The sequence below is a fragment of the Schistocerca piceifrons genome, chromosome 3 (genome assembly GCF_021461385.2).
Source record: "Schistocerca piceifrons isolate TAMUIC-IGC-003096 chromosome 3, iqSchPice1.1, whole genome shotgun sequence".
In the NCBI taxonomy this organism is placed as follows: Eukaryota; Metazoa; Arthropoda; class Insecta; order Orthoptera; family Acrididae; genus Schistocerca; species Schistocerca piceifrons.
This window is the reverse complement of record NC_060140.1, coordinates 775,931,042-776,075,220: the sequence shown is the minus strand read 5'-3', so window position 1 is coordinate 776,075,220 and position 144,179 is coordinate 775,931,042. Positions and strand designations below refer to the sequence as shown.

The window sequence follows — 144,179 nt, the reverse complement described above, 5'->3', positions numbered from 1 at the left end:
TTAGCTCCTCCCAGACCACCCATCAAGGTTAGCGTCTGCACAAAACACCAATTTTTCTGGAATTCTGACTCCCAGGAGAGTACTTCAAATTCCTTGGTCCTATGTTCCCATCGGAGGCCGGCATATTTCATTCTGTCGCTCTTCACCTGATTTACTTCAGACTCACCGGACCATGAATTCAGCGTGAAGTTTCTATAGTCACAAACACGCGTATTTTGGCCTCTGTTGACCACTCCATTGTAGCTTTGTGCGGCTTTCTCGCATGTTTCACTGAAAACAGGATGACGGACATTTATCAACAGGTGTGCAAGTTCTCCGTCTGCTTCCTGGTACACCAGCGTGGTGGTACACCAGCGTCATATCAAAAACCTCGCATTATTATGCACGCTTGTATACAGAGTGAAAAGTATTTAAACCGACAAACTCTGGGAGGTTGTAGGGGACATTAAAACAAATATTTTTTCCTGTCATTTTTTCCTATGAGGAGTATTTAAACCGGTAGAGGAAGATTTCTCTGGTGTCCAATTAATTAAACCAACAAACACTTTTCCATTTTTTATGCCCAATAGACAACACATTAACACAACCCAATTTCAATTACAGTAGCTTTTCAAAAATGCCTCCATTGCCACGTAAACAGAGGTTACTCTGTCGGATCATGTTCTGTCTGACGCGGGCAAGACCCCAGGAGTATCTGAACTGTTCCTGCTGCTGCTACTATCTGGGCAACCAGATCCTCTTCTGATGCAGCAGGAGTTCCGTAAACAAGGTTGCGTATCTCTCTCCACACAAAAAAGTCCAGAGGGGACATATCTGGGAACCGTCGGTCGAGGAATCGACGCACACGACGGCTGAAATGTTTTGGCGCCCTGTCATGTTGGAACCACATGCGTTGTCTTGTGGGGAGCAGGACGTCTTCCAGCAATTCTGGCAATGCTCTGGCGAGAAAATTGTAATAGTACCTGCCATTTAATGGCCTAGGTAGCAGACGCGGCCCAATTAAACGGTCCCCAACAACACCGACCCACACATTAACGAAGAACCGCACTTCATGAGCGCTAGTAACTGTGGTATGTGGGTTATCCTCACTCCAAACATGCGAATTGTGCGTGTTGAAGACTGCATCACGCCCGAACGTTGCTTCATGGGTAAACAACACAGAGGATTGAAATGTAGGATGCATTTCACACTGTTCCAGGTACGACGGCGAAAACTGTGCTCTGGGTGGATAATCAACTGGTTCCAGGTTGTGGACACGCTGTAAGTGAAATGGACGTAACAATGGCTCTCGAAGGACTGTTCTTACATTCGTCTGATTCGTCCCCGTGTTACGTGCAACTGCACAAGTGCTCATTGAAGAATCCCGCTCCACATGCTGCAAGACAGCTTCCTCAAATTGCAGCGTTCTTATCGAGCGACGGCGTCCCTGTCCAGCTAATCTGCTGAATGACCCGGTCTCATGCAGACGTTGGTACACAGCAGCAAAGGTCGTATGATGCGGGATACGGCGATTACGATATTGTTGTTGACAAACCTGCTGTGCAGCTCGTCCGTTGTGGTGCGCTACGTAGTACGCACCAACCATATCAGTGTACTCACTCCAGGTGTATCGCTCCATTAGTAAACAGAGACAATGCGCTACTACACTGGTGGACAGCGGTTGTTTACAACTGAACAGCGTAATACGCCCTCTAACAACTTAAGATCGCCATACGGCCTCTAACAACTGAAGAGCGTAATACGGCCTCCACCGGTTTAAATAATCCCCATAGAAAAAATGACATTAGGAAAAAATATTTGTTTTGATGTCCTCTACAACCTCCCAGAGTTTGTCGGTTTAAATACTTTTCACCCTGTAGAGAGGCTATCAAGATTGATAAACACAGTAATAATTTTAACAGGAAAGACGAAGGTGTTAAACTGGATAAAATTTGAATGTCGGCGTTGCACCGCAAGTGTGACGATCGATTACTTTCAATCGAGAATGTTGGCATTACCAGAGACAATCTCACAGCCGACGCCACGTGATCGACAGTGGCGCCCTCTGTACTGCCTATATAATCAGCGCTTCCTCGAGTTCTCTTCCCAGTTCGACGCTGTATCTCCGAGGACGTCTCTCGCAGTCGGAGACGAAACAACAGGGGAGAGATTTATACTTCGACCACGGCCATTCAGCCCGGAAATTTTAAGTGAAGATAAACGAATAAGATACTGGTAGTAAATAGCAATAAATACTGTTAATGGTGGATAAAAAAGTCAACATACACTGAAGCACCAAAGAAACTGATTTTGGCATGCATATTCAAATACATAGATATGTAAACAAGAATACGGCCCCGCGGTCGGCAACGCCTATATAAGACAAGTGTCTGGCGCAGTTGTTAGATCGGCTACTTCTGCTACAATGGCAGGTTATCAAGGTTTAAATGAGTTTGAACGGGGAGTTATAGTCGGCGCACGAGCGATGGGACACAGCATCGCCGAGGTAACGATGAAGTGGGGATTTTATAGTACGACTATTTCACGAATGTACTGTGAATATCAGGAACCCGGTAAAACACCAAATCTCTGACATCACTGCGGCCGGAAAAAGATCCTGCAGGAAGGATCAACGACGACTGATGAGAATCGTTCAACGTGACAGAAGTGCAACCCTTCCGCAAATTGTTGCAGATTTCAGTGCTGGGCCATCGACAAGTCTCAGCGTGCGACCCACTCAACGAAACATCATCGATAAGGGCTTTCGGAGCCGAAGGCCCACTTGTGTACCCTCGATGACTACACAACACAAAGCTTTATGCCTCGCTTGGGCCTGTCAACACCGACATTGGACTGTTGATGACTGGAAACGTGTTGCCTGGTCGGATGAGTCTCGTTTCAAATTGTATCGAGCGGATGGACGTGTACAGGTATGGAGATAACCTCATGAATCCATGGCCTCTCGACGTCAGCAGGGGACTGTTCAAGCTGGTGGAGGCTCTCTAATTGTGTGGGGCGTGTGCAGTTGCAATGATATCGGACCCCTGATACGTCGAGATACTACTCTGATAGGTGACACATACGTAAGCATCCTGTCTGATCATCTGCATCCATTCATGTCCATTGTGCATTCCGACGGACTTGGCAATTCCAGCCGGACAATGCGACACCCCACATGTCCAGAATTGCTACAGAGTGGCTCCGGGTACACTCTTCTGAGTTTAAACACTTCCACTGGCCACCAAACTCCCCAGACCAGAACATTATTGAGCATATCTGGGATGCCTTGAAACTCGCTGTTCAGAAGAGATCACCACCCCCTCTCACTCTTACAGATTTACGGACAGCCGTACAGGATTCATGGTGTCAGTTACCTTCAGCACTACTTCAGAAATTAGTGGAGTCCATGACACGTCGTGTTGCGGCACTTGTGCGCTCTTCGGTGTATGTATATATTAAACACTCTTCATTCTAATTACTTTTATTTCTAAAGAAAAAAAGATATTGAGAAAAGTTTGTGACAAAACAGAAAGAAATTGCAGTGGAATCTGCAAGAAATGCCTTAAGTCTGTACAAGGGGAGACCACTTTGCATTGTATCTTATCTGTATCTGCGGTCGTTGCGTTGTGACGTCGACGGCGATTCGGTGATGCTGCCAGCATAATTATTGTGGCTCCGTCAGTCACGAAATCGCAGTGGGTTTGTCCTGTTGCTTGGAATATGATTCTCCGCGCGTTAATATTATCGTCCGTATCATACCTTTGGCCACGGGGCGGTTATACGTAGTTGTTACTGTATAAATCCAAGTTCGTATGTGTACGTTACGTTTTTTACACGCACGTTTCTGTTTCTAACGACACGTACACAGTTTCAAAATAGTATACAATGCACTTTCACTCGTCGATAGCGAAATTACACTCTGTCTGCTTTTAGCAATCACGATCGCGAAATCACGGTTCTAACAACAAACAGCGCCACATGTAACAAACAATTTTAAACTCTCCACGGCTACAGTTAATATTTTAGCGCGCCCGACAGCTGATTGAGTTATACGCACGGTAATAAGTTTAAAGTACATTAGTTCGCGCAGCTCGGTGCAAAACATTTCGGTTCTAACCACGACAATCACAGTCCGTTCTCATAATCGTTTTCACTGCTGTCTATATTATCATGAAACTTACAGTATTCACAGTCTGACGTTTTGTTTCATAACGTCCATGTCGAAATTTAGTTTATATCGTGACTGAAAATTTTCGTGTGCTTTTGTCTAGCACAGTGGTTCCCAGACTTTCCCAGGCCATTACCCTGAGTGCAATCGGACATTAGCTAGTAACTGCTCCCCCCCCCCCCCCCCCCCTTGAATGTTGTTCTTCCCCATTCTCCCTACATCATCACCAACTTTAGCACCTAACTAACTCTAGAGTGAAAGAGTTTCATTTTTAAAATGACGAAAGACGAATAGCATTTAATTTGTATGTGTGTTGGGGGGAGGGTCAGGGGTTGTTACTTGTTACAATGAATGACGGAGAAATTCGTGGTGCATCGCAAGTGCTACCCACAACTACTTCTCAGAAAAGAAAGCTAACTATGGACAATGAGGGTACGCACTTGTTAAAAAAACATACTTCTCCCACATTACTCCTCTTCGCTGCGGCAGTTGCTTGACCTGCATACTGGCACCCCATTTAAAATCAAACAAGTCCAGATGTGTGCACTGTGTTTAATGTTTATAAATCACTTCATTGCTGCACTACTTGCTTATGAACTGGTTGAAATTGGACGGCTTCAGGCTGTTAATGTTTTATGTCTAACCACTCGAAGAATAATAACAATAATAAAGCTGTGTACAGCACTATGGCAGCCCTTACGTAGTTACTGCTGTGTCGTGCTGTCAATTAATTCATTTATGTGTTTCGAAGCGAGTAATGAAGCAATTTATGGACTATTGCAGGTACTATCTGCAGCTTGAAGAAGATATTTTCTTGACATATTTAGCATTTGTTATGTATATGTCTCATTTTTATCATACTCGCTGTGCGGGACAAAGTACAACATGTGTGTGTAGTGGGTGGACTATGTGAGGAACCTGTAACCTCCACGGCATTAATGCTACTAATTGAGAAAAAATAATTATTGATAACTTACATAATCAGTAGCAAAATTCTGATAATAGTAATGGTATTTTGAAAATAATTTAGTTTCGTGACAAACAGAATCGAATCGTTTAGTTTTTACCCCCAGATTGGGAATCACTGGTCTACCACGAATAAATAACACATACCGTGTAAGAATTACAAATAAAATGAAACACTCACTTTGCAGACTCACTTAAAAGGGAATTCATGTAGCAAAACGAATAAAGCAAAACATAGTAACGTTTCATATTACAGAACGAAAAAAAGTATTCTAGACCAGAGGTCACCAGACTTTTTTCACAGCAGGCCGGATAATTGACAAAATGACGAATACGAGATGCATCATTATTCAGTACAACATTTGCTAGTTAGAACGAAAGCTCTGGGGAGAAAGACGAAACACAACAATAGTCAACGGAAAACTAAGTTCAGCATTCCTTGTTAATCATGGCTGAGTGAGATTCAATGCACAAAAGACGAGGCTGACCACCATATTTATTTACTAAAAAAGTTGTCAGTTAGGCGACATTACATAAGAAAGAGTTAAATGTGACATACGTGGTGCGTCCGTATCCGAATATCACAAACTAAGCAGCAAAAAACGTTAGCGAGATTTGTGAAACTAACGTTTGGATTTCAAGATAGCATCAATGTTTGGTTTAGCATTGCTGCATCCGATCAAGAGAACTGCTTTCAGATGTTCATCAGTCAATCTCGTTCGATGTGCTGACTTCGTATGCACATATCAAAAAAGTTTTACATCACCTCGGTACTCAGAGTTCCGGAACCTGTACAGAAAATTGGAACAGAGATCAACATAAGCATCATTTCCGCCCTTTTTATTGCTCATGAAAACCACACGTTGCATGTTGTACCACCATACAGCGAGACCTTCAGAGGTGATGGTCCATATTTCTGTACACACCGGTACCTCTAATACCTTCTAGCACGTCCTCTTGCAGTGATGCATGGCTGTATACGTCGTCGTGGCATGCCACCCACAAGTTCATCAAGGCACTGTTGGTCCAGATTGTCCCACTCCTCAACGACGATTCGGCGTAGATCCTCCAGAGTGGTTGGTGGGTCACGTTGTCCATAAACAGCCCTTTTCAATCTATCCCAGGCATGTTCGATACGGTTCATGTCTGGAAAACACAGTGGCCACTGTAGTCGAGCGATGTCGTTATCATGAAGGAAGTCATTCACAAGAGTGCACGACGGGGGTGCGAATTGTCTTCCATGAAGACGAATGCCTCGCCAATATGCTGCCGATGTGGTTGCACTATCGGTCAGAGGATGGCATTAACGTATCGTACAGCCGTTAAGGCGCCTTCCATGACCACCAGCGGCGTACGTCGGCCCTGTATAACGCCACCCCAAAACACCAGGGAACCTCCCACCTCGCTGCATTCGCTGGGCAGTGTGTCTAAGGCGTTCAGCCTGACCGGGTTGCCTCCAAAGACGTCTCTGACGATTGTCTGGTTGAAGGCATATGCGACACTCATCGGTGAAGAGAACGTGATGTTAGTCATGAGCGGTCCATTTGGCGTGTTGTTGGGCCCATCTGTACCGCGCTGCATGGTTTTGTGGTCGCAAATATGGACCCCGGCATGGAGGTCGGGAGTGAAATTGAGCAGCATGAAGCCTATTGCGCACAGTTTGAGTCGTAACACGACGTCCTGTGGCTGCACGAAAAGCATTATTTACATGGTGGCGTTGCTGTCAGGGTTCCTCCAAGCCACAGTTCGTAGACAGCGGTCATCCACTGCAGTAGTAGCCCTTGGGCGGCCTGAGGGAGGCATGTCATCGACAGTTCGTGTCTCTCTGTATCTCCTCAATGTCCGAACAACATCGCTTTGGTTCACTCCGAGACGCCTGAACACTTTCCTTGGTGAGAGCCCTCCCTGGCACAAAGTAACAATGCGGACACGATCGAACCGCAGTATTGACCGTCTAGGCTTGGTTGAACTACAGACAACACGAGCCGTGGACCTCCTTCCTGGTGGAATGACTGGAACTGATCGGCTGTTGGACCCCCTCCGTCTAATAGGCGCTGCTCATGCATGGTTTTTTACATCTTTGGGCGCGTTTAGTGACATCTCTGAACAGTCAAAGGGACTGTGTCTGTGATACAATATCCACAATCAACGTCTATCTTCAGGAGTGCTGGGAGCCGGGGTGACGCAAAACTTATGTGTACTACATTTGTGAAAATGTTTCCTCGCAGGTATAAGTTGTTGTAAACTCTGATGCCATCGCAACGGCAAATTTCTTCAGTTTCGGAAACTCTGCATCTGCTAAGCTGCAGTAAAATACAAGTTCTCCTTCTCTGTGCTTTTCTTTCTACAAGTCTTTTGCTTGCAAAACGGTTAGCTGTAAGTATAGTTCAAATGGCATGTCATCAAGATTCTGGAACAAAAAAAACGTCACTCTTACTCCTGTCAAGATCTGATATCTCTCTAAAAAGCGATTCGTCAAGTCACGGATAATTTTTTTCGGTACTGGTAAATAAAGGTTGACATCTTCGATGACTGTAGCACAAGACTCTTTAAAATTGCGAAAATGACAAAAGTTTTCTCCTTCCACTTTTGCTGCAAATAATGACAGCTTTCTCTGAAATCCATTGACGGTTCTGTAGACAACATAGACGAGGTAATTCTTTCTCTGAAATTTCAAGTTCAGTTAATTCATGTGGGTTGTGATGTCGACTAAAAACAACTTTGACAGCCAGACAGATGTGACAGCTATCGATTAGCTCTATCTTTTTCTGTGAGAAAAACATCAACTTCGTTGTTTTCGGAGCTCGTAAAAACGGAACAGGACTTTAACGAAAGCGAGTCTCCTCACTGCTGTGTCAAAGGCAAGTCACAGAATTTAGAATCAATTTCTTCAAGGAAAGTGTGGAACTGATGGTGATTGAGTGCATGTCTCCGAACGAAATTCACAGCAGAAACAACTGGTTTCAGTACACAAGCAATATCTAAGTCTTTCCAACAGAGTGCTTGCTGATGTACGATGCAGTGCATGAACAGATCGCCTGGAATTTGCAAATCTTCCAAATGAGTCCTGGTAACTGAACATAGTAAATTTAAGGCATGTGCAGCCAGGAAGTCTCCGCACTTGTGAAGATCTCCTAATATACTAAACACAATACTTACATTTAAACTGTTTTGCAATATTTCGTGTTCCCTACTTTTTATGAAGCAAATTCAAGTACCGTCAGCGGGCCGGATGAATTGATGTCGCGGGCCGAATTTGGCCCATGGGCCGTAGTTAGGGGATCCATGTTCTAGACCATGAAAGATAGACATACAGAGTAAAAAGTAAGCATAAGAAAACAGAGAAGTAAAAATTCGTGCATCGTAATTAGTAATATCTTCATACATGGAAAGCATTTCGTCTATTTAAAGACTCACAATAAAAAGCTCTCATAGTATAAGGATAAAAACACAAAAAATAATAAATATTTCTACGATATAAAACATTATGGGCTGCAAAATGACATCAGTATGATTGTCTGCATATAAACTGTGGCTGTTTTACGTTTACATCTGCGCTGGTACTTTTAGTCTAGTTGGAAGTGACGACAATATTGCATGTATAGTGAAGTCTTTCTGTCATGTCTGGGTAAGTATAATAGTTCATGTAGTTACGAAACGTAAAATCACGTTTTTGTCAGTTATTTTGACAGTTCTTTACAACGATGCTACATGTTTACAAAGCACATACAACTTGCCAGAGATGATGTCACCTATCGTCATTCGTAACTCCCGATTTAGAGAACACACTAGAAGCAGTGATAGTAATCCTTTAAGCGTCTATTTACGCATGAAAATTCAACACCACTAATAGGAGAAAATTGGAACTGCGTTAGAAATATTACACAAAATACCGAAAGGACTTACTATGAACATTCTCGAAGAACTGGAAATTTATATTCATACAAGGAAATATCTACATGAAATTCTAAATGAACACACAGATTTCAAATATGAATACTGTCTATAAAACTTAACTGACGCAACAGAACAAGAAAACACAGTCAAATTTTAAACAAAACTTACATGGACCATAGATAAAATTTAAAGCAAAATAAGAACGATACGTGACATCACCTCTGGTAAGCTGTATATGATTTGTACACATATAGCATCTGTCGAAACAATGGTGTACAAGCGCTGTTCTACCTACCGAGACGTGACAGAAATATTTTTCTATTGAAGCAATATGATCGTCACTTCCAACTAGATGTAAGTACCAGCGCATATGTAAACGTAAGAGAGGCACAGTTTATGTACAGATAATCTTACTAACGTTATTTCGCACGTCGCTTGATAATGGCAATAAGCCGAAACAGGCCTGTCCTGTAAAATATTAAAAACAGATTACCTTATTGCAACTGGTTTGGGGCATTCTTTTCCATAATGTCTTACACCAATGTATATTGTGCTGGAGGCCCAACAGAACGTACAATATTTCTAGCTTAATGCTGTAAGATGGCAAGAACTATGCCCCTTACATGAAGTCATTAAAGATCACCTAACTCACGTTGAGCGAACAGTAGGGCTGAACAAGAATGACTGACAAGGCACAATGCATCTTGTAGAGGGTATAGTATGGACGTATTGGAATAATTAATGTCAGGTGATGTAAAGTAATTCACACGACATGAAAACTGTGTGGAAACGTGTTGATTTACTGGAGGCTAGTTTATCCCAGAGAAGTGTTCAGAGTTGAACGTGGCCGGCTGGAGAGCGGCAAAGGGAAGGGACAATAGGCAGCTTAGGGCGGCTCAAGCTCTGAGAAAGCGGTAATGGGGCGCGGCCTCCAGCTGCCTTAAGATGAGTGACAGTGAGTGGGTGGTTGACTCCATGCTAGTGTACCGGGAAGCAGACGGAGAACTTGTATGCCTGTTGATAAATGTCCGTTGTCCCGTTTTCAGCGAAACATGCGAGAAACCCACCCAAAGCTATGGTGGAGCGGTCAACAGAGGCAAAAATATGCGTGTTTGTGTCTATAGCAACTTCATGCTGAATTCACAGTCAGCAGAGTAAATCAGATGAAGAACAACAGAATGAAATACGCTGGCCTCCAATGGGAACATAGGACCAAGGAATTTGAAGTACTCTCCTGGGAGTCAGAATTCCGGAAAAATTGGTGTTTTGTGCAGACGCTAACCTTTATGGGTGGCCTGGGAGGAGCTAAATAGTAGAAGTTAAGAGGAAGGGAAATTTTGTGGGAATTTGTTCACTTCCCAGAGCAGGCATTAGTCAGCACTGGGAAGTGACGCATAATTAACGCGACTTGCGCTGCAATTGGCGTAAGTGATTTGGCTGGAGGGGAAACCAAGGCGAAGAGCGGACTGGCAGAAGTCTCAGTAGAGGTCTTCCATTCCCAGCTCCCCTAAGTGCGGACGTGACATTCTTTACTCAGCTTGCCTGAGAGAGAGTGAGCATCTCTGCAGTTTAGGACTTAGCAAACGGAACGATTGAGCTTGGGGATAAAACGTATTGGTTGAACTATGTATTGAGCAAGATAGTTAGGAGTGAATAGACGAGTGAAGCCTTGCAGCTCCACGAGGCCGGCCGATGTCCGCACAACGACGATGCCCCACCACGCTGAATTCGGTGATATTGCACCCACCTGGTTTGAGTTAGGCACTGATTAATTTGTTGGATCATGTCAGCAAAGTTTCCATGAGGGTTTCATGGGCCGTGTATTGTGGAATTCTTCTCCCAATTCGCATTACGCCTGGGTTAGTCGATAGGAATTAATTTTGATTCTTCGCGCTTTACTCCATGTAAACGCAATTTATTACCACTGCCTGTTAGGAGAGTCGTGTAATGTGATGATTGAAGGTCGGGTGTTAAAATAAATTTGTCCTAATCGACTGCATCTGTTTTCAATCATGTAGTTGAAATCCCAAGTCACTTTCTTAATTAATTTTATGTTCAACATTGGCATCTGGTAGCTGAATATAATATCTATGTGCACCCCTTTTTAATTAAAAGTGATCAATTCTGAATCAATTAATGTCAACATTGCCACCGAAGTTCAATCGGGAGTCACAGGGCCTTATTACTTTCTTTGCGTTATCCGATATTGCGGCAGTTTTGCACTCTCTGTTGATCTGTTAGTCAATTAGCTGGGCTGAACACACGCCAAAACCAGATAAGTGACGAGTGGGGTGTTACAATACGATGACATCGCTTTGAATATTTTGAATGGATGGACGTTTGTAAATGCTTTCCATGGTGCAACGGTTCTCAGTTGAAAGTATTTCGGATGCTGAAGGTCTTCGAAACGCAATAAATTATTTATTTTATATTGCGAATGATAGAGCCTACATTTCAGCATTCATGTTAACTACAGCCACATACATTCAACGAAAAATTGTATTATAATATGAAACAAAAACTGTTGCAGTGCCAACACTGATGAGCTAAACCATTACGATCACTTCTTAACAGCGTGTTCATGCTCGTTTGGAACGCAGTGCAGCAGTGATTCTGCTTGGCGTGGATTCAACAAGTCCTCGGTAGGTTCCTGAGGATATGCGGCACCAAAGGTCTGCGCACAGGACACCTAATAACCGTGAATTACGGGCCAGTGGCTCCAGGGCGTGGAGCTAGCGCCCCAGGTAGGTTCCAACGGGTTTAAATGAGACGAATTTTGTGGTCAAGACAGTTCACTGTCTTGCTGCTCAAACCGCAGCAATACGATTCTGCCTTCGTGACACGGACAGTTATCCATCTGGAATATGCCATCGGCGTCGGGGAAGACGTCAAGCATGAAGGGATGAAGGTGACATGCAACAACGATCACTTTGGCCGCAGATGTCATCGTAACTTCGATTACTGCAACACGTCTTATGGAAGCCCTGGAAAACGACCACCATGGCATAACACTGCCCACATCGACCGACATCCGGTCTACGGCGCATGTTTCGAGCAGTCGTTATCTTTGATGATGGAATATCCAGCACGATCGTCGACCTAGTGTAACAAGGTACGTGAGTCATCCGACCAAGTGACACGTTGTCACTGATCCACGGTCCAGTATTAGTGTTTATGGATCCACAGCACTCGTAATTGACGACGTCGTTGGGTCAACCGTCATGAGACGAGGACGCCGAAAACCCTGTCGCCTGTTCGTGGCTTCAATCACTTTTGATGCCTGCTCGCGACAGTTAGCACACGAAGAGCCGATACGTTCGCCGGGCCACAACAATCTGCCCTTTGTTAAAGTCGTTTGTGTCAATTGTTTTTTTTCCATTCCGCAAGCTGTATTGAGATTAAACACATTTAATGTACGTTGTTATTAATTTTCTGTGTTATTCAACACACTGTCAGGTTTGCACATGTGCAACATTTAGTAATCATTACAATATGCGTTTCACAAAGTACCGATTTAAAAATACGTACTTTAACACATTCACCTCTAAGTATTGTCGTATAGTCACATTACAGCTGTTGTATAGTTCACAATAAGTGCTGGAATATCCGACCGTCACCTTCAGTGCAGCTGAGCACTCTTGGGAAAACATGTTACACTACTGGCCATTAAAATTGCTACACCACGAAGATGACGTGCTACAGATGCGAAATTTAACCGACAGGAAGAAGATGCTGTGATATGCAAGTGAATAGCTTTTCAGAGCATTCACACAAGGTTGGCGCCGGTGGCGACGCCTACACCGTGCTGACATGAGGAAAGTTTCCAACCGATTTCTCATACACAAACAGCAGTTGAGCCGCGTTGCCTGGTGAAACGTTGTTGTGATGCTTCGTGTAAGGAGGAGAAATGCGTACCATCACGTTTCCGACTTTGATAAAGGTCGGATTGTAGCCTATCGCGATTGCGGTTTACCGTATCACGACATTGTTGCTCGCGTTGGTCGAGATCCAATGACTGTTGGCAGAATATGGAATCGGTGGGTTCAGGGAGGCAATACGGAACGCCGTGCTGGATCCCAACGGCCTCGTATCACTAGCAGTCGAGATGACAGGCATCTTATCCGCATGGCTGTAACAGATCGTGCAGCCACGTCTCGATCCCTGAGTCTACACATGGGGACGTTTGCAAGACAACCATCTGCACGAACAGTTCGACGACGTTTGCAGCAGCATGGACTATCAGCTCGGAGACCATGGCTGCGATTCCCTTGACGCTGCATCACAGACAGGAGCGCCTGCGATGGTGTACTCAACGACGAAGCTGGGTGCACGAATGGCGTTTTTTCGGATGAATCCAGGTTCTGTTTACAGCATCATGATGGTCGCATCCGTGTTTGGCGACATCGCGGTGAACGCACATTGGAAGCGTGTATTCGCCATCGCCATACTGGCGTATCACCTGGCGTAATGGTATGGGGTGCCATTGGCCACACGTCTCGGTCACCTCTTGTTCGCATTGACGGCACTTTGAACAGTGTTCGTTACATTTCAGATATGTTACGCCCCGTGGCTCTACCCTTGATTCGATCCCTGCAAAACCCTACATTTCAGCAGGATAATGCACGACCGCATGTTGCAGGTCCTGTACGGGCCTTTCGGGACACAGATAATGTTCGACTGCTGCCCTGGCCAGCACATTCTCCAGATCTCTCACCAATTGAAAACGTCTGGTAAATGGTGGCTGAGCAACTGGCTCGTCACAATACGCCAGTCACTACTCTGATGAACTGTGGTATTGTGTTGAAGCTGCATGGGCAGCTGTACCTGTACGCGCCATCCAAGCTGTGTTTGACTCAATGCCCAGACTTATCAAGGCCGTTATTACGGCCAGAGGTGGTTGTTCTGGGTACTGATTTCTCAGGATCTATGCACCCAAATTGCGTGAAAATGTAATCACATGTCAGTTCTAATATAATACACTCCTGGAAACTGAAATAAGAACACCGTGAATTCATTGTCCCAGGAAGGGGAAACTTTACTGACACATTCCTGGGGTCAGATACATCACATGATCACACTGACAGAACCACAGGCACATGGACACAGGCAACAGAGCATGCACAATGTCGGCACTAGTACAGTGTATATCCACCTTTCGCAGCAATGCAGGCTGCTATTCTCCCATGGCGACGATCGTAGAGATGCTGGATGTAGTCCTGTGCAACGGCTTGCCATGCCATTTCCACCTGGCGCCTCAGTTGGACCAGCGTTCGTGCTGGACGTGCAGACCGCGTGAGACGACGCTTCATCCAGTCCCAAACATGCTCAATGGGGGACAGATCCGGAGATCTTGCTGGCCAGGGTAGTTGACTTACACCTTCTAGAGCACGTTGGGTGGCACGGGATACATGCGGACGTGCATTGTCCTGTTGGAACAGCAAGTTCCCTTGCCGGTCTAGGAATGGTAGAACGATGGGTTCGATGACGGTTTGGATGTACCGTGCACTATTCAGTGTCCCCTCGACGATCACCAGTGGTGTACGGCCAGTGTAGGAGATCGCTCCCCACACCATGATGCCGGGTGTTGGCCCTGTGTGCCTCGGTCGTATGCAGTCCTGATTGTGGCGCTCACCTGCACGGCGCCAAACACGCATACGACCATCATTGGCACCAAGGCAGAAGCGACTCTCATCGCTGAAGACGACACGTCTCCATTCGTCCCTCCATTCACGCCTGTCGCGACACCACTGGAGGCGGGCTGCACGATGTTGGGGCGTGAGCGGAAGACGGCCTAACGGTGTGCGGGACCGTAGCCCAGCTTCATGGAGACGGTTGCGAATGGTCCTCGCCGATACCCCAGGAGCAACAGTGTCCCTAATTTGCTGGGAAGTGGCGGTGCAGTCCCCTACGGCACTGCGTAGGATCCTACGGTCTTGGCGTGCATCCGTGCGTCGCTGCGGTCCGGTCCCAGGTCGACGGGCACGTGCACCTTCCGCCGACCACTGGCGACAACATCGATGTACTGTGGAGACCTCACGCCCCACGTGTTGAGCAATTCGGCGGTACGTCCACCCGGCCTCCCGCATGCCCACTATACGCCCTCGCTCAAAGTCCGTCAACTGCACATACGGTTCACGTCCACGCTGTCGCGGCATGCTACCAGTGTTAAAGACTGCGATGGAGCTCCGTATGCCACGGCAAACTGGCCGACACTGACGGCGGCGGTGCACAAATGCTGCGCAGCTAGCGCCATTCGACGGCCAACACCGCGGTTCCTGGTGTGTCCGCTGTGCCGTGCGTGTGATCATTGCTTGTACAGCCCTCTCGCAGTGTCCGGAGCAAGTATGGTGGGTCTGACACACCGGTGTCAATGTGTTCTTTTTTCCATTTCCAGGAGTGTATATCTGTGCAATGAATATCCGTTTATCATCTGCATTGCTTCTGAGTGTAGCAATTTTAATGGCCAGTAGTGTATGTTGCTTGTCTGAGTGCCTGTACACGTTCCCTAATGAGGGCAGCAGTGTCCATGATGCGACGAAGCAGTTCACCTCACGTATTCGTATTTCGTTTCTGCATTTCACACTTTACCCAACCCCATAAAGAAAAATTTCATAGCGTAAGGTCTGGTGATCTTGGTGGTCACTTGATTGTACTACCACGACCAATCCAGCGATTAGGGTAAGTGCGGTCGAGATATTCCTTCACACGTCTGGTGAAATGTGGAAGGGCTGTCATGCTGGAAGGACGTAGCCGTCCCCATGGCCAAAGGATCGTCCTCAAGGTGGCTATAAAAGGATTACACTGCACCATTTCAGTAATGTATTGCTGATCCTGCACAGGTTGTTGAAGTACAAGTTCCGAAGAAGTGAGAATTTGGAAGAATACCTGTTTCACCCTGTTTGCTGTAAACTCTGGTAAAGTCTACGATCAGGATTTCGACGTGTCGGAAAGCACCAATGGTATATTCGCCAACAGCAGCAGGAACTTTACCATCGCAGAAACCATAAACATACACCTTCTTCAATAGTGAAAATGTGTGGCATTTTAGCCATCACGTGTGCAGACACTGTTAAATAATGCTTCTCTCTGATACACTCGCTGTCCATCGCCACTACTCTACTCGCAGCACACCATGGATAACTGCGCGGTCAACAGTTTAGCTTAATGGTTGAAAGACATCCCGAGCAAGGAGGCTGAAACCAACAAGGTAGATTGGGCTAAAAGAAAACGTCAAAGAGATGGGGCGGGTAAAGTAGCCCTCACACTGTAAATAATATTGACCGTCAATATATTGCCTGGCTGAGGGCGCATATTGACGTATTGTCAATACCAGAAATACTGAGGAGAGGTACCGATGCTCCTCGAAATATTCTGAATATATACTGAACGATGAGGTGAAGTATTGATTACTTTACATTATTCTCCGTTCAGATGTCGAGGAAGCTTCATGAACTAGGCACACGTCACTAGTGAGCATTGTTTATGTTTTCAATTCGCCTTTGTGTATATCGTATCTCAGATTCTAATTTTCAAGTAGTCGTCCAACATAAAACAATTTTAATAGCTTTCTGGAAGGGTAAACATAGTGTATACCACTTTAGAATGGTGGCCAGAGGATTCTCTATCACATATCCACATATATACTCCACTAGCCACCAAGCGGTGTGTGGCGGAGGGCACAATTCGCGCCAAAATCATATTCCCCCCTCCCTCTGTTCCACTCGCGGATCGCGCGAGGGAAAAACGACTGTCTGAACCCCTCAGTACGAGCTCTTATTTCCTTTACCTTTGAATAGTGATCATTGCACAATCTGAAAGTTGGTGGTAATAATATATGCTCTACATCCTCGGTGAAGATCGGATTTCGGAATTTAGTGAGCAGCCCCTTCTGTTTAGCGCGCCGTCTATCTGCAAGTGTGTCCCACTTCAAACTTTCTATGAGATTTGTAACGCTCTCGCGATGGCTAAATGTACCAATCACGAATCTTGCCGCTCTTCTTTGGACCTTCTCAATCTCTTGAACAGACCCAACTGGTAAGGGTCCCATACAGACGAACAATACTCTAAGACTGGACGAACTAACGTATTGTAAGCTATTTCCTTTGTTGAAGGACTGCATCGCTTCAGGATTCTACCAATAATCCGCAGTCTAGAGTTCGCCTTACCCGTTACTTGTGTAATCTGGTCATTCCATTGGAGATCATTTCGAATAGTCACACCCAGATATTTGGCGGACGTTACCGCTTCCAAAGACTGGGTATTTATTTTGTATTCGTACATCAATGGGGATTTTCGCCTTGTTGTACGCAGTAGGTTACACTTACTAATATTGAGAGATAATTGCCAGTCATTACACCACGTATTAATTTTCTGCAAATCCTCACTGACTTGTTCACAACTTTCGTGTGATACTTCTTCCCTGTAGACCACTACATCAGCGGCAAACAGTCTCAGGCCGCTATCAATACCATCAACCAGATCGTTTATGTAAATCGTAAAAAGCAGGGGACCTATTACGCTGCCCTGGGGCACACCTGAAGTTACGCTTGTTTCTGTTGAAGTCACGCCATTCAGGACGACATACTGCTCCCTGTCTGTTAGAAAACTTTCTATCCAACCGCATATGTCATCGGATAGACGGTAAGCGCGCACTTTTTGTAGCAAGCGACAGTGCGGAAATGAGTCGAACGCCTTTCGAAAGTCGAGAAATATGGCATCAACCTGGGAGCCGGTATCTAGTACCTGTTGTATATCATGCACAAAGACGGCCAGCTGTGTCTCGCATGACACCTTGCTTATTTTATTAATTTTAAAATATAGTATAGGTAAGCGAATTACAAAGCAGTTTGGAAAAAGGCTTCCACATCCAAAAATACGTCATATACCTGACTAGTAAGAAGTCTGCGAAATACATATCAATTACCCTAAATTATCACAAAACGTAAGAATAGTTTTACGTTAATTGCCTACAAATTTCCTTGCTAGGCAGATATAACTGCTTCACAGATTTCTATAGAATTATACTACTTGTGTTTGCTAATATTACAGAACTAAACTTCGAAAATTCGGATGACTTGCCTTTCAACAGAAATCTCAAAGACACTCGTAATCTGAAACTTCCTGGCAGATCAAAACTGTGTGCCGGACCGAGACTCGACCCCGGGACCTTTGTCTTTCAAGGGCAAATGCTCTACCATCTGAGCTACCCAAGCCTTACTTCCATCAGTACTTCGTCCCCTATATTCCAAACTTCACAAAAGCTCTCCTGCGAACCTTGCAGAACGAGGCACAGTTGTTATTCGTGAAAGGCAAAGGTCCCGAGTTAGAGTCTCAGTCCGGGACACAGTTTTAATCTGCCAGGAATTCTCATAACAGCGCACACTCCATTGCAGAGTGAAAATTTCATTCTGGGTACTTCTAATCTTCCGTCGGCTGCGACTGATTCTCTCATTAAATTGTTTTGCTTCTTTATTTTATCTCGTGTCAACGTTAATAAAATGGGTATGATGCAGGACTCATCGGAAAATAATTTACGAAATTTTTCGAGTCCTTGGTTGTGATTTCAGTCAGTAGATTAACATGAAACCAGTGGCTCCTTTTTTTCAACGCTCTCAGACCCATGTTTTGTTTTTAGCTGTTTACTGTTTGCAAACTACAGCAACTGCATCACATTCTTTCTTCTGGGTCTTCGACATCGTAACGTTATAAAACAGAGTTGTCTTGTAACAGTTTTTGTCAACCAGAATGAGACTTTCACTCTGCAGCGGAGTGTGCGCTGATATGAAACTTCCTGGCAGATTAAAACTGTGTGCCGGACCGAGACTCGAACTCGGGACCTTTGCCTTTCGCAGGCAAGTGCTCTACCATCTGAGCTACCCAAGCACGACTGCCGCCCCGTCCTCATAGCTTTACTTCTGCCAGTACCTCGTCTCCTACCTTCCAGTCTCTACAGAAACCTCCTCGCAGGAGAGCTTCTGTAAAGTTTGGAAGGTAGGAGACGAGGTACTGGCAGGAGTAAAGCTGTGACGGCGGCTCTATGAGAAAGTGGATGCCTTGCGGGACACTGTCCATGGGTTGCTCCACGTTGGGCGCCAGTTTCGCTGGCTATTTACTATTTGCTTTGTTTTATTATTACTCGCGTAACAACTAATGTAAGAGATAAAATATGTTGCTACGAAAAGAGCCCCGAAATACCTTTTAGTGATGCTGTGCTGTGACTTTCTTTGGATCATTAATTTTCAACAAAACAAAATAGATTATGTTCTTATTGTTTTGGATCTGGCTTTCTATTAAAGGAACATTTTTTTTCGTTACTGTAACTCGCCATAAAGTTCAACATATCTTCCTTACTTTATAGTTATTGAAAAGATCAATGAAAATTATTCGTTATCAATACTGATGTTACAGCACGCAATGATTGTTCAACATCAAAATTTTGCAGTGGATTTTTGTTAACAGTAAAACACCAGTAATTACCACGACTAACACGAGAACATGAGACTATTGTCATAGAAAAAGATGTTTTTACTATAAGGTTTGCCAGACCAGAACTATGCACAGCATGATTTCTTTTATGTTATGGAGGTAAATTATCTTTTTGCACTGTTAATAATATATTATCAGCAGACCGCGTCAACCTGTAAAACACTTCACAAGATCTGCTGCTCTGCTCTGCTATTCCGGAAGCTGAAAGAAATAATTTTAGTTCACTATTACCTGCCCGCTTCTTTGCGGTACGATTGATTTCATTTAATGCAGTTTGAATGCGGCAGCGGCTCGTTCGTTCGTAGCGCAGCTCTGCAGCACGAATAATATTTAAATAACTGAAAATGTCTTAAAGGGATGGGATAAAATACCAGACAAGCTCATTACAAATCATAATTCAAGGTTTCACTAAGTAACTCTATTCAAAACATTTAAACAAATCAAGTTATTACACACCTTTCCAAGGCTATGTCTAATGGCGTCCCTCTCACAATCTTGACAAAAGAATGCTACGCAAGCGTAGAATATAACGTCACAGGCTCTTCCTACTCACGTAACTACAAGAAGACGACAGAGAAATTAATGTTCGTTCTGTACTATTTATAGTAGTCAGATATTCTCATCTTTGTTTGATATTTAATAAGTATCGTCTGTGGCGGTTTCAGTACTCGCCGACACAGATATTATCTAAATTAAAAAAAAACAGTACATAATTCTATACAAGAACAAAACATGACACATAATGCTTTCTCTTTATTACATAATATGTCTTTTGCTAAGAGACGTTACACAGTCTCTACAGAAACCTCCTCGCAGGAGAGCTTCTGTAAAGTTTGGAAGGTAGGAGACGAGGTACTGGCAGAAGTAAAGCTGTGAGGACGGGGTGTGAATCGTGGTTGGGTAGCTCAAATGGCAGAGCTAGCCGGCACGGTAGCTCAACGGGTTCGGTCAGAGGGTTAGCAGCCATCTGTAATAAAAAAAAAAAAAACTGAGTTAATGGATAAACGACGAACTGAAACGAGTGTCTTGCGACGTCCGCCCCGAGCAGATGCAACGAACTAAAAACGAACAAAATGAGATAAAAAAAAGAGGGTTGGCTGCCCTCAGTTATAAAAAAACTGAGTGAAAGGATCAACAGTGAACTTGAACGGGTGTCATGGGGCGTCCGCCCGGAAGAAATGCAACGAACAATATTGAACAAAATGAGAAAAAAAAGATTTAAAAAAGAAAAAGAAAGAAAGATGGTAGAGCACTTGCCCGCGAAAGGCAAAGGTCCCGAGTTCGAGTCTCGGTCCGGCACACAGTTTTAATCTGCCAGGAAGTTTCAGTTTTTGTCAACATTATTAATGGTGTGAGCTCGGTTCAATATGTTGAAGGTTTCACAAACCAGTATTGTCAATAAATATTGAACATCTGCAGGCCCCGAAAGACAGATACGTATGCGCCACTAGCCCAAAAACAAATATCCATTAAATGTGTTCTATCTCGGAAATCATTTAGAATACGACATATGTCCGTGTGAAGTTGTTTACTTCAAATGAGCGTTCCTGTCATATCCCTGCATATTCACCATTCCGCCTGGGATACCCCGTGTACTTTGCTTTAAAACGGTTCGTAGAGGTGGCAAGATTAGCACAAGATAGGAAATGCTGGAGGAAAGCATGAAACCACTCGTTAGCTTCCCTGACGTGTTTGCTCTCTCTCTGTGAGAGAGGGGCGCGAAGTGGACCAGTCCGCTATCGATATGACGCAGCGCGGCGGGGCATCAGCAGCGGCAGGAGCAGGAGCGAGAGATCGATGTGTTGTGTCGGCGCGCTGCTTGCAGCCAAGAGCGAGGTCGCGCGGCGCAGGTCTGGCGTGGCGCGCCGGGCCCCCTCCTCGCCACCCGCATACCGCAGCCTCAAGGCCAGCGGCCGGCTGGCTGTGGCTCTCTGGCTGTGCCAGTGGCTGGCGGGAGGCGGCGGCGGCGGCGGCGGCAGCGCGGGATTCGTCATCCCTGCGCGTCAGCGGGCCGCTGCACTGCCTGCAGCGTGCAGCGCGGGCGAAAGCGAAGGGACGGCAACAAAGTATCGATGTCGGCGGTTTACAATCGACCTTTCGGTATCGATAATACAAACTTAGAAGCGGCATCGATGTTGTTAAAGACAAAACCACCAGGCTACTTGTTGCCACTGTTAATAACGTTTCCCTCATTTAAACGAATCCTTATTGTGAACATGACTCGCAACGGCCCCAGTGAAACACTTTTGCGTCTCGTCAAATGTGGCCATCGGACAGGGGAGGAGTAGTGTTTTTGAACGAATTCAAGATGGAACACTGATTTGTTGTAACTAAGTGTGAACTAATGTGTATTCATTCAGTTCATGCTTTAGTGATTTAATGTGATGCCTGACCATACTACTTCAAATTTTTATGTTAAAAGTTAAAAATAATACTTTGAATAATATAATTATAGTTTCCATTTATGATATGTGAGATTACATTTGTTCTATGTAAATATAAGTACTTACACGTGGTATTTCAATGTATTTGTGACGAATGTCTAGGAGTGACAGCTCATGTCACCTTTGTTAGAAACAAATTGTTCGCCGGCGCCTGTGTCTACGTTATGTGTCTTTAAAAATTATCGATTACGCCCTTTAGACGTGTCAGGATGTTTATAAGCAATGTACGTTGCCTATAAGCCAATCATCTGCTCCACATGAAAGCTGGTACGCCGAGCTTCTAAAATACCTTTCTCCACTCAGAGATACTCTTCCTTAAGGTTTTCACGTTGAAAATCACTCTGTCAGTTTACTGGGGCAGGTAAATGTAGCACACATGGATGGTAGACCCTGCTACTCTCGTCGTATCTCGTCGTCCCAGAGCGAGCAAATTAAATATAACAACAGCTAGCATCGCCGGTAAACGTCAGCGAACATTTGGTGTCTAATTAAAGTTGTTAACCGTGACGTGATCATCACCCATAGATTTTTCTTTGAAAAGCGTTTAATACTCTGTGTAAAGCAAATCCAACATATCACGACGGTTCAAACACGCGTCCGGCCATCCTGATTTAGGTTTTCCGTGATTTCCCTAAATCGTATACATCTAAAAAGATGGAACAAACGTTATTATCATAACGAGGGATATATACTGAAGCGCCAAAGCAACTGGTATAGGCATGCTTATTCAAAAACAGAGATATGTAAACAGATAGAATACGCCTCTGCGGTCGGCAACGTATAAGACAAGTGTGCCGCAGTTGTTAGATCGGTTACTGCTGTTACAATGGCAGTTTATCAGCCAGCCGCTGTGGCCGAGCGATTCTAGGCATTTCAGTCTGGGACCGCGCTGCTGCTACGGTCGCAGGTTCGAATCCTGCCTCGGGCATGGATGTGTGTGATGTCCTTATGTTAGTTAGGGTTAAGTAGTTCTAAGTCTAGGGGACTGATTACCTCAGATGTAAAATCCCATAGTGCTTAGAGCCATTTCAACCATTTGAGAAGTTTATCAAGATTTAAGCTAGTTTGAACGTGGTGTCATAGTCAGCGCACGAGCGATGGGACACAGAATCTCCGAGGTAGCGATGAAATGGGGAATTTGCCGCAAGACAATTTCACGAGTGTACCGTGAATATCAGGAATCCGGTAAAACATCTGCGACCGGAAAAACATCCTGCAAGGACGGGATCAACGACGACTGAAGAGAATCGTTCAGTATAACAGAAGTGCAACACCTTCGCAAATTGCGGCAGATTTCAATGCTGGACCATCAACAAGAGTCAGCGTTTGAACCATTCAACGAAACTTCCTGGCAAATTAAAACTGTGTGCCCGACCGAGACTCGAACTCGGGACCTTTGCCTTTCGCGGGCAAGTGCTCTACCATCTGAGCTACCGAAGCACGACTCACGCCCGGTACTCACAGCTTTACTTCTGCCAGTTTCATATCAACGCACACTCCGCTGCAGAGTGAAAATCTCATTCTGGAAACATCCCCCAGGCTGTGGCTAAGCCATGTCTCCGCTATATCCTTTCTTTCAGGAGTGCTAGTTCTGCAAGGTTCGCAGGAGAGCTTCTGTAAAGTTTGGAAGGTAGGAGACGAGATACTGGCAGAAGTAAAGCTGTGAGTACCGGGCGTGGGTCGTGCTTCGGTAGCTCAGATGGTAGAGCACTTGCCCGCGAAAGGCAAAGGTCCCGAGTTCGAGTCTCGGTAGGGCACACAGTTTTAATCTGCCAGGGAGTTTCATAACAGCGCACACTCCGCTGCAGAGTGAAAATCTCATTCTGGCATTCAACGAAACATCATCGATAGGGGCTTTCGGAGCCGAAGGCCTACTCGTGTACCCTTGATGACTTCACGACACAATGCTTTACGCCTCGCCTGGGCCCGTCAACACCGACTTTGGACTGTTGATAACTGGAAACATGTTGCCTTGTCGGACGACTCTCGTTTCAAATTGTACAGTGCGAATGGACATGTACAGGTATGAAGACAATCACATGATTCCATGGGGCCCTGCATGTCAGCAGGGGACTGTTCAAACTGGTGGAGGCTCTCTAATGGTGTGGGGCTTGTGCAGTTGCAATGATATGGAACCCCTGATACATCGAGATACGACTCTGATAGGTGACACATATGTAAGTATCCTGTCTGATCACCTGTATCCATTCATGTCCACTGTGCATTCCGACGGACTTCGCAATTCCAACCGAACAATGCGACACCCCGCACGTCCAGAATTGCTACAAATTTGCCCCAGGAACACTCTTCTGAGTTTAAACACTTCTGCTTCCCATCGAACTCTCCAGACATTAACATTATTGAGCATATCTGTGATGTCTTGGAACGCGCTGTTCAGAAGAGCTGACCACCCCCTCTTACTCTTACGGATTTACGGACAGCCCTACGGGATTCAAGGTGTCAGTTACCTTCAGCACTACTTCAGAAATTAGTGGAGTCCATGACTCGTCGTGTGGCGGCACTTGTGCGTGCTCGCGGAGGCCCTGCACGATATTAGACAGGTGTACCAGTTTCTTTGGTTATTTATGTGTAAAATTAAAGGACTACTTCTTCAAAATCCCGTATCTACATCTACATCTATACTCCACAAGCTACCTGACGGTTCTCCCTTCTATTCCAGTCTCGTATTGTTCGTGGAAAGAAAGATTGTCGGTATGCCTCTGTGTGGGCTCTAATCTCTCTGATTTTATGCTCATGGTCTTTTCGCGAGATATACGTAGGAGGGAGCAATATACTGTTTGACTCCTCGGTGAAGTTATGTTCTCGAAACTTCAACAAAAGCCCGTACCAAGCTACTGAGCGTCTTACTTGCACAGTCTTCCACTGGAGTTTACCTATCATCTCCGTAACGCTTTCGCGATTACTGAACAACCCTGTAACGAAGCGCGCTGCTTTCCGTTGGATCTTCTCTATCTCTTCTATCAACCCTATCTGGTACGGATAGGGTAGTATTCAAGCAGTGGGCGAACAAGTGTACTGTAACCTACTTCCTTTGTTTTCGGACTGCATTTCCTTAGGATTCTTCCACAGAATCTCAGTCTGGCATCTGCTTTACCGACGATTAATTTTATATGGTCATTCCATTTTACATCACTCCTAATGCCTACTCCCAGATAATGTATGGAATTAACTGCTTCCAGTTGCTGACCTATATTGTAGCTACATATAAAGGATCTTTCTTTCGATGTATTCGCAGCACATTATACTTGTCTATATTGAGATTCAGTTGCCATTCCATGCACCATGCGTCAATTCGTTGCAGATCCTCCTGCATTTCAATGCAATTTTCCATTGTTACAACCTCTCGATATACTACAGCATCATCCGCAAAAAGCCTCAGTCAACCTTCGATGTTATCCACAAAGTCATTTATATATACTGTGAATAGCAACGGTCCTACGACTCTCCCCTGCGGCACACCTAAAACCACTCTTACTTCGGAAGACTTCTCTCCATTGAGAATGACATGCTGCGTTCTAATATCTAGGAACTCTTCAATCCAATCACACAATTGGTCTGACAGTCCATATGCTCTTTGTTCATTAAACGACTGTGGGGAACTGCATCGAACGCCTTGCGGAAGTCAAGAAGCACGGCATCTACCTGGGAACCCGTGTCTATGGCCCTCTGAGTCTCGTGGACGAATAGCGCGAGCTGGATTTCACACTATCGTCTTTTTCGAAACCCATGCTGATTCCTACAGAGTAGATTTCTAGTCTCCAGAAAAGTCATTATACTAGAACATAATACGTGTTCCAAAATTCTACAACTGATAGACGTTAGAGATATAGGTCTATAGTTTTGCACATCTGTTCGACGTTCCTTCTTGAAAACGGGGATGACCTGTACCCTTTTCCAATCTTTTGGAACGCTACGCTCTTCTAGAGACCTACGGTACACCGCTGCAAGAAGGGGGGGGGGGGGCAATTTCCTTCGTGTACTCTGTGTAAAATTGAACATAAGATCAAAATTTCTTAGGGTTTTGTGACAAGTTAGTACGTAGAACTTTACTTTCTGTCCCATCCCTGCGCATAATTTTGAAATTTGGCTCAAAGATTTCTACAAACTTCCTCTGTAATGGTGCAAAAGCGTGACACCCTGCGACATCACCCTCAGGCTCAGCGACGCTTCACACAGCAAGGTGTAGAAAAATGCAGGAAAAAACGCCACAGCATTGAAGTTCATGTGAGCTTTAAGGTGGGTTAATGATGTTACGTCTGCACGAGATTTCACCACAATTCTGCCTACGCCACCGTGGATGTGCCACAGAACGACAAGGTCGTCGCAGCCCCTCCTACACACATTTTTCTCCTTCTTTTGCCACCTTTGCGATGGAAGTCAAACCCACGACACCCAGCGTCGAAATCACGCGGTTTTCTTATGGGTGGCTGAGGGAAACATTTGAGACACACCGCCGCTCAGAATAGGCGCGAGAAGGCCTCAGGCCGTGGCATAAAGGACTTCAATGGAACCACTCCCTTGGGACGTTGATTCCCACACATTTCGCTGTCGAAAATGGCAGTTTGCAGGCGATGAGCAGCAGGACGATGTTCTTCACAACGTTCGAAACTGCTAACAGCTTCCGGGCATTTCAACCCTACTCTAAGGACATCGCAGGACTGCAACCCCTTGAGTGTGATCTGATCCCTTTGGAGTGCAGTGCGACCCTTGTTTGGCAACACCATCGGATCGCTCACGCACATTTATTGGGCACGATAAACATGTACCTGTCAGGGTCACTTCGACACCGATTCAACCTTGTGGCTGCTGTAATGCCTGAGGGTTAGGCAGCCCCTCCGACACCCCTTACGTGTGGTTTGGCGACCTCCAGGCGCTAGAGCAGTTGCGAGACGAAAGTGGTGTAAAAGTTTCAGGCAGGTACATTTTTGAAGTGGTCGACAAAGGTGCGTAGGTCACACTGTGGGTATTGCCGAACTGGGTTGCATTCACAAACATGATAATGTAGCATCCCCCGTGATCATGCCACAGTACTTAGAATACAACATGAGATCCAAATTATTTGTTTCACGAACCAAAGAGAGTATAAAATCAAAAACAAACGCGAGAAATGAAGGTCAAGTATTCAAACAGCAAGCGAAATAAAATAGATTTTGTGCTGCCCGTATGTGCCTTTATTACATCTTATAACTATAAGTTTTTCTTCATGACAAAAACATTCGTTTACAAAAGTGTATTCATAACAAATGCACGCATTTTAAAGTTAAAGTAAAATACGGGAATTATACTAATTTTGCCTTAACTAACTCGAAATCAGTACTCGAATCACTTTTCCATAGTGGCTGGTGCATACTGAGTATTACTACTAAATATCGTTGAAATAAGATGTCTGTTAAAGAGTGTTCGTGGTATGTAGGTTTTGCTGTTGTATTTGTGTTTCCTGTAAACGACATATATTTTGTATAATGCATGCATTTTCATTCTCATTAAACTAATAATTAAAGTCTTTTATTTTCCCCAACAGCTTTTAGTACTTCCCAACCTGATATTTCGATATTTGTTACGACACTATGAAATTATCTAGTGCTTGTTTTCGATACCGATACCTTATTTATTAAAACAAAACTGTAGATACGATAATTTTGGAACGTTCCTTCTGATCTTCCCGCACACTACCTGCACTAAAATGTGACATCCGTCGTCAGTACACGTAAGGGGCAGACATAGATCCCTCTACCTTCACTATGATTCTACTTTCAGTAGCTGAATATGGCCGCCAGCTTCGCTACTGTATGTGAGACGGTGTTGATTTGTTTTCATATGTCTGTTGCTCTGTCCCACGGAGTCACTCCGAGCGTTGTCGAATATACCTCAGAGCCTTATAATCTATATCTAAAAGCATGGAGAGTCATCTTTGCGTTTTTATATGTCAAATTCTGCTATAATCCCCGTAATTTACTACTTCCCACTCGTCTTATTGCCCGTATCATGTCGTTGTTGTACTGCGTAGGTGTCTGATGTGCTGCTCTGTATCGGTGACAGTGAAAAAGTATGTGTTCTGGGGATCCGTGTTCCCCACATGTACAAGCAGCACTCTGACTGCGACCAACGCGGTCTAGCCGGCCGCTATGGCCGAGCGGTTCTACACGCTTCAGTCTGGAACCGCGCTACCGCTACGGTCGCAGGTTCGAATCTTGCCTCCGGCATGGATGTGTGTGATGTCCTTAGGTTAGTTAGGTTTAACTAGTTCTAAGCTCTACGGGACTAATGACCTCAGAAGTTGAGTCCCATAGTGCTCGGAGCCATTTGAACCACATTTCAGGCATTACCTCTCACCACTGACAACACAGTGGCCGACGGCCTTCACTTAACGACTGAGAGCCGTGGCGTTTGTGTAGAGTTGTCAGTGCTAACAGACAAGCCAAATTGCGTGAAATAACCGCAGAACTCAATATGGGACATACGACGAACATATACGTTAGGACAGTATGGCGAAATGTGGTGTTAATGGGTTGTGGCAGCAGCGCGGGGTAGCCGAGCGGTCTGGGGCGTCTTGTTACGGTCCGCGCGGCTTCCCCTATCGGAGTTTCGAGTCCTCCCTCGGGCAGGGGTGTGTGTGTCGTCTTTAGCGTAAGTTAGTTTAAGTTAGATTAAGTAGTGTGTAAGCTTAGGGACCGACGACCTCAGCAGTTTGGTCCCATAAGACCTTACCACAAATTTCCAATTTTTTGGGCTGTGGCGGCAGACGACATCGCCCGCAGCGCCACTCTTATGCTTGGGCCCTGGAAAACCGTGGCCTAGCCAGATGAGTTCCGAGTTCAGTTCATAAGAGCTGGCAACGCATTGGCTGTGGGACACACCCCACGAAGCCATGGACCCAAGTTGTCAATAACGCACTGTGCAACCTAGTCGTGGCTCCATAATGGTGTGGGCTGTGTTTACATGGAATGGACCGTATCGTCTGTTCCAACTGAACCGATCATTCACTGGAAATGGATCGAAAATCTATGGGACATAATCGAGAGGTCAATTCGTGTTAAACATCCTGCACCGGCAGAGCTTTAGCAATTATGGATGGCTATAGAGGCAGCATGGCTTATTATTTCCGCAGGAGACTTCAAAAGACTTGTTGAATCCATGCTAGGACGAATTTCCGCACTACGACAGGCAAAGGAAGGTCCGACATGATATTAGGAGGTATATCATGTCACCTCAGTGTATATCTAGTAAAGCATTTAAATGATACTTTTTTGCTATAGTTCAGCTATTATCAAACTAAATGCAGTACCGATCAGCTATCGCTCTGAAGTTACGCAAGAATTCCAGTAGAAACGTATGATTTTTTCTCTACCCCAGTGTTAGGTATCGACAGTTATTTTAATAGAACAGCTATTGCTTCACCAACGACAGCCATTTAAAATCCATTCTTTTAGACTTCTGCATGCATCACGGACTTCAGACACACGCATATGTTTTACTCCTGCAAGTTTCCTGATGTCATTTATCCACTTTCCGTTAGGTCCTTTTCTCGACCTTTTAATATCGTTCTTCTTAGCCATAAGTCTTATGACTGGTCTGACGCGGTCCGTCAAGTATTCCTCTCCTAAGCTAACCTCTTCATCTCAGAGTAGCACTTGCACCCTACGTCCTCAATTACTCGCATTTGCTGGATGTAATCCAACCCCTGTCTTCCTCCACGGTTTTTGCCCTCTAGAACTCCCTCTAGTACAGCGGACGTTATTCTCTGATGTCTCAACGAGTGTCCTACCACCCTGCCCCTTCCTCTTATCTGTGTTTTCTGTAGGATAGATGGGGCTAAATTAATCTTTTCTACATTCTGGGCGCCAAAGATGTACTAATTATTTTATTACACTAGTTAAATTGTGTTGGAGAATAGGCCATAGTTAAAAGTTTTGTATGATACAAGCACATTACTTCAAAAATTACTCTTCGTTATTGTAGAAAACAAACTACAGAATGTTGAAACATGCCCGCATCTCGTGGTCGTGCGGTAGCGTTCTCGCTTCCCACGCCCGGGTTCCCGGGTTCGATTCCCGGCGGGGTCAGGGATTTTCTCTGCCTCGTGATGGCTGGGTGTTGTGTGATGTCCTTAGGTTAGTTAGGTTTAAGTAGTTCTAAGTTCTAGGGGACTGATGACCATAGATGTTAAGTCCCATAGTGCTCAGAGCCATTTGAACCATTTGAATGTTGAAACATAGGGAAAATTAAAAATTTGTGGGGCTATTTGAATCGTAAATGGGGCTATGTGAATAACTGTCGTCTGTCACACAATTATACAAAATGCGGATGATTACACTTCAGTTACAATTCTTAAATGTTACATTAATTGTTACACGCTTTTCCCACAGCGGAATTGTTTACGAAACCTTGCACTTATCATGCCCGATCCATTCCCCTTTCTTCACAGATCTAGGTTCGTAATATTTTATGCTGCAGATGCCACAAGGTACGTTTTCTTCCTCAGACTCAGCTTCTTGCGATGACAAAGATGAATCATCTTCTTCATTTGAAGGTTTCTCTTGAACATCCAGCGAATTTCTGCAAAGCTCGATTTTCTACATTTGGGAGTTTTCAAAATGCAATTTTCTCGTAAGACTGAGATGAACTGATGAAGTCAGATGGTAAGATGAATTTTTCTCTCTCTCGGGAGCTTTCTTTGGAGCTGGCAAAACAGAAGAAAATAATGAAGGTGAAGCTGATGAATTCTGACTTTCTGAATGTTTTGGAGGATTAGAAGGAGTTGCAGGGCCTGGGTTTACTTCGGTGTGGTAACAGAACGAGATATATCGTTCAGGAATGTAGACGAAGGAAGGAATTTGTGCGACGGTATTTTGTAGGGACTGAAGGGGGAAATTCCTGTACACTCAGATCCCTTCACAGCATTTCCTACACTAGCTCCACGCCTCCGGGCGACGTCGATAGTTTTACCTGGACTGAATTTTGTAATGAAGGCTGGCCGATTATTACGTATAAATGAATTTGCTTCTTGGTGGTGATACGCCTTTAATGGCTTGAAAACAGTTCTGTCCAGCGGCTGCAGAATGTGGTGGCAGACACATCAGTTCAATGTGATTCTTCACACAGTATTCCAGATACTGGAGAGAAAAGTGTGAACTGTGACCGTCAAAAGGTGCCTTGTGAACCGTGTTTGTCGACGTGTTGGAGCCAATTCAAAAACAAATCTTCGTTTATTTATCTGACATAGGCACTTGAGTACCTGGAGGGATTCCCAACTTGTAATATTCTTTCATTCTTTTGCCTTTGAAGACGATGAATGATGGAATATGTGTCCCAGTGGGATTACTGGCAACAACGACTGTCACATTTTACACCCTCTCCAAACTTGTCAATGCAACGACTTCGCTTTTTCCTTTTCCCCCCCACAACTTTTTCAGACCCATTGCTCGTGGGAAACCGACTTTCGTCGACGTTATATATGTTTTGTGGTTTATTTTGCAAATCACATTCATGTGAGACAGACTTAAAAACATTGTAGCATTTTTGACTGCTTCCTTATTTAATCTCACGGCTCGAACTGTTTGAAAGTGCCTCAGCCTTCCTTAATGAAATATCTTCGTACGTCGTTTCAAGAAATAAAGGAGCCAGCCGCTTTCGTATCATCTCCCCATGGAACCATAATGTCACTGATTTTGGCATACTGGCACACTGCTCTTTTAATGCTGAGTGAGGTATGTCCAAAACCACGAACTCTTCAATCTTTCGACTAAATTTTTTTCTTGTTCTACTTGAGTGAGCCTTGATGCGTTTGATTCTCTTCCATTCCTTGAAGGAAACGAATTTCTTAACACGTCTTCAGTCTACTGACTGGTTTGATGCGACCCGCCACGAATTCCGTTCCTGTGCTAACCCCTTCATCTCAGAGTAGCACTTGCAACCTACGTCCTCAATTATTTGCTTGACGTATTCCAATCTCTGTCTTCCTCTACAGTTTTTGCCCTCTACAGTTCCCTCAAGTACCATGGAAGTCATTCCCTCATGTCTTAGCAGATGTCCTATCATCCTGTCCCTTCTCCTTATCAGTGTTTTCCACATATTCCTTTCCTCTCCAATTCTGCATAGAACCTCCTCATTCCTTACCTTATCAGTCCACCTAATTTTCAACATTCGTCTATAGCACCACATCTCAAATGCTTCGATTCTCTTCTGTTCCGGTTTTCCCACAGCCCATGTTTCATTACCATACAATGCTGTACTCCAGACGTACATCCTCAGAAATTTCTTCCTCAAATTAAGGCCGGTATTTGATATTAGTAGACTTCTCTTGGCCAGAAATGCCTCTTTTGCAATAGCGAGTCTGCTTTTGATATCCTCCTTGCTCCGTCCATCATTGGTTATTTTACTGCCTAGGTAGCAGAATTCCTTAACTTCATTGATTTCGTGACCATCAATTCAGATGTTAAGTTTCTCGCTGTTCTCATTTTTACTACTTCTCAGTACCTTCGTCTTTCTCCGATTTACTCTCAAACCATACTGTGTACTCATTAGACTGTTCATTCCGTTCAGCAGATCATTTAATTCTTCTTCTCTTTCACTCAGGATAGCAATGTCATCAGCGAATCGTATCATCGATATTCTTTCACCTTATGTTTTAATTCCACTCCTGAACCTTTCTTTTATTTCCATCATTGCTTCCTCGATATATAGATTGAAGAGTAGGGGCGAAAGGCTACAGCCTTGTCTTACACCCTTCTTAATACGAGCACTTCGTTCTTGATCGTCCACTCTTATTATTCCCTCTTGGTTGTTGTACATATTGTATATGACCCGTCTCTCCCTATAGCTTACCCCTACTTTTTTCAGAATCTCGAACAGCTTGCACCATTTTATATTGTCGAACGCTTTTTCCAGGTCGACAAATCCTATGAAAGTGTCTTGATTTTTCTTTAGCCTTGCTTCCATTATTAGCCGTAACGTCAGAATTGCCTCTCTCGTCCCTTTACTTTTCCTGAAGCCAAACTGATCGTCACCTAGCGCATTCTCAATTTTCTTCTCCATTCTTCTGTGTATTATTCTTGTAAGCAGCTTCGATGCATGAGCTGTTAAGCTGATTGTGCGATAATTCTCGCACTTGTCAGCTCTTGCCGTCTTCGGAATTGCGTGGATGATGCTTTTCCGAAAGTCAGATGGTATGTCGCCAGTCTCATATATTCTATACACCAACGTGAATAGTCGTTTTGTTGCCACTTCCCCCAATGATTTTAGAAATTCTGATGGAATGTTATCTATCCCTTCTGCCTTATTTGACCGTAAGTCCTCCAAAGCTCTTTTAAATTCCGATTCTAATACTGGATCCCCTATCTCTTCTAAATCGACTCCTGTTTCTTCTTCTATCACATCAGACAAATCTTCACCCACATAGAGGCTTTCAATGTATTCTTTCCACCTATCTGCTCTCTCCTCTGCATTTAACAGTGGAACTCCCGTTGCACTCTTAATGTTACCACCGTTGCTTTTAATGTCACCAAAGGTTGTTTTGACTTTCCTGTATGCTGAGTCTGTCCTTCCGACAATCATATCTTTTTCGATCTCTTCACATTTAACCTGCAGCCATTTCGTCTTAGCTTCCCTGCACTTCCTATTTATTTCATTCCTCAGCGACTTGTATTTCTGTATTCCTGATTTTCCCGGAACATGTTTGTACTTCCTCCTTTCATCAATCAACTGAAGTATTTCTTCTGTTACCCAAGGTTTCTTCGCAGCTACCTTCTTTGTACCTATGTTTTCCTTCCCAACTTCTGTGATGGCCCTTTTTAGAGTTGTCCATTCCTCTTCAACTGTACTGCCTACTGCGCTATTCCTTATTGCTGTATCTATAGCGTTAGAGAACTTCAAATTTATCTCGCCATTCCTTAGTACTTCCGTATCCCACTTCTTTGCGTATTGATTCTTGCTGACTAATGTCTTGAACTTCAGCCTACTCTTCATCACTACTATATTGTGATCTGAGTCTATATCTGCTCCTGGGTACGCCTTACAGTCCAGTATCTGATTTCGGAATCTCTTTCTGACCATGATGTAATCTAATTGAAATCTTCCCGTATCTCCCGGCCTTTTCCAAGTATACCTCCTCCTCTTGTGATTCTTGAACAGGGTATTCGCTATTACTAGCTGAAACTTGTTACAGAACTCAATTAGTCTTTCTCCTCTTTCATTCCTTGTCCCAAGCCCATATTCTCCTGTAACCTTTTCTTCTACTCCTTCCCCTACAACTGCATTCCAGTCGCCCATGACTATTAGATTTTCGTCCCCCTTTACATACTGCAATACCCTTTCAATATCCTCATACACTTTCTCTATCTGTTCATCTTCAGCTTGCGACGTCGGCATGTATACCTGAACTATCGTTGTCGGTGTTGGTCTGCTGTCGATTCTGATTAGCACCACCCGGTCACTGAACTGTTCACAGTAACACACCCTCTGCCCTACCTTCCTATTCATAACGAATCCTACACCTGTTATACCATTTTCTGCTGCTGTTGATATTACCCGATACTCATCTGACCAGAAATCCTTGTCTTCCTTCCACTTTACTTCACTGACCCCTAGTATATCTAGATTGAGCCTTTGAATTTCCCTTTTCAGATTTTCTAGTTTCCCTACCACGTTCAAGCTTCTGACATTCCACGCCCCGACTCGTAGAACGTTATCCTTTCGTTGATTATTCAATCTTTTTCTCATGGTAACCTCCCCCTTGACAGTCCCCTCCCAGAGATCCGAATGAGGGACTATTCTGGAATCTTTTGCCAATGGAGAGATCATCATGACACTTCTTCAATTACAGGCCACATGTCCTGTGGATACACGTTACGTGTCTTTAATGCAGTGGTTTCCATTGCCTTCTGCATCCTCATGTCGTTGATCCATTGCTGATTCTTCCGCCTTTAGGGGCAATTTCCCACCCCTAGGACAAGAGAGTGCCCTAAACCCCTATCCACTCCTCCGCCCTCTTTGACATGGCCGTTGGCAGAATGAGGGTGACTTCTTATGCCGGAAGTCTTCGGCCGCCGATGCTGATTATTTATCAAAATTTAGGCAGTGGCGGAGATCGAACCCGGGACCCGAAGTCGTTTTGATTATGAATCAAAGACTTTTTTTTTTTTTTTTTTTTGAATCTCATTTTGTTCACTTCTGTTCGTTGCATCTGCTCGGGGCGGACGTCGTAAGACATCCTTTTATGTTCGTTGTTGGTCGATTGACTCAGTTTTTTTATTACAGAACCCCTAGACCACGCGTACAACGTCTGCAGTGCGTCGTAAATGGCTCGTTATACAGCCCAGCTGCAGCGCTCACGCTTACATGCCCTTGTAAAACACTGGTTATAGCGCTTGCCATCGTGTCTTCTGACAATTGTAAACATGACTGGGTTCGTTTATTTGTTCTTATCATCTAAATAAAGCGAAAACTCAAAAATTCTTTTTATGATTACTAGATTAGTATTTCTTGCTAAATACTATAGCCTAAAGTAGAACATGGTTGGATTATGGTTGTAAGTTGTAGTAAATAGGCTATATGAATACTTCAATAAAGAAGAAATAATACACGTTGTATTCCGATTTAGAAAGCCCTACGACTGATTCACATATCGCCATTGCCTTATTATTTTTAAAATGCAAGCAGTTGCTCAAATTTGTAACGGAAGTCGTTAGTTGTTCTGCTGACCGATCTGACGCATCCTACACAACTGGTAGCGGAAAGATTTGTAACTAGCATTCATGTATTCCAACACTAGATCTTATTTCAAACTGACTTAATGTTGTATGGCGGATTTTTGTAAGCAGTACTGTCTCACATCTTCTACTTCCTTCCTTTTCCACGTCGCCACGTCCAATGAACGCGTCTTGATTTTTCTTCAGCTTCCATTACCAACAACAAATGTCATAACTGCCTCTCTGGCGCCTTTACCTTTCGTGCAGCCAAACTGATCGTCATCCAACTGTTCCACAATTTTCTTTTTGATTCTTCGGTATATTATTCTTGACAGCAGCTTAGATGCACGAGATGTTCAGCTGGTTGTGTGATAATTCTTGCACTTGTCGGCTCTTGCTATTTTCAGAATTGTGTAGATCATGTTTTTGCTAAAGTCTGAATGGCTCTGAGCACTATGGGACTCAACTGCTGAGGTTATAAGTTCCCTAGAACTTAGAACTACTTAAACCTAACTAACCTAAGGACAACACACACATCCATGCCCGAGGCAGGATTCGAACCTGCGACCGTAGCGGTCGCGCGGTTCCAGACTGCAGCGCCAGAACCGCTCGGCCACCAGCGGCCGGCTGCTAAAGTCTGATGGTACATCGCCAGTCTCATAGATTCTACAAATCAACTTAAATAGTCGTTTGTTTGCCACTTTCCCAGTGATTTTAGAAATTTCAGTGGAATGTTATCTGTCCCTTCTGCCTTATTTGATCTCAACTGATTCCACTATCTCTTCCCTATCGACTCTTGTTTCTTCTTCTATTACTTCATCAGGCAAATCCACCCCTTCACAGGGGCCTCCAATGTGCATTTTCCAGCTATCTGCTCTCTCTTGCGCGTTTAACCGTGAACTTCTCACCGCACTCTTGCTTTCAATTTCACCGAAGGTTGTTTTACTTTTTCTAAATGGTGATTCAGCCCTCCCGACGATGATTTCTTTTTAGAGTTCTTCGCACCTTTCATGTAGACATTTCGCCTTGTGTGTCCTGCATTCGGTACTTATTTCATTCATTGATTTGTATGCCGGGTGGTTATAATGAAACTGTCCCGGTCTAACACGTTATAAAACAGAAACTTTTTGCCATACGGGTATCAAACTTGGTAGCGTTAGTGTCCAGAGTATGGGGTGCATGACCTCCATGCGTCACAGCGTCATCGTCCAGTTCCAACAATGGCCACCAGGTGCCGTGATCGGTCATCGTGATTCGTAGTCTCACACGCCTGACAAGTCGCAGTGCACTTGTTGATATGTCGACACGAACTTGGAAAAAAGGAGCAGGGCGTTATTGGTGAAGCTCTATTATCGAAACAACAGTAACGCTGCAGCTACACTTCGAAAATATCGCCGGCTGAAAAGATTACGGAAGGGTCTTCTTTCTCTACCACCTGTGCGGAGAATGATTATGTTCGAATCAACTGGAGAATTGGGCGTCCCTGCAGGATGAGGCCGACGACCGGTTGCACCACAGGTGGTTGATGAAATAGCTGTTGCTATGTCAGACAACGTTGCGCGCAGTTCCTGATCCTCAGGCAGTGCGCGTGCTGTGTCACGACTGTTGAACATCCCATGGTCCATTGTACGCAAGGCGCTTCGAACCATTCTCAAATGGTATCCATACAAGATCCATATCGTATAGCAGCTTGCACCACAGTACGCACAACGACGTTTTCACTTCGCACCACTTTCTCGTAAGGATTGAAGTTGATGAGGGCTGGCCCTGGACCATCCTATGGACAGACGAAGCTCATTTTTCTCTGACGGGTGAGGTGAACACACAGAATTGCTGAGAGTAGGGATCTTCACCTCCAGTCACTGTGCATGAAGTTCCTCTGTATGGTGAACGTGTCACCGTATGGTGCAGCTTCGCAGCTACGTTCATCATTGGACCGTTCTTTTTTGAACAGGTTGGAGCTCAAGGACGAAAGACGTGACTGGCCAGCATATCATACCCGCACTACAGGGGAGAGGCGCACTGAACTCTACAGTTTTCATGCAAGATGGAGCCCCACCTAATATCGCTCGTGAAGTTCACCTGCTTCTCCAAAACACATTTGGAAACGATCGAATTATCAGCCCTTCGTTTCCAAATGATTGGCCGGCACGATCACCTGCTCTCACTCCTTGTGATTTCTGGTTGTGGGGTTACCTGAAAGACAGTGTTTACCAGGGGAACATTCACACATCCTGACCTGAAGCGCAACATATCAAGAGAGGTAGCCAGCATACCTACGTACAAGCTTCGTTTTGCTATGCAGGATGCACTCCTGCGCTTTAAGACTCTTCTGGACACTGATGGGCGCCATATTGAGCTCCTTTCGTAGCAGTAATGGTATCGGTATGTAATGTTATGATGTACCACAGCAGCACATTAAAAGTGTTTCAATTGAATTGATTCTGTATTATTTCAAAGTTTGGTACTCGTACGGTAATTAGTTTCCGCGTTACAACGTATTAAACAGGAAATGTTTAATTAGAACCACTCCGTACATTGATTTATATTGTTGCATTCCTGTCTTTCTCTGAATAGTTTTGTACATCCTTCTTTCGGCGATCAGTTGAAGGTATTTCATCTCTTACACAAAGTGTCTTCCCATTTACCTTCCCTGTAGCTATGTTTGTCTATCCGTCATCTGTGATTGCCCACGTTGGAGATGTCCTTTCCTCTTCCATTACACTGCCTACTCTGACATTCCTTATCACAGTTTCCACATCCTTAGCGAACTACAACGCGTCTCGTCATTCCTCCGTACTTCACTATCCAACTTCCTTCCACACTGATTTTTTCAGACGATTCTCTTAAACTTCAGTCTATTCTTCGTCATCATTAAGTTGTGATCTGAATTTATATCTACATCTGGGTGTGCGATACAATTCAATATCTGATTTCAGAATCTGTCTGACCATGATGTAATCCAGGTGGGACCTTCCCGTATCTCCAGGTTCTTCCCAAGTATACATCTTCCTGTTATGATTCTTGAGCAGAGTATTCGCTATTACAATTTGAAATTTATTGCAGAGCTCTACTAGTCTTTCCCGCCTCTCGTTCTATTACCAAGCCCACATTCTCCCGTAACCTTTTATTCTAGTCCTCGCCCTACAATCATGTTACAATCCCCATCACATTACATCTCCCTTTACACAGTGAATTACCAGTTGAATATCCTCATATACTTTCTCTATCTCCTCATCTGCTGCTTGTGAAGCTGCCATGTATGCTTGAACTATCGTTGGAGGCTTTGGTTTGCTGTCCGATCTGGTGAGAACAACCCTCGTCACTGAACTGTTCGTAATAGCTTACTCTCTGCCCTACCTTCCTATTGCGAATCGTACTTCCGTTGTACTGTTTTCTGCTGCTGTTGATATTACCCAGTATTCGTCTGCCCAAAAATCCTTATCTTCTTTCCATTTCACATCACTGACACTCACTAAAAGTAGATTGAGCCTTTGCATTTCCCTTTTCAGATATTTTATCTTTCCTACTACGTTCAAACTTCCGACATTCCATGCTTCTCTACCCGTAGAATGTTCTTCCATCGTTGGTTATTTCTATCTTATGAAGTCCTAAAAATACGTGCAATCTGTAATTTTTCTCAAAAGGTTGTAACAGTCTCTCGGTCTCATTGTTCCTAGCCGAGCTCCATCACGGTCGTTCTACATTTGTCTCGTATTTGGCTGGACTATCTTAAGTCCTGCCATCTGCCTTCCGTACGTACTCGAAAATCGTCTAAATTATCTTTGAAGAGGTTGAAAGTCTGTATACTTTTAACAATAAACAATTTCTGTTACAAACTTCTAAGACTTGTAGAGGGCATCGAGTACGCAATGCGTAGAGTAGGAAGCCATGCCCGGAAACGTTTTACTACCTTTCTTATCAGGAGCTTAACTCATCTACTTCTGCGAAGGGAAGAGCCATTTACTTGTTAAAGTATGCGACACGATAGAGCGATGAAGGGTTGGAGGGCAGACATTCACCTCATACCACACAATTTCCTCATGTACTATTTGGGCATATATCCGTAGATAAGTCCAGATGGTCCAGTTGCGTGGCCCCCACGATCGCCGCTTTTAACTACGTCGAACATTTCCTCGTGGGGCCGTATGAAGAGGAGATTCCTGCAGGGACAGAGCAATATTTGTTGGTGCGAATTATGATTGCTGAAGTGACTGACGCCGGAGAGAGTGTACCGGAACATGATTCATAGGTACAATGAGTTCATCGACGTTAGTGGTAGCCACATTAGTCGCTTTTGTAGTGGATCATTCTGTATACCAACCACTGTGTCCTTGATTCTTCTTTCCTTGTACATTTTACTAGAGACAATGGATAACGTTTCTTTATTTTCCACGTTTTTTGGAATTGTTACCTAATTGAGTTTTTATTAGAAACTTAATGTAGTGAGTTATACCTTATTAAACTACTATATTAATCACCTAATCTGAGATGTCTGTAGAACGGAAACGGCACTTTGCCGTGCATGGGTTACTATTGAAAATGTTGCGTTCTCAGGCCATCTACACGTCGCAGAGGTTTTTCATCGGACTTTCCGAACACCCTGTACGCATTTTTATTCACCTTAAATCATCCTCCTATCTAAACGCCGAAGCCTATCTTGGGCATTTTGTACAATCAATCAACTGCCCATCCTCCTGAATGAATTTTCATTTTGCAGTAGAGTGTGCGTTGATTTGAAACTTCCTGGCAGATTTAAACTGTCTGCCGGACCAGGACTGGAACTGGCGACCTGTGCCTCCCTTGGGTGAGACTTACACAGACAGAGCTTTCCAAGGCCGGTTAACAACCTGCCTCACAGAAATCTGCAGTTTGGAAGATAGGAGATGACGTACTGGCGGAAGTAAAGTTGTTCGTTAATCGTCACTGGACAGCTCAGTAGGTAGAACACTTGCCCACAGAAGGCCCAGGTCCCAAGTTTGAGTCCGGGTCCGGCACACAGTTTCAATCTCAAGGAAGTTTCATCCATTATCCATTTCATATTCTATTTCATTACAGCCGAAACTGCGTCCATGAGTGCAGTGGAATAAATGAGCTCTATCATTTCTAATATTATACACAATGTTTCCCACTGAGGGATCGTTTTACGAATTTCTGTCCTACTTTCATATTAAAACCAGCAATTATTTTGGTGTAGTTGTATTTACTGTCACTTACCGGTTTGGCTCTATGGTTCAAATGGCTCTGAGCACTATGGGACTTAACATCTGTGGTCATCAGTCCCCTAGAACTTAGAACTACTTAAACGTACCTAACCTAAGGACATCACACACATCCATGCCCGAGGCAGGATTCGAACCTGCGGCCGTAGCGGTCACACGGTTCCAGACTGAAGCGCCTAGAACCGCAGGTCACACCGGCCGGTACTTAACGGTTTCTGCAGCTTCTCTACCTCGTCTTTCGTGTGAGCACGTTGGTGTCTGGACTTAATGATTTCCGTGGAATATCTTGGAAAGCACGTTATCGAAAAGTTGTAACGAATTTGAACTGTATGCCGGACCGGGACTCGAAGCCTGTCCCTTGACTTTCGCGAGTAATGCTCTTACTTAGTATGTTACTCACTCTCTTACCTGTTTTCCAGACTTCAGCCACGAGTACTAGTCCAGAAGAATGTGAAGGAGAGCACCTGTGAAGTTCGGAACGTAAGAGAGAGACCTACTGTCAGAACAGTAGCTGTGAGAGCGAGTCGGGTGGCGCGTCTGTAAAGACCAGTCAGTAAGAGCTTTGCCCGCGCAAAGCGAGGTTCCGAGTTACAGTTTGTCAGCGGATACTTTTAACCGGTGACGGAGTCCGAGTCGTGAGTAGTGTGCACTCATTCCGATTATGTCGCCTACTACATTAGGTGTCGACGAGTAATCAGAATCTAGCCGGAGCAATCGGAGGGGTGTGTGACTACAGTAGTTACAGAGTATGGCTGACTAGCGAGTGAATCTGTGCTTCCAGATAGTGCGCTCATTTCGGTTATCTGCAGTACAGTCAAAGTATGTGATGAGGAAACGATTGCGTCTGTCGCTTAAAGAAAGACAGTGGATGGACACTGACTGTGTGTGTTCTAAAACTGGCGCTAAATACGAACTGATAGAAGCAGATATTACATACTCTGTCTGACAAAAATAGTGAAGCCCCTAGAAGATACGGTCGGATGTCAATGTAACTTCGTACACGTCGGTGTGACAGGTACAACGGCCACCAGAGTGCATTAGTTCAAAAATGGCTCTGAGCACTATGGGACTCAACTGCTGAGGTCATTAGTCCCCTAGAACTTAGAACTAGTTAAACCTAACTAACCTAAGGACATCACAAACATCCATGCCCGAGGCAGGATTCGAACCTGCGACCGTAGCGGTCTTGCGGTTCCAGACTGCAGCGCCTTTAACCGCACGGCCACTTCGGCCGGCCAGAGTGCATTAGTGTTGTTCGTTTTTAATGCTGGTAGGGTATACGTATCAGGTGCAGGTACAGCGTCAGATAATAAGTGATCACTGTGAAGGAGACGAAGATGCGTAGTAATCATGTGAGACAGCGTTATCAGAACTCGATAGAGTTTGAAAGGGCCTCATTGTGGTTCTCCGTTTGGTCGGATGGTCGAATCGTGCAATATCTAGATTTGTAGAACATTCGCATGTGAAACTGGCCCGATGATGGACTGCTCTGCCTAGTCATCAAAGTTCCGATCGACCACGTCTGATCTCCACAATATAGTATCGCTGTATCATGCACCAAGCACATCGTAACCCGTTCACAACTGCCCCTGCCATCCCAGAGCAAGTAAGATTCTGTCTCATGTCACACCATTGGTGGTAGAATAACAGCAGCCTCCCTAGGTAACTACGGGTCCCACGAGTTGGCACCGGTTGACACCGCAACATAAACGGCTGCTTTTGGAGTGATTCGGTGACTGGGAAGCACGTACTGCTGATGAATAGCGTGTCTGTGTGATCAGAGATGAATCGCGGTGCTGCTCTGCCCTGGATGAACATAGTTAGTGGGATGGCGGCGACCTCTTGTTTTGGAGACGTACGGCTGTACCACTGGCGTCATGGGTTGAGGAACCATCGCGTAAGACTTCAGGTCGGATAAGACTTATGGTAGTGACAGAAGACTGACGACAAGAAGGTATGCCGCGGACTTCCCGGGTCCTCATGTGTTTCCTTCCAAGCGACAACATCGTAGTGCCATTTCTCGACAGAAAAATGCTATTACATACATCGCACGTGTCTCTGTGAAGTGTTTATGTGATGTTGAGGAACTCCCGTGGCAGGCAAGGTTCCTACATCTGTCCCTGACAACTTGTGTTGGACAGTGTTGAACGTCAACTCCGTCCCGTTGCTAATATCAGGATATCAAGGACCAGTTAAGGCAGTTGTGGGCTAGCTTGTCTCAGGACTGCTTTGTGGCACCTTTCCCTTGCGAATACGTGCATTCTTCCAGGCCAGAGGGCGTGCAACGTAATGCTGATAAGTGGACTTATACTGCCACCGTCTTTGTAAGTTTGAATCAATTTTGTGATCTCCGAAGTACCCTCACATACCCTCTCAGCCTGTGAAGTTTCATATCCTTTCCTCCTCTCTTTGTCTGTTATACAAAGCCACAAACAAGAAGAAATGTAGCCATTCAGGTGGCGAGGAAGGTGAACTTCATTCCAGGCAAATTTGGCATATATTTATATTATATTGTTCAGTACGGTGTCCCCATAGAGACAGTGCTCGTGGTGCCCTGCGAGGCACAGAATTAACGTTCCATATTTATCGGTGACAATATGGACGGTCCTCTGGAAACGAGCCGACGCAACCACCGTCGAGTAGATAAAAGTACAGATAAACGTATGTCGTGCACCTCAAGAATGGAAAGACGGTAATTTTTCTTGTCCGACTGAAACGTACTGTTACATTTATAACTTATAGGAGAGAGTACTCGGCAGCAGTAAGCGGTTTCTTTACTGTCGGAATGAAAGTTGTCTGACGTGAGGTATATGCGCTTTCTTCCTTGTCATCCTACACAAATGCCTAATCAGTTTCACACTGACAGCACAACAGTAATTAGCATATGTCACTTCTCATCATGTGAATTCAGACTTGATATTAGTCTTCTATCCAAAACCATGATTCACGTAGAGAACGATTCTAGCAAAACGTTAACACACGTCATTCGTCAGCGTGCGCATACACCCTTGGTACTTACATTGCACGGAACGATTCTCGCGTTTGTGCAGAAACTCACGTTAAACAGAGAGCTTGTGATATTTTCTGATTTTCTAAGATCTCTATGATCTAGTGTAAAGTAACGAAAGTACATCCTATCTCACTGGCGAAAAAAAAATGGTTTTCATGACGTATGTTCCTAAATTTAAAATGGTGTGCCGGAATTTTCAACATGTAGATAGAAAGGTCGAAGTAACTTACTATCAGATTATATGTAGAACAATTAGTGATTACAAATAAGATGCAAGACTGTAGTGATAAGCAGACGGAGAATTTCATCCAGCCGTCTTTCCCGCACATCATTCACGAATGGAACAGAAAAGGGGATAGTTGACACTATCGGAAGTCCCCTCCGCTAACACCTTCAAGAAGCTTACATCCAATACATGTAGATTAGAGATGGGCTACGTGTAAGCCTATAAATGCCCCTTGTTGTTTCGTGAGAATTCTCAGCGTTACGCCAAGTTCATTCACTGAATTCCCGTTAAACGAAATGGAAATATAGAAGCAAGTGCTAATGAGCCTCACCGCACGGCAATATCTACGTGCAACTGACTTGAATCAGGATGGTTAGATCTGTATGTGAGACCTGGGTTCATCATAAAATGACAATTCACCTCATACAAAGCACGCTGCCATGGCAGTCACTTGTATGGAACTAGCAGATACCAGAAGTTCGTTCATTGCGACTAATCGGTAGTGTACCGTACGAAGCGGTCAAAGAGCAGAATGACACGATGGCGTCTCCATTCTTGCAGTGGATCGTACGACTACGTCTACTCCGCTGGCTCGACGTTGAAGTGTAGCAACCTTTGTGGATCTGTCTGATCACATTTGGGTGCGGTCTCTTGCGTTCTTAATAGAAGCTGCGTGTGGTGGTGCAGCGACTTTCGTTGCCCATTTTATGTCGTCTCGTTGTCCCTGTAGAGCTGTACCATGGGAACCAAGGAGATGATTATGTCTGGTGGCCGGTATCCTCTTTCTATAACACAACTGCATGCATATATTAACAGCGTTCTTTATTTATCAGGATAGAAAATTGCTTAACTCAAGGTAGTTCAGGTCTTGTGGTACAAGCTCTTCCATAATAGACCACATTAGCCTCGCTGCTGGTGAAGTACAATGTCCTGCTATGTACTCTACTCTGATTGCTGTATGTTGCGTGTCTCTGAGCTAGAGGGTGAGCTAACTGCTACTGCGACTCCCACTGGGCTGCGACTGATGACTCGACTAGTTGACTCACTGGATGACGGACGGGAATTGACTAGGCCTTCCAATCCGTGGCGGCGATCTAACTACTGGCGGCCAAGAGGGCGTTGGCGGCTCGTTTCTTGCTAGTTTGTCTTTGGCCTTTCTCATGACAGGCTTACTTGTTCCGGAGCCTACAATCGATCTTCTCGCAACCTCTTTGCCGCCTTGTGTGCTGGCGACAGCTTACACCAACACATTCTTCCCCCCCCCCCCCCCCTCACCGCCCAATCGCTCTCCGAAATGCCGCACCATTATCGTGTAATGAAGCTGCGAACGACAACAAGGAGGAAGGCAGGATGGCGGACGTGGAGATGAGCCAGGAGCTGCAGCTGTGTAGGACGGCATACTCCCGATCATACGTCGCCAACTGGCTTGCGAGGCACCAAGGACATAATCCAGAAAACAGCTGCCAGGGCCGGCCGGTGTGACCGAGCGGTTTATGCGCTTCACTCCGAACCACAAGGCACCTATGGTCGCAGGTTCGAATCCTGCCTCAGGCATGGATGTTTGTGAAGTCCTTAGGTTAGTTAAAATTAAGCAGTTCTAAGTCTAGGGGACTGATGACCTCAGATGTTAAGTCCCATAGCGCTTAGAGCCATTCCAACCATTTTTTGCTGCCAGGACACACGTCCACGCCTGAGGGTCTGTCCGGGGGCGATGACGGCAACTGCGGCGGCGATGACTGCTTCAGGTCCATTGGGTCGGCTAGCGAGGACGCATCGTCCATCCGCTCCTCCTGGGGTGCCCTGGTGGCACCAGTGGGCGGCTGTGAAGGCCGCGCGGTCCCGTGAAGGCATGAATCTGGGGGGAAGAAAAGCAGCAGAATCACGGGACAAATGACATGCGCGAATTTGGTGCTCGTGGCGGCGCTGCAAAGCATCAGGACCTCAAATAAAATACATATAAGAGCCAATGCGTTCCTGGATCACGCCTCTTTCCCAGCGTCCACGGTTGCCATAAACCCTGTAAAGAACAAAATCGCGCAGCGCAAAGCGATACCCGCGGACCATTGGCGGCGCCGGATGTTGAGGTGGGTGTCGCAAGTGTAGCAGCGTCCGATGGCGGCGGCCATGCAGAAGTTCCGCCGGTGATGGTCTGTCTCGTGCACGGGAGCGAAAGGAGGCGAGAAAGAGGTGAGTGCCTGTACCCATGTGTGGGTCGTGCGAAGCTTGGCCATCTGTTGCTTGGACGTGCGTACAAAGCATTCGGCTTCTCTGTTGGAGCACTCGTTAGATGAATGCCGTTTAGTTCACAAAACTGTTCAAAGTCACGTGAAGTGAACTGTGTCTGTTCTCCAACACAAACACTTCTAGAAAACCTTCTATGAAAAATATGGAGGACAAGGTTTGAGTGATGCTACGTAATGTGGTAGAGTTCATAGGCACCGCAAATGGGAATTTGCTAAAAGAGTCTACCACGATGATCCAACGAGTGTTCCAAAATGGTCTTGCAAAGTCAATGTGCACTCGTTGGCATGGCGATTGAGTCTTAAGCCAAACTGAGAATGTCTGTGGTGGAGCGGATTGGTTTACTGCGCATGCGCGACACTGCGACGTCATCTGTTCAATGTGGGCGTCCATGCCCTGCCATGTAAAATGCCGTCGCGCTAACTGTTTAGCGCGAACAATTTCACAATGTCCTTGGTGGAGCAATCGCAACACATCCTTTTGCACCATTTTGGGAATAAATAAACGCGATTGTCTGAACTAGAATTACACCCTGTTGAACTGACGTGCGAATCATGGGGGAACAACAAAGTTCTGGATACTGTTCAATGAACGAGGCCAAGACGTTCGAATGTAATGTAACAAAATATTGAGATCTGGGTCTGGTTCCGTGGCCTGTGCAATTTTTCTGTAGTGCAAGGGAAAAGATTCCACCGATTCAGAACCCTATGCATCATTTGGCAGCAAGATGCGGCAGATACATCAAAATCGGAAGGCGAGGTAGGGCGTCTGCATTGCCATGCTTTGCCGTAGGTCTGTACACAATTTCATACTGATACTGCGAAAGCAACAAATCCCAATTTTTGGACAGTGCGTGTAGGAACCGGCTTTGACGGTTGAAACGAGGACCGCATAGGCCTGTGATCTGTCACTAAATAGAACTTGTGACCATACAAATAGTGATGGAACTTTGTCACACCATACACACGATAGCGAGAGCCACTTTTTCAATTTGAGAATAATTGCACTGAGTTTGAGTTAACAACCTTGACGCAAAAGCAATAGGTCTCTGTTATGCACCAATTCTGTGCGAAAGGACAGCGTCGATTCCGTAGGAAGAAGCGTCCACTTGCAAAACTACCGGCTTGGCACGGTCAAAATGCACTAAACATCTGTCACTAAGCAAGGCATTCTTGAGTTTCTGAAAAGCGTCTTGACAATCTGTAGCCCACACGAAAGGTACGTCTTTGTAACGCAAGCGATGCGATGGAGCTGCGATCTGAGTGGCTTCGGTATGAACCGAATGTAGCATGTCATTTTGCCTACTACTGACTGCAGTTCGGACACATTGCGAGGAACAGGCAGGTCACGGATTGCAAGGAAATGAGATTGGAGGGGGTGCGCCCCCCGACTGTTTATCACATGATCTATGCACTGTAGTTCAGTGTGAAAAAGGTCACACTTTTCGAGACGACACTTGAGTCCGCTTCTGACAACACTCGAAGAAGAGTACGCAAATTGGCTGTGTGTTCCTCTGGTGTATGACCTGCGACGACAATATCGTCAAGATAGTTTGAGCAAAATGGCACTTTTGCAGTCAGCTGTTCCAAGTAACGTTGACATATGGCGGGTGCGGAAGCACTGCCAAAGGGTAAACGCAAATATTTGTACAGTCCCAAACGTGTATTTGCAACAAACACTTTCTATGATTCTTCATCCAGTGAAATTTGCAAATAAGCATCACGCAAATACATCCTACACCAAGCCTGTCGAAGAGTTCCTTAGGACGAGCTAACGGCTAAGCAAAGTGTCAATGTCTGTGGGTTGACTGTAGAATTGAAACATAAAGTTCCTCTCTAAACATGAAGTTCAAAATGTAACAGCTCATTCGTTTTTCATAAATTGAATAAATTCTAGAGTTTCATACACCTGTAAGTACGGTTTGTATGCTGTGACAAATTCATCGAAGAACCTTTCTTACTTATGAAGAAAACTGTACCTATAGCAACAGATCAGAAGGCGATCAGAAAGCTTAGGCAACAAAACGAGAGGACTTCCCCATTGACTTGCTTGAATGGGAGAAATCACACCAATATCTTTCAATTCACTGGCTACTTTGTCTCTTAAGGGGGGGTAGGACGTCAAACGGGTCGACGGTGAAGGAGAGGCACCAGAGGACATTTTAATTTCCACTGGCTATACTTTTACAAACAAATTCATAAAACTTTGTCAACATGACCAGGAAGGATTCAGGATTCACACTCATAGCAGTAGAAGCTCAAAAACATGACAATTTTTTTTACATGTGAAATTTAATCATTTTTTCACTTACTATTGGCTGCATTTGTTGCTATAGGTACAGCTTTCTTCATAAGTAAGAGAGATTCTTTGGTGAATTTTGCACAGCATACAAACCATACTTACAGATGTATGAAACTCAAGATTTTTCCAAATCTACTAAAAACTGTGGTAAAAACTGAGATAATTAACTGTAAAATTTGAGTTTTCTCTAAACATGAAGTTTAAAATTTAACAGCTCATTCATTTTTTCATAAATTGAATAAATTCTAAAGTTTCATACACCTGTAAGTATGGTTTGTATGCTGTGCAAAATTCATCGAAGAATCTCTCTTACTTATGAAGAAAACTGTACCTATAGCAACAAATGCAGCAAATAATAGGTGAAAAAAATGATGAAATTTCATATACAAAAAAATTTATTTTGCTTTGGTTTTGAGCTTTCACTGCCATGAGTGTGAATTCTGAATCATTTTTGGTTATGATAACAAAGTTTTATGAATTTACATGTAAAAGTATAGACAGTGGAAATTAAAATGTCTTCTGGTGTCTCTCCTGCTCCAAGTCGGCTCGTTGAGCAATAGGAACGGAAGGGGTGGGGTGGGGGGAATCGAAAAAACTCACGCTATGCATTGTCTCTCAGTGTAACATGAGCTATGAAGTTATTAGCTTTTCCCATTCCGTCTGAAAATAGTTCAGGCAATTCTTTTAAGCAAGTTAGCGACACTGTCTTAAGTACGTTGTCGTGTATGCCAAGGCCAAACAAACCAAAGGCATCTAAAGTGAAAATGTTCTCACTGTCTCTGGACTGAAAAACCGAGCGAGGTGGCGCAGTGGTTAGCTCACTGGACTCGCATTCGGGAGGACCACGGTTCAATCCCGCGTCCGGCCATCCTGATTTAGGTTTTCCGTGATTTCCCTAAATCGCCCCAGGCAAATGCCGGGATGGTTCCTTTGAAAGGGCCGATGAGATCGATGACCTCGCTGTTTGGTCTCTTCCCCCAAACCAACCAACCAACCAACCAATCTCGACTGAAATACAGTAAAATTCGTTGTCCCGTTGTGAGATTTGTAAGTGGGAGCCAAACTACACTGGAATTTCCTGTCCATTGTAAGCAGTAAGGTGCTTGCTAGATATAGAAAGGCGTGGTGAGCCAAAGTGTTCGTTCGTGGCACGATTAACAAATTTACAGAGGCACCTGTGTCTAACTGAAAGTTCACACGACGGCCAGCAATTCGTAATGGACAGACAGTTCGTTAGAACGTCGTTGCACAGCACTATGGCGAGAATGAGACACAACCTTAATCTTACTTTTGTCAGAACCTGTTGTAAGTTTGGAAAACAACGTTCGCTGCATGTGCACGAGCCTGTTTTTTTTCTGGGAGCGGGCAAAATTTGCGTTTTTGTGCCGTTGCAAACAAACTGCTTGGACATGGTCTATATTTCCACAGTTTTAACACGTTGCATTGCGTGATGGGCAATCCTGTCTTTTATGGCCCGCAAAACTTCTAGGGAAAGGCTTCACGAAGTTTACAGGTCTGTTTACGTGCCTACGTGGCTGTCCGCGCGGCTGTGTACACGCTCGTTGTTGTGTCTGCTTGGGGTGGTCGCAAGCAAGGGGCGACTCGACCCGACAAACCGGGGCCTGGTCAAACTTATCTGCTACTATGGCAACCGAATCATATTGCTCTAGGATTTGCAATACTTGGGGAATTGATGGATCAGAGTACTTTAAGATCTGTTCCTGCATTCTCTAGCAACCCTACCACAACAAAGGTCTAAAATTAATTATGATTGTAGTGTTGCTTACGCTGCTAAATATTGCATTTTCTGGCAACAACAAAGTTATATTATGTGGCAGGTGTCATTAGAGCACAGTTAATAAAGTCATTTCTTGAAACAATGGATAAACTAGGCACTCATCTTTTCGTATTTCCCACGCTGGTCTCGTTGTGAACTCATGGCTCAATCGTCGAAAATCTAGGTAGTGATGATTCCAAGCTCGGATACAAAAAGGCCTAGGTGCTATTCTGCGATATTAAAAAGTTTTATAGATGCTATTCACAAACCATTCTTGAAGATTAAACTTTTGCAAGTTAGGACAATGGTGATGTAAAAAAGTAATCAGCACTCCGCATTTAAGTTACACTTCTTTTTTATTACTTTTGTTGCAACATCACTTCACAATATAAAACATACCTGAAAATATCTTCCTCACTGTTAAAGTTCACATTTCATAAACTGACTACAATTTGCGTCTTTTCAACATGACGACCAAGACTTGACTCTCTAATAACCGCTTACGCGCCCAAAAATCAGAGTTACAGGTACGTCAAAGATCATAGTGACAAAAAATACACATAAGAATAATATCATTGCAATATAAGCATATCGATATATCGAAGTACCTCTACATTAATGAAATCAAATCTGAATGTTGTCACAGAAATGTGTTAACTATTTTACAGAAACACAGTAGAATATTGCTGGTATCGAGAGGTTGAGGTGAGGTGCCGTAATGGTTACGTAATTCAAGTACCATTACAATTCTACTATCCCTAATCATTAAGTCACTGTAAAAGTTGTCACAACTACATTTAAATTCACACTTCCTAGTCAAGCCCGTTAATTCTGTGTACCACTTACGGTGCATCTATCCCGGCTTTTTCTGCAAGCGGAAAAACTGATATCTCAGCTAATTGAACTTGCTGGTCATAGTACTGTGTTAATGCGGCGATTACTTGGTCATAACAGAGTTCGTCGGGAGATGCAGTTGGGAATAGTTTTTTCATTAACCTGAACACTAGGGACCCCGAAATCGAAAGTAAGTATTGTAGCTTCACAGTACCTTGAACTCTATGAACTTCACAATGTGCTTAGAACTGTGTGAAGTATTCTAGCCAATCCTCTTCGGTGTAGTTAAATTGCCGGAATGTTGGTTGCTGGTCAGCGGCACTTGTTGGGCTAGTGCGGACGACGCGCCTTGTGCAGCCAGAAGTTGGTGTACCGTCGTCAGCAAAGCAGCAATTTGTTGGTTCTGAAACTGAAAAGCTTGTGTTAGATCCATTACATTGGCCGTCTGCGGCTGTGGAGTGGGGGCAGAGGGTAGAGGCGGCGGGGGGGAATATGTTATAGCAAGAAAGCAAGCAAGCAAAGCCTCTGAAAAGAGAAATTTGATTAGTCCTGCGGCTCCCCTCTTGGAATAAATGCAAGAACACAACAAGAAATTAGCAAACATTTGAATACGATCACCCCTGAAATCTGAAACACAACAGAAGCAAGCAAAATCTGAGCTGAATTATACTCGTCGCAATTTTTTGTGTCGTCTTGTTGTCCCTGTGGAGTTGGAGAAGCAAGGAGAGGATGTTGTTTGGTGGCCGGTATCCTCTTTCCATAACGCAACTGCATGCCTATATTAACAGCGTTCTCTATTTATCAGAACAGAAAATTACTTAACTGAAGATAGTCCACGTCTTGTGGCACAAGCTCTTCCGTAATAGACCGCGTTAGTCTCACTGCTGGTGAAGTACGATGTCCTGCTATGTACACTACTCTGATTGCTGTGTGTTGCCTGTCTCTGAGCTAGAGGGCGAGCTAACTGCAACTGCGACTCCCACTGGGCTGCGACTGATGACTGGCTGACAGACTGGAACTTCAAATGGTTCAAATGGCTCTGAGCACTATGGGACTTAACATCTGAGGTCATCAGTCCCCTAGAACTTAGAACTACTTAAACCAACTAACCTAAGGACATCACACACATCCATGCCCGAGGCAGGATTCGAACCCGCAACCGCAGCAGTCTCGCGGTTCCGGTCTGAAGCGCGTAGAACCGCTCGGCCACCTCGGCCGGCTCGACTGGAACTGACTGGGCCCTTCGATCCGCGGCGGCGATCTAAATACTGGTGGCCAAGATGGCGTTGGTGGCCCGTTTCTTGCGAGTTTGTCTTTGGCCTCTCTCGATCTTCGCCAGCACAGTCCAGAAACTACTTACGCCCCAGGCTGAAATGGTCGGTCTCTTAGCTTCGCGGAGTAGCGTGAAGTCTGATTCCCAGCAGGCGGCAGGAATCCAACATGTTCACAGCGGGCGTGGAAAATTACTCAGGTTACTGCTGCGAAGACCAACTGTGAAACGGAACCAATTTAAAGGGAATCCTCGTCTCCGATTTGAGCCGCGAGATATGGTTAAAGTTGTCACTGCTCCAAAATTAATGATTAACGTCCCCTTGCTACCAGACTGCATCGCCGGTCGGTGTGGCCGAGTGGTTCTAGGCACTTCAGTCTGGAACCGCGCGACCGCTATGGTCGCAGGTTCGAATCCTGCCTCAGGCATGGATGTGTGTGATGTTCTTAGGTTAGTTAGGTTTAAGTAGTTCTAAGTTCTAGGGGACTGATGACCTCCGATGTTAAGTCCCATAGAGCTCAGAGTCATTTGAACCATTTGAACCAGACTGCATCCAGAAGATTCAGAGAGCTGACCAGAACTTAGAGCGCGCTAACGGTCCATTCACTGCTTTCAGCTGGTTTCTTACACCAATAATCTTCACTAACAAGGGAACCTCCCCATCGCACCCCCCTCAGATTTAGTTATAAGTTGGCACAGTGGATAGGCCTTGAAAAACTGAACACAGATCAATCGAGAAAACAGGAAGAAGTTGTGTGGAACTATGAAAAAAATAAGCAAAATATACAAACTGAGTAGTCCATGCGCAAGACAGGCAACATCAAGGAGAGTGTAAGCACCTGAGCGCCATGGTCGCGTGGTTAACGTGAGCAGCTGCGGAATGAGAAGTCCTTGGTTCAAATCTTCCCTCGAGTGCAAAATTTAATTTTTTATTTTCAGACAATTATCAAAGTTCAGGCACTCACACATAATCAACTTCGCTCTCCAGAATTCCAGGACGTGTTCAGATATGCTTGGACATATGCAGGATTTGACGGTCTACACATGGAAGAATTTGAAAACGTTAAAAACATATGTGTTGAGAGAGCACAGGGAAAACTGTGCTACTGTGAAACTGTTGCATTCATTTGTTGCAGTTTATGTGACAAACTCTTATGTTTTCATCACTTTTTTGGGAGTGATTATCACATCCACAAGAAAACCTAAATCGGGCAAGGTAGAAGAAACTTTTTACCCATTCGCCAAGTGTACAAGTTAGGTGGGTCGACAACATATTCCTGTCATGTGACGCACATGCCGTCACCAGTGTCGTATAGAATATATCAGACGTGTTTTCCTGTGGAGGAATCGGTTGACCTATGACCTTGCGATCAAATGTTTTCGGTTCCCATTGGAGAGGCACGTCATTTCGTCTACTAATCGCACGGTTTTGCGGTTCGGTCGCAAAACACAGACACTAAACTTATTACAGTGAACAGAGACGTCAATGAACGAACGGACAGATCATAACTTTGCGAAAATGAAGAACGCAAACTTTTCACTCGAGGGAAGACTTGAACCGAGGACCCCTCGCTCCGCAGCTGCTTACGCTAACCACGGGACCACGGCGCTCCTCAGCTCGGAGTACCCTTGATGTTACATATCTTACGCATGGACTACTCAGTTTGTATATTTTGCTTATTTTTTTCATAGTTCTACACAACGTCTTCCTGTTTTCTCGATTGATCTGTGTTCAGTTTTTCAAGGCCTATCCACTGTGCCAACTTATAGCTAAATCTGAGGGGGGTGCGATGGGGAGGTTCCCTTGTAAGACAAAACATGATAATAATTCGAAGTACTGTAAGTAGTTAAGAAGTCACAGAGAAATACAAAATGCCCTGTTTCCACATAAACTAACGTAGTTTATTGTCTTCGCCAAGTCAGTCACTTTTACTAAACACAATCTTTAGCTGGGGTAATGGCTGTGTAAAGGCCTGTACATGCACACTGACTAAAATGCCAAGTTCGCTTAGAATCCCGGAAAAGGAGAAGTGGAATATCAAGTCCTTGCATGGGAAATGCTCTTTGGAATTACTGTGGACTTCCTGTCTTGAAGGAGTGAGTTTTTTGATCACAAGGGACATTCAGTTCTAGCAGCAGAAGTATTACTCACTTTAAAACATCGTTTCCGCCCTATATAGAGCTCGACTTGATTCCTATACCTGGGAGGGCTGCTCGTCGACTTCTATAAACTATGAGCTCGAAGAAGCTCCTCAAAACACACTGCCTCACAAAAAATTTGAAGCACCCAGAAGCCAAGGTCGCTTGTCAATTTAACTTCTTACACATACACCCAGCGGGGATACGTAAATGATTAGAGTTGGAATAGGTAGAACGGCTACAAGACTGCATTATTGTTCTTTTAGTGTTGTTAGCATGTGTCGTAAAGTGCATAAAACGGAAACAGCGTTTGATGTCGAGCGATCATTGTGAAGGACACGAAGATGGCTCGTACTTGTGTATGACAGCGTTATCATTGCCTGACAAAGTAACAGTGGCATGAGCATCTGCCAGTGTTGAGACTTATTATGGGTCTCCAATCGGTCGGCTGGTAGGATTGTGCAATGTCCAGATTTATGGGACATAAGGATGACACAGTGGTCCGACGTTGCACTGCAAGGGAACGCGAAGCAGGTACACTTGTCCCCAAAGTTCCGGTTGACCACCTCTGACAACCACATGGGAGCAGACCGCTGTTATGTACAGAGCACATTGTCACCACTCGCCTGCCATCCGAGAAGAAGTTGTGGATCTGTATCATCGTGCAACACTGCTCTGAGACTAGCAGCAGCCGAAATAGGGAATCACCGTCCTATGTGGTGTTATCGTTAACACCATAACAGAAACTGAACTGCTGCGTTTAGATTGGAACGGGAAGCGTGGATTGCTGATGTGTGTGCAGCGATGACCCACGGTTACGCACCACCCCACATGCCCATCGTTGACGATTATTGCGGCGTGCCTGGCCCATCGGGTATGACCTCAGGTCACAGCTGATAGTGTTTGAGGGAAACCTGTCTGCACTACAGTACGTTATGGACGTTCTGCATGCTGACGTATTACTCGCATACTACAGTATAGTGTGCATTTTCATCAAGGCAATGCTTGTTTAAACATGGTACATGTGTCAGTAAACTGTCTGAGCGATGTTAAGGTACTCCCATGGCCAGAAAAATTGCTAGGTCTGTCCTCGGTAGGATATCTGTTGGGCATCGACTCTGTCTCAGTGCCTGTGTCGAGGATATCAAGGACCAATACAACAGTTGTGGGCCAGCTTAGTTTAAAATCGTTCAAATGGCTCTGAGCACTATGGGACTTAACATCTGAGGTCATCAGTCCCCTAGAACTTAGAACTACTTAAACCTAACTAAGCTAAGGACATCACACAACACCCAGTCACACGGGGCAGAGAAAATCCCTGACCCCGCCGGGAATCGAACCCGGGAACCCGGGCGTGGGAAGCGAGAACGCTACCGCACGACCACGAGCTGCGGACCTTCTCGAATCTTTATTTGGAAATGATGCTCTAAGCCCCCCTTTTCTAACTCCTACTTTTGCTGTTGCACATGGATTAAGAAGAAACGTGAACTGATTGTAATCGACCCTGCAAGTGGAGTAAAAGAGTTTGGCATCTGCAATAATTTAATTGGATAGAAATTAAGGGAAGTTTCATTAACGTAGTGAGAAATGAAAGGGTTGTTCTACCGATTAACAGAATGAAAGTTCCGTCCAAAATAACAATTCGATTTAGTATGACTAAACTCAAAATAATAAACAAAACACACGAAACATTTACAATACATAAAATTGGATACTCAAATAAAGGCTGTGAAGGTGAAGTTGTCCATAAACTAGAGTGTGACATTTATGACCAAGTGGTATGTGGAGCCGATTCCTTGCAACCTAGCCAAACCAACATTAATTGCTGCTACAGTAGTGATAACTCAGACAATGAACACCCAAGACAGAACAAAGTTAGAAAAGACGAACAGGCGCGCTCTGCTGAGCTCTGATTACCACCTAGCAAAATTGCCTGCTTTGCTGGTGCTGCAGACGTACATTACCAAGCTGTCTTCTTAACTGCAAGGACACGATCTGGCATACCGGAGGCGAGGGCTGGTTGCTTCGACGTCCCGTCGTGTTTATGATAATGTCGTGAGTATAGCCCGAAACAAATTCTCCTGGTCTGGTTGATCCAGACTAAAGACTTCCTAGCGACACAAATACGCCTCTGAGGAAGACGAAGAAGGCTCGCCATACAATCACTGACGGTTCAGTGATTGATTTTAACAAGCGAAGTCACACAGTAACTCCGATACAGTCAACTTTAGACAAAACTGCCCAGGACAGACAACATAGGCTGCTTGTATGCAGAAGGCTCAATTGCCAACTGTACTCGGAAAGTTACGTTGAAGTCGAAACTTCAGCAACTTCGTCAAACAGTTACAATCAAATAAAAGTATATTAGACAGCCAACGGAAGGCAGGCTGTCCAGAGCAGCGAGAGCTCAGTCTTGTAACCTACTCCGACCGAAAGGCGAGAGCCGACTCTCTCAAGAGCACCTGTACAAACCGAACACAGAACATTCCCGCCCCCACGACAGTGGCCGTGGTTAAACGTTCCAATCAGCAACTCGAAAACCGGCGGAAAATTCCACTCTATTACCGAAGCACTACTATTCCACCAATGGAGATTCTTGGCGCCAATTTCTGCGCCGATTTTGCTACGTCACGAAGCTATGCCCTGAGCAAGCCAATCAGAATTACGATTTTGCAGAAAACGCGGGAATTTGCCCGCCAAGACTGCCTGGGAACACAAGTCATTCCCACGCCTCGCTGGTAGCCCGCCAGAAAGTGTTTTCACTAAGTTTCTGCGAAGTAACGGAATCTCTAGCCCAGCTGCCCCTTCTGGCCCCTCTGGGCGTGTCGCTCCCGCTCTTATGACAATATCGGCGTCTGGAAAGCATCCACTCGACTCCCTCACACCCGTCGACTTAACCCTTTCAAGTTCAGCAGAACTCGCCTTTCACCAGACCACCTGGGTGACGAGAGGCGCTGCGTGAGAAGTCGTGTGTGAAGGAATAGCAACTTTTCACCACATGCAATTGGAGAGGAAAATCGAATTACTCAGAGTACGATAGAAATATGAGAGGGGGCTCATGCCACCTCTCACAGTGACATAGTAATTAAATTGTTGAGGTATGGTAGTTTGGGATGCGCTTACGTTCAGCTGAGTGTAATCTCACAGAAAACTCTACATCACGAAACTGTTTCTCCTTCTGGCAACGCTATGTGTCTAATATCATCAAGTGGAACCACAATTTTGTCTTATGCTGTGAAATTGCATTTTTTGACACGTTTGTTCTCCCTCCCACCCAGCCGGCTGCGACAGAGCTGATCTGGCCCTCAGTGGCTAGACAGAGGCCTCGTCGGGTGGTGTTTGAGTGGCCTTTGCTTCTTTGCATCGGTGTGGCTGGCCAAGTAGTCCCAGCTGGTCGCAGGCAACAGCGAGTCGGAGAAGACATTGTCTTGTGCCAACAGTGGAGACGGGTGTCGTGGCGGCGGAAAAGTCGTAGAACTGCATCAGGGCTTTTGGGCACGCTATCTGGAACTGTGTTGCATCGACGTCGCTGGCCAAGTGTTTGGCCGCAGTTATCGTGAGAAGATGCCACAGGCGTGATGGAACGAGCAATCCGTGGACGGCCTGGAAGGGGCAAGAGAGACTGGAACCTTGAGGGCCCTTGAGCAAGGTAACGTCTTAGTAGAGTTCAACTATCTGTGCGTGGCCTTACCAAGCTGTACGCGGACATCGTCTACTCGGGAAGTGGACGGTATCTTTCCCTGGTGTCAGCGACAAGGTTATCGTCAGAGTGCGCTAGGGAAGTTTGAAATGTAACCTCCCCCTCACTTATCGACCTTGTGTGTGTGTGTATGTGTGTGTGTGTGTGTGTGTGCATCGACTCCCGATTTGTTTTCGTGCGTGCTCAGTTACTGTTGTGTATCGTTCAGGTCTTTGTGCAAGTGTTTGTCAGGTTGTGGGTGTAGTTGGCGTTTGTTCCACTGACGACGATTTTAGATGTTGGCACCATTCTGAGGGTGTCAGTCGATTGTTGCGGACGGAGGAAGTTATCTCCGCGCAGTGCAGTCGGCTGGGTCCGTTGGCAGCCCCTGCGCAGTGTCGGAGCGTGTGTGGAGCTTCGTGGTTCACCGACCCAGGACGTCAAAGTTGAGTAGTGGTTTCAAGTACCCTAGCCTCGTCCATGCATGTTGTGGTTCTTTTCGGTGGCTCGCTGTTTGGGAGGTTTTTCTGTGACCAACAACGAGTGTTTGTATATATTTGATTGTGGATAATTACAACGAATGTTTGAGTTCTCATGAACTGATTGACGGGAAGCAAGTCATTGTGCCGGTTGGTCTGTGGCTGTGCCCTGGTTCCGACAGATCAAGTGTAGTTTGGCTCACCACCTGTCTCGCCTAAGTGATCGAGCGCAGACCGACCTCCCTGGAGGCGTCTGAGTGCCGTTGTCTTTATTGTCTATCCCACCGCTGTTAAGTTTTCAGCTACTTAAAATTTAAAAATTTTGTAAAATTAATTGTGGGCTTTCAGTCTTGTAACCTAATTTTCAAAATTATCCTTCAAGCTTGAACATTGCAGCCTTCTGCCTTTAAAAGATTATGGTAATATATATTAAAATTTTGAAACTTAATTGTGGCCTTCAGCCATTGGTATTGCACCTTGCATACGTTTGCTCCATCTACTTTGCTGTGATGTTTGTTTTTACTTATTTTATTGCTATTTTAACTGGATTTTTATCTTGTTGATTTGTTAAGATTTCTTGTTTGGAGGCCCTCAGCCGTGAAAGAGTTGCATTTCGTGAAGGTTCGGCTATGTGCCGCTTTGGTTGTAAAAGTGTTATTAAATTACAACTAGAAGGTGAAACTGACACCAACCTATTTGGCCCTTTCCACAATTCTAATTACCTGTTTTGCCCAGCGGGTTTAGTGGGTGTATCAATATATATATATATATTAAAAAAATCCAATAGTATACAAGTAAATGGCGCCATTTCGGTTAACAACGAACGTCCCTTTTATCTTTGGTGAGTGATATCGACCTCCAATATTATACAAACGTCAACTACATCTTTGACAACTGACAGATACATCAACCCACTTGTCTCCATGGAAACACACATGTACAATGATGAATTTAGTTGTTTCTAGCGTTTTTAAGACTTTAAATAACTGACTACTAATACAAATAAGTCAATATGTATAATTTCCTTATTAATACGCTATACATGTGGTTTTATTACGAATAAATAGCAGTAGATATAAAATTAACGATTTTATGGTGCTAATTATTTCCTCAAGACGACGCTCTGGCCCTCAGTTAACGAATTACACTAAATTTCATGAGGCTGGCTATAACATAGATTATTAACGATAAATGAGTACAAACTTGTTCCTTGATTAATTAAATTTAAAAGACAAATATTTAAAAATGGAGACTCAAAACTTTATGTAAGTCTTTCTCCATTGGTTGACGGCCCCATACAACTCGTGGCTGCTTAGCCACCAGCTTCAGTTACAGTGGCTGAGGCCTCCACAGCTGGTCAGGCGCCATCGCCGTCATTCAGACGGTAATGATGCATCGTTTTACGTCATTGGGTTCTCTATGCAATATAGCAGTTTTACTTTTGTTATTACAGGGCGAACTCTGATGATGGCTCGTAATTAAAAGGCCGAAACCGGTCAGAAGTTAATATCGGCTGCGACCAAGGCTGTTAAAAAATTTTGTGACAGTAAACATCGCCGTTCTCCAGCAATTTTATATAAAATTATGTTACCGGTAGGTTCAAACAATACGGTTACGGAGCTGCTTTGGGAACTCAAGAGGGAATCCCTGGAGGGAAGGCGACGTTGTTTTGGAAGAACATTACCGAGAAGATTTAGAGATCAGGCATTTGATGCTGTCTGCTAAATGGTTCTACTACTGCCAACATACATTGCCCGAAAGGATCACGAAGATAAGATACAAGAAATGAGGGCTCATACGGAGGCATATAGATAATCATTTTTCACTCGTTTTATTTTTGAGTTGAACAGTTAAGGAAATGACTAGTAGTGGTACAGGGTACACTCCGTCTCGAGCCATATGGTACCTTGCAGAGTGTCCATGTACAGGTGTCCATAAGAAGAAGGCAGCCCAAAGCCTGAAACGAGGAGCGCTGGGGAGCTTAGTTACGGCAGCATTGTGCAGAGCATCAAGTGCTGTGCGTTTAACGTCCACATCTATTAGTGGGCGGCTGGTAGGTTTGGTCAGAGTAAATTTTTAAGCAACGGGTGACGAACATGTTGAAGTCAGCTGGTACATGCTTTGGTATTTTCGAATACTGAGAAGCTGCTATACATGGTCCAGTCACATTACTTACGACCTATGTTTGCTCACAGACGGCAGGTGGAAACAATAGCAGTGAGTCGCCCGCTACACCCCCTGGGCAGAACAGGTAATAGGATTGTGGAAAGGGCCAAGGGTTGAGGTCAGTTTCTGCTTATAATTGTCATTTATTGTAATTCAATAAGCGCTACAACCAAAGCGGCACATAGCCGAATCTTTACTGAATGCAACTCTTTCACAGCTGAAGGCCTCCAACAAGCAATCTTAACAAGATAAAAATCGAATTAAGACAGCAATAAAATAATTCGAAAAACAACATACGCAAAGTGCAATACAAATGGCTGAGGGCCACAATTAAATTCCAAAATTTTAGAATATATTACCATAGACCTTTAAAGGCGTAAGGCCAACAGGAAATCTTAAAAAAAAATTCTATAAGATAGCAATAAAATAATTTAAAAACCAAAAAGTAACATATGCAAGATGCCACAAATGGCTGAAGGCCACAATTAAATTTCAAAACTTCAGAACGTATTACCATAGGCCTTTAAAGGCAGTAGGCCAGCATGTTTAACAACAAGAAATCCTAAAAATCAACAAGATAAAAATCCAATTAAGCTAGCAATAAAATAATTTAAAGAAGCATCATATGCAAGGTGCAATACCAATGGCTGAGGGCCACAATGAATATTCAAAATTTTAAAATATATTACCATAATCTTTAAAAGCAGAAGGCCTCAGTGTTTAAGCGTTAAAGATAAATTTAAAAATTAATTTTGCAAAATTTTAGGAAACAAAACAAATTACTGTAAGCCTAAAATTTAAAGTAGTTGACAACAGATAATTAAACACTGGTGGCACTCAGAAGCCTCCAGGGAGGTCGGTCTGCCCTCGTTCACTTAGGCGAGACAGGTGGTGAGCCCAACTATACTTGATCCGTCGGAACCCAACCAGGGGACTGCCATGGACCGACCGACGCAACGACTTACTTACCACCAATCGGTACATGAGAACTCAAACAGACGAAAGTTACGAAGCACACAACATAAATGGACGTGGATTGGGTAGTTGAAACTACTAAACTTTGACGCCCTGGGTCGGTGAACCACGAAGCTCGTAGCGATCGGACAGTTCCACACACGCTCCGACACTGTGCAGGGACCAGCAACGGACCCAGCGACTGCGCCGGGCGGAAACATCTTCTCTGATCCGCAGAAACCGCCCGACTGCCTGCTGGTGCGTCCGTGACTGCTGCTCCGTCGCGACTGCACTGCTGGTGCGTCTCCCACTCACTTCCAGATACACGACGGCGGAAATACTGGCTCGGACCCAACCATGCAGAGGAAACACGCCCACTGGCCTAAACGACATCCCTGCACCAGGAAAGGACAGACCCAAGTTCCACCGAGATGGTAATTGACGTGGCCGAGAAGCGCTCAGAGAATCAGTTACACGTCGCCCGATGAGACGACCGACCTCTCAGAGCCAGTATGCCGAAAACATTTAAAATAACTTGTCAAAGTAAATCCCACGAACTCCACACACAACCTGACAAACACTTGTACGAAGACTAGAACGATACCCAACAGTAACTAAGCACGCAGGAAGACAATCGGGAGTCGACGCGCGCGCACACACACACACACACACACACACACACACACACACACACACACAGCCGACTCATGAACGATCGGCGAACCAAAACGCGTCGTCTGGTAGGACGACCGACCGACAATCCACCAAGACCGTGGCCGGCTCAAGTGATGCTTGGCGGCAATGGTCGGGCGAGCCATGTAGACGCAGAGCTCACTGCTGCTCCAACCCGACTGCGCTAGTGCCGCATTGCAACTCCCCGACTGGCAGGTCCGGACTGCGCTCCAGACGCGTTCTACTGACTGGCAGACCCGAACTCGCAACCCGAACTGCTTACGATAGACAACGACCGGGAAGTAGAGCAGTCGAGCAAAAATACTACGAGAGGGGATATGTCGATACGCGCTGCTAGCGCCGGTCACGGTCAGGCAAAGCAGCAACTCAGTGACAATAGTAATATAAATTAACGTAGTGAGGTAGAAGTACGTTAAAAACAGGGTGTAAAATACATGATGGCGGGAACACGAGCCGCACACGGCTCGAGCAGTGCAGGGCATAATAAGCGTGTTGGGGGACACGGAAAACAATGAAGTCGTTGTCGTAATGCAGAAACGGAGCTACTTATCCGACGTCATGCTACTTATCCGACGACATGATCATTGGTTTTCGGGCCAAGGGTGGAAACATTTCCGAAATGGCTAAGTTTGTAAATTGTTCATGTGCCACCGTGGTTCAAGTCCACTGCGCATGGCCAAACTGTCCTGTCCAAAACCATCACCAGGGCAACTGTGGTGCATCACGGGCTGTGGAGATGTGTACGGGCGAACGAGCAACTGTTGAGGAACTGACCGCTCAGATGACCAAAGCGGTTACCAACAGTATCTGCTCAACGACCGTTCAAAGAAAGTTGCTGCAGATGGGCCTACGCAGCAGGCAGCACGTAGTTCATGCACCCATGCTGTTGATCGGCGACGAAGGTTAGAATTTGCATGCCTATAGCGCAACTGAGCAGCGATAGATGCATTGCATTTTGTGCTCCATCGGACAGGTGGCCATTGGCGTGTAGGCCGCGGGACGTAAGAAAGCAAAGGGCTCCAGCTCGGAGGAGTGAGCATTATGGTCTGGGGAATGTTTTCGTGGAATTCCCTGGGTGATCTCGTCATTTTGGAAGGCACAGTGGATCAAGACAAGTATGCATCTATCCTTGGGGACCATCTCCAGGATGACAGTACAACATGTCACACAGCTTACAGTGTTCGAAGAGCACCAAGATAAGTTTACCAAACTCTCCTGGCCACCAAACTACCAGGATTTAAACCCAGTCGAGAATCTGTGGGACTAACTCGATAGGGCTGTTTGCGTCATCGGTCCTCAACCGAGAAACCTAGTGTAACTGAGGATGGCACTGGACTCGGCATGGCTCCACCATCATGTTGGTACCTTCCAGAATCTCATTGACTCTCTTCCTGCACGTCTCGCCCTGGAAAATTTGGTTGTTTAGGCTTTTGACAGATGGTCACATTAATATGAAAATTGTTTGAAATGAAGTTCCGTATGACGCGACAGGGCCGCAGTGTAAAAGAGAGTGACGTTTTATTGGATTTTGATTATCGTAGTCACACAGAAATCGTCATTGAATCATTGTATGCAGACATGCTTTTTGTGTTTTGCTGTTTTCCTTTGTGTAATTCGTACCTCTATGTTAATGTGCTGACATTTAGCTTTGATTGGGTAGTCCATTGAGGACGATACTGGCAAAATGTGTTTCCTTTCTGTGACAGTTGCTAATTTTAGTTACACACTGTGATTCTAGGCGTCTGTTAGTTTGTTTCTAGATGGGTGGCCATTTTTAATGTATCCTACATTGGTGGCCATTTTTAATGTATCCTAGTTCGAGTAAGATTATTGTTTAGAAATGTGGGTGTCCGTTTAGAACAGGTTTTTTTATTAATATTTGCTGTGCTCGTTTTTAGTAAGAAATGTTCAAGAGCATAATATTGTATTTCTCATTCTAACTGTGAAGTTGTTATATGTGTCCATATTATAATATACACTCCTGGAAATTGAAATAAGAACACCGTGAATTCATTGTCCCAGGAAGGGGAAACTTTATTGACACATTCCTGGGGTCAGATACATCACATGATCACACTGACAGAACCACAGGCACATAGACACAGGCAACAGAGCATGCACAATGTCGGCACTAGTACAGTGTATATCCATCTTTCGCAGCAATGCAGGCTGCTATTCTCCCATGGAGACGATCGTAGAGATGCTGGATGTAGTCCTGTGGAACGGCTTGCCGTGCCATTTCCACCTGGCGCCTCAGTTGGACCAGCGTTCGTGCTGGACGTGCAGACCGCGTGAGACGACGCTTCATCCAGTCCCAAACATGCTCAATGGGGGACAGATCCGGAGATCTTGCTGGCCAGGGTAGTTGACTTACACCTTCTAGAGCACGTTGGGTGGCACGGGATACATGCGGACGTGCATTGTCCTGTTGGAACAGCAAGTTCCCTTGCCGGTCTAGGAATGGTAGAACGATGGGTTCGATGACGGTTTGGATGTACCGTGCACTATTCAGTGTCCCCTCGACGATCACCAGTGGTGTACGGCCAGTGTAGGAGATCGCTCCCCACACCATGATGCCGGGTGTTGGCCCTGTGTGCCTCGGTCGTATGCAGTCCTGATTGTGGCGCTCACCTGCACGGCGCCAAACACGCATACGACCATCATTGGCACCAAGGCAGAAGCGACTCTCATCGCTGAAGACGACACGTCTCCATTCGTCCCTCCATTCACGCCTGTCGCGACACCACTGGAGGCGGGCTGCACGATGTTGGGGCGTGAGCGGAAGACGGTCTAACGGTGTGCGGGACCGTAGCCCAGCTTCATGGAGACGGTTGCGAATGGTCCTCGCCGATACCCCAGGAGCAACAGTGTCCCTAATTTGCTGGGAAGTGGCGGTGCGGTCCCCTACGGCACTGCGTAGGATCCTACGGTCTTGGCGTGCATCCGTGCGTCGCTGCGGTCCGGTCCCAGGTCGACGGGCACGTGCACCTTCCGCCGACCACTGGCGACAACATCGATGTACTGTGGAGACCTCATGCCCCACGTGTTGAGCAATTCGGCGGTACGTCCACCCGGCCTCCCGCATGCCCACTATACGCCCTCGCTCAAAGTCCGTCAACTGCACATACGGTTCACGTCCACGCTGTCGCGGCATGCTACCAGTGTTAAAGACTGCGATGGAGCTCCGTATGCCACGGCAAACTGGCTGACACTGACGGCGGCGGTGCACAAATGCTGCGCAGCTAGCGCCATTCGACGGCCAACACCGCGGTTCCTGGTGTGTCCGCTGTGCCGTGCGTGTGATCATTGCTTGTACAGCCCTCTCGCAGTGTCCGGAGCAAGTATGGTGGGTCTGACACACCGGTGTCAATGTGTTCTTTTTTCCATTTCCAGGAGTGTATGATTGGAAATAAGGTTGTTTAAGAATAAGCTCACGCTCGCACAATCCCCAGCCCAGACACCCTTCCACCCAAATCCTGCACTACACTCTGACGTCTGAATTAGGTGCTTTCTCGTCTCGTTTACAGGCCAGTTAAGATATATCATTTTGAGCTATTGCTTTGTTGATTAGAAACGTCCTTCAACCATCAAAGTTAGCACAAAGGTCATTTTTTCACTTTTTGACTCATATACACTTCGTAAGATAACATGAATCAAATCTTTATGTTCTGTGTTCTTTTATATCTAATGTGTAATCCTTATTTTTAAATCATAATTGTGCCAGAAAAACAATTTTATCCAATCCTTTGTTAAATTAGAATGATCACTCGCTTAATCATAATCATGAATTCATGCAAAAATCTTCTTACTAGAAGCAACAACTTTTGTCGTAGCAATTAAATTTGATTAGAATAATGGATATATAAGAAATCGTGGAGCGACTGTGTACCGTAAAACATCAAAATACACTGTAAGTAAACCATGTGATTTTTGGATGTGGGTAAAAACTGCTGAACATTTTCATCCGAAATAACAAGCTTAGAGAGAGTTTATGTGATCGCTCTAAGCTTGTTGCCAGTGCCTACCAATTTTAATTGTATATTACAGCACTGAGGATGGTCACTAAGTGACCGAAAATCGATTTTGCGGATAATAAAACAAAAAAATACGACAAATGCTGTTTCTCCTTCCAATTATATTATGAATCACCTTGAAGAAAATGACTTATTGATACATAACCAACACGGATTCAGAAAATATCGTTCTTGTGCAACACAGCTAGATCTTTATTCTCATGAAGTAATGAGTGCTGCCGACAAGGGATCTCAGACCGATTCCATATTCCTAGATTTTCAGAAGGATTTTGATACCGTTACTCACAAGCGACTATTAATCAAATTGCGTGCATATGGAGTATCGTCTCAGTGATGTGACTGGATTCGTGATTTCCTCTCAGAGAGGTCACAGTTCGTAGTGATAGACGGTAAATCATCGAGTAGAACAGAAGTGATATCTGGCGTTCCGCAAGGTAGTGCCATAGGCCCTCTGCTGTTCCTGATTTACATAAATGATCTGGGTGATGATCTGAGCAGTCGCCTTAGATATTTTGCAGATGACGCTGTAATTTACCGTCTCGTAAAATCATCAGACGATCAATTCCAATTACAAAATGATCTAGATAGAATTTTTGCATGATGCGAATAGGGGCAATGGGCACTAAACAAAGAAAAGTGCGAGGTCATCCTTATGGGTACTAAAAGAAATCCGATAAATTTTGGGTATACGATAAATCGCACAAATCTAAGGGCTGTCAATTCAACTAAATACCTATGAATTACAATTACGAGTAACTTATATTGGAAAGACCACACAGATAATATTGTGGGGAAAGCGGAACAGAGACTGCGCTTTGTTGGCAGAACGTTTAGAAGATGCGACAAACCCACTTAAGAGACAACCTACATTACACTTGTCCGTCCTCTGCTGAAATATTGCTGCACGGTATGGATCTGTACCAGGTAGGATTGACGGAGGACATCGAAAAAGTGCAAAGAGGGGTGAGAGTGTCACTGAGTCACGAGTGTCACTGATGTGATACGCTAGTTGGGGTGGCAGTCACTGAAACAAAGGTTTTTTTCTTTGCGGCGAGATCTATTTACGACATTTCAATCACCATCTTTCTCTTCCGAATGCGAAAATATTTTGTTGACACCCACCTACGTAGGGAGAAACGATCATCATAATAAAATAAGAGAAATCAGAGCTCAAATGGAAAGATTTAGGTGTTCCTTTTTCCCACGCGCCATTCGAGAGTGGAAATGGGTAGTATGAAAATGGTTCGATGAACCCTCTCCCAGACACGTAAGTGTGAATTGCTGAGTAACCTTGTAGATGTAGTTGCACATGTAGAATCTCAAGCGTCGCTTAGCACTGATTACAGGAATTTGTGGTTTATGAGGAGCCAGTCGACTGATGTAGCTCTTTTTTACTTAACTCCCTACGACTTCGGAACTCACCAATGATTCTTTCCGTTGATTTCATTCGATGCTTTGCAACAATCCTCCGCAATGCTTGACGGTGCCTGTCCGTCAATATATGAGGCCTGCTGCTTCATGGTTTAGCGTTTTCACCTCACGATCATATTACCAGCTGTCGACTTGAACAGCTTTAGATGGATTGAACTGATGCGTTTGTTACTCAGGTGACATCCAATGACTAGTCCACTTTCAAAGTCACTGAACTCTACGGACCTATACATTCTTCTGTTCTTGCTTTTCTACTGCCAATACAATATTTCCCGCCCGCTTTTATACTGGTGGTTTCGCCTCTTGCGACATCTAGTGGTTAATTCCGCATTACACATGGGAGTCCATATACTTTTGGTCAGGTAATGTATAGTGTGGGGCTGCGTTTTCATCATTTGTTGATGCTTTTGACACCATAAAAAACTAGGTTGACCGCGAGTTATAGTCGAAATCACCCTTTTCGATTATAATGTGGCGTCAGTTCCCTTGAAATGGTTCTGCGGTACGCTAATGACGCTGATAATCGTGTCATCGATTGTGGAATTTATGAGGATGGTGCAGTTGCGTCAGGTCTGTGTCCTCTACACCTCCCACTACCTTGATCCCCCCACTGCCTGGTTGCTCCTCGCCTCTTCCATTCCCGCCCCCTGCCACGTCTTCACTGTTGTGTCCCCCCTACCCTCCACCTCTACACCCTTCATCTCCTTTCCCAAGGTGGCTTCCGTCGACCCCCCCTCCCTGATGATGCCCTCTCTCCCTTCATTTATCCCTCCTATCAACTCTGATCCTCACCTCCCCCTCCCTTCCTCTGTCCTTTTCCCAGGCTCTCTCTTTCCCCATTCCATCCTTTCTTTTCCCCACCTACCCTCTCTCTGCCTCCCTTCTCTCCCCTGAATCCTTTTTTCTCTCCCCTCCACTGCCTTTCCCAGTCCTTCTCGCGTGCGCCCAGTCACCCCTTTTCTATGTCCCCTCCCTCCATTGGCTCCCCCTTTTTTCTTTTCCTCTCGTCCCCCCTTTTCCCCCCTCATCGATCCGGTTCCTCTCCTCCTCCCCCATCTGCCACCGTGTCACCTGTATAGTGCTGTTTTAAGTGAGTGTTCAGTGTTGTGCGTCCCCTGTCAGTGTTGCAAACAGCCGCCATACTGTCGCTAGTCTTTTATCTCGTGCGAACAGAAACCAGACTGTAGCCTTGTTTTTATTTAATTGTGCCTGTCTACTTCTTGTGTGTCTTCATTGGCATCGTCAATGCAGTGTTTTTATATTTTAACTTCCACAACTTTCCGCCATTTTACAGTTTTTTATTATGTCACCGTTTTATCGCCTTTTTTCTTCTTTGTTTATATTTTCATTACGTTTTTTAACTTTTATGTAGGCTGTAGAGCAGCATATTACGCTGCTGCCAGCCCACCCAGCCCCCCTCTGGAGGTGGGGGGGGGGGGGAAATCGAAATGCAATAAAGGAAAAAAATGGGTCAGGCAAAGCGCAAGGCCTACTAAACCTATCTACACGGTCTGTAGTTTGACAAAGGAAACTGGAAGCTTGCGGAGACGATGATTGACCACCGTGCAATACTCCATGCCTCTGTCCTTGCTTCACAGTGAATATGATGCACTTTTATGCATCACTCCAAGCAGTTTTTTGCGTCCCCCCTCCCCCCCCCCATAACGACAGGTTTATATAACACTACAAGCGTATAAAATTATAATCGGATTTGTCTACCGACTACCAGACTACTCACCTCCTGATGTAACCGGAAAGTTTACAGAAACCCTCATTTCGATTGTACGTAACTTCCCCAGTCATGCTGTAATTAATGAAAGTGACTTTAATCATTCAACATGTGTTGTTTTCTGTGGGCATAACAAGGCATTCTGTGAATCATAACGAAATGTCTTCTCGGGAGATTACCTAGAACAAATAATTCGGAACCAAACTCTTGATGGAAATATACTGAATATAAAGGCAACAACTAGACCTGGATAAACAAGCAGTAGCGTCATTTCTGAACGAGGAACTATGGGTCAAATTTAAAAGAATAGTTGATCATGCACTGGGTTGATGCGTTCCCAATAAATTCATGATGGGAGGGGCCCTTCATGGCATACAGTGTTAAGAAACTCCTAAAGAAACAGAGATTACTGTATAATATTCGTAAAACAAGGCATATGGTTATAGATAGAGAGTTGCGGAATAAAACAGAGTGCCTCAAGAGAGCGGTGCGGGAAGCCTTCAATGACTACTGTAGCAGAATACTGGTCATACGTAAATGATATTAGTGGTACCATAGTTAGCGTCAAGTCACGCATGGACGGAACAGGAACTGAAACTGAGGATAGCAAAGCAAAAGCAAAAGCAAAATTGCTTAACTCTGTTTTTAAAGAGTTCCTTTACAAAAGAAAACGCAGAGATAATGCCCCAATTTAATTCTCGGACCACTGAAAAGACGAGTGAAATAGTTATTGGAGCCAGTGATGTTGAGAAACAGTTAAAGTAGTTAAAATTGAACAACGCCCCACCGCCCAATAGAATTCCTATCTGGTTCTATATTGAATTAGCGGCCGAGTTAGCCGCCCTTCTAATTACAGTCTATCGTAGATCCTTCGAACAAAAGATCGTGCCCAGTAGTTGAAAGAAAGCGCAGATCACTGCTGTCTACAAGAGGGATATCAGAAACAATCCACAAAACTACGGTACATTGTACCTCACATCCACTTGTTGTAGAATCTTAGAACATATTCGGAGTTCAAACTTAATGAGACACCTTGAACAGAGTGACTTCATGCCAGCCAGCACGGATTCCAAAAACGTCGATTATGTGAAACGGTACTCGTGCTTTTATCACGCGACGTCCTGAAACCAATGGATCGAGGCAGTAAGGTAGATACGGTATTTCTCGATTTCCGAAAAGCATTTGACTTAGTGCCACTTGTACGTATATTACCAAAAGTACGACCGAATGGGGTGTCAAGCGAAATCTGTGACTGGATTGATGATTTCTAGGTGGTCATATTATCTTGGCTGGAGCGTCATTAACAAATATGAAAGTAACTTCGAGAATGGGCCAACGACGTGTATTGGGACCATTTTTTCATGTTTTATGATAATGATTTTGCGGACGATATTAATGATAACCTCACAGTTTTTGAATATGATGCAGTCATCTATAATGACGTTCTGTCTGATATAAGCTGAACAAATATTCAGCAAGATCTTGATAAAATTTCAAAGTGGTGCAAGGATTGGCGACTTGCTTCAAATGTCCAAAAAAGTAAAATACTGCTCTTCAGAAAACGAAAAAAATTAGTGTTCTATACTATAATATCAATCAGTTCCAGCTGAAATCGGTCAGTTCATACAAATACCTGGGTTAACACTTTGTACGGATATGAAAAGTAACAATTATATAACGTCAGTCGTGAGTAAAGCATGAAGCAGACTCCATTTTATTGGTAGAACAGGAAATGCAGTCTACAAAGCTGATTGCTTACGTATCACTTGTGCAACCCATCTTAGAATTTGCTCAAGCGTGTCGGACCCGTACTAAATAGAGCTAATAGGGACACTGAATGTATACAAAGAAGGGCAGCACGAATGTTTAAAGATTTGTTTGACCCGTGGGAGAGTGTCACTAAGATACTGAAAGAACTGAACTGGCAGACTCTCGAAAAAAGATGTAAGCTATCCCAAGAAAGCCTATATAGAAAATTTAAAGAACCATCTTCAAAAGATGATTCTAAAAATATATCACACTTGATTCATGAAAGTTTTTGCCATGACAACAAGTTGGTTCACGTTTCTCCCTTCATTCCGGACACACTATACATATATATTTTGTATTGTTGAATTGCACTGTACATGCATTTGTGCGTATGTGCCAGTAAAAAATATTAATTCTTCATTGTAACTTCGTCACAGTTGCGTTTTATTAAGTTGTCGACTAGTTTTTGACTACCAAGTTTATTTTCAAGCCAGGTCTATTAAAGCTAAAATACAAACATTTATAAGAACACACAAAAATATTATTTGAAACGCAAAAATCAGTTCTTAAAATTTCAGAATTTACTCACTGAACTGTAAGATACCTGCACTAAAAGTGCCAGGTTGGGCGACAATTACTTCACACAGAGATAATACACACATGATACATATTTACATGGGGTTAGGCCATTTTAACTTGAAAATGCACTAAGGCTGAAATTGTACAATCGCACAGGAAATAAAGAAAATGGCAGCTGAAGGCTTCAAGAAATCATTCAAAAAATTCTTCAAACCAGTCACGAACAATTGCGGTCCAGTGACAATGTGTATTGTCATCCGTAAAAATTCTGTCGTTGTTTGGGAAAATTGATTCCATGAATGGATCCAAATGGTCTCCAGTTAGCTGATCATAACCATTTCCAGTCAATGATCGGTTCAGTAGGGCCCAGTCCATTCCATGTAAACACAGCTCACACCATTATGGAGCCACCATCAGCTTGCACAGTGCCTTGTTGACAACCTAGGTGCTTCGTGGGTCTGCGTCACACTCGAACGCTACCATCAGCTCTTATCAGCTGAAACCGGTACTCATCTGACCAGGCTACGGTTTTCCAGTTGTCTATAGTCCAACCGATATGATCACAAGCGCAGAAGAGGCGCTGCAGGCGATGTTGTGCTTTTAGCAAAGGCAACCGTGTCGGATCGTCTGCTGCCATAGCCCATTAACGCATTTCTCTGCACAGTTCTAACGGATACGTTCGTCGTACGTCCCAAATTAATTTCTGTGATTATTTCGCGCACTGTTGCTTGTCTGTTAACACTGACAATTCAACGCAAACGCCATTTTTCTCGGTCTCTGAGTGAACTCCGTCGGCCTCTGGCTTGTCCGTGGTGAGAGGTAATGCCTGAAATTTGGTATTCTCGGCACACTCTTGACAGTGTAGATCTAGGAATATTGAATTCCCAAACGATTTCCGCAGTGGAATGTCTCATGAGTCTAGCTCCAACTACCATTCCACGTTCAAAGTCTGTTAATTCGTGTCGTGCGGCCATAATCACGTGGGAAACCGTTTCACATGAATCAACTGAGTACAAATGACAGCTCCGCCATTGCATTGCCCTTTCATGTCTTGTTCACGCGGTACTTCCGCCGTCTGTATATGTGCATATCGCCATCTCAATACTTTTCTCACCTCAGTGTAAAGTTGCGTATGAACAGTTTGGATTTGAGATGCGGTGCACCATTGGCTGTAAACGAGTGCACGGGTACAAAACGAGATGCTAGCGGTATCAATTGTTTTCCTAGGGAACTGTCTGCAGTGCTAGTCCGTAGTCTACTTCAACTGCACTTCATGAATACATCTACATTACGAAACTGGTCGCACATTGCATGTGAGTATGTATCATGTGTGTATTACTTATGTGTGAACTGATTGTCGACTAACCAAACACTATTAGTGCAGGCAAGTTACATGTCAGTGAAGAACTACTGAAATCTTAAGAACTGTATTTTTGCTATCCAGATTTTATTTTTATGTGTTCTTATGGATGTTTTTTTAATTTCAGCTTTAATGGGCCTGGCCGAAGTTGGTAGTCCGAAACAAGTCGCCAGATTAATAAAACGCAGCTGTGATGGAATTACTATGAAGAATTTGTTATCCAATCTGATGATCCTATCTTGACTTCGTGTTGGAAATACGTATAAAATGCTAATGGCCATTAAACATACGATGGCTTACCTCCATAACCTTTACTGCTCTGTCAAATGTTTTATACCGATAGTCTGTCCTAAAGGCAAAATAATCTTTGCTCTTAGGCGTGAATCTTCTTTCTTTCATGGTCATTGTGTGTGTATGGGGGAGGGAAGGGATTATTCCATTGATTACCCATCATTCCAACCGTTTCTTTATTGTCACTTGAGTTGTGCATAATCAATGGTTCATCGCCCATCGCAATTCTATGCAAAAAATCACCTGCTTTATCCTTCTTTTGCTTGTGCTGTTTTCCCGCAGTGATGCAGGGTCGGCATGGTTAATCAGATTTGGCAAGGTTAATTTAAGGGGTGGTTGGATGCCCTTCCTGCCGCCACCCCGTACCTCCGGGTCGGAATTACTGTACCCCAACTGTCTGCATCTAGTGTAATCCATGGAATACTGTGAACGCGTTCAGATGTCTGCGAGCCGTGTAACTGAGGCGGGACGTGCGGACCAGCCCAGTATTCACCTAGTGGGATGTGGAAAACCGCCGAAAAACCACATCCAGGCTGGCCGGCACTCCGGCCTCCGTAGTTAATCCACCAGGAGGAATCGATCCGGGACCAGCGCGCCGTCCTTTGTCAAATCTGGAGTGGAAAAGACCATTTTAAGTTTGTTTATTCATTTTTTAAATTACAGAACGTTAGAGTCACACAGAGTTGTCAGGTGAACTGTGATACACTGTGCAACAGCAAATGAATCGTAACTGCTAGAATCTTTGAAATAAAAACTTTTCTGTTCTTTTTATTAAACTTCTATTTTACTTCTATCAAGCAGTCAAATAATAAGCATGGTGGTCGTAAATTCCCGTTATAGACTTTTAGGACTTGTGGAGTGAGTGCATCGTATTTTGAATAGGAACCCATGTTCGGAAACGCCGTCCAACGAGACGACAGAGCGTCAAAGTTATAGTCGCGGGCGTCTGTAAATGTACGTATACACGGGGTGATTCCGTGATGATGTTAAGACTTCCTAGGATGATGGAGAACGATAAATGGATTAATTTGGAGTAAGGATCCCTGTACCGGAAACGAACGAGTCGAAAGTTATAAACGAAAAGCGTTCTGATACCTCTGACAGTTGAATACATGTACCGGTTCTTGTGTTGCGAAGAGTGTAGGGTTGGTAACTTTCAGCGGTGGTAATGTGGACAAAAACGAGAAAAAATGTCCAGTAAACGTGGCCTCTAAAGTGGGTACGTTAACAGGTATGAACACTTGCTCAATGGAGGAGATGTGTTTCACATTAACGAAGATGAACGAATGGTCATAGCTCCTCCGGTGTCGCACTTTGGAGCCCACGTTTACTGGACTTTTTTCTCGTTTTGTCCACACTACCACCACTGAAAGTTACCAGCCGTACACTCTTCGCAACACAAGAACCAGGATATGTATTCAACTGTCAGAGGTATCAGAACGGTTTTCGTTTATAACTCTTGACTCGTTCGTTTCCGGTACAGGGATCCTTACTTCAAATTAATCCATTTATCGTTCTCCATCATCCTAGAAAGTCTGTAACATCATCACGGAATCACCCCGTGTATACGTACATTTACAGACGCCCGCGCCTATAACTTTGACGCTCTGTAGTCTCGTTGGATGGCGTTTCCGGACATGGGTTCCTATTCAAAATACGATGTACTCACTCCCCTCTGCAAGTCCCAGAAGTCTGTAAGGGGAATTTCCGATCACCCTGTATATATGACGGAACACAGTTGCAGCGCCAAGAAGGAATTGGGCGACGTAATCTAAAATTGGTAGGCATGTTTTTACCTCTGAAAGATGATGTCTGTTCAAATTTCGCATCATTCGCATAAGAGTTACGCCAGTAGCGCCACTATGAGGATGCAACTCAGGTTTGCTTTAAACACACTCTGTTATGGAAATTTGTGGTAAGATCTTACAGGACCAAACTGCTGAGGTCATCGGTACCTAAGCTTACACACTACTTAATCTAACTTAAACTAACTTACACTAAGGACAACACATACTCCCATCCTGGATTCGAACCTCCGGCGGGGAGAGCCACGCGGATCGTGACAAGGCGCCCCAGGCCGCGAGGCTACCCCGAGCGGCACTCTGTTATGGTCGTGAGCGTTAGTTATCTTTGAAATTGGACGTGATGGGTTGATGTTAGTAAGGTATGGTTTTTAAGGCGACAAAGACGCCATTGTCAACACCTCACTGAGTTTGAAAGAGGTCCTGTAATAGGGCTGGACGTTCTTTCTGAGCAATTGCTGAAAGACTTGGAAGAAATGTGGCCACTGTACATGATTACTGGGAGTGACGGTCACGGGACTGTACAGTCAGAGGAAGACCGGGCTTCGTGTTCGATGTATGGCTCTGGCGCATCGTACTGCATCTGCGACAGCAATCAGAGTAGCAGTTGGCACAACAGTGACACAACGAATTGTTACCAAATGGTTGCTTCAAGGACAGCTCCGAGACAGACGTCCTGCAGCGTGCATTCCACTGACCCCAAACTTTCGACATTTGCGATTTCAATGGTGCCAAGCGAGAGCTCGTTGGAGGGTAGGATGGAGGTGTGTTGTGCTTTCTGATGAAATCTGTGGCTGCCTTGGTGCCAGTGACGGCAATGTGTTGGTTAGAATAACGCCAGAGAGTGCTGAACGCACTGGCACTGCATGTGATGATGTGGGGTGCGACTTTGTATGACAGCAGGAGCACTCTCGTGGATATCCCACGCATCCTGACTGCAAACTTATACATCAATCCGGCGATTCGACCTGTTGTGCTGCCATTCATAAACAGCATTCCGGGGGGTGTTTTTCAAGAGGATTACTGCTGTTGTAACCCAGCATAATCTACAGAGTGTCGACATGTTGGCTTGACCTGCTCGATCACCAGATCTGTCTCCAATTGTACACATATGGGACACCATTGGACAACAACTCCAGCGTCATCCACAAACCGTCCAAGTACTGACCCACCAAGTGGAACAGGGATGGGGCTCCATCCCGCTAAGTGACACCTGCACCTGTACAACACAGTGCACGCACGTTCACATGCTTCCATTCAACATTCTGGCGGCTACACCGGTTACTACAGCGTTTCACATTTTTAATGGCTTATCCTGCGCTTACATTAACCTGTGGTCTTGCAATGTAATCTCTTAAGTATGTTACCTAGACAAATGTATTCCCGAAATTTCGTTACTCTACATTAATTATTTTCTGGTGTTGCGATTTTTCTTCTGTCATCGTATCAAAAAATTCTTGTGATATAACACTGGCGCAAGTTCTGATAGGAAGTTTATGCAACACACGCTCTCTGAACCACCGGAGAGACGGCATGTTATGCCAAAATGATTCACAGCAGAGGCGATGCTCGCAACTGGCGCGACAAACTGCATACACTCCCATCACACTGCCGACATCAAGTATTGCAGTCAGCCTCGACTGATATACTCTAAAGAAAAGGACGATGTGAATTCATTATTCTTTATGCAATATTTAACCAAAGGTTCACGGCGTTTTTGACTTATTGGACGTTGGGTTGCTTACCAATTCTTTTTAATACATCAATGACAGTTCACTTTGGATGTAGCGATACATCACGGTACAGCATTGACGCATCAAATAATGGCCAGCTCATACTGTGTGAAAGCATCAACACCACGTCATATCCTATTGTACAGTAGTGAAGAGTGAAGGTTTGGTTTTTAGTGGCGCTTCTGGCTGGGGTTTATTCTATTCACTACAAAACTAGAAACTGAAATAACTGAAGAAACTGGATTTCAACTAAAAACTGAAGTAACTGCACTTCCAAATCAAAGATCCTCATCGAATCCATGTATATAAAACAGGGTGTATATATGTTTTGCGTGTCTGTGTGTGTGTGTGTGTGTGTGTGTGTGTGTGTGTGTGTGTTTGTCTAGAATCTCCTGCTAAACCACTCTATCTATTTCAACCAAATTTGGTACATATACTGCTTGCCATATTTGAATTGGCAATGTAGGTGTTAGAACATACTATTCCCGTAGGTGCAGAGATACGGGCAAAAAGGTTTTCTAACCCTGACATGTATGTTGCCCTGTATGACAGACATGTTGTGTGGGTAGTATTGGCATGTGCTGCCAGGACAACCTATGTGGACAGGCACAGCTGAGCAGAGAGAGTGGAAAGGAGGAGGTGGATAGTGAGAGGGGCAGGATGAGATAGGCAGAAAAACTGTGGTGAAGGAGATGGGCAGATGGAGAGGCGGAAGCATACAGAAAGGGGGAGCAGGAGATGGACAGAGAGAGTGTGGAGGAGGAGATAAGGTAGTGGGAAGATAAAGTGTACAGAGAGGGAAGGGAAGGAGGAGATTGACAGGCAGAGAGGGGGCAGAAGGAAGTGCACAGAGAAAGTGGGAAGTGGAGGAGGTGTATGTATGGAAAGAGTAGGAAGAGGTGAATGGAGGAGATGGACACAGAGGGGGAGGGAGCGTTACAGGAGAGATTAGGGAGATGTAGATTGTCAATAGAGGAGGAGCGGTTGGAAAGAGAGAGGTAGGAGGGGGGATGGTCAGAGATAAAAGGAGGAGGAGGTGGACAGAGTGGGAGGGTAGAAGGAGATGGACAGAGAGGGATGTGAACGAGATGGTCATACAGATAGGGGAGATGGACACAGAGGGGTTGGAGGAGAACGTTGACACAAAGACAGTGCAGGGGAAGATGGACAGAGACAGGAACGTGGAGGAGGAAGAGGAGGAGCAGGAGGAAGAGGAGGAGGAGATGGACACACTTATTAAATGGACCGTCGATATGGCGACAAGACACTCTAATAGTCGATACAGCGTAAGAGAAGTCTTCATAGTAGCGAACACTTAGGACATATTTATTGCAAAGCGCTATTGATTACAAGATTAACTCCATAACCTCGACATAGCACCATTTTCTCGATATAACACTGCAAAGAAAATCATATTATTTCATTTACAATTATGATTTGGAGTGAATGAACACTCCACATCTCCTGCATAGAGAGACAGAGGGGTAGCAGTAGATGTGTGCAATATACATTGAGGTGACAAAAGTCACGGGACAGCGCTATGCACAAATAGAGACGGTGTACACAAGCTATGAAAGGGCAGTGCATTGGTGGAGCTATCATTTGTACTCGTGTGATTCATGTGAAAAGGTATCCAGCAGGATCATGGCCGCACAATGGGAATTAACAGACTCTGAACGCGGAATGGTGTTGGAGCTACACACAGGGGACATTACATTTAGGAGATCTTAATTAAATTATATATTTCTTATCTGAAGATACCTCTGAACACATCTGATTATCAAAAAACTATTTTTTGTTAATGTATTTTTATTATTCATACAGATCCATTTCTTAATATCGATCTTGTGCCATGAAAATTAGTAACCACAACTATCAACTTCAATTATCTAAACACAAATTTACAGTAAACATAATATTGTTGTGTGTCACTTTTCTTTCTGTCTTCATGTATAATTTTTCTAATTTTGCTATCCATAATGAAGTCGATTTTATAAAATAACAACAAGGTGCTATTTTTCATGTTTTCAGAATATGCTGTCCTTTGTTATGAACCACAAGGCCTTTAAATTTTCATGTAAATCATCATTTTCAGAAAACAAAATGTAAATTAAATCTGAAAAACAGTTTCAATTAAGACAGTCATGTTAAAACTAATTTGGTCTACATCCTGTTCTAGACAGTATTGGAAGCTGAGTTCATAATCCAGCCAGGGTGGCTGAGCGGTTCTAGGCACTACAGTCTGGAACTGTGCGACCACTGTGGTTGCAGGTTCCAATCCTGCCTCGGGCATGGAGGTGTTTGATGTCCTTAGGTTAGTTAGGTTTACGTAGTTCTAAGTTCTAGGGGTCTGATGACCTCACAAGTTAAGTCCCATAGTGCTCAGAGCCATTTGAACCAGTTTTTGAGTTCATAAGTTATAGTGTATTTTTGGCGCCAAATGCGTCAGAGCAGAGTGGGTTTAGCATCTGTTGAGTCTGATACAAGTTGTGTTGTGATCGATTTCGTTCTTTGCATGGATTAAGCAAGTTGAACAATGTATATCTGAAAAGTGTCAATAAGTAATGGTAAATTGTTTCAAGAACATGCAAATAAAAGAAGGAAATGATTAAAAATAACATAATGTTCCAGAGAGTTGTCATTTAAACGACTCTGGCCAAAATCTTTTCAGTAGGTTAGACAGGAGCACCAGAACCACTCCTGACACTGAGACCAAGCTTGCAAGATAAGTACTATTTTTCTGAAAATATAGTGCATTTGATCTTATTATATTTTTAACATTGTTTAAACTATGAGGCAGCTATTACAGCACAATAATTTTGTTTCATAATATATGGACTCTAAGTAAGGGACTGCATTGTAAATCGTGTGTCGATAATGCGTCAAATGTCTTTTGAAAGTCAAGAAACACTGCAACAACCATAATGTCTTGATTCATAACTTTAGCATAATCTTGTGAAAAAATCGTGAGTTGGATTTCACATGTTCGATGCTTTCACAATCCATGTTGGTTGCTATGGATGAGATCATTCTGTTTCAGATACCACATTACATTTGAGCTCAGCATATGTTCTGAGATGGAGGTCAAAGGTATTGGACGGTAGTTTTGTAGATCACTTCTGCTGCTCTTCTCATAGATACACACTCTTCCACTCAGTGTGCACAGTGTTTTGTTCAAGGCACCTTCCGTATATTGCGATTGAATGAGGGACTGTGTAACCAGCAATTTCAGTATAGAAAAGTCATAGGAATTCCATCAGCCCCAGGCGCATTGTTCATTTTAACGATTTGTACTGTTTCTCAATGCCACTGACATTTATCTTTGCGCTGTATGAGAACTAAACAGGGGCAATACACATGGTCAGTTCTACATAAAAGAACTATTGACAACTGAGTTACGCAAGTCTGTTTTTGCATTGATAACATCAATTTTACTTCCTGTCTCATTTCGCTCTAACTCTGGTGCCTGAGACGTGTTTTGGCAGTATTCTTCTGTGGTAGTCTTTGAAGGCTTCACCACTGCACTCTTGAGAGCCAAATGCATTTCACTCAGTATCTCTCTGACTACAACTTTTATTTTACACGTGTTAAGCAATATTCTCTGATTCTTTAGACGTTTCTTTTAAGTGACTGCATATGATGTAGGGTCTCTCCCATCATAAACTGCTCTACCAGAAACATATCCACCTGTTGCATCGTAAACTATTCCTGTAAATTTGAGCCATAGTTCCTCAACATGTTCCTGTCCTGAGCTAAAATGTTCTCACCTCACTGAGATAACATACTACTGATTCTTTATCTAGTTTACTGAATGTATAAGTTTTTTACTTATTTTAGTTGCCCTTTGTACTTTGGAATCATTGTCTCTACACCTGCATCGCCTACATGGACAGCAATTTGAATTTGGATATCCTCAAAGAGCTCAGTTTATTTGTAGTCTTTGCATCCAACATATTTCAATTATGAGAGATATCCAAACTTTGGGTTCTAGATAATCTTCAGAGAAGATATTTAGCAACATTTTGCTTGGTGGCTTGTCATACCCACTGCAAAAAACTGTATTTATCCCATTTAGCTGTTGGATGACTACATTCCTCCAATGATTACAGTATGATTAGGGAACTTATAAACTCATGAACTAAGGTTTTGGTTATGTTATGGGATGAGCCTGGTGCTTAACATTAGGATCAAACAGAGAGTTCCTGATATTGAGTCTTGCCTAAACAGTCTCTCACACAACTTTAATTTCTACCTCCATGGATTTGAGTTTCTTATATGTTGTGACAAATACACCACCATCATTATCCATTAGCCTAGCTTTCATACATGCTTCAATTTTCTCCAGAAATATAACTGCTGTCAATTTTGTGTTTTAATCAGCTTTCTGTATAATTATACAATTAACTGATTTATGTTAATGAAACTGATTAATAGAAGCATTTATTTTTAATATAATATGTTTAATTGTATATTATTAATTATTATACTAAGGGATTGATTGTATTACTTTAAATACTTTACGTTATTTAACTTTTATAACAGAAAAGAAGGACTAACTGATAAAAGATAATAATGTAACACAATTATTGGAGTGCCAGTTCGATTTTTTATTTATAACTAATAGAGAAGTTTTTTCAGTTACATACAGCCTATATTCTAATGGTTTTTAATTTTTCTACGTTGTTTTTCTTTTTTCCTTAATATTTTTGTTATGGTGTTAAAAAATTTCATTCTACTTAACTAATATGAGTTTCTCTAATTTTCTAAATGTATATTCTTAATTATTTGTTCAATTTTTCACTATATTATATGTAACTTTTGTAAGACTAAATGTTCTATTGTGCAGTAATTTGATTTAATTACCATATGATCTTGGAATTAAAAACTGTTTTAGTGTTTCCATAATTCATGCCAGCAGCTATGGTAACATGATTTATGCAAGTGTATATTATTGTTTGAAACAGTTAGTTATGATTTTGGAGTTAAGTTAGAATGTATACGATGAAATTATTTTTATAGTTTTTTTATGTATCTGTGAAACTTAAATAATAAACTAGTATTATGTACCCTACTATTGTAAGTGTTAATTGTACTTATCAGGTTACTAATGTGTAAGTCTTTAAACCAAAAGATTCTGGCCATCTCATTCCATTCAGAGGAATGCATCTCATTATTAATAATACATGATTGACTTTTCTTAATTTATTTGTTTGCAAGTCTTCATTATCATGAAATGCTTTTGGTATTCTAATTTTAATGATTTGTAAATGTAAAATATTTCATGTCAAGGAGCAGCTTATAATTAAGTGGAGGAAGGGTTCCAATACATTTTTGTTTATAAGAGATTCAGTGGTGAAAAAGTGTTAATGTAAATCTATTTTATAGGAACTTAATGTAGTTAATTTAACTGATATTGGCTCTGAGGTGCGTACAAATCACCCACCATAATCATTACAGATTATTTAGTTCAAAGGTTTTTGGTAAGACAGCTTCAAACTAGAGGAGATAACTCATAATGTATTACACATACTGCAAAGTGTGTCAAGGATGAGAGTTTAGGATACAACTTAGAAGTAACATATTTCACTTACACTGAAAGAACTCTATGAAAATCAGGATATCTTGATTATTAATTATATTATATTAATGTTTTCTTTATTTTATTACTGAACAGATATAATTTTATTGGATTTATGGGCTGATTATATTTTGTAGAACTGATTTTTTATGTTAAAGTCTGTCAGTAATTTAAGTGAATTATAAAATAATTATTTTAGTTTATTAGAGTAAATTTTATTTATTGTTCCATTTGTATCAGGGGATTATCGAAATTTTAGTATTTACTTGCTTAGCTTGATTTTGGTTGGTTTACAATTAGCCAGTAAATAAGGTACCATAATTATTATTGAATTACTTGTAGAAATGAGATGTTGTTTCCTAAGATACATAGTTTCTTAAGAAAAATTGAATTTAATTTGTCTTTTCTTTATTGTGAAACAGAAATGTTAAATTAGTTATTTTTTATAGGATAAGACATATACATCCTATAATTTGCTAATTACGATAAAATTGTAAGCTTTAAACCGCCTGTCTTAAAGGTTAATATAAAAACAACTTTAAAATTGACAAATTAATAACTATTCTGGTTTTTATTAAGATGTTTTATTTAAGTCTTCAATTTTTGTAAACCAATGAAATACTATATTTATTTTTCAATAATATTTGTTGTTGTTAATTTATTATAAGGAACTAGGCAAATTTGATTTCTGCCAGTTTATCAAAACTTGTCCTCTTGATAATACTTTGTGGTCTGTCCAATATACCAAGAAAAGTTTGAGAGCCTCAGTATATTGACCTTGGAGAGGTAGCATAATAATTATTATTTTAATTAGGGACTGGAATGGATGGCTTGACAAGAAATCAAATGTTTCTTAATAAATTTTAAAATTTAACTTTTCAATCTAGAGGCTGAAGTTTTTCTTTAGGATGAGAAGACCCTATAAGGCTTGAATTTTATTTTTATAGATTGTTGTGATTATTGATTCTAAAATTTATGATAATGTTTTGTTGGGATGAAAAGAATAATTTGGCTGTTCACTATTAATTTATGTTTGTATGATCAATTATATATGATCATAATATGAAGTTACCTGAGGGATAACAGCATAATTGTTTTCCATAGCTCATATCAAAAATTTGATTGAGCTCGAAGTTGGATTAAGAAAAATTTTGTTTTGAGAGCCCAATAGTTAGGTCTGATTGATGTTTCTTAGAAGATCTGAGTTCAGATTGGCATGAGCCATGTCTGTTTCTTATCCTAAGTTTCATATAACCACATTGTATGCAACAACCATGTGGTTAATATTTTTTGTATTGTTTATTACAATTAATTACTTACTATTTTGGCATACTGATGTTTTAAACTTAGAATTCATTTATGTAGATTTCTTCTACAAGTAGTATTAATAATTTACGATTTATTTATATTTATTTTGAATTTTCTTCTTTAATTTTTTTAGTCTAACTTTTTAACTTTATTTGAATAGAAGGTTTTAGATTACATTCAAATTCTAATAAGTCCTAATGAGATGGTGTTGGTGGTATTCCTCGCCATTTTAGTGACACAGTTAAATTAGTTTGTAGACAAAAACTGTTTCGATTATAGCATGTCCTTTTTTATTTTTCTCCTGTTCTTAATTTGAAAATTTCTTTAGCTGCTTATACAGTATTTCCCTATTTGACCTATATTTGTCGTTTTCTTATGGTTTTTTTATTTTTTTATGTTGTACTAGACTGCGTGTACATACTGTATTAACTGTTGCTTAGTTATGAAGTTCAGTTTATTCTTTTATTACATTCTTTATATTCTTTTGCTCAGATTATGTCATATATAATTAGATTAGCTATGATGCTATGATTTTACTTCTTTTCATTATTTTAATTATGTAAGCTTCACTGCTTTAAAAGATCCCTTCAAACTCTGAAAGTTCGTTGCAAATGCTTTGGAAGTTAACCACTAGTGTTTCAATAGTCAGTCCTATTGAGAGCATTTCTTTGGATATTATACTGACACTTTCAGGTTTCCCACAACTGTCATTATGTGGACTAAAAGGAGAGTCATATACGCTATAGGAGATTTTTATGCACCTCATACACACACTCAGCTGTTTAGGTAGCATCCTCTGATGTCTAGTGCTGACCTGACCCATTTAGGATATCCTGCAGCTTTCAACCCTGCGGTGCAAGTCTAGAAAGTTGCAGTCTAGCTTGCTGCAGAATGTTCACAGTCTCTGGTTCATGTCTTCCTCTCGACTCCAAACCAAGCGGCCATGATAAATTTTGGGGACAAAGCTACAGATTGTGAGCGACATGGAAACTCTGTGAGGAACGCAGGAGATCTCAATCTTCTCTGTCAGCCACTTGGAACCCAGATGACAGACATCATGTGTCTCAACATGCACCAGTCTTCAGTTGGTAGCACCCTCTTCTCTCAGTGACTGTCGGAAAAGCATCTTCAACATCTTTAATGAGACTGACAGGCATAGACACCCTGTGTCATGGTGTTCCTTCCGATCCCTTACTGCTGTTTCCATATGGGGACCATTATTCGCCACAAATTTGAACTACGACCGATTAATAGACATCAAGTCTTTTTGCATTCGCCTCCCACTGACATAGGACACAGCACGTTTCCCAAAACGCGAAGTTAGTCTCACTGTCTCGGTTTCAATTTCAGTGTAACTCCCTCTCCCTCCTGTAGAGGGTGTCTAGACCCACCATTAACTCGTCACTCACAGATAAGCGGATGAGTAGTGATAGACCCTTCACTTTCTGCTCAATAGACAATATCTACAGAAGAGGTTAGTACTTGACGTATCTCTAGTATACGGCTCTCGGTAGCCCTCTTTGCACCAGCTTCCTGACAGTATTCAGGGTGATTTCCAGCTGCTTACGAACGGCAACTAACTGACTCACTCCGTGCCTGAGAACAGCATGCACAGTGGGGCGACATTGTGACTGGTGCCTTATTTCTTGAATAGTAAACAAGTAACTTTACCCAAAGCTTGTGGGTTCTCTTTTAATTTATGGGCCCAATACGGACAAATATTATCAGTTGTCTGTAAGAACTGGAGAGATTAACTGTTAAAACAATATATCATGACAAGAGAAAAATTTGGTACAAAATTTATGGTATGTGCTTTTGAGGTAATGGTCACAGACAAATTCTAGCGTTAATTTATGATACTGCAGAATTGTAGTCTTCTGTTAAAAGAGAAAACTAATGTGACACGATGTGTTATTTATTTTCAGCATCTGAAAATCACAAACGTCGATGTACTATGATATAAGTTACGCACAACATTCGAAAATTCTCGAAAATACACGCTTACTCGCGCAGTTACGGTCTTAAACATGCAATGAAATAGGAGAACGATTGTATGTGAACAAGGGCACTGTTGCTAAAAGTACAAATTAATTTTAGGTTATTGGTTCCCCTTTTTGAAAACACACTGTTTTTTCTTTTTACTCAAACGTGTTTCAGCACTTCTGTGGCATCATCAGGGGGTTTTTGTTTACCGAAAACATTATTCTACGTTATAGGTTTTGCAGTACCAACTGTACGGTGCTCTGCACTGATAGCTTATCATGTTTTGTTGTGACTGATTCTTCGCTTTTTGCGTTCTGAGGACACTGCACACACAGATTAACATACTTTGCGTAATTTCGTTTTTTATAAATTCCTTTTATCTTCGCAAAACGCGGTGAGCACTATGTTGCTGTGTTTCCTAATGCGCCGGAGTTAGGAAACACAACAACGAAGTGCTCAACGCGTTTTGCGAAGTAAAGAAGCGTTTGTAAAAAAACGATATAAAGTACGTTAACCGGTGTGGGTAGCGTCCTCAGATCGCAAAGGAAGAAGGCTCATTCACAACAAAACATGATAAGCTCTGAGTGTAGGACACTAAAATCAATAAAAAAAACCACTGATGATGGGTAAAAAGAAAAAACAGTGAGTATGCAAAAAGGTGTCATCTATATCCTATCATTTAACTGCAGACACGGAAAGAAAGACAAGAGCTGCAGATCCAAAAGATGAATAGCACAAACTAAGTTTACAATTAAAGATATAATACGAGGTTTTCGCGGCACTCGAAAATGTTTGAAAATACACAATATCCCACGACAAAAGAGAGTGTTAATACAATCAATGGAAGGTTATGCGAAAACAACGCATATAGTAAGATATTAGAAGCAACACGTACAGTAACATATTAAAATCTAGACTTTCGAATTTGGAATGTGTGGCATGCACTGGTCTCGCACGAAATTGCTACAAACTTTCAGAACGTTTGTAGACATTGAAAATGCTTTCGATTATGTGGGCAGAGCCATTCTGTAGAAAGTAATGGAAGTACTTAGGATATCCAAACATCTGAACGTTGTTATTAAAAGTTTAAAATATGAGAGTAGGACGATAATCTAATTCCGAACTACTTAAATTAAAATATAAGGAAGTTTGTCAAGGATGCAGTTTATCAGTGATACAGTTTAATTTATACATCACTTATATTTTTAAAGAATAGAAACGACAGGCACCTTGATCTTCGAGGATTAACAAAAATTGTTCTTTTAACGCAGTCGTATTTGCTAACAACATGCAGACTCTCACCCATCGCAGCAGTGTATGAATGAGGGGTCTTTATTGACAAAAGAAACGTACTGCTATTCCAGCAGGAACCAGTTCAGTCAACAGATTGAAATCTTGGGATCAGTCTCCCATTTATTCCACTTGTGTCATAGTGCTATTTTCAGAACAAATCTGTAGAAAAAAATAATCGGAAGGTATCAACACGTATGTAGGGTAAATAGAAATTTAAAGAATAAGCCGTACCGACATGGACATATGCAGGTGAGATTTCGACAGTCACGAGAAAGATAAACAACACAGATAAAAATCTGAAGCCAGATTCATAAAAAGAGTTAATGCTGCAACACTACATGACGGAGAAAGTAAGATACATAAGACTGGAAGTAATGACGTAATAATGAATTACAGAGAAAACTAAATGGCAGATATGAAATAAATGAAAATGAAAGGTTACCGTAACATTCAATGAATTGCAAACAGGGGACACTTGTCTGTGGAACATCAGCACGAAAAAGGAGGGAGAACAGAGCTTAACATGTCAGGAGTGAGGTCACTCGAGACAGAGCAGATCTGGAGTTAGACCATGGTGTGAAATCGTCACATGCAAATGTTGTAGTGACGTAGCGTAAGACTTCTTACCTGCTGTAACCAGATTCTTTTTGTGATAGTTACACTAATTAAAACACAAATAACTAAAAGAACAAAATTCAAAATAAATATGAATTTATCATAATGGATCAATACTATTTGTAGAAAAATAATATTATAGTGGTTATTGTCTAAACAATAGAAACTGCTAATCTGGATTACAATTTGCGATAAAACGTGAATCGAACAGTCTCATCGCGTTCTCCACAGCTTAACCATGTCGAACTTCATAAAATAATATTTTGATGAAAGTGGGGACCATCTTATTTTTATGTTTGTTCTGAACCAAAAAAGAAGAACGGTTTTAACAACGTAAGACCAGTATGATTCCTTTACACAAAATCCACTGAAGGCTTTGTAGATCCCTCAGTCTTGTAAATTTTTCACTTTTAAGTTTTCGAAGTCTGTCCGTTGCAATGTACATTGAGCGCCTCTAACGTAAAAACAAATAGAGGAAACTTCAGACACAAAGTCTCCTAGGATGAAGCGATTGTGCAATATCATACACATCAAAGGCGCATCTGTCGTCGGATTAGACTGCTTCCCGACTTCTCTCTTTGATGACCGAGGTACGAATAAACAACATCATGCGTTGGAATACCAAGTAGCTAATACAGACTATTACTGCGCTCCATTTCCAAGTCGTGGTAACCTCCAGGAGAAACAGCAAAACGTAACACTCGCCTTCCACTAATGGATCCGGGAACGTAACAAACACAATATCGATGCTAGCTGTCGTCCCTACTGAGAACAGTTTTTTAATATTGAAACACCTTCGACAAAAGCACAGTCCGTTACTCAAACACTGTCTGCAAACAGTTATAACCATTGCATGGCTTCTCTAAAGAGGTGACGCTCCCTTCTTCGCGCTTCGTCTCCAATGACTTCGACTTTGATGGAACATCTACTAGGTCAACAGCTTTGCTTCCGCCGTTTTTCTCGAAGTTCGGGGCTTTATTGTGAAAAATTATGATTCATAGTATTGCCCGTCGCTGGCCACTACATTCTCCCATCTTTCGGATAGCATACGAATCCCGTGGCGGAAGAACTGGGCGAATTTTGTGGGGACCCATGAGTCGATTCAATTTTGCCCTTTTTCATTTGATCGGAAGTGCTGGTCAGCGAGACTGTATGCCACTGATCGAAAAAGGTGGCAGTCAGAGACATCAACGTGTGGAGAATACGGCGGGAGGGATAGGACTCCTAATTTCAACGTTTCCATGTATATTTTGACGGGTTTTGTGACAAGGGGTCGAGCAATGACTTTTCGCAAAATTACCTTTACGTGTCTATCGCTGTATTGTGGACGTTTGTGTTTCAGTGCTGGGCTCGAACGCATCAATTGCTTTCGATAATGATGTCCTGTGACTGTCTTCATCTGTTTCAGTAGCTACGAAAACGTTCTGTCTTCCACCGCCACGCCGGTCTTCGACATCAAAATCACCGTTCTTATGGTGTTGAAAAAATTGTCTGCACGTTCTTCCACTAATAGTTCCCTCACCATTGGTCTTACCCAGCATTTTAAGAGCCACAGCCGCAGATTTGTTCATGTTAAAGCAGAAAATTAAAACTTCCCGCGAATGGCGAGAAATGGGTACTGAAGTTGACGTAATTAATCGAGAATAACCTATGATGGAATCACAAATCTCCTAATATTTTTATGGCATTATGTTTACGTATGCCTAAGCTTATTGTATTACACTTATGACGAACCACCTGAACCCCACTTGCCGCTATTGTCGTCTATTGCAAGACGGCGGAAGTAAAGTTGTAGAGCTAATAACATGACACGTATTCTTACAAATATCTGGTTCCTTAATGGACCACAAAATACTGATCAATGTGTTTTCGTAATCTTACTATCACCGATGTCGACGTCGGTTACTTTTGTTTCATATCGAACTACAGTAATGTTTGACTAGAATGGCAACTATACTAACAGAGGTTTTTAGGCCAGCCGTGCAATAAACCTTCTTGGCATTCTAGCCGCATCACTTCCCAATGCATCCCCGACGTTTCCGAGACGTACTCTCCTTCCATCTTCTGACGAAACTGTGTTGTCTCGCAAACCGCCTGAGTATTTTGGTATTACTGACCTATGGTGTCCTGGGACTCGTCACAGAGTAATAATGCAGTTGTGTACAGTGTGTAAACTTTTAGATGGCAGACCTCTCCCTAGTCCTGAATCGGCAGAAGTCGGTAAACGTCGGGTGGCTTCGATAGGCACGCAGTTTCGACTGCTGCCAGCATTACGTAGCTGACTGTGTTGTACAAGGTAGCCATTGTCGTCTGCTTCGTTATTGTTTCGCGCTGTACTGTTCTGCGTGTTTTTATTGTGCAGTTGTGCTAAACATTATCAAAATGAGTGAAGAGGCAGTTGCTGGCCCATCTCGGGAGTCGCCAACAACCCCTACCAGTAGGCCTGCGTTTAGAAGGAAACCAGTATTACGTAGCGATGCTCGCAAAATTATATTGCGTGTGATTGAATGCTGCGAAAGGGAAAGGGAGCAGAAAAAATTGCTTCACCCATTTATAAATCTTCAGTGAGAGCTGCTACATGCACAGGACAAAGCATGGGTAGCATTGGAAGATTCTAACAGTTTTCCAAGAATCATCCTGGTGTATCACCACAAACGTCTGGAAAGAAAAGGTGAGTTTCCATTTCAGATATTTTGTTCGCGATCACTTTAGGGGAATCACCAAAATTTCATCGCAATCGGATGAATGGTTTGGGAATGCACAGAGGGCAGACATACATACATTCATTTTTATATACAGAGATTGACAGTTACGTTATACTATATGATCTGTTTAAGTATATTTAAATTTTATAATTAATAGTTTAACATTGCGGGGAATGAAATAAAATGAAAAAAAAATTGCGAGTAGTGGGAATCGAACGCAGGTCCGCTGCGTGACAAGCCCTTACCTATATACCGAGCGAGGTGGCGCAGTGGTTAGCACACTGGACTCGCATTCGGGAGGACGACGGTTCAATCCCGCGTCCGGCCATCCTGATTTAGGTTTTCCGTGATTTCCCTAAATCGCTCCAGGCAAATGCCGGGATGGTTCCTTTCAAAGGGCACGGCCGACTTCCTTCCCCATCCGCCCCTAATCCGATGAGACCGATGACCTCGCTGTCTGGTCTCCTCCCCCAAAAACCAACCAACCTTACCTATATATATAATCTCATTTTGTTCGCTTTTGTTCGTTGCATCTGCTCGGGGCGGACGTCGTAAGACACCCATTTACGTTCGTTGTTGATCGATTGACTCAGTTTTTTTATTACAGAGGGCACATAACCCTCCGACCGAACAAGCTGAGCTACCGTGCCGGGAACAAATCAGTTGTGCTACGCATACAACTTTGACCTAACTGTTAAAACATTGTCCATTACTGCTTTCGGGCGTTCGGAGAACAACTCACCAAAGTTTCATTGTCGTCTACTTTCGTGTAAGCATGACGCGCAATTTGTAGTGCCAGCACTGCAACTGGTAGGCGTGCCTTGTCGTCCCCCCCCCCCCCCCCCCCAACGGCTCCTCTCACCTCGCCAGCCAATGCTTGCTTCCTCTTCCTGCTCTCCCCTCACAACTCTGCCGTCTTACAGTTAACACACTGTACTCGTGCTAGAACGTCTACCAGTGGAGTAAGCTGGCTCTCATCGCAACAGAAGTTGCGAAGACTAGGCACTTAGTCTAAATAGGTATGGGGAAGTAGGGTTCCAACAATGACTGAAGACGACAGTTGTCTTCGTGGATATCACCGCTGGTTATGACACCGTATGAAAAAAAAAAAGAAAAAAAAAAGGTCTACAACGTAAACTGCACCGCGTCATCCTACGGCAGAAACTCCCACGCCTCGTCAGTAACATACTGTGTGACATAACCTTTCAGATAGTAGTGGGTGGCAATACACGGTGTTCGACGGCAACGCTTACTCACAGACAGCAGGTGGGACCACAAGCACTCGAGGGTATATGAAGCGTGTCCGGGCGATGAGGAAAACACTGCAGTCGTTGTCGTAATGCGGAAACGGACCGATTTATCTGACGTTCAAAAGGGCATGATCATTTGGCTTTCGGACCAAGGCGGAAGCATTTCCTAAACGTCTAAATTTGTAAACTGTTCGCATGCTGTCGTGCTTAAGGTATACCGCGCCTGACAAAATCGGGCTTTTCAAAACCGGCGCCAAGGTAGCTGTGGTGCACTGCGGGCCATAGACCACAGGGGTGAACAATGGCTGCGGTGAATTGTACGGACGAACAGACGCGCAACTATTCAGCAACTGACCTCCGGATGAACCAAGGGGCTACCAACAGCAACTTCTCAACGGCTGTTCAGCGAACGTTGCTGCGTATGGGCCTCCGTGGCAGGCGCTTGTTTCATGCACCCATGCTGACTGCTGCTCATCGGCGAAGAAGGTTGGAATCTGCACGCCGGTACTAAAACTAGATGTCCAGTGAGTGGCAACACGTGGCTTTTCAGATGAATCACGTTTCATGCTCCATCGGGCAGATGGCCGTTGGATCATCGGAAGAGTCCCGGCTGGAGGAGGGAGCGTAATGGTCTGTGGAATGTTCTCCCTGGGTGATCTAGTCATTGTGAAAGGCACAATGGATCAACACAAGTACGCATCTACCTTTGAGGACCATGTCCACCTCCAGATGCTGATAGTTTTTCCTCGGCATGAAGGCATCTACCAGCAGAAAAACTGAAAGTGTCACACACTGGTACTGCGTGGTTCAAAGAGCATCAGGATAAGTTTACCGTACTCCCCAGGCCACCCGGCCCTCTGGATCTGAACGTAATCGAGAAACTGTGGGGCCACATTGTTCTGACTGTCCTCACCGAGAAACCTGTGCATCTGGCCACAGCGCTGGAGTCGGCATGACTCCACATCCCTGTTGGTACCTTCCACAACATCACTGACTCTCTTCCTAAGCGTTTCGCAGCGGTTTTCGCTGAAAAATTTGGTTATTCACGTTTTTTATATCTACATCTACATCTATACCACGCAAGCCACCTGACGGTGTGTGGCGGAGGGTACCTTGAGTACCTCTATTGGTTCTCCCTTCTATTCCAGTCTCATATTGTTCGTGGAAAGTAGGATTGTCGGTATGCCTCTGTGTGGGCTCTAATCTCTCTGATTTTATCCTCGTGGTCTCTTCGCGAGATGCACGTAGGAGGGAGCAATATACTGCTTGACTCCTCGTTGAAGGTATGTTCCCGAAACTTCAACAAAAGCCCGTACCGAGCTACTGTGTCACATTCATGTGACTGGACTGTTTATAAGTAGTATCTGAGAAATAAATGTGTCCACCTAAGGATGGTGCTGGCGCCTGCGCTTTTCACCCTGTACCTATCAGACAGGTTACAAACATGAGGACGTAAGTCTGGTTATTAGGGCGACCTAACGATAGCTGACGACACCAGTCGGACACAGGATGCTGCCAGTTTCCTTTCACAGTATCTTAAAGTTCTCGAAAAATCGTACTCTGATTGGAGACTGGCAGTCAGCGCAGTCTCTGAATAATAGGGAAGCCGCAAAATCTGCCAAAGTACACTCAGCAATAAAGTGCTACGCCATACTCAGTTTTCTAAGTACCATGGCGTCGTACTGGATTGCACTCGTCCTTTAGGATACAGAAGCATTATACTTCCACTCTGAAATGTTCTGATCTAGGGCTTGTACGAGAAGGCGCTGAAAAATAATACCTCCAAGTTCTTTATGTGAAAACTTTTGAAGCTTTTCAAATAAAACAAAGGTGACTAACGTTCTACATCTTTATTCTTTATTTCTAAACATACGCAGCCGTCTGCCGCTAGAGGGCTGCGAACTGTAGCGTGTAACATGGTGGTGTGTAACGCAACTACGCCAGTGCGTGAGAAACAGCGAACTGTAATCGGGTTTCGGATCCGAAGAATCGTCCACACATGGAGCACCTTCTGTTTCAGCATGACAATTCCAGACCACAGACGAGCGCTGTCACATCTGCAACAGTCCAACGTTGAGGTTCACTCTCATCGATCATTGTACTTAGAGTGCCGACCTATAGATATGAAGAATGAAGATGTATAATGTTAATAACGTATGTTGTAATTAAAAAGCTTTAAGGATTTTCACATAAAAAATTGGGAAGCATTATTTTTCAGTATGCTCTCGTATGTCACGGGATGCTGCTCATCTGTGTGGCTGTAAGGAAAATAGATGTGGAACTACACGACACGATGCATATTAGCAGGGCATGAATGAACGGTACACAAGTGCAATGGTTGCCTCTACTGAGCCACACTGCCCCATCTCAACACTGCAGAAATGGCTTTCTGATCTTTCAACTGAAGAATGCTGTGCATAAGGATATTCCCCATATGTTTCTGGGAATATTGAGGTCCAGGAAACCACCCGATAGGTTTAACAGAGCAGCTATTAGACGCTGACTTCAACATCAACGCACAGTGGCGGAGAGACTGCGGCACCATTTGATGATTCACCGAACCACTTCCGACCCCGCACGAAAGTCTACCGAGTTCCAATTACTCCACCATAGAAGGTTCTTAACAGGGTGCGAACATCACGAGGGGTTTGCCAGCACCTTCTACACAAATGGGGCAACACCTCAAGTCCTTAGTGTAAGGTGAGTGATGCAACTTCAGAGCGTACCCAGGGGCAAAAACGGATCAATATCAACTGAAGGACGTTGCAGTTGCCTGGATGTATGGCTTAGACATTGATATTCAGAATGATGCCTGCTGTCCCTCACCCTTAATTCACTGTCAACATCTCAGAACAAGAGATCTCAGGCTTTCCCGGCGAATGTGCTGTATCCAAGGTTCTCGGGTGTCCAGCCGGATCCGTTCGTCGAAGTTCCACGATATTTCGGCGGATAACCGTTCCGCCATCATCAGGTGGTGCTGATGGAATGATCTGTCTACGCTGTGTCCGTGGTATTTATGTCCGCGGGGTCCCGAGTCGTACCCCGGCGCGGGCGGCCGACGCGGCACCGCGTGGAGGGAGGGGTGGGGGAAGCTGCAGCCACGCCCGGTGGTAGGCGCAGTCCATCTCCGTCCGCCGTGGCGGAAGGATCTCGCGTCCGCTTGTGCCGTTGCTCTTTGATGGTGTTTAATAACGGTTTCCAGGCCTTGCTAAGTTGAAACCCGGTGTCCCTGTTGATGAGATTATCTGTTACTCGAATTTATATGGCCTCCTTGTAGATACTGTCCCAGTAGGCACTTGTGGCAGTCAGGATTTTTGTCTCTTAGAATTTCGCTGTGTGTCCGGTTTCAATGCAGTGTTCTGCTAGGGCCGAATGGCTGGCTTGGCGTAAGCGGGTGTGACGTTCGTGTTCTTTGCATCGGTCCTCGACCGTGCGAACTGTTTGGCCGATGTAGGATTTGCCACAGCCGCACGGGATTTTGTATACGCCCGCTTTCTTCAGCCCTACGTCATCTTTTTCTGTTCCTAGTAGGTCACGAATCTTTGCTGGTGGCCGGAAGACTGTGTCAATCTTGTGTCGCCTTAACAGTCTCCCTATTTTTGACGACACGTTGCCAGCAAACGGCAGAACGGCCAGAGCTTGCTTTTCTTCTTCGGGTTGTTCTTCATCTCGGTTCTTGCTGCACTTCCGTTGTCGGAAGGCCCTTTGGATTTGGCGGTTGCCATACCCATTCTTGCGGAACACGGTCTCCAGGTGTTTGAGCTCCGTTGTCACTCGGCGACGCAGCTACAGCTGTACTTGAAAAAGGACTCAATTTCGCACCGACACCTGCATATCTGCCGTTCAGTGAAATAATCTCTTCAGTAGAACAGGCAGTCCGTGGCTTACCAGATGACAAAGCAGATGAAATCAGAAGGGAAACCTGCCGGATTGTTTCAAAGGCAAAACCAGCCAGAAGCAACACCTCGGGAGCCGAAAGAGCAGCACTACGAGCCCTCAGAGACGATAAGGAAATCGTCGTTCTTCCTGCCGACGAAGGAAATGCCACAGTCATCCTTGAGAGACGCGACTACGAACAGAAGATGCTGCAATTGCTAGACGATCCAGCATATCGGAAAATGAACACAGACCCGATCAGGAAGATACAACAAAGCACCGCCACGATGCTGAAAAATGGCGCGCTCGAGGACAAGGACATCAAAAGACTTCGGCAACGTTCGGCGGTAGCTCCGAGGATATATGGTCTCCCAAAAACGCACAAAGAAGGGATGCGACCCATAGTCAGGAACATAGGGGCACCGACGTATCTTTTGGCGCAGCACTTAGCGGGCATGCTAAGACCTTATGTGGGGAAATGTGCGCACCATATCCGGAACTCGACGGACTTCATTGGCCGCCTGCAGGAGATGACATTACAAGAATCCGTCATCATGGTCAGCTTCGATGTCGTCTCATTATTCACACGTGTCCCGCTGGAAGATTCTTTCCACTTAATCAGTGAGAAATTCGGGCCTGAACTGACACAACTGTTCAGGCACGTGTTAACATCGACGTACTTTGTCTTCAACGGTCAATACTACGAGCAGACCAGACCGACGGAGTAGCCATGGGGAGCCCGCTCTCCCCAGTGGTGGCCAACCTGTTCATGGAGAGTTTCGAAGAGGAAGCACTGGAAGCCCCCGAACTGAAACCTGTATGCTTCTTTCGCTACGTGGACGACATGTTCGTCATCTGGCTACATGGACAGGAACAGCTACAGATATTTCTGCAACAGCTAAATTCGGTCCATAGTAACATTCAGTTCACGATGGAGACAGAGAAAGATGGAAAACTACCCTTTCTTGATGTCCTAGTGGAACGTAGGTCTGATGGCTCACTGGGTCACAGTGTGTACCGAAAGCCCACACACACTGACCTGTACCTACATGCGTCCAGCTGCCACCATCCGGCGCAGCTTAATGGAATGCTCAACACCTTGGTACATAGAGCACACTCGATCTCTGATGAACAGAACTTGACAACGGGGCTCAAACACCTGGAGACCGTGTTCCGCAAGAATGGGTATGGCAACCGCCAAATCCAAAGGGCCTTCCGACGACAGAAGTGCAGCAAGAACCGAGACGAAGAACAACCCGAAGAAGAAAAGCAAGCTCTGACCTTTCTGTCGTTTGCTGGCAACGTGTCGTCAAAAATAGGGAGACTGTTAAGGCGACACAAGATTGACACAGTCTTCCGGCCACCAGCAAAGATTCGTGACCTACTAGGAACGGCAAAAGCTGACGTAGGGCTGAAGAAAGCGGGCGTATACAAAATCCCGTGCGGCTGTGGCAAATCCTATATCGGCCAAACAGTTCGCACGGTCGAGGACCGATGCAAAGAACACGAACGTCACACCCGCTTACGCCAACCCAACCATTCGGCCCTAGCAGAACACTGCATTGAAACCGGACACACAGCGAAATTCGAAGAGACAAAAATCCTGACTGCCACAAGTGCCTACTGGGACAGTATCTACAAGGAGGCCATAGAAATTCGAGTAACAGATAACCTCATCAACAGGGACACCGGGTTTCAACTTAGCAAGGCCTGGAAACCGTTATTAAACACCATCAAAGAGCAACGGCACGAGCGGATGCGAGATCCTTCCGCCACGGCGGACGGAGATGGACTGCGCCTACCACCGGGCGTGGCTGCAGCTTCCCCCACCCCTCCCACCTCGCGGTGCCGCGCCGGCCGCCCGCGCCGGGGTACGACTCGGGACCCCGCGGACATAAATACCACGGACACAGCGTAGACAGATCATTCCATCAGCACCACCTGATGATGGCGGAACGGTTATCCGCCGAAATATCGTGGAACTTCGACGAACTGATCCGGCTGGACACCCGAGAACCTTGGATACATTTCAGAACAAATTTATTGTTAATTTATCATTCCTTATATGAATTATTGTATTGCTCGTTTTAATGTTATTTTTATTGCTGATTTTAATGTTCATTCAACTGATCATTATGTTGTCCATGTTATTGTTCCTTTTTGTAGCTTCTTTTTACTGGTCCTTTTAAAGTCTATCGTGATGCACATTTTGCTGCATGTTTTGTATCGGTTTTTGTATCTGATATCTGACACTATTTTCTCAGATCTCTAGCTGGAGCAATTTAAATGCTCAGCGCAGCACATATGTCCAAGTGTTTCTCCAAATGGTAAATAAACAATTAAATAAATATGGTTTATACAGTTTTTGCCCCAATTACCTTTGTTATTGTGAAACACTTTAAAAGTCTGTAATATGCACCACCAAAACGTACAACACCAAGCACAGAGTAATTCAACCAATAACTGAAACATAAACACTTTTATCGCAGTGTGATGAGTTTGTTCTGTGAGTGTTCAGTACGAACATAACATATTCAGAACTATTCTCTTACAGGGATTGTACAAAATACAGACCACCATGATCGTGGCAGAGGGTACAGCGATGCACCATGGACTGTCTGATACAGGTTGGGAGAACTACTTCCGCGGTTGCGACAATCCTGGCAAACAGGTCAATGTGAGTAACGCCTGGAGACCCGTAAACTAAGTTCTTCACAAACACCGAGAAGAAAAATTCCATTGGTGATTACACACTAAAGACTTTTTTACTTTTGTGGAAATAGTTTTGAAGACAAAAAACAGAATAAAACACAATTACGTTAATACTGTGTAACGAGAAACGTAAATGACGTGTAGGAGATGCAGCGCTAAGTGTGTCTGATTCAAGACTTGCTGTTTTCGCAAGTAATGCGATGCGACAGATCTCAGATGTACGACGCCCAGTGCTATCTTTATCACTGCACAATGGAGTTATAATTATCGCAGGTGTTCGGGATATGGGATTTCTTTCTTCTTCAGAGCTCGATCAAATATTACAGAGGCTATGCCAGCATTTATAGTAGTAGAATTCTACATCTACATTTATACTCCGCAAGCCACCCAACGGTGTGTGGCGGAGGGCACTTTACGTGCCACTGTCATTACCTCCCTTTTCTGTTCCAGTCGCGTATGGAAGAACGACTGTCGGAAAGCCTCCGTGCGCCCTCGAATCTCTCTAATTTTACATTCGTGATCTATTCGGGAGGTATAAGTAGGGGGGAGCAATATATTCGATACCTCATCCAGAAACGCACCCTCTCGAAACCTGGCGAGCAAGCTACACCGCGATGCAGAGCGCCTCTCTTGCAGAGTCTGCCAATTGAGTTTGCTAAATATCTCCGTAACGCTATCACGGTTACCAAATAACCCTGTGACGAAACGCGCCGCTCTTATTTGGATCTTCTCTATCTCCTCCGTCAACCCGATCTGGTACGGATCCCACACTGATGAGCAATACTCAAGTATAGGTCGAACGAGTGTTTTGTAAGCCACCTCCTTTGTTGATGGACTACATTTTCTAAGGACTCTCCCAATGAATCTCAACCTGGTACCCGCCTTACCAACAATTAATTTTATATGATCATTCCACTTCAAATCGTTCCGTACGCATACTCCCAGATATTTTACAGAAGTAACTGCTACCAGTGTTTGTTCCGCTATCATATAATCATACAATAAAGGGTCCTTCTTTCTATGTATTCGCAATACATTACACTTGTCTATGTTAAGGGTCAGTTGCCACTGCCTGCACCAGGTGCCTATCCGCTGTAGATCTTCATGCATTTCGCTACAATTTTCTAATGCTGCAACTTCTCTGTATACTACAGCATCATCCGCGAAAAGCCGCATGGAACTTCCGACACTATCTACTAGGTCATTTAGATATATTGTGAAAAGCAATGGTCCCATAACACTCCCCTGTGGCACGCCAGAGGTTACTTTAACGTCTGTAGACGTCTCTCCATTGATAACAACATGCTGTGTTCTGTTTGCTAAAAACTCTTCAATCCAGCACACAGCTGGTCTGATATTCCGTAGGCTCTTACTTTGTTTATCAGGCGACAGTGCGGAACTGTATCGAACGCCTTCCGGAAGTCAAGGAAAATAGCATCTACCTGGGAGACTGTATCTAATATTTTCTGGGTCTCATGAACAAATAAAGCGAGTTGGGTCTCACACGATCGCTGATTCCGGAATCCATGTTGATTCCTACAGAGTAGATTCTGGGTTTCCAAAAACGACAAGATACGCGAGCAAAACACATGTTCTAAAATTCTACAACAGATCGACGTCAGAGATATAGGTCAATAGTTTGCGCATCTGCTCGACGACCCTTCTTGAAGACTGGGACTACCTGAGCTCTTTTCCAATCATTTGGAACCTTCCGTTCCTCTAGAGACTTGCGGTACACGGCTGTTAGAAGGGGGGCAAGTTCTTTCACGTACTCTGTGTATAATCGAATTGGTATCCTGTCAGGTCCAGTGGACTTTCCTCTGTTGAGTGATTCCAGTTGCTTTTCTATTCCTTGGACACTTATTTCGATGTCAGCCATTTTTTCGTTTGTGCGAGGATTTAGAGAAGGAACTGCACTGCGGTCTTCCTCTGTGAAACAGCTTTGGAAAAAGGTGTTTAGTATTTCAGCTTTACGCGTGTCATCCTCTGTTTCAATGCCATCATCATCCCGGAGTGTCTGGATATGCTGTTTCGAGCCACTTACTGATTTAACGTAAGACCGGAACTTCCTACGATTTTCTGTCAAGTCGGTACATAGAATTTTACTTTCGAATTCACTGAACGCTTCACGCATAGCCCTCCTTACGCTAACTTTGACATCGTTTAGCTTCTGTTAGTCTGAGAGGATTTGGCTGCGTTTAAACTTGGAGTGAAGCTCTCTTTGCTTTCGCAGTAGTTTCCTAACTTTGTTGTTGAACCACGGTAGGTTTTTCCCATCCCTCACAGTTTTAATCGGCACGTACCTGTCTAAAACGCAATTTACGATTGCCTTGAACTTCTTCCATAAACACTCAACATTGTCAGTGTCGGAACAGAAATTTTCGTTTTGATAGGTAGTCTGAAAGCTGCCTTCTATTACTCTTGCTAAACAGATAAACCTTCCTCTCTTTTTTTATATTCCTATTAACTTCCATATTCAGGGATGCTGCAACGGCCTTATGATCACTGATTCCCTGTTCTGCACTTACAGAGTCGAAAAGTCCGGGTCTGTTTGTTATCAGTAGGTCCAAGATGTTATCTCCACGAGTCGGTTATTCATTCGTGGTTCACTTTTACAAGTATACTGACATATTACTTCTTCTTCTTCTTTTTCTGCACTTTAAACATTAGACCTTTGCTCGTTAGTATGTCCATCTCTTCGTTCACCTTACAAGACGTTTTCGGCCTACTGGGCTGTAATTCCTGACTTTGCAAAGTAATCTGCCATTTTTCATTTCGTTGAGATGTTTACTCCACTTTCTTCTGTTATCAGTTTTGTTTCTTTCTTATATGAAATATGTTTGATTCCTATCCAGTGTCCGTGTTTCTTAATTTCTCTATTTCGGGTCTGCCTTTCACAGCCGTAAGAAATCCCATTTTAGCTGTCTGTATTTTACTTTCTGTCGTTTATAAATGATCCACGAGTCACTTCCCTAATATCGCCATTACTCTATGAAAGTTCATTCATGTTATTTATCTGTATCTCATTTTTCAAGAACCTCTTTATTGTTTCACATATATTTCAAAATTTGGCTACTTTCTTATGTATGACTTTTTCATACTCGTAAGTGATGTCACATCCCAGATAATTCAAAAGGAACTACCGGTTCTACTAGTGTAGTTTTCACTATTAGTTTTGTTCTTGTAGGGTCCCGTCCTATAAAAGCATAGTCTTAGTTTTCTTTGTGGATGTAGTTATGTATTAGTCTTCGGCTATTTTGCTTAGAAGGTAAACGCATTTTTGCATCTCATTCACTGTATTATAATTGTGATATAATAGCGCTTGCCAGGCACTATTATAAAATTTCGACTACGACGAGGGTAGTGTTTTCGAGTGTTATTATTCAACATGACAATAACACCCGTCTTATCTGATAGCAAGTGGCAATGGAAAAAATTTCTGATTATTGTAGGCTTTAATCTAAATAATCTGAACGACCATATTTGGCAAGTGTAGCAGGTTCATGTATTAGCAAAATAAAATCCAGCCTGAATAGCGACTATGAAATTCTAACCTTCCAAATAAGATCACGAAACTGGCACATAATTTTTCTCATTAGTTACCATTTATAATTTTAATTCTTTTCCTTTCTTAAGTAATTCAGTGACGAGGTAAGTAAATCATTCACACGTACAGTTGATAGACATTATTATGGCTTTACTCACTGTAAACTTGCGTAATCTTAGAATACATTTCACATAGCTACATCTCAGTGATAAATTAAACATTTTCCATCAAATAATTCTCTAGATATCGGTTCACTAATGGTGAATTAAAGCCTGATCAAAATCTATCGTAGAAGTGAGATCTCAGGAGTAATCTATATCCAGAAGTGCGATCTAATTCAGAAGTGGAGTTTATCCAGAAGTGACATCTAACTAGGGCACAAAATGGCCGTTATGCCTTTTGTGTTTTGTAATAGTTAGCGAGTAGAATGAAAATGACTAAAGCGATGTATGAATCACGCGTGCAAGCGTCAAAAGTACGGGAATAGCGAAAAAATGACTCGAAATAAAATTGTATGTTACATCGTCTGCATATAAAACACAATTCATGGCACTCTTTTTATCTGTCCTAATAGCTGCATGAAACACGCTTTTCTATTGTGCAGTAAATCGGCTATATATACATTAAAAACTGTGGGCGAAATGCTACACCCTTGTCTGACCTCCCATTGATGATCAAAGGTGCTGCCAGTTTAAGGAAAAAAAAAAAAAAAAAAAAAAAAAAAGAGAACGGTTAATATATACTGGCAATTACATATTTACAGGTTTAATCTGACAAGGACGGGGCAGGTTGTTGACCGTGAGCATATAGGAGGCATTTGCGTGAAGTAATTTAGGTAAGCACGGTAAACTTAAATCAGGATGGCTGGATGAAGATTGGAACCTTCATACTCCCAAATACAAACTGAACCAAACTATACTTCTCCCAAACAGGCCATGAAGGCCCAACGGTACCGACCGGCTGCCGTGTCATCGTCAGCCTACAGGCGTCACTAGATGCGGATATGGAGGGCATGTGGTCAGTTCACCGCTCTCCCGGTCGTATGTCAGTTTCCGAGAGCGGAGCCGCTACTTCTCAATCAAGTAGCTCCTTAGTTTGCCTCACAAGGACTGAGTGCACCCCGCTTGCCAACAGCGCTCGGCAGACCGGATGGTCACCCAGCCAAGTGCTAGACCAGCCCGACAGCGCTTAACTTTGGTGATCTGACGGGAACCGGTGTTACCACTGCGGCAAGGCCGTTGGTCCCAAATACAAATGCATTGTTTAAAACAGCGCAGCTTTATTTGGTTTGCCCCTAATGTAAAACATTCGTATGCAAAAAGGTAATAATCTTAAAAGTTAATGTTGTACTGTTCATTCATTTCTTACTACCAACCAGCAAGCACACTATGCACACCACACACACACTATTTTGTAATATGACACTACACGCGCAGTCAGCTGACATGAAGCCCATAGCGACAGTGCTTGGTTTCCATTTTGTGTACCAAATTTTCCCATCCGCTTGCCTGAAAAACTCAGACACCATGACTCCGTAATGAAGCTCAGACAGAGAATGATCTGTTAATATTATCCAAAGCAGTTTCTGGAGTAAGGTTTTCCATAAAAGAAAAGAGAAAGAAAAACAATGTTTATAATTCTAAAGTGTGGTATGAAGTGACACAGGTGTTTTATTGTTATTTAATCGTGCAGCATTTATTACCAAACCCCCTCTTTGTGTTATATAAGCAATCCTTCACTTTTGTGGATTACATTGCTTCACAGGTAGAAGGGTTGGACAAAAATATGAAAGCACTAGAAACAAAACACTTTATCATGTCTAATACGGTGCAGCAAACCCCGTTTGCGCTCGAAACAGCTTCCATTCGTCTAGGAATGGATAAATACTGGTCCAGTAAGGCTACAAGGAGAACCTTATATGATTCTTACTGAAGAATAGTGGCACTGTTGAGGTAATGATGATGAAGGTGGGTAGCGATCCTATACCCTTTTCTCCAAAGTAGACCGCAAAGCTTTCTATAATATTGCGATCTGGTGATTGTGGTGGCCGGGGAAGATACATCAATCTATCCTCGTGCTCGTTAAACCATTCTTGGGAGATTTGATTTGTGTAAATAGGGGCCTTGACGTCTTGGAGCACAGCATCGGCAAACAAAATGTCCAGACTCTCTGTGACCAAAATGGTACTGAAATAGAGGATGACAGACTGAAGGTCGAAATACTAAATGTCATTTTCCAAAGGTGCTTCACAGAAGAAGACTGCGCTGTAATTCCTTCTCTAGACTGTCGCACAGATGACAAAATGGTAGATGTGACTGTAGGCTTTCCCGGCGTAAACTATTGATGAAGGTTTCTCGGGTCTCCAGCCGGGTGGTAGCGTTGATATCTCGCAATATCAACGCTACCACCCGGCTGGAGACCCGAGAAACCTTCATCAAAATGGTAGATATCGAGGGCCATAGACACGGGTTCCCAGGTAGATGCCGTGTTTCTCGACTTTCGCAAGGCGTTTGCTATAGTTCCCCACAGTCGTTTAATGAACAAAGTAAGAGCATATTGACTATCAGACCAATTGTGTGATTGGATTGAAGAGTTCCTAGATAACAGAACACAACATGTCATTCTCAATGGAGAGAAGTCTTCCGAAGTAAGAGTGATTTCAGGTGTGCCACAGGGCAGAGTCGTAGGACCGTTGCTGTTCACAGTATATATAAATGACTTTGTGGATAACATCGTAAGTTCACTGAGGCTTTTTGCGGATGATGCTGTAGTATGTCGAGAGGTTGTAACAATGGAAAATTGTACTGAAATGCAGGAGGATCTGCAACGAATTGACGCATGGTGCAGGGAATAGCAATTTAATCCCAATGTAGACAAGTGTAATGTGCTGCGAATACATACAAAGAAGGATCCTTTATCATTTAGCTACATTATAGGAGGTCAGCAACTGGAAGCAGTTAATTCCATAAATTATGTGGGAGTAGGCATTAAGAGTGATTTAAAATGGAATGACAATATAAAATTAATTGGAAGAATTGGAAGAATTGGAAGAATCCTAAGGAAATGCAATCCGGAAACAAAGGAGGTAGGTTACAGTACACTTGTTCGCCCACTGCTTGAATGAGCATTGTGGGATCCGTACCAGATAGGATTGATAGAAGAGACAGAGAAGATCCAACGGAGAGCACCACGCTTCGTTACAGGATCATATAGTAATCGCGAAAGCGTTACGGAGACGATAGACAAACTCTAGTGGAAGACTCTGCAAGAGAGACTCTCAGTAGCTCGGTACGGGCTTTTGTTGAAGTTTCGAGAACATGCCTTCACCGAGGAGTCAAGCAGTATATTCTCCCTCCTACGTATACCTCGTGAAGAGACCGTGAGGATAAAATCAGAGAGATTAGAGCCCACACAGAGGCACACCGACAATCTTTCTTTCCACGAACAATACGAGACTGGAATAGAAGGGAGAACCGATAGAGGTACTCAAGGTACTCTCCGCCACACACCGTCAGGTGACTTGCGGAGTATGGATGTAGATGTAGATAATCCTTGCCTTGCAATGTAATGGGGCTCAAGAAATACCACGATATGGTTGCTCCAGTCATCGCCTTACCGACGCCAAGTTTCTCTCCTGGCATGTAAACCAGGCCAGCAGTTGGAAACATGGAGAAATAAAATTCCTGCGCGGTGGTCTAGCGGTTCTAGGCGCTCAGTCCGGAGCCGCGCGTCTGCTACGGTCGCAGGTTCGAATCCTGCCTCGGGCATGGATGTGTGTGATGTCCTTAGGACAGTTAGGTTTAAGTAGTTCTAAGTTCTAGGGGACTGATTACCATAGATGTTAAGTCCCATAGTGCTCAGAGCCATTTGAGCCAAAATTACTGCGACCAAATGACTTTCTTCCTTTGCTCCACAGCTCGGGTTTTATGGTTTCAGCGACGCGTTTTCCTGTTACGAGCATTTACATCTCTGATAAATCGTTTTGGAATTCCAGCTCGCCCTGCACTTTCGTACTTACGATGCTCCCTTCGTGTTGTTCTGGTGCTGACACGTTTCACGACAGTGACATTCAGCTTTGCAGCTGTCGTCCTCTTGTTTTTCGTCACATCTTCTTTAATGACCCTCTGCCATAATCACTTAGTAGACATTTCGTCCACGTTGTACTGAGCGTTTTACCTGTATACGGTATATAATCTTCGAGACGGTGCCTCTTGATACACCAAACACTTTGGCTACCTCGGTTTTGGAAGCACGCAGCTTACGCGCGCCAACAAGCTGCCCACGTTCGACTTCATTTAAATCCGACATAATTTGGCCGGCCGGAATGGCCGCGCGGTTCTAGGCGCTACAGTCTGGAACCCAGCGACCGTTACGGTCGAAGGTTCGAATCCTGCCTCGGGCATGGATGTGTGTGATGTCCTTAGGTTCGTTAGGTTTAATTAGTTCTAAGTTCTAGGCGACTGATGACCTCGGAAGTTAGGTCGCATAGTGCTCAGGGCCATTTTGAACCGACATAATTTGAATCAAACCTATGCAGTACACTGCTCTGACCACCACTGACACTTTCAACGTTTTTAGGTTATTGGAGAGACGCCTTTGTGCTCGAATACAACAGTGCTATCTGCAAGGGTGGCTAGCACCTGCATTTGTCTTAAAGCACACATATCCCACGGAGTTTCCGTATTTTTCTTCAACCTCTGTACTTTGCACGCTCTTTTTAAGTAAATTCATTTTAAAAATTTCTTTGGGCATTTAACTGGACGCTATTATTTCTTGGTAGAAAATGCTTTGAGTTTTATGTTAACTTTTCTTGGTAAATGAAGGTTCAGTTTAGATTTTGTTCCATGGTCGTGGACGAAGGTGTAATTATTAAGGGTATTTTTGATGTCTGTGACTGAAAAATGTACCTGCATGGTACAGTTAAAGTGCCGAATATTTTGAAAGGGTTTTACAGTGAGATTGACTACTATTTTTGGCTATTATTCTTATGACTCTTTTCCTTGGCTGAAAACTAAGTTCAGGTTTTGTGGATTTGTTCCCCAGAAACGAATTCCACAGCTAAAAACTGAGTGCGAAAAGTAATGAGCGAGGAGCTAGGAGCGGCAGTGTGAGGCGACTAAATAAACGTCATTCACATAAAAAAAAAACTAAACTCTGTCCGAACTGATCTGGGAAGGTCCAACGATACCGACCACCCGCCATGTCATCCTCAGCCTACATTCGTCACTGGATGCGGATATAGAGGGGCATGTGCTCAGTACACCACTCTCCCGGCCGTGGTCGTTTTCGTGACCGGAGCCGCTACTTCCCACTCAAGTAGTTCCTCAGTTGACCTCACAAGCGCTGGGTGCACCGCGCTTGCCAACAGCGCTCGGCAGAGCGGACGGTCACCCATCCAAGTGCTAGCCAAGCCCGACAGCGGCCAGGGGGAGTAGAACCAGCCTGACTTGCAGAAAAACTAAATTTACATCCTACAAAAACACAAGGTCCATCAATCACAGCTTTAGTGCCAACACCTTTCTCTTTTTCTAATAATTTCCGGGTATAATTTCTGGGCCGAAATATCGTGGCAGAATGTCGACGGGATCCGGCTGCATACCCGGAAATTATTAGAAGAAGAAATACGCCGGGAAAATTTCAGAAGTCACCTTTCTCTTTGATGTTATTCTTGGTCTTAATGTCCCCAGTCTTCAGTTCAACATTATCAATAACACGTTACACAGTACTTACTGTGTACCGTAACCTACGGTAGCGATGAACCATCCTGTGAGCCGTTCAATGCAGTTGCTCGTACAGGTCTCCGATGCAGAGTCCCGCTATCGTCATCATCGCTCACGCGGTACTGTGTACCGTGCTATTGATAATGTTGAATTGAAGACCGGGGCATTAAGGCCAAGAATAACATCAAAGTGAAAGGTGTCGGTACTAACGCTGTGATTGATGGACCTTGTGTTTTTATAGGATGTAAATTTAGTTTTTCTGTAAGTCAGATGACGGCCGGAGTGGCCGAGCGGTTCTAGGCGCTACAGTCAGGAACCACGCGACCGCTACGGTCGCAGGTTCGAATCCTGCCTCGGGCATGGATGTGTGTGATGTCCTTAGGTTAGTTAGGTTTAAGTAGTTCTAAGTTCTGGGCGACTGATGACCTCAGAAGTTAAGTCCCATAGAGCTCAGAGCCACTTTGTAAGTCAGGCTGTTTCTACTCCCCCTGGTAACAGTAATGGTTGGCGTACTGTTGCTGTAGCCAGGTGTGGTGGAATTGGTGCCATAGGTGGCCTTGTAATCGTAGAGATGTAATTGCTTATCGTAATTTTCATCTTAGTGAAGTTAAGAATGATGCTGGTTCTAATTTAGTTAGTTCCTTCTCATGCCTTGTTTTTGTATACTCGTAGTCGTAGGAAGATAGATGATGATGAGAGTGTGTATATTTGGTCGTTGTGAATATGTGTCTCTAACTGATGATTTGACTGTATCATCATAAATGAAGTTGACCTTGATCCCAAAGCTTTGGTGGTCTGACGGTAACCGGTATTACCACTGCGGCAACGCCGTTGGCCACTCCTTACTTAGGAGAGGACTGCATTGATTTAAACACCCAAATAACACAAATAACTGCCAAAAGGGTACGATAAAACAAAGGTGCTGAGAAAACAGGCAAGTCCTTTACAACAAGGTGGTCTGCACCCGGCAAGAAGCCAGCGTCGGCCACCAATAATGGTTAAACAGCCGCAAACACTGGCAGTACGATGAGTTCTATAATGTCATAATTACACCAGTAAAAAGAAACAATTAAGTTAAAACAAGTTAATAATAAGAATAAAATAGTATTCTACAATTTAAATAGGATATCTTGTTGCTTGCAATGATCCAAGAACTTTGTGAAAATCGTAAAGAAGTTTAAGCTGAACTCAAAATAATTGGCTGGCAAAGACTCTCAATCAGAACTGCAATAACAACAACACTCTTAAAGTCTTGGGTAGGACCCGAGAATCTTAGTCACAGGAGTTCACAACATGAAGTACAATGAGTTAGAAGGAGTCTTTAAATACAAAAATGAATAAAAGAAATGTTCAAATGTGTGTGAAATCTTATGGGACTTAACGGCTACGGCCATCAGTCCCTAAGCTTACATACCACTTAACCTAAATCATTCTAAGGACAAACACACACACATGCCCGAGGGAGGGCCCGAACCTCCGCCGGGACCAGCCGCACAGTCCATGACTGCAGCGCCCTAGACAGCTCGGCTAATCCCACCAAAAATAAATAATTTAACTCGTAAAATCTTAAGTGGTCAACAAGGCGACAGAAAATTCCATTCGTTGATTTGTACTGTCACACAAGGAAGGGAAATAAGATATCTGCAAAGAGCCAATTCTAAACTGGCTGAAATAAGGAGCCAAGCTCGAGCAGCTACCGTCGAGAACCAATGAACGTTGTGAGCAAATATTTAGAAAGATGCTCACCAAATTTACTTGCTCCTTATATCGGCCAGGGCTAAACAAAGTGTGTCCTGCACGCTTCCACAACCAATGCACCAGTGCATACAACAGCTACTTGCAACAGATCATGCAACTTAGCCCACTGCGTGTTACAGCCTTAAGGCATCCAGCCAGCTTGCCCAATTTCTCTTTTAGTTTGCACTGCCTCAGTATATCGCGCTTGGCCAGATTTGACTCTCCCAAACACTCCAATGTGAGGCGAAGAACAGACTGAATCCAAGTGGGATACCAAGATTGTTCACGTTTCGCAGGCGGAAAGGATGCGTCCTATTGGGAGATGCTCCTGAACTCATTGATGTGCAGCAACAATAGATAACGTCTAGGGAAAGATATCAATGATACGATTCGCTGATGACATTGCTATTCTGAGTGAAAGTGAAGAAGAATTAAATGATCTGCTGAACGGAATGAACAGTCTAATGAGTACACAGTATGGTTTGAGAGTAAATCGGAGAAAGACGAAGGTAATGAGAAGTAGTAGAAATGGAACAGCGAGAAACTTAACATCAGGATTGATGGTCACGAAGTCAATGAAGTTAAGGAATTCTGCATCCTAGGCAGTAAAATAACCAATGACGGACGGAGCAAGGAGGACATCAAAAGCAGACTCGCTATGGCAAAAAAGGCATTTCTAGCCAAGATAAGTCTACTAATATCAAATACTGGCCTTAATTTGAGGAATAAATTTCTGAGGATGTACGTCTGGAGTACAGCATTGTATGGTAGTGAAACATGGACTATGGGAAAACCGGAAGAGAAGAGAATCGAAGCATTTGAGATGTGGTGCTATAGACGAATGTTGAAAATTAGGTGGACTGATAAGGTAAGGAATGAGGAGGTTCTACGCAGAATCGGAGAGGAAAGGAATATGTGGAAAACACTGATAGGAGAAGGGACAGGATGATAGGACATCTGCTAAGACATGAGGGAATGACTTCCATGGTACTAGAGGGAGCTGTAGAGGGCAAAAACTGTAGAGAGAGATTGGAATACGTCAAGCAAATAATTGAGGACGTAGGTTGCAAGTGCTACTCTGAGATGAAGAGGTTAGCACAGGAAAGGAATTCGTGGCGGGCCGCATCAAACCAGTCAGTAGACTGATGACCAAAAAAAAAGGGAAAGACTATCACCACGAGCAGGTATGACTCGATCTCCCTCTCTTAAAACCAAAAAAGGGGCTGCTTTACAGTGATAATACACAGCTCCTGGTCTTAACGTGACTGAACTTGGCAGTCTTCTTAGCAGACTTGTTAAAAACCAAGAGGCCAACTGGGATCAACATTTTAATCACCTTACAAGGACCCCAAATACATGACATCAATTTACTCGAAATCTCTTTGTTCATTTTGGCTTGGACTCCAAAGTTTTTAATAAAAACGGCATCATCCACGTTTAATCTGGCGGGATGCCTACCCCAATTATAGCGCTGTGTCTCCCTTTGGCATGCAACGTCAATATTGCTCCTAGGTCACCTCTCCAGGAGGAGATCGTTTACCATAACTTGGAGAGAGGAGAATTAAGGAGGTATGGAAATATGAAAGCAGCTGTGTTTTTTATGAACCTCATGGTACTGAAGGCCAGGTTTAGGCATGCTGTAGATTTGTCTCACTCTGTATGCATGTGAGAGTCACAAATAATTAGAGTAGATATGAAACTGCAATTTACCTGTTCAGCAAAGGATGACTGTGGGCAGTAGGAAATGGCGATCACATGAGATACCACATTCTCGAAACACAACATGAGTACCACGTTCTCGAAACAAAATTTCATAAACTCTCTATAGGTAAAGTAGGGTGTGTTATCACTAATCAAAGTCTTAGGTGGGACAAAAATAGAAAAAAGAAACATTAGCGACAGTGTGAATGGTCAGCCTGGCTATAACCTCGGTAGTAAGAACTAGCCACCGAAAACGAGAAAAATGCGTCATTAATTACAAGTTTATACCTGTTCCCCTTCTGAGCACGAAGAAAGGCCCCAAATAATTAATCAAACTTTGTCCAAGTTACCAGACGGGTATTGCGACTGGGCTTCGCTCCCTTCCTCGCACTCACCAACCAATCTTCTAACAGCTTAACGTCAGCCAGGTGATGTGCTCCTTGACTTTCATGGTAGTCTTATGAATTCCCATGTATTTCCCAAGTAAAGTTTCATGGGAATTTTAAAAACAGCAGGAACAAGCTGCTCGAGGTGAGAAGTCTTCAATTTAGTATCTCAACGAGTAAGATAACACAAAACCACTTTGTTAAGTTGGTAGCCCCGTACTTGTTCTCTGCTTCACATCATGAATCCTTGAGTCATGATTCTGTTTTTCCTTTAGGAAACACAGGCACCGTAGTCAACATTACCTTCCTTCAATTGGGCCAACTGGTAGTGAATCGAGGAAGTACAGTACATACTGACGAAACTAAAATCTCTAACATGGAAATTAAGCGTTTCCGGACACATGTCCACATAACATCTTTTCTTTTTTTGTGTGTGAGGAATGTTTCCTGAAAGTTTGGCCGTACCTTTTTGTAACACCCTGTATTAATGAACGACCATTCATCAATAACATTACCACACGCCAAGTTTGGGTTGCTTGCAGATGACATTGCAATAAATAGCAAATGAAGTATAATTTGAGAAATATCAGCTAATGATATTTTCATGGGAATTAATAAATGGTTCCTAGCCAATTCTTCGTTATTAAACTTTGAAATGAGACGTAACTGTAGAAAAAGGAATTACATACCCTCGTTGCGAGCAGGAACTGTTTGAAATCAATGGGAAAAGTAGAAAATTCGGTGCCAGATAGAGATTCGAACCCGAATCTCCTTCTTACTAGGCAAATGCTCTGACCACTGAACCATCCGGACACAATGATCATTGCGACTGCACAGACTACCCTAGCACGCCTCCCGTCAAGCCCAAATTCCCGACTTATCCACACGCTACAAATGTAATACCCCTTGCCACCTTATCCCCATTACTCGGCAGCATTTCGCCGATCCCGTAAGAGATCGCGCCCGATGTGCGTCTGCACTGAAAAGCTCGTTCGCTGTCTGAGCAGCAATCGGCTGTCCTCTGCATTACCCTCACCAAGGCAGTTGGCACACTCTGTAGCCTTCGATTAGAAAAAAAATCGTGGAGATGACGGGGTTGCATGCACTGTCCAACTGGTAGCCACTATCGCGGTTAATCAGATTCTCCGCCAGTCATATTTCCACTAATTCTTCAATAATGGAGTCACAAAAAGTTGCTGCTGTGGTCAGAATCATAGTTCTGTCATATTCCATTGAATGTCCAGTGGAACTACGGTGTTCAGCAATAGCGGACTTGCTTTGTTTCAAAATGCGAATGCAACGTTGATGTTCACTGCAGCATTCTCTCACAGTGCACATGGTCTGTTCTACGTAACTATACCACACCGACAAGGTATTTGTAAATTCCGGTCTTTCGCAATAGCAAGTCGTCTTTCACTGATCCCTAAAGGTCTGTAAATCTTAGGTGGTGGACGGAAAATACGTCCACCTGATATTTAGAGAGGATTGTTGCTGTTTTAAACGAAATTTCTCCACAAAAGGAAAAAAATCTAAAGATTTTGCCTACGTGTACTCTTCTTCATCCTGATTCTTGGTCTTGAAGGACAGTGTCCTGTTAATATGCTGGTTTTAAATCCATTTTTCCTGGACACTGTCTTCTAGTGGGCGAGCTCTTTAGGTAAACTATCTTGATCTGAGACAGTGTGACCTATTAAGCACGCTTATACCTTGTGACGGTCGATGGCCATTTGACTCTTTCAAATACAAATCAATATGAGTGGGCTTACCATAAACTGAATACCCCAGAGAGCCATCATTCTTTTGTGAAACTACGATATCCAAAAAAGGCAGACAACCATCCTTCTGCATTTGCATGGGAACCGAATGTTGTCATGAATGGAGTTGCAGTGGTGAAGAAGCTCCATCAAATTATCTTCTCCTGAGGCCACACTATGAAAGTAACGTCCACACATCTCCAAAAATGGTTCAAATGGCTCTATGGGACTTAACGTCTAAGGTCATCAGTCCCCTAGACTTAGAACTACTTAAACCTAACTAACATAAGGACATCACACACATCCATTCCCGAGGCAGGATTCGAACCTGCGACCGTACAAGCAGCGCGGTTCCGGACTGAAGCGCCTAGAACAGCTCAATCACAGCGGCCGGCTTAAGAGCAGCTGATTCAAGCGCTCTCTCTTCGAAACCCTCAATAAAAGGTTGGCGACCAAGGGAGAAAAAACGGGCTGTCCATGGCGTCTGTTCAAAATAATTTTGGTTGAACATAAAATAGATTGAGGATAGAGCATGTCGAAACAAAGCTGTGACGTTCACCTGAAACTTTTTGCCAACTGGTGTCAAAGAATCTGCAAGAGGGGCATTTGTAAAATGTGATACTTTATCAAAGCGAACCAAACGGTCGGAATTGCTTAGATGGAGAGCGTCCATTGTATTGATAAAGTCGGCTGAGTTACGAATGTGATGTGAGCTTTTGCCCACCAGCGATCTCAGAAAAGAAGCGAGATGCCTAAGTAAATCATATGTAAGAGCTCCAATGTTGCTCGCTACTGGACGTAATGGAACACTTTCATTATGAATCTTCGGAAAGCCATACACTCTTGATCGTACCATACAGTCTCGGTGGTACACCAACGTATGGTCTTAAAACTCTTAACGACCTTCTACAGCAAGCAGAGGGCATTCAGTAGTGCAAAAGTTTTCCGTTGCACCCGTCCTGTAGGGTGGCTGATGCTGCTCTCCACGCTGGTGTATCGTGTGTGAACCTCATCATCTCTGCGATCTATATCCGATTTAGTTTTCTTATTGTAATCAAGCTTTGCTCTTCCTTCCAACTTCCCTATATTACGAAACTGACGATTCCCTCATGCCTAGTATGTGTTCTGCCAATTGATTCCTTCTCTTGGTCGTATCATACATTTCTTTTTATTCAGTTCTAGTCGGTACCTTCTCATCTGTTTACTCCATATACCCATCGAATCTTCAACATTCTCCTGTAGCACCAAATTTCAAAAAGCACCAAATTTCAAAAATTTCTCTTTACTGTTTGTCGTCCAAGTTTCCCGTCCATACAAGCCTTCATTCCAAATAAATCAGAAAAGACAGTCTGACACTTAAATTTGTGTTAAATATTAACATATTTTTCTTTTTTAGTAAAGCATTTCTTACAATTGCCAGTCTACACACTCTATCTTCTCTATTTCCGCTGTCGTCAGTTAATTTGCTCCTCGAAATTTGTCCACTACTTTCAGCTTCTCATTTTCTAATTTCAGCTCCTCAACATTGTTTGATTAAACTCTATTACACTTAATTTATGATTATTTATGTTCGCCTATAATCTCTTTCCAAGAGACTATTCATTCCGTTCAACTGACACTCCAGGTCGTTTGCCGTTTCTAACAGAATCCCACTTTCATCGGAAAGCCTCAGAGTTATCATTTTTTCTGCCTGTAGCACTAGTTAGTATCAGTTGCAAAGCGATTTAGAAAAGATTGCTGTATGGTGTGGCAGGTGGCAGTTGACGCTAAATAACGAAAAGTGTGAGGTGGTCCACATGAGTTCCAAAAGAAATCCGTTGGAATTCGATTACTCGATAAATAGTACAATTCTCAAGGCTGTCAATTCAACTAAGTACCTGGGTGTTAAAATTACGAACAACTTCAGTTGGAAAGACCACATAGATAATATTGTGAGGAAGGCGAGCCAAAGGTTGCGTTTCATTGGCAGGACACTTAAAGATGCAACAAGTCCACTAAAGAGACAGCTTACACTACATTCGTTCGTCCTCTGTTAGAATATTGCTGCGTGGTGTGGGATCCTTACCAGGTGGGATTGACGGAGGACACCGAAGGGGTGCAAAAAAGGGCAGCTCGTTTTGTATTATCACGTAATAGGGGAGAGAGTGTGGCAGATATGATACGCGAATTGGGATGGAAGTCATTAAAGCAAAGACGTTTTTCGTCGCGGCGAGATCTATTTACGAAATTTCAGTCACCAACTTTCTCTTCCGAATGCGAAAATATTTTGTTGAGCCCAACCTACATAGGTAGGAATGATCATCAAAATAAAATAAGAGAAATCAGAGCTCGAACAGAAAGTTTTAGGTGTTCGTTTTTCCCGCTCGCAGTTCGGGAGTGGAATGGTAGAGAGATAGTATGATTGTGGTTCGATGAACCCTCTGCCAAGCACTTAAATGTGAATTGCAGAGTAGTCACGTAGATGTAGATGTAGTCTTCAAATGGTTCAAATGGCTCGGAGCACTATGGGACTTAACATCTAAGGTCATTAGTCCCCTAGAACTTAGAACTACTTAAACCTAACTAAACTAAAGACATCACACACATCCATGCCCGACGCAGGATTCGAACCTACGACCGTAGCGGTCGTGCGGTTCCAGACTGAGGCGCCTAGACCCGCATGGCCACCGCGGCAGGCGCACTAGTCTTATTTCCCGCAAAGAGCAGTACAGGACCGATCAAGTATCTCTTATCCCTGTGCTGCATAGATACGTAGGGGAGAGACGTACAGTATCAGCAGGCTTACAGAACCGACCGCTCCTGTAATTTCCATTTCCGTCTCCAAATGGCAGAAGTGTATAGTAAGTAGTAGCCAGCTTGTGTATCTACGAGCTCTGAATGCTTGTTGGTGGTTGCTGTAGCTCTTACCGCACGAAATATACTTATCACCTGTGGCACCATTTCGTACGGTAAGTGATTAATTTCCTTGTTACATTTCGGCTATGTATGTTATGTAAGGAATGACATCCAACAAACTTTTCATGATAATTTCTATAAAAAACGTACAATATGATTAGATCCTACTGTGTGCTTGTCGTGCAGTAGCGACCAACTGATTGTCTTTCAGTATCGGTCAGAAGTAATTTCAATTTTTGAACTATATTTTCTTCTTCTTACTTCTTTTCAGACTGAAACGGTGGAAAACGAGAAAAAAGTAAGAGGAAGATGGAGTGAAGCTTACACGAAAATGGCTGTGAGCATGGTTATGTCTAACAAAACGACCGCGAGGGGAGCACCCGAAGGGTTTTTAACAATTAGGAAAGGATATGATTGTCCCTGAAGAGAAGAGAATAAAAACAGAAAAAATAAAGTCTAAAAGGGAATTGAAAATAAAACCTGAACATAAGTCGGGTGCCCCAAAATAAAATAAACACGCAACGGATGGCCATGAACAACCAGTTACAAAGGGGCGAAGAAAACTGTAATTTACTGAAAATAATGGGTCAAGAGAAAGGACTGAAAAGCGAATTGTGTGTCTGGAGCCATTTGAAGAAGACTGGGTGCTATGTACCACGTGCAGGCGCTGAGCATATATTGACTGTGTGGGCTAGCAGAATATTTTATATTTTACCTGCGATCTCTGTAAAACAGTGGGCTAAACGTTGGTGGACTAGACTGAAACATTAACAATAAGTTCCCACACTTATGTGTTCTATTATTTCAATAAATATCAGTGCAGCGTCGCACTAACAACAGATATTACCACAGAAAAGACAATGGACGGTATTGCAAGACACATTCTTCAAGTGTTGTAATCGTAGCTCTTTTACTTTCGATGCAGTTAAGTACTATAAATAACAAATAATCATTACACTATGTAACACTATGGTATTCATAGAACAGTCATGAGGTAAGAGAACAGTACATTAATTTCCGACTAATCAACACAGCTGCATAGTGAAGTCAAAGAACCTAAGCCGGCCGATACTGCAATACAGTCTGAAAGGTCTCTGTTGGATTCCTTTCATGTTAATTTTTTAAAACTGTTGTCATTTACGGCATACATTCCACTTCTAAATTTACTGTGGTGTTTCTATCTGGGAGGAGACTGAGAAGTGGAACGTGTTACTTTTACACATAATCAAGAACGATCTGTCACACTATTACACTTTAAAACACAATTTATATGTAATTCATGTCACACAGTCTCATACGGAACCTACATCCGCTTTCTTTTATATACTGTATATGATAAGATACTGTCATCCCCCTTCCCTTCCGCGTGAAAGGATGAATGAGCAAATGTATTTCTAGTTGCATGATTGATGGTAGCAGAAAAGCCTGTCTGCTAGAGAACAGTAGGACCAACTTCGGAACAGGTAGCTACGCTTTCTAAACGCAGAGAGCTTTCTTTTCTTAGTATGGTCCTGTCCGTCCCTTGTCATGCTGGTATAGGAAGCTGCCTCTCTGGTCACTTCCATTTGTATCTGTTAAGCAGCCTCGGTAGGGGCCCAAGCAGTCCGTCCGCGGCGAGCATCTGAAGTGGTAAGATCTCTGGCTAAGCGCATCTCTGCTAAGTCCGTAGGACAATGGATTTCTTAAGTCCAGCCTAACTGAAAATTTAATCACCTTTATTTCAGGTTTAGATCTAAAATATCTAATGTTATCTTAAATTGCAACGCAGTGTAATTCGAGTGTGAAGTTCAGAATATCTTCCAGTAGTTGCTTTGTCACTACTTTGTGAGTAAAGTGGCACCACGTGTGGATGATCTGTAGCTCTAACTAAGATCATCAATCTTAAATGCGAATGTGCGTGAGATTATAACGTCTCGTCTTGACAATATTTTTCAATATAGCAACTTTATGTTCAACCCACATGGGATGTACTTTGTGAGACCAGTACCACGTGCTTATACAATTGTTTGACCCATCAGGTTAATAGTAAGACGATAGTAACCAGTTCGAGGTTTTTCTTTTGTAAATTGCATTTCGATATAATTTATTTAATTATCAAAATTATTGTGAAGTTACACTCTTTGTGTAAACCAAGTTGACCACGTGAAGCATGTGGTGTAAGCATCAAAGTAGCCCTCAGCTATTCTTTTCGGGAAGATTTCACTGAGAGTTAGTATGAATTTAGTATACCAGTGTGTGGTAATTTCATGACGGACAGGATTGAGCTACGAACGTAACTTCATTGGGTGAAAATTGAATCGGTTGGTTGTGGTTGATTTCCTCTTGCATATGTTTCAACATTCTTCATGTGTTATTTTATGAATGCAGTGTCGTATGCAGTCTCCCAATCTTGGCTCCATATTTGATGTGTTCCGTAAGATTACAAACTCACATTTTCACAATCCTAAATAAGGCACCAGTTTAATTTTGAATCAAGTTTAATATGCTGAAATTTTAACGGAACAATGATCAATGTTAAAATAAATGTCCAAATATAAACTGATTTATTTCTTTTTATTTAAATTCTCTTTATATATATATATATATATATATATATATATATATATATATTACTGGTTGTCGTAAGATGACTATTAAAAGATTATAATTAATGTTAGTCTGGTTGGGAATTTGGTAAGCTAGACTGGATACCTGGTGAAACAGTTGCTTAGTAATGCAAGGTTAACTTCCCCAGATAGCTCACAGATTTTAACCCGCTTTTATTGTCTTGAATATCAGCACCGCTTTCAGAACAAATTAATGCATTAATATTACAAGTTCCCTAAAGACTGACATAAAACTGCGACTTTTAACCAAACACTAGAAAAACAGCCCTCAGCTACGCACGCAGTATAACTCCTCAGCTTCTTGTCAGATGAACGAAATATCTGTATCGCCATATTCGCCTCGTCGGGAAGTAATTTTCTGATTCGACTTGAAGAGATTGGTCATGTATCGTTTCTAGAGAAACATCGAAATGCGAGCGGAGCAGGCCAATTTATAGTGCCACTTGCTGTTGCGTAATTAATAATTTAAAACAGGTAATATCGATAATGTTGGGTTTGACATTCGACCACAAGGTAAAAAGCAACTTTCATCTGTCGAGTTCGGGACAGGAGCTAGATGATTAATTGTTTTCAGATAATGACTGCCGTAATTTTTAGGATCTGCTGAAATGTTTCCACATGTGGTCATGTCGCTTTAATCGCAAAACCAAATAAAAATATATACTCACATTACAGGTTACCTGTTTTCGAACACCGCTTCAGGCCAATGCACAGGACAGCTCCCCCAAGAAATGCAGCTGCGGATTCCCTGATCTATTCTTCTCTCCAGGCATCAGTAAATACCGTCTGTGGGAATCTCGGTAACGACAGGATACTGAATATTCCTTTTTTATAGGTAATCGTGCCGCAGTAGTGACATTTAGTACGTATTCTACAACTAATAACTTTGTTAACACTGTAGATACACTTCCGTGCAACTGATTTAATTAAATTTTTACAGGGAAGTAATACCATCAGGGCAAAATTATACGTTCAAAGGCAATATTTTTAACGAGAGATAATTGTATACCCTCTGAATCACGCCAGTCCATGTTACATTCTGCTCGAAAAAACTAGTCCTCTGCCGTTAATAGATACCGGTGTAAACTGCACGCCTGATTTATTACCAGTCTTTTTTCTGAGATATAGTGGAGCTGAAGAGCGGTGTCTATAAGCATCTGACAAGACGGTAAGTGGCAAGTGTTGTAATTTATTCTGTCACCCATCAATCATGTAGCGACCTTAGAAATTGCTTTCTTTTATTGAGCAAAAGTGTGCCATTAACTATGCAAAGTTTTGTAAAAAATGGTAAATCTAGCTTTTCTATGAAAAGAAAATTTAGTTGTTCAGCCTTATTTTAATTAAGCTTAACGCATTTGGTCCAGGGAGGTCACGATTTTTTAATTTCAAAACAAAATAAATTCATTTGAGGAAATATTTGCAGCATTTAGTTACTGTGTAGGCTATGGAATACTTTTTTACTATCATTTTCCGGTTTACAGAGTGTTCACACCCGTATACGAAAGGTTCGTATTAGCACTTACTTAAAAAAAAAAACAAATAGGATGATGTTTGACCTGACTACAGGCATCTACTTCCCTCTTATTATAGATTGGGTTGATAGAATCTTAGTGGAATGCTTTGCAAACACCGTTTGACGCAACATGTTGTTGTGTTGTACAGATTTGTATGAGACATACAAATAGGAAACGGAAGCTACAACAGATTTTTGCCTACATCGATTTGAGCTAAGTTCGTCGATAGCTCATATTCGTTTTTTGGGGAGTTTTGTCTCCATGAAGTTTGCAAAATCACAGATTTATATTATGTTAGAATACAAATATAAGTTAGACATTTCATGTAAACAGGGTAATTCATACATACATTTTAAACAGCTACTATGGAATTATTTGCAGATTTTGTTCAAATGGTTCAAATGGCTCTGAGCACTATGCGACTTAACTTCTGAGGTCATCAGTCGCCTAGAACTTAGAACGAATTAAACCTAACTAACCTAAGGACATCACACACATCCATGCCCGAGGCAGGATTCGAACCTGCGACCGTAGCGGTCGCTCGGCTCCAGAATGTAGCGCCTAGAACCGCACGGCCACTCCGGCCGGCGCAGATTTTGTCATATGTAGAGACAATTTAGTACCATTATGTGTACCAACTTATTTCTTAACAAATTAAAATACTGAGATGAGATGATAATGCACGTCTACATAAATATCGGTGATAAATGGTGATTGAATTGACAGATGAAATACATGAATGTGTTTTTATGTTTCGTACAAAGTAAAAATCTCAAAATTTCTGATGACGTTGTTCTGTTACATATCATGATAGCTGTCAAAAATGGTTCAAATGGCTCTAAGCACTATGGGACTTAACATCTGAGATCATCAGCCCCCTAGAGCTTAGAACTACTTAAACCTAACTAACCTAAGGACATCACACACATCCATCCCCGAGGCAGGATTCGAACTTGCGACCGTGCCTAATCTGAGAGAGTTTTCTTACTCTGTGTACAATGACATTGCTCCACATGGTGCATTAGACTTGTCTCGTAAGTGTAAATGTTGAGAGTAGTAGACTGTAACGACTGCATGCATGGTGTGGTGTCATGGTGTTGAATGATCATGAGAGTCATGAGAAGATGAAACTCGGAACCGGCACATGGCCTACTCCTGTCGGATAGCACCAAGAAGTTGCTGACCTTAATGTTCCCATCTGGTGGATCACCATCACATGCCCTCACTCCATGAGACAGTGGTGGAGAGGTTTGGAACTTAAACAAGGACACTGGCACGAGTGTTGTGATCAGGAATTTTACGCCACTCGCTCTACTCGCCTTACCAACCAAATAACGGCGGCGAAAAGCTCTTCCACCACCAGAATACACACCGACTATCCCCGAGTCTAGTGCCGCTGCGCCGGTGTGGGTAAAAAGATAAATACACTGATCTGTTTTGAGATGTACTCACACTATCTTTTGATTCAAAAAATCGATTTTTTTCAAACTGCATTTTTGGAGCCATAAAAGTGTTTAGAAGCCACCCTTGAAACGGTGTTTCCGAATACGGAACGGAAATGTTTGTTATTCGCTGTTGAACAAAAAAATGCACCTGCCTGAAATCGGCCTTTTTCACGCACCAGTTTTTTTCTCTTTCGGAGGACGAGTTATTGTACCAGTGCTTCGGAGGAAACACATAAAATTCAAATGAAAGTTTGAACGCATGTGTTTGGAAGTTAGCTCCAAAGGATTTGCATTCTGGTGCGAAGACTGTGGAGACTGCGACTTTTCTGGCAGTGAGCAGCTTCAACGAAGGGTGTCCAGCAATTCTGAAGACCATGAAAACGATGGACGTCACCCTAGGACTCTATTCGACGCAGTTCGCCAAGCATTCGGATGACCACCGGATTCAAGCGGCCGAAAACCGTTTGTCACCGGCCGTACGAGCGGCTCTGGAGCAGCGCAGGATGGTCCAGAACACCCTCTATGAGAAAGAGGAAGGACTAGTTTATGGACCCGGAATAGCAGATTGAACGTATGTTGCATAATATTGCATTTATACCTAATCAAAACTTCAAACGCGTTGTTCTCGAAATGACTTTTTTTTATCGCGTGGTATGGTAGGACATGTTCTGCTACAGAAGAATTCTGAAGATTAGATGGGTAGATCACATAACTAATGAGGAGGTATTGAACAGCATTGGGGAGAAGAGGAGCTTGTGGCACAACTTGACTAGAAGAAGGGATCGGTTGGTAGGACATGTTCTGAGACATCGAAGGATCACCAATTTAGTATTGGAGGGCAGCGTGGAGGGTAAAAATCGTAGAGGGAGACCAAGAGATGAATACACTAAGCAGATTCAGAAGGATGTAGGTTGCTGTAGGTACTGGGAGATGAAGAAGCTTGCACAGGATAGAGTAGCATGGAGAGCTGCATCAAACCAGTCTCGGGACTGAAGACCACAACAACAACATGGTAACTTCAAATCTACTGAAACGATTGGCATGACTCTTTGTTTCCGACGAAGCTAACTAAATTGTCTAGGAGTTGTACCGCTTTTATTCCGATCCATCAACTATAAATATTTTTACTTGACCGACGAAGTCGAAAAACCAATGAAGAAACCCCTTTTTTTCAAATGGCTGCCATTTTGTTTCTTGTGGTCCAAATAACTTAAGCGAGGTACAATTCGTAAAGAATCTTATATACTTCGCTAACGTCAACTCAATTTTGATTTCAGACGAGCCGGCTGACCTGTGACATACCGGGCGTGGAGGTCTACATCGAAATTTTGTTTTGATCCGAAGGCACTTCCGCCTTTGCTTCTGCGGCATGTGCAGGCTATAACTCATTACAAATTCTGTGATCGTCTGTGAAATGCGAGTACAATGTTGATACCAGTGTTTCACTACTCAGTCTGTTGCACTTACATGGTGACTATCCGATCAAGGGGCTACTAACGCGACGTAAACATCTGATTTAAATTACCTTGTGGCACAGTCTCACGCATACACGTTCATGAGTCTATAACGTCTATTCTGCGCATGTGATTGCTGAAGCTCACGTGATGGAAACGCGCCATTACGACTACATTAGTTACTGTCTTTACACATGTACAGTCCGTAAACGACGATCTTCGGATGGGAGCAGGATGCAGCGGCTGTGTCGTCTCTTTTCTTCTCGCCACTCGTTATCTGCAGGGAGGTCAGAAACAGTCTGAAATGCTTGTAAGGGTATTGCAGGTTAGGCTGTGCCGAGAAACAATTGTACAGAAAAAAAATCGATACGTTGCGCTGATTCCAAGTTAATTAGCACTGAAGTTGGGCAATCATGACGTTGCGCGCACAAATTCGAGTGCCCCCCCAGATACAATTCCTGTCAGTTGTTCTCGTAGCGTAGATGATAGCGCACGAGACGGTTCGATCCTTACTACCGTCCCATGACCAATTTTTGCATAGCTCTCTTTTTCGATTTTAGGAAACCAAACGATGAACACGTTTGGCGACGGTGGGCCGCTTTAATTTGTGTGTGCAACTGCCTGAGTGGATGAGTACCATGGTAATTAAATTGGAAACGGCGCAACGTATAGACTTTTTTCTTAAGAATTATGTCTCCGCACAACCTACCCTGCAACACCCTTACAAGTTTCTCAGACTGTTGCCGACCACCCTGTATAAAACCAAACGAATAACCCGGTTTATGGCCTCCGAGTCCAGTTGCAGGTCGCCTACCTAATGGCTTCCAGGGGCAACAAAAATTTAATTTTCAATATTTCATGTAATTATGTACCGAATTTAAAATATCGCCGTAGTCCACTCATCAAGAGGTATAATCTCATTATAAAGCTTTAAAAGAGTAAGAACACAACAGTTATGGCAACTTTGGTTATATCTTGAGGTAGCGTAGCTCAGTATATACAAATTACCGAGACTATATTCGTCCAGTATTTGCGAATGTGTGTACTTACTGACTTCCAACAAACTTTATACGGCAGCATGCTTAAAGGTAATGCCTGCGAAGTTTTTCTGTGGAAACTATCAATGATTTTAAAATAAAACAAACCTTAGTAAAACTCTACATCTTTATTCTTTATTGTCTACATACACTACTGGCCTTTAAAATTGCTACACTAAGAAGCAATCCAGATGATAAACGGGTATTCATTGCACAGATATATTATATTAGAACTGACATGTGATTACATTTTCACGCAATTTGGGTGCATAGATCCTGAGAAATCAGTACCCAGAACAACCACCTCTGGCCGTAATAACGGCCTTGATAAGTCTGGGCATTGAGTCAAACAGAGCTTGGATGGCGCGTACAGGTACAGTTGCCCATGCAGCTTCAACACAATACCACAGTTCATCAGAGTAGTGACTGGCGTATTGTGACGAGCCAGTTGCTCGGCCACCATTCACCAGACGTTTTCAATTGGTGAGAGATCTGGAGAATGTGCTGGCGAGTCTGTATCCAGAGACGCCCGTACAGAACCTGCAACATGCGGTCTTGCATTATCCTGCTGAAACGTAGGGTTTCGCAGGGATCGAATGAAGGGTAGATCCACGGGTCGTAAAACATCTGAAATGTAACGTCCACTGTTCAAAGTGCCGTCAATGCGAACAAGAGGTGACCGAGACGTGTAACCAATGGCATTCCATACCATCACGCCAGGTCATACGCCAGTATGGCGATGACGAATACACGCTTCCAATGTGTGTTCACCGCGATGTCGCCAAACACGGATGCGACCAATATGATGCTGTAAACAGAACCTGGTTTCATCCGAAAAAATGATTTTTGCCATTCGTGCACCCAGTTCGTCGTTGAGTACACCATCGCAGGCGCTCCTGTCTGTGATGCAGCGTCAAGGCAATCAGCAGCCATGGTCTGCGAGCTGATAGTCCATGCTGCTGCAAACGTCGTCGAACTGTTCGCGCAGATGGTTGTTGTCTTCCAAGCGTCCCCATCTGTTGACTTAGGGATCGAGACGTGGCTGCACGATCCGTTACAACCATGCGGATAAGATGCCTGTCATCTCGACTGCTAGTGATACGAGGCCGTTGGGATCCAGCACGGCGTTCCGTATTAACCTCCTGAACCCACCGATTCCATGTTCTGCTAACAGTCGTTGGATCTCGACCAACGCGAGCAACAGTGTCGCGATACGATAAACCGCAATCGCGATAGGTTACAATCCGACCTTTATCAAAGTCGGAAACGTGATGGTACGCATTCTCCTCCTTACTCGAGGCATCAAAACAACGTTTCACCAGGCAACGTCGGTCAACTGTTGTTTGTGTATGAGAAATCGGTTGGACAGTTTCCTCGTGTCAGCGCCAACCTTGTGTGAATGCTCTGAAAAGCTAATCATTTGCATATCACAGCATCTTCTTCCTGTCGGTTAAATTTCGCGTCTGTAGCACCTCATCTTCGTGGTGTAGCAATTTTAATGGCCAGTAGTGCATTTACATCTCAACATAGTCAGACTAACACATTTCTCCGAACAAGAGACTAGTTCGTTGATACCGTCACAGTAGAGTGTTTGACATTGGAGCCACAACCTCACCTCTGCCTGCACCGCTTCGCCGTTGGCAAAGTGAAGTCCACGAAAATGTTCTTTAAGTTCTGGAAACAGATGCAAATCGAATGTGACCAAGGCGGAACTGTACGGAGAATCACTGATGACAGTGAACCGAAGACGCTAAATTGTTGCAGATGTCGCAGCGCTCGTGTGCGGTCGCATTGTTTTGCTCAAGGAAAGGGTGCTCCATGTGTGCACGAACTCTTCCGTTTTTTCTCACGCGCCGGGACAGGTATATAAGACACCACAATGTTACACGGAACAATTCGCAAACCTGTTACAGCAGATGGTTGCAACTTGGGTCATCGAAGCGAGAGAGTCGCGAGAATAATATGAATGGCATGTAATACCCCAGGAGATTTAGAGAACAGAATAAACAAAAATCAGAGGAATTGTTTTTCAGCACTCTCTCGTAAACAATTTCAAACCTTTACCAAACTTCTTCTCTCTGACACCATTCACAACATGATGAATGGAGAAAAGTTTATCGCGTACTACGTTTCAGCTGTTCGTGCAATAGTGTTTCAGCGTCAGTCATGACGTTTTAATGTATTATTTCTTGATTATTAAATCTATTGCCAACGGCCTTGCCGCAGTGGTAACACCGGTTCCCGTCAGATCACCGAAATTAGCGCTGTCGGGCTGGGCTAGCACTTGGGTGGGTGACCACCCGGTCTACGGAGCGCTGTTGGCAAGAGGGGTGCACTCAGCCCTTGTGAGGCAAACTGGGGAGCTACTTGATTGAGGAATAGCGGCTCCGGTATGGGAAACTGACATACGGCCGGGAGAGCTGTGTGCTGACCACATGCCCCTCCATATCCGCATCCAGTGACGCCTGTGGGCTGAGGATGACACGGCGGCCGGTCGGTAGCGTTGGGCCTTCATGGCCTGTTAGGACGGAGTTTTATTAAATCTTCGGAACACACTGTGCAGACAGTATCCCCACATACCACTGAATATATATGCAAAATTATATCATTGTACGACACAAACTGCAATTGAGAAGACGTCATAAGCACTGAGACACTTTAAAAACTAGCTTCTGCTTAAAAAGGAGCGCAAATTACCAGGTTATGATCATCCAATGTCACATGGCAACTTTTAACGAACTTTAAAAATAATTGCAGACCATTTCTAAACTTTTTCGCGTTTATTTGCTTGGTTCAAGTCCGGCATTTGAGCTGTTTTATACTAACACATGGGAGAATGTTTACTGGTTTACAAATGGTTCAAATGGCTCTGAGCACTATGGGACTTAACATCTATGGTCATCAGTCCCCTAGAACTCAGAACTACTTAAACCTAACTAACCTAAGGACATCACACAACACCCAGTCTTCACGAGACAGAGAAAATCCCTGACCCCGCCGCGAATCGAACCTGGGAACCCGGGCGTGGGAAGCGAGAACGCTACCGCACGACCACGAGCTGCGGACTACTGGTTTACACTATCTGATCAAAAGTATCAGGACACCCCTGTATAATACGGAATTGACCAATAGATTTCAAGAAAGGCGGATCCGCCAATGTAGAAGGAAGCGGGGAGTACTGTCTTATCACTAGAGAAACAGTTACAGCGGAACGGGTTAGTCAAGAGGGTTCAGTGACTTTGAATGTGGGATAATCACTGGATGTCACGTGAGTATCAAGCCCAACACACACGTTTCATATGTCGACCCTTAGCCGAGGATACCTCACTGGAATCTTATGATTTTTTTCTCGTAGTTTCTGTAATTAGTGTAGCTATTGTTTATTGCTAGCGCGTAATTATAGAGAGAATTTCCTTTGTAGTTGTAGTTTTTCATTGTTGTACAGTAAAACAGTTGTGGCATGCATGTAGATTTGCACCAAGTATTTCGCAGCTGCGCTTGCAATTAACTAGATATTATTTTCAGTGCTTTGTTAATGTGTTTTCTTATTTTACTCTGCCAATTGCGCTTTTCTGTGTTATCGTGTGGAACACTGTGACAAGTATGGCGTGTGAAAAACGAAATACTAGGCTCCAAAGTAAACTGAGAAATGACAGTGAAGACGAAAGCAGTGTGTTAGCGCCACCGAATAATGAATTAACTAATGTTCAAAGTAGTAATTCGGTAATTGTGCATATGGAAATGGAGCGGGCGGCAAATAATGGTGTAGACAGTGACACAGTTAGTTAACAGGGAAGCATTATCGATCGATCGGCCGGCAACAGTTCGCCTCAGGAATCCGAAATGACAGGACACAATGTTGCAAATACTGTAGATTCAGGTTTTGCTTCCTCAGCGTTTTCTCAAATAAGTAAAGACACATTTTATGCTCGTCAAAATTTGAATGTTGCTGGTGCAAATGCACTGCCGAAAAGCATAGAGGAACAGATTCCAGACACTAATACATTATTAATGAAATTAATGCAACAAATGAAACAAAATCAGAGACAAACACAGCAACAGCTTCAAAAGTTAGACACCACTCCTGAACAAACACGTGAAGGTTTAACTGCTGAGTTACATAACATCGAATCGAAATGTCAAAAAGTCTGTAATGACGTAAAAACACAAATTTGTGAGCATTTCCAACCTATTTTTTCGCGTCATGAAATGCATTACAGAATCACGAAGCATCCATAAAACAACAGCAAACTATTGTTCATGAAAATCACGACACCTTGCAAGCTAAAATTGACTCAGTAGCATCTACCGATTCGTTTACGCAACTTGCAAAAACTCAGGAAAACTTAAAGGACACAGTAGATACGATTTCAACACAAATGAACACTCTGAAACTTGGTTCAGAAAAACACACTGAGGAAATCAGTTCACTATCGGAGAAAGTAACCGAACTTTAGGATCAGTTCACTAACTTATCTACAAAGGTAGATGATGATGTGAATAACCCAAGACCCGTAGCCTTCACTGACACAGAAGAGTATGAACAAATTTGAAAATTCAAACAACATCAAAATCAAATCAATACACAGTACAAAAGAGAAATCCGGGAAGTACAAGATCAGTTGACACAGGTAATACAAGACTTACATCTTTCAGAGGAGACTCGCGCTCCAACACGGGAAGAGGGACTTAGAAATACGGAAAAGTCACAAAATAATAACACAGGGCATTTCGAAAATTATGAAAGAAGTTGACAAGGCGCACTGAATTTTGAGATTGAACCGCCAAAACGGAGTAACAATGACCGATATGCGACTCGCCGACATGATGATTTTGAGTATAAGTTGTTCATTACTACATGTAAATTCAAAACATTTAAGAATTCTGGCAACGACATTCATCCACAAGCATAGCTTCATCAATTCTCTCATTGTTTTTCTCCCAAGTGGTCATTGGAGCACAGGTTATAATTTATGTGTGGCTACTTAGAGAATGAACCAGCTGTAAGAATGCAATCGGTCATTCACCGATTGTCACAGTGAAGGAGGATTTTATCATGCCTTCCTCTCAGAATATTGGTCTCAAGCTACACAAGACCGAGTAAAACATAGCATCATAATGATGAAACATTTCGAACAATCGGAATTTTCTAGTCTTGTCAAATATTTCGAAGACATGTTACATAAGAATCAGTATCTTTCAAACCCATACAGCCCCTCAGAACTCATCCGCATTTGCTTAATCAAATTGCGTGAACATTTACGACACATTATTTTGGCAGGACGTTGCAAAGACGACATTGAAACTTTTCAGGGACTGTTACAAGAATTGGAAATTGACACTGACAATCGCGGGACGCGAAAACAGGAACACAACAATTACAGGTCACATCCGCCACAATTCTGCGACGACAGAAATAATAACTGGACACGACAAGGCTATTCTTACAACGTAAATCGTGACCAAAACAGACACCACCCATATGACAACCGTTGGCAGAGTAGTAATAATTACAGGGAAAGACCACCTCTCCGCAGTAATGACTATCACAGAGACAATCAGAGAAACAGACAATATGGGAACCAAAATAATTATTATCAAGGGAGACAGAATAACTTCAGACGCAACGGTCCAATGCGCAGTTATGATTTCGGGAGAAATTCACCACCACATAACCGACAAACAAGAAACTATGTAAACTATCGACAAAACAACAGACCTGAATTCCATCAGAACTGGAGGGATTCAAACAGGGCAGAGCCCTCTCGACAAGGTGAATTTGTAGAAGTTAGACCTCCAAATCCCAATAACGATGCACGCCAACAAAGAGACAATAGGCAATGACTCACACCGCTGGCAGCCACAAAACGTACTTACGAAGCTGACGACGTAGCTGCCGTGGCTAGTAATTACGTAAAAATGGAAGACATTAGGGATATCTCGCTCCTGGAACGTGAAACATAACAACAATCAAGGGATTTCAATACCAATTTCGTGTTCGTGAGCATACTAAATTTTGTGTTAGACCATACGTAATTCCAGCACATTATAGGGACCGTGTTAGAACAGAAATACAATCTATGCTTGACGAAGGCATTATTGAGCCTGCAGTAAGCTCATACAACAATCCATTACATCTTGTTGAGAAGAAAAATGGATTAATACTATCATCATTCCTGAAACAGACAGGCTGCAAACGTTGGAAGAACTTCTTCAAAATTTTAACGGTGTAAAAGTGTTGTCTTCCATTGATCTCAGATCCAGCTTTTATCAGATCGAACTTCATCCAGAATGTAGAAAATACACAGCTTTCCTTTATTTCGGCGTTTGTTATCAATTTCGGAAACTTCCTTTTGGTTTGAACATTTCTTCGGCAGTGTTCATTCGCGGGCTAAATTCCATATTACCTGATTTCTTAATACGTCACATCACCTTATATGTGGACGATATTCTAATAGCAGAAGCTTCATGGGAACAACATAATCGCATCCTCAACAGTTTGTTACGTATTTTTTCAGAATCTGGAATTACAGTTAACTTGGAAAAGTCTGAATTCGGTAGGTCAAAGGTGAGGTTTTTTGGACATATTATTTCTTCTGAAGGCATTCAGCCGGATCCTGAAAAGTTAGAAGCAATCAGAGCCATTCCAGTTCCATCCACAAATAAAGTCTGCAGTTTTCTAGGTCTCGAAAATTTTTACTGCTTTCTGCATACGCAGATTCTAGTTACACCAAAACTTTGTTCTCTCACTGGAAAAAATGCTATTTGGAACTGGGACGAACAGGCAAAGTTGGAATTCAACTTTTTGAAAGAATCGCTACTTAATGTGCCAATATTAGCTCATCCAGATCTGTCACAAGAATTCTGCCTTAGCACGGATTCTTCTAAATTTGGTCTTGGTGCCCATTTATTTCAAGAAGCCATAGAAAATGACACTGCTGTTCAGAAAATCATTGCTTTTGCTAGCGGAGTGCTAACAAATTCTGAAAAAAATTATTCCGTTACTGAATTAGAAGCTTTAGATACCGTTTGGGCATTTAACAAATTCCGTTTCTTTCTTTCTGGTAAGCACGTAAAAGTATATAGTGATCATCGTGCATTACAATTTCTTATGTCTTCAAAATTAAATCATGACAGGTTAAAACGATGGGCATTGTTTCTGCAAGAATTCCAATTCACAATAGTCTACATTCCCGGCAAGGAGAACATTGTTGGGGACGCACTGTCACGCGCACCGGCTGGGCTTGAGAAAAGTAACACAGAAGGCAACCTCGAGAAAAATTTCAGTATTCTTTACATTCAGAAAGTCGCCTTTGAAAACTTCATTACCACATCGTTAAAGGACATTGCTCATGAACAAGATAAAGATCCGATTTGGAAAGACATCAAAAGCAAATGGCAAGAAAAGACACATACACAGATTCGGTATTATTATCTGGTTAGAAATAACATACTCTTCAAACGCTGCACTGTTGATGACAAGCTATGGGTACTTTGCATTCCTGACGATTTTGTTAATAAGCTCATTTGGTACATTCATTTCAGCTATGCACATTTTGGTCCACGAAAATGTTATCATATTATTCAGACGACTTGTTATTTTAACAATATGGAAAAAAGAATTCGAAGAGTCTTGTATATTTGTAAACTTTGTCAAAAAGCTAAACCATCTACTATCTCACATCGTGCTCCGTTGTTTCCTATCATTCCTTCTAAATTAAAAGAATTTGCTGCTGTTGATCTCTTGGGACCCCTTGTCAGAACATGTAATGGATTTTCGTACGTTCTAGTCGCTGTTGAGCTTACTTCAAAATTTGTTTCTTTCACACCGTTACGTAAAGCCACTGGACGGTCTGTGTCCAACGCCTTTGTTAAAAATTTCTTACGTGAAGTTGGACACGTTAGTAAAGTCATTTCAGATAACGGACCGCAATTCAGGTCTGCTGTTTGGTCACGCATGCATCGGAATCATAAAATCAAACCTGTTTTCATTTCATTGTACTCACCACACTGTAACCTGTCTTGCAGACTTTATTCTCACAGAAAGCATCAGTATTGGGACAGATATTTAAACATATTTCAAAACGTGCTGAATGAAATGCCTCATGACTCCACTGCTTTACCACCTATTCTTGTACTGAAGAATAAAGAACCACCGAACAGACTCAGAGAGCTTGTACCTTTTCCGAATACACGTAAACTTCGACACAAAGACATAATTGATTTGGCTATTAAAAATTTAAATTCTGCTGCAGACAAAAGGAGAAAACTACATGATAAAGCAAATGCAAAGAAACTGTATACTGGTCAGAAAGTTCTCGTTAAAGCTCATTCATTGTCACATAAGAAGAAACACTTGAGTCACAAATTCTTTCTGGTTTACAATGGACCTTACAGAATCCGACGTACACCACATGATAACTGCGTTGAAGTTGAAACTCTGCGTACTAGGAAGAGTAAAGGTTTACACCATATTTCACATGTAAAACCGTTTATTGAAAGATAATCTGCTTTTTAACTTAGTCTTTGCTATAAAATGTTTCACTTCACGTTACTAGTATGCTTCGTCAGACTTAGAAACTGTTAACATGCAACTATGTTTTAAAGTTAACTATCCAGTCTAGAACCTAGGGAACATATTTAGACAGTAATTACGAATGTGTTGCTATAGTGAACAGATGACACAGTGTTATTGTGTGTGTACATTCTTGCTTGTTAGTTGTATGATCACGTAACGACTATAAGGCTCACATACTTAGAGCATATACCAGTACTGCTGACGAGATTTGGTTTACTTGAGAATATATTCTAGATTTAAAGTACTTTCTGTGAGATTAAAGATGACTTAGCATTTGGTTTCTTTGACAGCTACACGATTATATCACGACGCTACTAATGTGTGACACAATTTACAATGTTGCTTTTGCGGTGTATCAGTTTTATATCTGCACAGTTTTTCTGAATTCTTCTGGAAAGTAAAACATGTTTTAGTAGTACATTTTGTGGTATAGCTACAATGAGACAGCTTTTTTCGTAGCACAACAATAAGTTAGTACTTTCTTGATATGGTACTGTACGTAATAACAACGATATCTATACGCATAGCATTTCGCTTTTGTTTATTACGAGGTAAGTACACTGACTTCCTCAGAACTTTGCCTACGGACGACGATAATTACGACCTCGCACATTTTTTACCCTTAAGTAATGACAGAGATTATGTTACAAGACGCACAGTTTAGCGCTACAGTACACGTATTTGAGTGATTAATTTTGTACTTAAAACATTTATTTTTAAAGATTTTTGAATTACAAATATACAAAGGTTTTCCGTGATACATTTCATTCCATTGCTGTAATTTGTAATACTTGATGGTATAATTACATTAATCCTAAGGGGGGGGGGTACACGCTTACTTTGTGTACCATGTATTTGGCACGCACAAGGAGCCCTAGCTAATATGGTATTTGCTTATACAACCTTACACATCGGTACCATATTTCTCTAACACATAAATTACACAGCTATCTGATCATTTAACTGAGAGAGACAAACATTTATTTTACTACATCAGTGACAGATGTTTACGTAATTACACCGTTGGATAATTTCACACTTATGAAATTGTATTTTGTCTGCACTGAGTAAACTGTTCATATTTTTTCGGAACAATTGTGATGCTATGAGAGCTTTAAATGATGTATTTGGTATGGGATCATGATTTTTAAAGTACGTTTGAGGTAGATGACACTACTGAAGTGGCAGAGATTTTTTTTAAGGTTTTGAAATTGTTGGAGGAAGCTACAACGATTCTGAGATTTGACTGAGGTGTTATGATGTTGTTATTATGATGACGATGTGTATTATGCTGCTGAGGTATGTTTATGATCAATAAGCTAATGCTATATGAGGAATTTGATTATGCTACATATCTGTTATGATGAAATATTGAAGAAGTGTCGACGAATATGTATATGTGTAATAAGGTAAGGAATAATGAGTAGTGGTTATGGACTCGGGTTTGTGAAAAAGGTTGTTGGAAAACAAGAATCGTACTTTAAGAGTTATGAAATGTATGTACATGCGTGAATGTATCACAATGCCAGCGAAAATTTTTGGACAGTGTTATATTTATAGGATTTTGTTTCTACACATTTGTAACGCAAATATCGAACTGTGAAATTTTTTATGTGAGACTATCACTGTAGCGCAAACTGCTGTCATAAATATTTCGGTAAGGAAGCTAAGTGACCCAGGTGGCGCCCAGGTGTGCCAGTCACCTGGAGAAAAAGCCATTAGGTAAAAAAAAAGGCCATTATCCTCGCTATTGAAATTTCTTTGTAGAAAGCATCGCAAATACGACACGCTCAAACTTGAAAACATATGATTATACTGCGGAGCACGTGCTTTGAGCTACTTGCTGAAATGCTTATGAATTGATGGGAAATATTCTTACATCTGCACACCTGATATGACAAGTGTCTTTCTACGAGATTTGAGAGAATTTCTACTGACTTATGAAATTCCATATGGCTAGTGAATGCCTTCCTTTGTACATATTTGCTCATTTTGTTTAATATCTAGTTTCTAGCTGGACTGCAGCATTGGTTAAAATAAAATTTAATAGATGTACTAATATCACTATTTTCTGTCTACACCCAGTAAAGAATAATTTTATGATGTACTTTCGTAGAAAAGAGAGCACAAATCGACCTTTCCCTTCACAGGAATTGCAAAAATAATTTTTTAACGGTTTGGTAACTTGTCTGCTAGAGTAAGTCAAGGTGATGCATCACTCTAGTGTTAAGATGTGACATAGGTATTAGACATGGCCACCTTCACTTTAATATTTTTTCTGCTTGAGCTTTGTCATGATTAGATATAAGTTATTGCATTTGCTGCTGCTGCTTGCTAGGCATAGTGTTATTGAATTTCACTTTGTATTACTCTGTTAAGCCTGTTTTACTACTGATTTATTTTTCTTTTTGCTGCACATTGGCTCATATTAGTGATAATGTTGCATTTGCTTTGCTAACTTATATATATTGCTGCTTGCTTTGCCAATTTGAATTTTTTGTCAGTGCTGTTTGTGTTAACTGTTTTGTGCTGCTGCATTGCCTCGTCCCTTAGTTTAGCATCTGAGCTTATCAGATTTAAGTTAGCTTAAGATGGGGTAGGCTGTATGAGAGAACGAGTTGTGATGAATTGGAAGAAATGCATTGAGAAGCTATAAGAAAATGGTTTGGCCAAAAAAGTATTTTGAAAGAGGATATGAACAAAAAAGTAGGGTTTAAGGATAACAGGTTAGGTAGGATTTTCTTGGAAATAAATGATGAGGTAAGATATTTGAAAATAAATAATGAGGTAGGAAATATGTGAACATATAAATACAGAAAGCATGCTTGGATTGGATTTTTTTGGTGGAAACAGATGTTGAAATAAGACGAAAGATCTATGGAATGAAGTTTTGGGTTGGACTGCAGTACCAAATGTTACACTGAAAACAAACCCTGCCCTTTCCTCTTGTGTTATTCTGCTATGTGTTTGTGTACCCTTGTGTATTTGTGTTTTTCCTGTCTTTATGTGTTTAGCTGATGAGAGTTATGTTGTAGAATTTTTCTGATACTATGTTATTTACTTTGTAAAGATGTTTAGACATTGTTTATCTGTTCTGTTTTGTTACTCATGTGTGAAGTTGATGTTTCAAAAGTTATTCTGATCCTTCATGTATGTACTTATGTCATAATTCCTGTAACACTGATGTATATGTTATTTCGATTCTTTTGTAAAGCCTGTATTACTACAAATGTTATCTGTATTGTTATGTTCTTTAATGATGTATTTTGTACCTTTGTTATTGTGTTCTCATGTTATAAAATTGTAATTGACACCAGTTCATCAAATTAAGTAACTTGTAAGCATTCATTTCATTGCACATATTTCTGTTGGTCATAGTATATGCACAATATGTGAAAATAAAGAGGACTGTTAGTGTTTGGACGTGTGTTAATAATTCAGCAAGGGACTGATTAACAGCATTGCTGGTTCTAAGGACAATTTCAAAAACTTTGTGAGTGCACAAGTGGTGGTTTATGGACTTGCTATATTGCCTGCAAGACTTCTAAGGACAATTCCAAAAACTTTGTGCGTGCACAAGTGGTGGTTTATGGACTTGCTATATTCTCCGCAAGACTCTTTGATGGTGATTGTGCACCTGCACAGTCGCAACAGATGGCTGCTGGCCGTCTCTACAAGGAGTACAGTGGGTGTGCATCTTTGATGGCCCACCAATACCATTATTTCTACAAGGGCTGCACTGGGTCTGCACCTCTGGTGGCCCACCAATACCGTAATCTCTACCAGGACTACAGTGGGTCTACTCTGTGATGACCTACCTACCAATGTTCTTCAAAACTTCGACTGACTCTGCTGTGGGTTTGCTCTGTTGTGGCCCATTACCTGTCTGCATGTCAAGAGTCAGCACTGTCTTTCCGTTGGAAGGACAACATTACTTCTTCAAGACTGCATGGAAATCCACAACTTCCGTGTGCATTTTCTTTTACTGCTCAGACATTCAGAAAAACACTGCTATTTTACTGTGATGAACGATCAGGACTGTCTTTATGGACTGTGAGAAAATTTTAGCTTTTGACCAACATTGTGTCAATAAGTGTGTGCATTGGATTTCTTTGTTATTGGAATTGTGAAAAATTTTAACAAATATGTATTGGCCAGTGCCCAAAACAGTTTGTAAATTTTTTTTTGTGGGGAGCATGGGGGCTATGTAAGTAGGCTGTTTAGGTTTTCTTATTGGTAATGCCACATAGCGCTCTGTATGAAAATCACTGGCTGTGTTGTGTGCAGTCTGTGGCTAGTTTGCATTGTTGTCTGCCATTGTAGTGTTGGGCAGCTGGATGTGAACAGCGCGTAGCGTTTCGCAGTTGGAGATGAGCCACCAGCAGTGGTGGATGTGGGGAGTGAGATGGCAGAGTTTTGAGAGCGGATGATCTGGACAGAGACAGTAAATTTGTAAGACTGGATGTCATGAACTGATATACAGGGTGAGTCACCTAACGTTACCACTGGATATATTTCGTAAACCACATCAAATACTGACGAATCGATTCCACAGACCGAACGTGAGGAGAGGGGCTAGTGTAATTGGTTAATACAAACCATAAAAAAATGCACGGAAGTATGTTTTTCAACACAAACCTACGTTTTTTTTAAAATGGAACCCCGTTAGTTTTGTTAGCACATCTGAACATATAAACAAATACGTAATCAGTGCCGTTTGTTGCATTGTAAAATGTTAATTACATCCGGAGTACCACTCTTCCGCTGTTCGATCGTGTGTACCGGAGAGCACCGAATTACGTAGGGATCCAAAGGGAACGGTGATGGACCTTAGGTACAGAAGAGACTGGAACAGCACATTACGTCCACATGCTAACACCTTTTTATTGGTCTTTTTCACTGACGCACATATACATTACCATGAGGGGTGAGGTACACGCACACACGTTGTTTCCGTTTTCAATTACGGAGTGGAATAGAGTGTGTCCCGACATGTCAGGCCAATAGATGTTCAATGTGGTGGCCATCATTTGCTGCACACAATTGCAGTCTCTGGCGTGATGAATGTCATACACGCCGCAGTACATCTGGTGTAATGTCGCCGCAGGCTGCCACAATACGTTGTTTCATATCCTCTGGGGTTGTAGGCACATCACGGTATACAATCTCCTTTAACGTCAGCCAAGTGTTAATTGCGGAATGTGCAGGTGCACCATCATGCTGATACCACATACGTCAACGCGTTTCCAGCGGGGCATTTTCGAGCAACGTTGGCAGATCATTCTGTAGAAACGCGATGTATGTTGCAGCTGTTTTGACCCTTGCAATGAAGTGAGGACCAATGAGGTGGTCGCCAATGATTGCGCACCATACATTTACAGTCCACGGTCGCTGTCGCTCTACCTGCCTGAGCCAGCGAGGATTGTCCACGGACCAGTAATGCATGTTCCATGGATTCACTGCCCCGTGGTTTGTGAAACCCGCTTCATCGGTAAACAGGTAGAACCGCAACGCATTCTCTGTTAATGCCCATTGACAGAACTGCACTCGATGATTAAAGTCGTCACCATGTAATTGCTGATGTAGGGACACATGAAACGGGTGAAAGCGGTGACGATGCAGTATGCGCATGACACTACTTTGACTCAGTCCACCGGCTCTCGCAATGTCCCGTGTACTTATATGTGGGTTCATGGCAACAGCAGCTAACACACCAACTGCACCCGCTTCTGCTGTGAAGGGCCTGTTACGGACCCGTTTGCGTGCTGCGACCATACCTGTTGCATACAGTTGGCGGTAGGTGTTTTGCAATGTGCGGCACGTTGGATGCTCTCCGTCCGGGTACCGTTCTGCATACACCCTGCAGGGCTTCAGCTGCATTTCGTCGACACTCGTCATAGATGAGTATCATCTCCGCCTTTTCAGAGTTCGAATACACCATGGTCACAGTTCTTACAACACTGCACTATCACAGACGTCAACACAGTGTACTACAGTTGGTCTGCGTGCGGAGACGAATGCAGAATAACAATAGCAGCAAGTGCTACATGCGGACACTGCGACAGCTAGAGCAAACCACAACAGTGCACTACAGCCACACTTGTAAACATGGTCGTCTTCGTAAACATGTCCCTGCAGATGCTGCTCGCCGACCGTGGCCCGTGTTTGTTACAACACGCAACTGAACGTCGGAGGTTTCAAGCGTCAATTTTAGGTTACAATATCTCCGGATGTAATTAACATTTTACAATGCAACAAACGGCACTGATTACGTATTTGTTTATATGTTCAGATGTGCTAACAAAACTAACGTGGTTCCATTTAAAAAACGTAGGTTTGTGTTAAAAAACATACTTCCGTGCATTTTTGTATGGTTTATATTAAACAATTACACTAGCCCCTCTCCTCACGTTCGGTCTGTGGAATCGGTTCGTCAGTATTGATGTGGTTTACGAAATATATCCAGCGGTAACGTTAGGTGACTCACCCTGTATATAATATGACTTTTGAACAATATTAAGGTAAATACATTGTTTGTTCTCTATCAAAATCTTTCATGTGCTAACTATGCCTATCAGTAGTTAGTGCCTTCAGTAGTTTGAATCTTTTATTTAGCTGGCAGTAGTGGCGCTCGCTGTATAGCAGTAGCTTGAGTAACGAAGATTTTTGTGAGGTAAGTGATTTGTGAAAGGTATAGTTTAATGTTAGTCAGGGCCATTCTTTTGTAGGTATTATTGAAAGTCAGATTGCGTTGGCTAAAAATAGTGTGTGTCATTTTAGTGTTGATCAGAATAGGTAAAGAGCGAAATGCGAAATGTCTGAGTACGTTCAGTTCTGCTCAGCTGTTTGAAAATCAAATAACATAGGGTCTTACCAGCACAATAATTCATTAATTTTCTAAGGGGACGTTAGATACTAAGGCCCTGTGACTCCTGATTGAACTGCAGTGGCAGTGTTGACATTAATTAATTCAGAATTGATCACTTTTAATTAATAAGGGGTGCACATTGATATTATATTCAGCTACTGAACACCAGATTCAAATGTTGAACATAAAATTAACTAAGAAAGTTACTTGGGATTTCAACTACTTTATTGAAAACCGATGCAATCGATTAGCACAAATTTATTTTAACTCCCGACCTTCAATCATCACATTACATGACTCTCCTATAAATAATAAATAAAAATAAATCAAAATTAATTCCTATCAACTGACCCAGGCGTAATGCGAAGTGCGAGAAGAATTCCCCAATACACAGCCCATGAAACCCTCATGGAAACTTTGCCAATGTGATCCAACAAATTAATCAGTGGCCTAATTCAAGCCGCAGTGGGTGCAATATCACTGAATTCAGCGTGGCGGGGCGTCGTCGTTTAGATGACGTCGGCTGGCCTTGTGGTGCTGCAAGGCTGCGCTCGTCTATTCACTCCTAGCTATCTTGCTCAGTACATAGCTGAACCAAAACTTTCTATCTCTAAGCTCAATCGTTCCATTTGCTAAGTCCTAAACCGCAGAGATGCTCACTCTTTCTCAGGCAAGATGAGTAAAGAACGCCATGTCTGCACTCTAGGCAAGCTGGGAACTGAAGACCACTATGGAGACTTCTTCCAGTCCGCTCTTCACCTCAGTTTCCCCTCCAGCAAAATCACTTACGCCAATTGCAGCGCAAGACGTGTTAATTATGCGTCACTTCCCAGCGCTGACCAATGCCTGCTCTGGGAAGTGAACAAATTCCCACAAAATTTTCCTTCCTCTCAACTTCTGCTATTTAGCTCCTCCAAGGCCACCCATCAAGTTTAGCGTCTGCACAAAACACCAATTTTTCCGGAATTCTGACTCCCAGGGGAGTACTTCAAATTACTCCGTCCTACATTCCCATCGGAGGCCGGCATATTTCATTCTGTCGCTCTTCACCTGATTTACTTCAGACTTCAGCGTGAAGTTGCTATAGTCACGAACACGCATATCTTGGCCTCTGTTGACCTATCCACCGTAACTTTGTGCAGCTTCCGCGCATGTTCCACTGAAAACGGGACGACGGACGTTTATCAACAGGCATACAAGTTCTCCGTCTGCTTCCCGGTACACCAGCATGGGGTCGACCACCCCCCTCACTGTCACTCATCTTAAGGCTGCTGGAGGCCGCGCCCCGTTGCTGCTTTCTCAGAGCTTGAGCCGCCCTAAGCTGCCTATTGTTGCTTCCCTTCGCTGCTCCCCAGCCAGCCACAGTCAACTCCGAATACTTCCCTGGGATTAACTAGCCTCCAGTAAATTGGCACGCTTCCACAAAGTTTTCATGTCGTGTGAATTACTTACCATACTATACCCTCTACAAGATGCATTGTGCCTTGTCAGTCATTTTTGTTTAGCCCTACTGTTCGTTCAACGTGAGTTCGGTGATCATTAATAACTTCATGTAAGGGGCATAGTTCTTGCCATCTTACAAAAATGTTGCCAGTAGTCCTGCTAGAACAATGACTGCGCGTAAAGAGTTAAAAAGATGGTGTACAGTAGTCGAGTAGCTCCTCACAAGCCACACATTTCTGCAGCCACTGCCAAGCGACGTTTGAGGTGGCACTGGATAGTGAATGACTGGAAACGAGTGATCGTGAATGATCCCCTGTGGCAGTGTGGCAGTCCGATGGAAGGGTTTGGGTTTAGCGAATGCCTACATAGTATTACCTGCAATCGTAGCTGCAACAGTGAAGTGAGGAGAAGGTGGTGTTACGGTAAAGGAGTGTATTGAGTGGTTTAGATGTGACTCCCTTACTGCGCTTAAGAAGAAAACGCTGAATACAGAAGGATATGAACACTTTTTACCGTATTGTGAACTGTGTGCAGTAGAGGAACAGTTCGGTACGTTGATTGTATTAGTATGACAGTGCATCCCGTCGTAAAGAAGAATCAGTGACGTAATGGTCTGTGAATAATAACAACCCTGAAATGGATTGGCCTGCCCTGAGTCCCGACCTGAACCTAAAGGCAGAACTGTGGGACGAGTTAGAACGTCGTCTTCGCTCCACACTCCTCTTTACCCTCTCTGGTTTTGACTTTTAACGGAAGAATGGTCTGCCATTCCTTGACAAACATTCTGACACCTTACTGAAAGGGTCCCCATAAAAACTCAAGCCCTCACTGATAGGTCTCCAGATACTTTTTACGAGGGTGAGTCAAATGAAAACCATAAATTTGTAATAAATAATCGAAATTTCGCGCCGTTATCCTGTAAGTTGGTAAGCGTGCTACGACCAGCGTGCAGAATGGCCTGTAGGTGGCAGCACAGTGCAGATGCACACATACTGTCTCAGTATCAGTATAAAGATGGCCGCCCCACTTGCGACTTGCACCAGGGAAGAACAGAGTTCTGTTATTCGGTTTTTGCGTAGTGAAGGTGTGAAACCTATTGAAAGTCATCGACGAATGAAGGTTCAGTACGGTGATGCAGGTTTGTCACAGCATCAAGTCTACGAATGGAGTAGGAAGTTCGGAAATGGTGTGACTTCAGTGGAAGATGACCCTCGTCCAGGTCAGGCACAACGAGTTGCGACTCCACAGAACTTTGCAGCAGTTGAAGCCATAGTGAAGGAAAACCGCCGAGTGACACTGACTGACATTGCAGCACGTTTACAGATTAGGCATAGCTCAGCACACCACATTGTGCATTATGTGCCACAGTTCCACAAAGTATCTGCATGATGGGTGCCACGGCAGCTGAGTCCTGAAATGAGAGAACGGCTTGTTGCTGCCTGTGAAGAACTTCTTCGGCGCTTTGAAAGAGAAGGTGATGACTCCCTTGTAATAATCGTTACTAGGGACGAAACCTAGGTTCACCTCTACCAACCGGAAACGAAGAGAGTGAGCAAAGAATGGCGCCATTCCTCATCACCAAAACCAAACACCAAAACCAAAGAAGTTTCGAACAGAACCATCAGCAGGGAAGGTTATGCTGACTCCATTTTGGGACGAAAAAGGCGTCATTTTGGAGAATTACATGCCAAGAGGGACCACTCTCACCAGTGCATCATACACAGATCTCCTAAAAAATCATCTGCGGCCTGCAATCAAATCAAAGCGACGTGAATTGCTGTCAGCAGGTGTCCTTTTGCAACATGACAATACAAGGCCCAACACTGCCCGTACAACAGTTGCAACAATCACAAACCTGCATTTTGAGTGTCTTCCTCATCCACCATACTCACCAGACCTTGTCCCAAGTGATTTCCATATGTCTGGACCACTCAAAGACGCAATGGGAGGAATTAAGTTCCGTTCTGAGGAAGAGGTACACCACGCGGTGCATGAGTGGTTGCGCGGACAACCAAAAGAATTTTTTTTCTTAAGGAATTTATGCACTTTGTACGCGCTGGAGGACTTGCATTGAGCGTAGGGAAGATTATGTTGAAAAGTGATACAGCTTTGTACCACTTCTGCAAAATAAATAATATTTAAAAAAAATAGTTAAGGTTTTCATTTGACTCACTCTCGTACCAACTAGTGTACTTGACGTTTCACTTTTGGGGAGCACTCAGATGTTGCACGAAATGATAGCCGAGAAAAAATTAATTTCGAATTGGTGATGAACTGGGTCATAAGAAAGCGTTCTCTTTATGTAACGATTACGACTCAGTGGCGTGCTTTATATTTCCAGAGAGGCGTTTGAAAAGTGGAAGATAACTGTCGCAAGAATAATCCTCGATTTTCCATTATTCCTTTTCATAGCTATTTAGGGCACGTATAAGGCCACAGTAAGTGGCGTAACTTACTAACAATCACACATATTACGTTCTGGTGCAGCCATCGGGCAAGGAAACATTATGGGCTACTGACAATTACTAAAGACCCGAAGCCAGCAGAGATAATAAGCAACATATGCGTAAGCATTTTCCGATCATCGTCATACTCAAACAAAATGACATATTTGTACAAGTAAGGTCGTCATCGTATTACGATTAATTTCATGTTTTGGAAATTTGTGGTAAGGTACTACGGGACCAAACTGCTTAGGTCATCGGTCGCTACGCTTACACGCTACTTAATCTAACTTAAACTAACTTACGATAAGGACAACACACACACCCATGCCCGAGGGAGGACTCGAACCTACGACGTAAGGCGCCGCGCGAACCGTACAAGCCGC

At 43.2% G+C, this 144,179-nt stretch overlaps 1 pseudogene; it reads right to left on the bottom strand.

Moving 5' to 3' along the window:
• Positions 1 to 103,336: 103,336 nt before the first annotated feature.
• Positions 103,337 to 103,454, bottom strand: LOC124790173 (annotated as a pseudogene).
• Positions 103,455 to 144,179: the final 40,725 nt, after the last annotated feature.